This window comes from Antedon bifida, chromosome 2, assembly GCF_963402885.1.
Source record: "Antedon bifida chromosome 2, ecAntBifi1.1, whole genome shotgun sequence".
NCBI classification, from domain to species: domain Eukaryota; kingdom Metazoa; phylum Echinodermata; class Crinoidea; order Comatulida; family Antedonidae; genus Antedon; species Antedon bifida.
Window position 1 is genome coordinate 23,756,129 of NC_136227.1, and position 130,114 is coordinate 23,886,242.

The following is a 130,114-nucleotide window of genomic DNA, read 5'->3' on the forward strand; positions in this document are numbered from 1 at the left end:
GCTGGAGGTTTTACTACATTAGCTGCGAGTTGTTCTACATTAACGGTTGTTCCGATTAGCTGGCGTTATCTACTTTGGCGATTGTAACACAGTTCACTTCTCAGACTCGTCGGTAAGATATTTAGAAAATGCAATTTGTAAATCCCACACCTACCTGGCAGTGAAATATACCAGCAGCGATTCTACACATCTAGTAGGCTTAGAATAGTAGCAAACTGCAACTCGGGCCTAGCTTTCCGCCATTCACAGTCCAATTCCATGCTTTCGACATGATGCTAAAGTTTAGAAAGTGTCATGCATAGTTAGACCTACAGAAAGCGTACCTGATGTAATTTAAATTTATAGTTTGATTTAACAGCTCAATTTGAAAAGGTAAGAGGTATTTTCAAAAATTGAAAGCTGTTCTTATAATTATAAATACAATTGTTAATACACTTTCTAATGACGTTTGGTTCCTTAAGTAACTCCAAAATTCACAGCCATCCCTACTACTACTAGGCATTATCCCTACGCCTAAATAATTTTTTATTGTGAAACATTATTTCTTTCCGCTCCTCTCCTTCATCCAATCCCTCGAAATACAGTAGTTACTTACTCTTTCAATTATTGCTTCAATTTAGAACAAATTGTTGTTTTCCCCTCAGACTCATAGGCCTAACATTGTAGGCCTAATTTTCTGTCTTTTATGTTCTTTCTTGTCACTTAGGCCTACACAATTCGTGGTTTGTTCAACTACTAATCTACCAGAATGATAAACCAGTTCCTGTTCAGTAGGCTATAAGGCAAATCAAAGTACGAAGTCCGTTGTCATGCATACTGAGACCTTTGCCCCTTACTGTTTAAATAAACCAAAAATTAATAATAATTTTCGCGTTCTGTAGGCCTATATAGGCCTATATAGGCCTATAACTTATCTCTAATATTAGAATAGACAACAAGACAAAAGCACATCTTTCTCCAATGTCCACCAATGTTTTATGAAGATCAAAATGATCTGTGAGATTAGAGAAAGCCAAACAAAACTAAGAGTTCTGAAAACGAGGCAAATTCTTTTCCAATAAGTATAACTACTTATAGCATCAGTTGTTTAATTTGTCTATAGATGAGTGGAAATAGATGAAAAATAGGCGTTGAGTCAAACAAATTGCAACAGTTTGTTTTTTTGCTGAAACATGCTCAACTATATGTAGATATTATCATATCCAAAATCTACCCTGATCTGCCCATTATAAATTACCTAATTTGCATAAAATCAAAATGGCTGCCATTTTACAACTTTGATCCCAATTATCTCTTAAACCATAAAGAATTTGGTATAAGAATGTATTGAACACAAATATAAACATGACCCCAAAGATTCAGAATAATATATTTGAATTGTCTTTGGGGGTCAAGGTCAAAGGTCATTCCAGTATGACATCTAAAATATGCTAATTATCTCTTAATCCATTAGGTATTTTGAATAAGAATGTACAAGTACAAATATAACATGACCCTTAAGATTCAGAATAGCACATTTGATTTTTCATCTTACCCTGGGGTCATTGGGTCAAAGGTCACAATATAAATAATAAGGCATATTAATAATAATAAATATAAGTACAAATATAAATGTGACCCTAAAGATTCAAAATAATGTATTTGATTTGTCTTTGGGGTCAAAGGTCATTCCAGTATGGCCTCTAAAATATGCTAATTATCTCTATAATCTATCCATTAGGTATTTTGAATAAGAATGTATAACTATAGTACAAATATAAACATGACCCTAAAGGTTTAGAATAATGTAATTGAATTGTATTAGGGTTCAAGGTTTAAAAGGTTATCTAATTACACTATATAAAATTTAAAAAATAATTCTCAAAATATCAGGTATTTTTAACAACAAGAATGTATTTAAAATAATATGACCCTAAATATTCAGAATAAATGCAATTGATTTGTATATGGGGTCAAAGTCAAATGTCATCTAATTATGCCATATAAAATATGCTAATTATCTCTCAAAACATCAGGTATTTTAAACAAGAATGTATTTAATAGAAATATAATATGTTCTTTGATTTGCATTTGATTTGTATTTAGGGTCAAGATAAAATGTCATTATCTTACGATATAAAATACTCTAATTATGAAGTGAATTCATTTGAATTTGGATGATGTACCTATGAACAAATCATATCTATTTATTGTAAGGAATTACATTTATTATATTTGGTTTTTTTTCCCAGGAGGAAATATTCATTAATAAGCTGTTTCATAGCGTAGCTTTAGTATCTAAGGCTGACAGTTTTGCGAAACACCTTTACCCTCTTCAAAACAAAATTTGTAACTGTGAAAATGGAGATCATGTGGTTCAAGCAGTAACCGACCACTTTTTAAACAGTAAAACCTGATCCTAACATTGGGAAAAGTTAAGTTGTATTCTAACCAAAGTGGGTGCAGTATGAAAGATGACATTCTGTGTATTAGGAATAGAGAGACTATGTGAACTAAAGATCTTTATTTAGAACAAGTGTCTATAGTTTACTTTGGTATATAAAGAACGAGTCCTCTGCTCTCAAATGACACAAATACAGAAAATATAGGGATACATTTAAAGAAACTTTCGTAACACCTTAAATGTTCAGTTTGAGATGGATGAAAATTTAAAAAAAATCCAGCCATTAAAAATAAGTGCAGTTTGTATTCATATATTATTTAAAGACCCCTTCCCTGCAATTTTGGACGTTTTTTGGAAAATAATACATATATATCACTTTAAAAACATTAAACCATGTCATTTCTTGTCTTAAATGTACGTTTTATGGTAAATTATGATAAAAAGTGAGAAACAATGCACTACCTAAGTAGCTCGCGGCGATCGACCTCTCGTGGACGGTCTTAGGCCTAGCCTAGCTAGGCTTAGTTTTGTAGGCCTAGCTGGTAAACATCGGTAACGTACGAACATCGTACGCGAGCTATATACCTAGCCTGATGTTGTATAGTTGCTGCATTAATTGTCTTTCTATTTTTGCCAGACTCCGTTGATACAAATTGGGGAAAACCCGGTATTTTCGCTGAAAAGTTAGGAGTCTTCCATTTGTTTTGGCCTCACGATCGATCGAAAAGTGGGCGAATTACAGGTGAAAAACAAAAATATCAATCCGCGCGCAATGCATTTTGGGATTTATAGCGGGCCGCTATAATTATTAGAATCGACTTATTTTTCACATTTTGAACCGTTTAAAGACGAAAAAAGTTATCGCAATAGGACCATATAGTATTATTTTTACATTAAATATAGTTTGTGATCTTAAATTAGATCTAAAAAACGTAGGGAATGGGGCTTTAAATACCCTTAGTGTAAACATTTTAAAGTGTTACTGTTAATACCAATCTGACCCTCATGTCTCAATACTTTTCAGCTAACAAACTTTCTCTTAACCACAAAAAAATGTAACTTCATCCTGTTTGGGACCCCTCAGAAAATTAAAAGCATTGATACTGCAAACTATAACATTTCTATTATTAACAATCATGATATAAACGACGTTCCAGCAGCCAGATACCACCTGCCTGAGCTACGCATGCTCAGTATAACCTGGTAACAAGATCGTCATAATCAAAACAATACATCATGCGAATAATGTCATGCGCGATAAACAGAGTTTTCTGTGTGTGATTACTCATTTAAATGATTGGGGCCCAATATTGGCCTAGGCCCCTAGATTTAAAGTTAGCCATGAAGCATTGCTTAGTTGAATGTGTGAAACGTAAGAACGTAATTTAAAATTATATTTCGCCGTGTAGTTACTAGGCCTAGGCTAGGAAGAAGGACATGCCTACTACTAGCTAGTACTTCTAGGCCTACTAGGGCCTAGCTAGATAGGCATAGCTAGGGGGGAATCCAGCTAGGGCTAGGCTAGGCTAGGGTAGGCAGGGAGGCCCTCTAGTATTAGGCTACTATCCCTAGGCCTATATGCCTAGGCTCTAGGCCTAAATGTATAATGTAGGGTTATCAGACGATCGGGCCCAAATCGTGAGACGATCGGGGCCATCAGGCATCATCAAGGGTGAAAGACGATCGGGCCCAGACGATCGGGCCCAACAAACAAGACGATCGGGCCCAAAACATTCTCGGAAAATAAAAAAAAATAAATAGGCGAATACAAACAACACAATAATAACAATCAAAATCAATCACATTTATTCATAAATCGAGAGTATTGGTAAGAAATTCTTAAAACCAGTACGTAGACGTGTTAATTATTAGGGGAAAATTATGATAAAATAATCAGAAAAAAATCTAATTAACCTTTTTAATTAAAATCTTAATTCTTAATCATTTCCTGCTTTTATTTTTGATGTAAAGCGCATTGAGAGCCTGCTTATATGTGCTAGGCCTATATAAGAACAGACTATTATTAAATTATTATTATTACTAATTACGCAAGAAAAGCACGTTGACACTAGCAAGCAGGAATTAAAAATGATGAAATGTGGCACATTATTTTATATAACACAAACGACTATCGGGCCCAACGCTAAGACGATCGGGACCAACTGGTAAGACGATCGGGCCCAACGTGGTTCTGAAAACACTGGACGATCGGGCCCAACTGGTATGACGATCGGGCCCAACGCTGAAGACGATCGGGACCATCTTTTCTGGGCCTGATCGTCTTGGGCCTGATCGTTCGTGGTCCCGATCGTCTGTTCCCCATAATGTAGTATGGCCTAGGCTAGGCCTAGCTACTGTAGGCCTAGCTTTGTTTGTTAATTGCTTCAACTCTGACTAAATTTCAGGTGAGGGAGGCCGTTATTTTTAATGTTAAACAAATTAATAATCCAGTGTTACATTTCTGTCAGAATTTGTTGTCAGTTAAATAAAAATTACAGTAGGCCTATGCCCCTAGCTAGGCCTCTAGTAGACTACTAGAGGACTAGGCCTACTGTAATTTTTTTTACACTAAGTGTAGAGGCCTACTACTACTTACTAGGCCTAGGCCTAACTACGTACTAGTTTTCAGGCCTAGCCTAGAAGCCATTACGAGATAATTACAGTATCTCATTATTTTATTTATTAATTTCTTGTTCACTTGGTAAAAGTATAGTAGGCCTACTATTTATTACAAAAAATAATAATTGATTTCATTAATTCATTTGGCGAAATAGTACAAATATTTGTCCATCATGTGTACATTAAATGTTTAGTGGTGTGTTTGTTTAATTTATTTAAAAGACATAGACCTAGCTATTTAAAATGTTTTTTTTAAGTAAGATTTAAATGAAGCAATTATATGATTTTCATCCTATTTCATCATCTTTCTTTATAGTCTTTAAAAAGTTTTATTTCCAATTACAGGTTTTCAATTTGAGTTTACTGTAAAATGAAAACAGTAACTGCAAAATGGAGGAGGAGATGGAAGATAGCAAGCTGCATGAGGCTGTTCGCTATGGGGATACCAATGTCGTCATTGATGCTCTTGCAGATGGCTTTGATCCAAATGCAATTGGTTTCTTACAATGGACTCCAGTTCAAGAGGCTGCATGCAATGGAGATTTAGAAATTTTACAAATCCTATTACAGAACAAAGGTACTGAGGCTACTTTTATGTGTGCTAAAACAGTAGTAGTAGGTCTAAGCCTACTGTACATACAACCATAGGTTTCACTTATTTTTAACTTGATCTAGCAAAAAGATAGGCTTTAAAATAGTGTAGTTAAAATAATATAGTTTGTTAATGGCTATGTTTAAAGCCTATGTTTTGACTGGGTTAGTGAAATCTATACTGTATGTTGGCAAACATATTTTTTTATCCATACAATAGAATCAACAACAAAAAAAACAACAGGTATTTTAAGACAGGCAGTTTGAAAAAAACATAACAATGATATACTGTATCTCCAAATATGGCAATTGAAATTATATGTTGAATTAAATTACATGATTTCTCTCAATGTTATAATGATAGTACCACTTTTAGGAGTGTGTTAGCAAATAGCATACCAAACATAATACATTATTATTAAGCTAATAAAATATATAATTAAGGTTTCTTTAATTAACTTAGCCACAATACAGCATCTACCATGATCACAACACAGCACACAATTCCCTGCTTTGTTTTAATTTTTATTTTCAAAAGACAAACTTATTTTCAACTACATTGTACTACAGTCATTTAATTTAGTTTAATACAAACAAAAGATACTTTTCTCTGCAGGTAACGCAAATGCAAAAGACAAACTTCTCGGTTCTACCGCAGTGCACTATGCAGCTAAAGAAGGTAACGTTGAATGTTTACAAGCCTTACTTGATCATGGTGGCCTATATGATCTACAAGATAACAATGGTCATACCAGCCTAGATGTTGCAGTTGGAAAATGTTATGACCTTTTAGATAACTGGCGTAAGTGGAAAACAAAATTGTCTTCTGGAACTTTAATCACACAAACATAAATTTGAGAAAGACAAATTAAATTTATATGTAAATATAAAAAGTGTTTATCAATGCCTTGTTATGCACTAATTTTACAGGTATCAAAGATCTTGCAGAAAGTAATATCAAAACAAGATTGGCAACTGCTGAAAACAAACAAAATGTTGAAGAAAATATTCCTGAAAAAAATGATGAATCTGTCAAGAAACTTCCAAAGGCATGGGAGAAAGAATTACCAGAGGAAAACTCATTAATTCATTGTATGTAGGCATTTGTTTAATCCGTTCATTAAAATTAATATGGCAAATAATCATGCCAACTCACTTAAATATTAGTTCTCTTATTTAATATTAGTACAGTATGTTATTATGTCAATAATAACAATAAGAAGAGAATTCAGTGAAGAAAAGAAAGTAGGCCCTTTAGTAAGTAGACACAATACTCAGAATCTTATGATTGGTATGCAGACATCCTATCAAGACCATGAGCTTTCATTGGTTATCCGCACTTGCACGCGCGCGCATATTTTTACGCGCGCGTGCGCATGTAGCGTTAAAAACATACTTTTTTCGTGTGATTTATGTTTTTCCAGCCTTTTCTAGTAATTTTTCCAACTTTTAAACAATTTCGACTTAAAATCACGTTATACGAGCACGTGGAATTGGATAATTTGCGCGAGTTTTTGATGAAAAAGTTCAAAAATTTGTCAAAATTATGCCTTTTTTTAAACCGTCATAGTTTCTAAACTACATGGTGTAGTTTATTGTTATTACATATTATGGAAGTAGATGAGTTGTAGATATCGGTTCAAATATCAATATGGCTAACTGGACATTGTGACGTCATCGTATGGCCACTCGAATATAAAATATAGGATTTTTGTCTCTTTCGTCTTAGCTCATCACATTTAATAGAGCGCATCTCTACTTATCCGTATTCCATTTCCCCCCATTTTTTTATATTGTCTAGGTCAATCAATTATCTTTCGCATGCTTTACCATTTTTAAAATTGTGATGTCGTCATCATGTTCAAAGTGTCAATAACTTTGGTCACTTATTTTCACCTATTCTGCACTGTATGTAGTACGTATACAGTAGATAGTGTATATACTTAGACGTGACACAAAATAGAGAGCACACTAACATTTTTTCAATGGCATAATCGTTTTTCTGTGCGCAATATTCTAACGTATGACGTGCACGTGGCGTTTGCGCTGCGGATAACCTAACTCGTCCGTAGTGACGAGTTCAAATCTAGTTTTATATTGAAATTTAATTGATTAATTCTGTAAATCATGAGTTTTATGGTGGAACAACTGTCAGATACAGTATGCCCAAATCTTGCATACATATTTTCAAAGAGATTACATCTTAATGTTTAACACTTTTTTCAACAGCATCTGGTCATCTTCAGTTATCATTTGAGTATAACTCTAAAAACAAGATGTTTAAAATTCGTGTTTGGATGTTGCAAGACTTACTGTTGCCGCCAGGTAAAAACCTATGTCAAATCCATTGAATTGATAATTAAATATTTAAATAATATTAGAGTTGTTCTTGTGCCTGTAGCAGAGTACTCTACTGCTTTCTGGAAGTAAATTATGTAGAATATTGGTTTCAACTAATACGAGAGGTACTGATTGCACTGATTAAAAAAAGAAAGAAAAAGAAATGGACTTTTATGAATGCCTGTTATGGGAGGTGTCCACACAGGCAGGTTCAACTGTACATGTTTCACTAATGTATTTTGGTTTTAATTGTACTGAATAAAACAGTATTGAATAAAAGATACAATGTATGTTTTTATATTTTAGTGGAAGCATCAACTGTTAATCGTATTGGTATACGAAGTCAGCTTCTTCCAGATAAGAAAGGTGATAGCAAACGTCGAACAGAAGAACATCTTTTAGGAGATAAAATGTGGAACCAAACTCTGCTAACATTAAGAAGAAAAGGTCACAAAGAAAGCTTCAAAGCAACATTTTTACCATGTACATTTAAGTTTTCAAAAGCACTTGAATACCAGAATATAACAAAGGAAATTGTGGAAAATAGAGTTGTACACCTTGATGTGTGTGCAAAGCAAAAATATGGACGTAGTTTTGTTATTGCAAGTATTCAAATCACTTTAAAAGAAGCAGTGAAGAAACTTATAAAAGAGAAATTTCCATTGCATCCTTGTATCAATATCAGTATGCCAGATAATGTTCATGCTTATGATCCTAAAGACTTGCTCGTTTGTCCAGAAGGCATGTATAGGAATCTTACTACTAGTAATCCTAACATGAGAACTAAATCTAAGCAAAGTCTGCTAGTGGAAACAGACACAAGAAGAGCAACAAGTGATAACGATTTAAAAGCAGTGAGGTGCCATTCCACAGACAGTATTCCTTCAATTGTTGTGAACATTCCAGAACCTACAGAAAATATTTCTGAAATACTGAAAGAAATTCGTACTATGGATACTGGACCAAAGACTGCTTTTCTTAGCAAGAGTAATCCTGAGTTTACAACAATTGAGATGCAGGAAATAAATCTGCCACATTCTACTAGAGATGAACTATTGCATGTTAAAGTGCTTCCTGGCAGTCATAGTTCTCCAAATATTACTATTGTAGATATGGAAGAGGAAGCTGATAACTTTCTAACAGGAGGAGAGGAACTGAAAACAAAATCAAACAATTCAAAATTTGGCTCTCATAAACCAGGGTATGTTGTAGACATAAGAGATAGTGCACCAAATTCTTTTATGTTTCAGAAAAAAACAAACAAAACTATTTTGAAAGAAAGAAAAACAAAAGAAAAAAGTTTGACTAAAAGCAATACCGAACAAGTTCATGACACTCCGCAAGATGTTGTTATTGATTTGCCTGAAAAACAAAGCAAAACTAAAAAAGGTGAAATAAAGGTAGCAAAAACAAGGTTGAGAAGAGCAAAACAAGAGAGGACACGTATTGGGCCATCAAACTCTTCCATTCCTCAAGTAATGGCATTAGATGAAACAATCACGATTGCAACTCAATCAAGCCACGTTCCAATCAATCGATACACTTTCACACGACCAGTCACTAATGACCTAGTCCAAACTGAACTTGGTTATAACGAAACTATTGAGTTGAATGAATTTAAACACAAAGATACGATACGACCGAATTCAAATAAATTAGTCAAAGGTCGATCCAACAATCCAGAGAAATCTCTTGAAAGTGGTTCAATTTTACCTTCAATACATGTTGGTAGATCAGAGAATATCTTAACACAGTTACACATTGAAAGTGAACATACCGCAAAGGCCAACTCTGAACGTTTTAAAAAAATGTTAGCCACTACAAACTTAAAAAAAACAAAGGATGTTGTACGTCCTGCTTCAAGGTACACAAATGAGTTAGAAGAACATGAATTAGTGTTAATTCCAGGAACACCATTAGCTTCTCCAATATCAAATATTTCTAGTCTTAATCAACGAAAAAGTTTTTCTGGAAATTCCACCGGGAAGGAAAAACAATTACAAAATAAAAGCGTTGAAAAGCATACAATTAATAGACAGCAAGAGAGTTTGTTTTGATGAATAGCCAAATGGATAAAATTGTATTCCTAACAATTATTTGTATCATTAGTTAACAATTAAAAAGTAAAAAAATAACCTCAAACGAAATTCACCTTAGAAAGGTTAAAGTTCCCACCACACACCATGCTTTTTTTTTTGTCGAAGCAGTTTATTTGATTTCCAGAAATAAATTGAAGAAGTGGCTTTCCAATCCAACAAAATCACACCACTGGAAAATATTATTAACAAGCAACAGTTCGGTTGAAATGCTGATGCTTTAAAAAGAACCAAAATATAATTGTACGATGATTTATGACAATCAATTGTGAAATTTGAGAAAATTAGTTTATTAAGTACTGTAATGATAGAAAACAAATGAAAAAATAAACAGTAATTAAGTCTTCCAAAGAACCAACCAAGTGCAGTATGCTTAAGGTGGCTTGTTCTTGCCAATGAATGTATATAATTCATTATTTTATTTCAATATACAGTGTGAGTATATGATTGACCTTTTTAGTAAAAGTAGTTTCAATTTTTCCTTTTTTATTATACTTGATTACACATTTATATTATGAACTGTAACAAGAGTAACTTTTAAAAGATACAAAGATTTGTTTGTATTCAGACATGATTTTTATGTCATTTATTTTGGTACAATTAAAACTTGTTTTAATGTAAACAAGTTAAGACACTATTAACTACGCCATAGCCTACATCTGTTTGCCATAACATCTTTTTTAAAAAAGTGAAAAAACAAATCTAGGACTACTTATTTTGGCTTTTATGAATTTCATAATAGGATATAAAACCAGTACTATCATCTGTAAGTTTACTTATTTTAATGTGTAAAATGATTTTTTTTTTGAGACAAAATCATAAATAAGAAACTACAACTGATTTGATTTATAAAATTCTGAGTATAAATACAATGTTGCTAAAACATTTGTATACAAATCAGATTTTAATAAATGACCTTACTATGTACGGTCAAATGAATAAATGAGTTTCTTGTATTGCTTTTCTATCAAAAATACTTAGACATGTTACTAGAAACATCAAAATGTATTCTTCAAATAAACAGATTATACAAATAAATAATGAACGAAAAGACGATTTACAAATTCAACAAGTAAACAGGCATAAAATGTTCACCTTTCTCCAATTTCAGCAATTTACATTAACTACAATATATTACACTTTATTTCCAATAATCTTTGTGAACAAAAGTCTATTATACTATACTTCAAATGCAGCCGTATATTACAATTCAAACTCACTATTTCTTTTATTCCTTGTACATTACTTAATTTAGGCTCCAGCTTTACTACACCACTACATACTATAAGTATGTACCATCTAGGTCGTGCCCACAGATGGTTCCTCGAATACACAGTATTTTCAGCGTAAAAAAATGTTTTTTAATGTACGTACCGCAGGACTATAATACATTGTCGGTTACAGAAACTAATAAATAGACACGATGATTTATGTGTAATTAGCACCCTGGGAATTACTTCTGAAAGAGAAACTTGTCACAAAATGAATACTCAATTAAACAACCCCAAGTTTGTGTATAATAACATTAGGGCTGAAGGATGGGGAAGATAGGATGGGTACAAGGAGGAACAATTTTTAAACATATTTTTTATCCACTGAGTAACGAAATATGTTTTCATGTTTTATAAGCCTATAATAACACCATTAAAATACAGTAAAACATTTGCGATTTAATACTTTAAAACTGTCACTGTCATAGTCGATAGAAATAGTAAAGTAACGATACACCACTACGACGTTTATATTTTTTGTAATTAATAATTATTACAAACTTGAGAAGCAACTGTCAGTTATACAGTTTATATGTGTTTATATATCTAACAGTATGGCTTACCCACACTCACAGTAATAAAGTTTATTTGTTTATGTGTTGATATATCTAGCAGTACCCACACTCACCGCAGTAAAAAAATTGCGATTCAAATGGCGACCAAAAACAGTTAATACGTATTTACAGTATTGAATACTGTATCTAAAGGTTTTAAGTTTATCCGCAAGGATACATTACCTACTTGTGTATAGAGATTGGAATGTTCCATTCATCGCAAATCAATACATTTGTTAAAAGTATATTAAATCTATAAAAATAGTCTTTTTTTAAAAGAAAATCGACCTGTATTCAACATTTTGATGCTGTACTTGTGATGTTTGACCGGTTTTCAGCTATTAAAAACAATTATCGTAGAAAGAGATAGGTAAATGCGTAAACAGTAGGGCCTACCCACACTCACAGTAAATAACATGTATTTGTATATGTGTTGCACCCACCCACCCACCCACCAAGTTTGAAGACTTTATAGTCCAGTTGAACCTAGAAAAATTCCTTCTTGTTTTGTCAGGTTGATACATCATATCAAAAGTTTACCAAAATGACCGCTTTTACAATTTTGAAGCCCTGTATCTCCTTAACGGTTGGTTTTAAGTGCATAACGAGTAGATATAAATGTGATATTAAACATCCCAATTAGCATTATTTAAATTACCATATGACGTACCTATGACGTCATAAGGTAGTTGTGACATCATTTATTATGCTTAACTGCTTAAATGACATTATCATATGCTAAAGAAATGTACAATCCGCAGGAAAACAAGTTTCCTAACATTATCCAAAGTTTACCGAAATCGGACATATTTATACTGTATGACGTACTTATGACATCATAAGATAGTTATGACATCATATTATATCATTGATGCTAATATCATAAGGGGAAATGTTAAAACCGCATGAAACCAACTTTCTTGACATTTTTCCTGTTTGAAATTGATCATTAAGTTTCCTCGTGTACAAAATCTCATGAAAAAAGGTTATGATCATACTGATAAATACACTAGCACAACATCTTTTAGAACTTAAATCTCTATTTACATTGGTAATTTAAAAACATTTTGTAATTAAGCTATCAATATTTTCCCAACTGGATTTATAACAGTTTACCATCATCAAATATGAAATAAATAATGTCGTACTGCAGTTTTTTGTATTACACGTGAGCATCTTCATCTACAATCAATTAAGTTTTATCTGTTTGGTGTCCATGTCAACAACGTTTTTTGGCTTATAATGCTGTTGCCAAGATTAGGACATTCAATAATGTGCCAACACGGATGAAGAACCATCAGTTAAAGACTTTTTTTTCTCTTTCGTGGGGGTCACCCACATTTATTCATTCTGTTAAACGGTAACCGTAAATATATATATATATATATTATACATACATTTTTGTAAAAATATAAAAACATCAGTTAAAGATACTGCATATCACATCAACGGCATTCAAAAGGGATTGGGAGTAAAGTATTTTCAATCGTGCTACCACTACCGGTGAACGGTAAACGAGTTTTGCTCTTATGGTCATCCACACCGGCATTTGTTATAAATCTTTATTATGAATTTGAAATGGTGAATAAATTTATACTAATTACAGTATTTAAATTTCTACAACAAGCAGTGTTTAACTTCCATGGAAAAAATAGAATGTTTTTGTATATTCACATGGATTTAAAACTGATATAACGTTTAAGGTTTATAATAAGGTTTCCTTTCAGGCCTATGTTTTGGAATTTCGTTTAAAATTATCTTTTTTTTTGCAGCTCTGCATATTTTAATGTACAAATATGTTTATTTAATATACTTGTCTTAGTGTACAATTTGTGTTTTATTTTATTACAGTACTTTTTATGTCAGTCGGTTGTCATACATTGCTGTTAATGTTTATTTCTTTTTGGTTGGGTATGTTAGTAAGATCTTTGTTATGATATTGTAAAATTTACTAAAAAAAGTAACAAAAGTAGATGATTCCCCCTCCACTATCGTAGTTTAAGGCGCGTATATTTTTAATATACAACTTGGTGTCGTCAGTGATGTGAAAATTATTGTTTATTATTTGGAGAATGGTCCGATACGTCATAAATTTAGATTAGTTCAAAGGTTAAAGTATCGCAGTGCCCATTATCGTGTTTTTTTAAAAAATCAAATAACATTTAAAAAGAAAATGGAATTCAAGATATAAGAAATTACAAGAAGAAGGTGGTTACAAACCTGCAGACGTCATTGATGCACACCATAACAGAACAATCAGAGTCTGATACTCAATAGCGTTTAACATGGTAGTAAGCACTAATTCACTAAGTTTACTGGTTTATCTTTTATTTTTTAATTCATTATTAACTTGCAATTCTATACCAGGAAGTATCCAGTATAGAAACATACAATCACCAAGAAACAGCAAACAGCACATCTGTACAAACGTACACATTATGATAACCAACAAAAGAAACCTTGATTTAAATATGTTTATATATATTTCGATCAGAGTACAACAAGTTATTTTTATACAGCTTTTTGAATTATATTAACACAAATGAGAGAAAGATTTTGTTATCTTCAATTCATAAAAAAGAACATTTTAAAAATTTAAAAATATGCTTAGTTAAAGCAGGCAAGAATGAAATGATTCTTTTCCTCATCCATATCAGTTCACATAAATATGTCGTGTTGCCTACTCTATATGTTGTGCTAACACATTATACGAAATTAATTCAAAATCAAAATATCCTAATTAAACGTGACTGCAAAAAACGTTGAGGAATTATAGTTTTGTCCACACACAATTCTTACGTACTTATACTGTAATGTATTACATTATTACATAAATTAATGACAACATAACGAAGAGTATCCACCACAGTAATGTAACATATTTATTGAAAAGGCTATGAGGAGACATTAATTTAATATGTAAAAGAAAAAATGATATAATACCGTACTGTACTTATTACATTAATATGATATGTAGGAAAGTTGAAATGGAACCCTAATACTGTAGTTTGATATGCGTCTACAGTTTATAACTGCACTTAATTATAACAAGTAATTCAATATAAATTAGCTCATCCATTTAAATTTGAATGTGCAGTGTTTTAATGATGTTTGTCGTGATTGCAACAAAAGAGAAAACAAATCATTCATAATATAGTATTTCACTTGACAGAATTAGCATATATTTTATTTTACCTATTATTATAAAACTAAAAAAAAAACAAAAAACACTCAATCAATCAATTTAATTTACTTGTACACAAGGAATTATATTTCAAAAAAACTATGTAGCCATATTTATGACATATTTACTGCATAAACAGAATGCATACAAATATTTTTCATGTGTTATAGGCCTACAAATCGTGTTATTCTTTGTCATTCAAAATTGTTGGTTTCTTTGGCACCGGAGGTTTTTTTCGTGCATCAGTTCCTCTTTCCTTCTCTAGGCCGCCTACACAGATTTCATCATACGTTGTATCGGCTATGGCGTCTTCTGTTTGTTTATTTTGGGATAAATTGGTAACGTTCAAATAAAATATCTCATCTTTTGGGGTTTCTTGTTCATAGGTATTGTTCGGCGATTCTGCCAAACAATGCGCATCTTTTTGCAGTGAAGTGTAACTGTCATCTTGGTCATTTTGTGACGGCTTTGAGATTGTGTTTTTATATCCGTTAATCTTGCGCTTCAGTCGTCTGAAATAGGAATTAGTAAGCATAGTTATTACTTAATGGTAAATGTTTAAACAATTTTATGGCGTCACTGATGATATTACAGATGAAAGGTTGTAAGTTGATTAATGGATACAAATAATTAAGATATAGGTTTAACCAGGGTCATTTGACACATACCTCAATTTTTCAAGAACCACAACGGTAGAAATAACTAACAATGCGACAACTGATGAGAGCACATATATAGCTATCTTTGATCCTAAATAAGAAAATGTATAAACAATTTAATAATTAGAGTCTAGAGTCTGAGCTATTGTCAATTACAAAGAACGAAACCTGACCTGTTTTATTTTCTGGAATTTTAATTGTCCATATTTCACTCCATGGTCCTGTAATTCCTGCTGTATTCACTGCCCTAACTCTAACTTGATATACCATGTCATAATCCAAAAAGTTAATAGTTGCTTCGGTCTGGTCATAATGAACTTGAAATGTTTGCCAAGCGTCATTAATCCCAGTTTGGTAACCAACGTCATAATGTAATAAACTGCTACACTGCAAACGTGTAGGATTGAAATCTACAGCCTTGGAGAAAAAAAAAGTAAACCTAACTACAGTAAAAAGTCCTCCTCATTTATATCAACATGCTTCTAGTCGTGGATCCAGAAATTTCGCATACTGATAAAAACTACGTTTACCTATAATTCATAAACATAATTGTAATGATAGGAATACTAATAAAAACATTTCATTTCTTTATTTGTTTCAATACAACAGCATAACAAAAACAATAAATTATGAAACTAAAATTCCTATAAACTTATTGAAGGAAAGAAAAGAAGGGGAAAAAAAGTAAAACTTATTTTTTAATTATATAAAAGTTGACGAATCAAAATTCGATACTGTCTATATACTTGTGACTGGCCAATTTTAAGGCAGATAAAGCAATACGTTAACTATAAAACAGTGTTATGCATTACTAAGCTACAACAACAATAAGGTAATTAAAAAATAAATTGAAAATGCCCACCGTACCTTCCATTTTACTACAATAGTGTCCTTGATGGTTGACAATGTTTCTATCGTTGGCGAATCAAGAGGTTCTGTAATTGATTATTCATCATTAGTAAATCTTACCTTCCAGTGCTCTATTATATTCTATATTTTCATTTTGTATTAAATTGTACTAAAATTACAGTTATGATATACTTCCTGTCATATTATGCGTAAATGTTATTTTCAACCAATATAATATATATATATTATATATTGTACATGTAATTCTAATTCCATTATTGGTTGTACAGGTTTTTACAATGAAAATGAAAAATCAAAATGAATAAAAAAAGATAAAATTATGAATAAATCAGTATTATGAAATGACAATTTATATAAAATTGTTAATTATTATTCTACCACATTCAGTTTTAATGACAATATTGTCGTCACCAAAAGGGTTAGAACTGATTTTTGTAAAAAGATATTTATAAAGGAAATTAGATTATAATGCTTAGATTAGTTACGTGTTGTTGCGAGTTGGATAGAGTTTATTTTTATTTTTAAACTATAATCAAAAATAGACAAATTAAACTAATTGATCAAGTTTAGAACTTACCGAGACAAATAGTTCTGATTCTTGTAACTGTTTTCATAGGACCTCCAATGTCATCATAACCAATTTTTTTGAAAACTTGAACCTTTATTTCAAGTGTTGCGTTTGGTATTAAGCCATTGATTTTTGACAGACTTTGTATTGTTTTCTGACAAAGCCAATCGGTGGTGCTGCGGTAACATAATGTATAAGCAGTAGCGGGTCCAGTTCCAAAGTCTTCGCCGAATACCCATAAATGAGACACATCTATACTGGTTGCTTGTATATTTGTCACGTTTAATTTCCTCATATACGGCAGAGCTATATTAATGTACACAAAATTAATGTACTTGATTATTTTAATATAGGACTATTCCTTTTACGGAAAAGTAATTTATTAACACCGTATAGCAGTAGGTAAACCTACTCTGTTCATCTGTCTCTATCTGATGACTTAACATTGTTATCACATAGTAAAAGTTGTATTATGATTAAGTAAAATTGGTAATACATCTTTAACCAATTCAGGTATTACTGCATTAAATACTACAAATATACTATTTAAAATGGTAAAGTAGGCATTCTCAATATATTATTTTCTTTAGGACATGATATATCGCAAACCTAACCTTAATATTGTTTATTTGTCTCGATGGCACATTATTCTTCAGCCTAAAATTAATTTTAAAACAAAAACATACCGATACTGCAGTCGGCCCCTGTCCATTCAGCAGCACATCCATTATCACAGCTTCCATTACGATGACAATTTGATGAGTCTTGGCAGTGACAAGGATAGTTACATAAGGCACCAAAGTGACCATTGGAACAAGTACGATCATGCACCAATACTAAAAAAAATGTCAAATTTACATTTTATTTTAAATGGTAGAATGTTTAATTGTGGTACATTTTTATTTGTAGTGGAGCTGTGGCTTGGTGGTTAACGTGTTGTAAGGATGTAACTCACGACTCTTTCAACTTCACTCTCCCTAAGCCTCAAATGAAACTTAGTTTATAAGCACAATAAAGTATTAAATAGTGTATCCATCCTGTAATTGGCGAGTCACCGATCGCTGTTGGATGCGTATGAAATTTAAAAAACTATGTCTTGGCAAGAAGGGCAATTGGTATACGCACAACGTCTACTAAAATCGCTTTTAAAATAGAGACATTTGTTCTAGTCTAAACCAACTAAACAACTTAAATCATATATTTTGATAAATAAAGATTATCCAGAAAATAGGATCGTACTCGACAGATAATTATGGAATGTTCCCTTCTTCGATAAGTTTATTACCTTGGCATTGAGGTCCAGCATATCCTTCGTAACATGTTCCATTACAACCTGACTTTCGATCACAATGACTGACGTCACACTGGCACCTCTGCTGACAATCAGACCCATACATCCCAGGAGAACATTCTGCAAATTGCATTTATATATAACTAATAATTTACTTTTTATTTATTCCATTTCAAAATACTTACATAAACAAGATAACAATAATTTAAAGAACAGAATAATATAACATAACCAAATAAAAGTTATATGAAAACAGTACAATCTATTACATAATCGGTAATGTTGGATCTATAAGTATAAATAAGATAGATTAATTGTAGATTGCAATACATTAAAGATGTATTGTCTCCCTGAAAAAAAAATTACATATTGTTGTTGTTGAATATGCAATTTTAATGCCACATACTAGTTATCCACTTTGATAAAAAAATTGGATGGAAACAAAATTTATTTACCTGAAAAAACTGTTAATTTTTTTTAAAATGGTGAAATTAGCTGTCAGCCAATGGACTTCTGATTAAATTTAAGTGAAATCTTGTTTTTTTTATGTTTTATTTTCAACTTTATTAAAACTACAAAATAACATGACATCGATAATCACCTTCCTTAAAAAGACAACTGATAAATACTCATCAAAATAACTTCCTTAAAGTACATGTAAATCAATCATATTAAAATTAAATGTATAGCATTATAAATGTAGGCCTACTTATTAAAAGTGTACTAATGTATAACACAGTATTAAACATTGAATTTTCTTTAACATAATTAAACTGTCATTTTATTTTCGCTATATAATATTATGTTGAGAAATTAGGCAGTTTCATAATGATATTTTAAATGGTTAGATATCTTCTTGACGTATCATACCTTGAATACAGTCTGGACCAGTATATCCATCAGTGCAAGAACATCCCTGTGGTGATGGTGGACACATCATGTTGCCCATACACGAGTTAACCCTATGTTTTGAACAATATATATCACAATTCCTTCCAAATAATTGTGAACCACATGCTATATTGCGAATAAAGAGTAATGCAAAATAAGAGGTTACGGTTACCATTTCCTAAATATAAGCTAGTTCTACTACCTTATAATAATAACTGTTACTGAAACGGCTTAATATAGATACAGATAAACATGTTGATGGCTTTATTGTTTTGTTTTATTTATAATTATGTACATACATATCCTTATGAATTTATACAGACAATTACTAATAGACTTCGGTCGCGTACCGTCTAGGTCGTGTTCACTCACAGATGGTTCTCGAAACAGTATAATCCATATTAAAAGGACACCTTTGTTTTTATTAGTCGCATGAAACGCGACTATACAACAGCTATGTCGGACGGTTGGTCGGTAAACACTAACTTGATCATGTATATGGGCTTGTTATAGGGGTGTCCCTGCATTCAGACACTAACAAAGAACGAAATTGTTTCCTTTTTAATAAGTGTTATTGCGAGAAAAAAACGAATTTGTCCTCTTAATAGAAATTTTTTCGCGGAAAAATAAAGTAAATGAAATAATTTATCTTGACTTGAGAACAAATTAAAAATTTAGCTACGGGGATTGGATGGTGTAAACTGCAGTAATAAAGTTGATTTTGTTTGTGTATATACAGTATAAGTTAATAAGTACCACACTTAACACAGTGAAACATTTGGTAATCGAGCCTCTAAAAAAAAATACCTCGTTTACATCTTAAATCTTTTAAGAATCTTAATCAGTTCGTCTGTATCTTTATTATTGCGGTGTTAAAATCTCTGAAAAGGCCTATGTTTTAAAAAGTAAAATAGTATTTTTTATCACTTGTTTTAATAGTTTATCATTACGATGTTGTAATCGAGTTGTGTACCGAGATTCAGAAATTAAAAACAATTATTGAATACGGAGATACGGAGCCTGAAGTGAAGCATCCTCATATTTCTGTATGCGACTATGCTTCAGCGTCATTCCAACCACATACGATGTGCACTACAATTGGAAAGAATCCCAAATCGTTTAATAACCTAAATTCGTTCTAAAGTTAATTAGTATACTGGTTTTCGTTATGTGTTACAAATCAGTACTGAAAGGTACCAACTTTCTATATCATTGAGTAAAAATTCTAAAAGTTAGACGCGATTTACCAAATTTTGCCCTTACGTAAATGTATATATAGGCCTAGATAATGAATTAAAGATAAAATAATTAAACTTCACAGACCTGTTTCACAGTTGATACCACGAAAACCGACGGTACAGACACATGATCCAGTTAGGTCATCACAAACTCCACCATTGTAGCAAGTTGGACAGTTCCGTAGACAATCAGGTGGTCCCCATTTACGAAGTGGACAGTCTGGTGTGAAAATAAATTATCTTTAAAATTAAAATAATATCAATTATTACAAGTCGTTAAGCATCGTATTGTTTAAAGTATAGAATTCGTTTTACCTCTGACAATTAGATTTGTAATTCCTTTATTCCCATTCTCCCAATTTTCTCTAGGTAAGCATTCATATATTCCAGCATCTTGTTTTATTACTACATCTATTTTGATAAAAAGACTGTTGTTCCATTCGTTAAGAATAATGCCGTTGTGGCGCCACCATTTATCTGTCGAGTTGTCAGCAACCATGTTCATCATTACACGTTCTCCTATACCGGTTGTCCAAGTTTTTCTAACAGACGTTACTGATGCTACAACATTATAATTAACATTAACTAATGGCTGAACAGTATCACAAAGTAAAATCTAAACAATAACCATGTTCTATAAAATTCCGTATTAGAAACTATTAATAATAATTTATTATAATTCTAAATTATATTATTACAAATTCAACATGCTGTATTTGATGAAGACCAAAATTGAATTGATGATTGTTTTGACTGGATACACTTTTTTTTCAATGGTATATTGATTGTAATAAATGGTCGGTCTATAGATTAACATTAAAACACATTTGGTCTTTTGCATTCTTTCATATAGGCCTATCATTATATACAATATGTAAATAATTATAGTATGGTCGATAATGTGTACCTTGTTTCTCATCAACGTCATAATCATTCAATTCTCTTACCGTGGAAAGATTTTTAAAAAACTTACCATGTTTACTTAAGATGATTGAAACAATTTCGCTAGATATATAACTACACATTCGTAATTTATTAGCTTTTGCGTAAAATACTCCCAGTTTATTAACGCCACTGGCAGAGTCAATAAACACACGTAATGCATTGAAGTTTTCCGGAGTTACGAATTGGACACGAGTTCCAATTGGAAACATGGTTTCATTGCCCAATATCACTCCTATTTTGGATCCATCATTCCATGTTATTTCACGACCGAGAAAATCTTCTTCATTTTCAGTTACAATTTTTCCGATTTGTATATCACTTGTTTGATGGTCACTGCCACTATATCCGCCAATAAACGTAGACATCGTATTATCATCAACGTCAACCCGTGGTGTGCCACAAAAAAATGTAAAGTCCATGATTTTGTCTAAAAATAATCAAAAAATGTCACTCTAGGTAGTAACTTTACTTTAATAAAAACGGTAATAATATGTATCTGTCTTGAATTCAGAATTAGTAACTTTCACGTTACGTATAGCTTCCTTACCTTCCCCTGATGTAACGATTATTTGACTTGAACCAATTGATGTATAGTTCTCTCCTTCAATCTGCCTCTGTAAAATAATTCTTATTTCATAGTTAGTTCTTGGTTCCAAATAATCAATGTTCACTCGCATTAAATCGTCCACATTTAATTCCCGCCATAATATAAATGGAAATCCAGAGTTCGGTGGTGTCCGGTAGATTACTTGGTATTTTGTGACGGGTCCGGTTCCGTAGTCAACACTACTCGTCCATGGTTCCCAGCTTATAGTTATACTGTTTTCTGTAACACTTGTAGTTGGGTTACGTTTGAGAATTGGCAAAGCTGATAATGATAAAGTCTGAATGTTTTAAAGCATGTTGTGTTACATAATGACGAGTGTTCAACGATAAAATCGTATAAGAACAAAAAATGAAATTCGTATCGAGTTTATTTATACTATTAATATTTAGTGAGTAAATAATATATTACAGTGTATGTTTATGAGCATTGCTTATTTGTTTTAATTGATGATTGAACTACAAAGAAAAAAAGCTTATACGATTTCTTGAATATAAAACTAACTTACCTATTTGACAATCAGACCCACCCCATCCACTAGCACATTTGACGTCATTTAAACATTCTCCAGTATGTTTGTCACAGCCTGCTATTATGTCTGTTGTGTCACTCTCACAATGACAAGTATATTGACAAAATTCACCGAACATACCAGGTGGACAGGAGAGGTGTTCTGATTTGTAAAATATTAATCAAGTTTAATTGTTTGATATTAACAATCATAATAAATACATTTGTATAGATAGAAAAGTATAACGATCGTTTGACTGATGTTACACTCACCTAGACATGTCTTTCCTGCATAACCCGAATAACACTCAGAATCCTCAGCACAACCTTTATGCCTATCGCACACATTTGTCGGACAATGACACACAAATGCGCAGTCCGGACCATACATTCCAAGTATACATTCTATGCATAATTTAAAAGTTATTTATATTTATCATTTATTTTAACTTAAGAGGGGCGTATAACGTGAGTTATACGCCCCTCCTCCGCACAATTTGGTTTATTTACAAAGCACAGAGTTGACCTACAGTACATAACGATATCTAACAAATACGTTTCATTACCTTGATCACATCCATGTCCAGTGTACCCAGCATAGCAAGAGCAACTGAGTGGACGTGGAGGGCAAAACGTCTTTCCAATGTGTCCTGTTAAAGAATTTATAGAACACTCTCTTCCCCAGTTCGACGATTCACAACCTGAAATACAAAGCCTCAGTTGAGTAATAAAACATGCAATTTGTACAGAATACATCCGAACTTCTAAAAACGGTCTTTATCACTGTTCATTTATTCCTTGTTAACTGTTCTAAGCCGATTTGCTGAAAGTAAATAGATGGCATATAAATACAAGGCAAAATAATTCAATATTCAAATGATAATGGTTCTCATATGACAAATATTAAAGGAATAATAACCATAATATTTAGCTTCCATACAGAAGATTAGTGTATTTATCAAACTTCCCTGCTAGTAGACCTACACATACCACACATGTAGTTACTGTTTATGTGGGGTCTAAAACTGTACCATGTCAACTGTACAATAGATAGACAGCAATCAGTGACGTTATTTGCACAAAATCAAATTGTAGGATATATGTACGTTTACATAAAAATGTGAAACAAATTGCGTGTAAACATTACCTTTTGAACAATCTACACCTTCGAACCCAGCCGTGCAGATACATAAGCCGGTAATGTGATCGCATATTCCACCATTGTAACATACAGGACAATTTAAATCACAATCTGTTCCCCACTTCCTTTTCGAACATCCTATTCGATAAATTTAATATGATAAAATAATTCATTTTTATTAACTATCAGTTCTTTCTATCTTTATATTTCACAATTCGGGCTTTATCAGTAACCAAACATCCATCGTTTATTGGCTACACAAGTTATCACATGGCTTCAAAATTATCCTATTGGTAAAACATTCATTTCAGCAAAAAATATTCTTCTACATGGCATTTGTCCATTTACTTGGGGTTCCTTCTCTTTAAAACGGCTTTTGAAATACAGAATGTTTAATTGTTGACTCTTACAAAAAATATCATTATTATTATAAAAGTATTATTATGTTTTTTCAGTTTTTTCGAAATTGTTATATTCCTATTTAATTATAGTTAGTTTCATATTGTATATCCCATATATTGTAAAATTACATAAAATATTTACACCATGATTATTAGTCGCTTATCCATAAATACATTTTTTTTAGAATTTATATATGATCATACCTCCCGCAACAAGTTAGTAGTTGCAAACACTACTACATTACACACTCTAAAATAAAAATAAATGTCATGCTTACCTTTAACATTGATTTGAATAATGGCATGCCTTCCGTCTCTTCCTGTTCCATGCAAATAGCATTCATATACACCCGCATCTGCCAAACGAACATTGGTCAAATCAAGGCTACTTTTACCATTGTATGAGGTTATAACATTTCCGCCATTATGTCGCCACCTGTAACTACCTGTCCCATAGCTGGTTACCATTATGAGGCCTGTCAAATCATCACCGATGCTTGCAGTTAAAGATCGATACTTAGGAACAACAGTTGCTATGCGGAAAAACAGTGTTGAATTCACTTCATTATTATTATTATTATTATTATTATTAAGTTGTTGATGTTTTATTTTTTTTGTTAGAGATAAATAATAATGTGACAACAAGATTAATAGACGAACGAAATTAAAAGTAACAAAAACGTAGAATGGAAGAGATTAAGAACGAAAAACAATACACACGTGCGATGTATGCAGTTTATGTCTAAATGAGTTCATGTACCTGTCCGACGGAAGGCGTAAAGTTTAAAAAAAAGATCATGTCAATCGTGTCGAATCAATGAATAATAATTTGGTCTTTAAAATTATCTTGAACTATTAGGTCTATGGCATTCAGACGTATTGGGTAATTGTATTCTGCTCTATTGTTATTCATGCCGATGACTTTTCCTTTCCCCATACCATGTTAGACGATTCTATAGAAAAAAAAAACAAACAAAAATAGAAAAGTACCATTTGAATTTAGAATAACAAAAGGTATAAATTCTTCTTTGTTTTGAGCCATTGCTTTTCCGTAAAACGATCCTACTTTCGAAATACCACTACTGTTGGGCATTGTCATTATCAAAGCCTGGTATTCTGAAGTCGTTTCTGTGCCTAAACTTGTTCCAGTTGGAAAGAATGAATTATCTAAGACTGTCGGCGGGTTGTCACCATCCGTCCATTCCACTTCATTTTCATTAGAGTCAGTTTCTGTAAGGATATTTTGACCTAGAAATATTGATGTTGATTCTTCTGATTTATCTAGATATCCACCAAAATTAACCTCATCGTTTGCATCAACCACGGCACTATTAACCACTATTGTGAAATCCAACACATCTGTAAAATATAATAATTGTATCTTATTTACGTATAGATACCATTGTGGTATTGGCTAAAAACAAAATACGGTACAAATTGTAGTAAACCTTCCCATCACAAAAAAAGCAATAACATCACGTCACCTCTTCAAAACACTTTTTTATTTTTATACTGCCATTGTGTTTAAGTAATACCGTACTCCAGGAATAACAGATCTCTATTACTGTGTAAAATTTGAATTTAAAAGCACTTGGATCAAATTAAACCAAGTCAATACAAATAAAAACCCATAAACCATGACACGGCATTGTTGATACAGACACGTGTATATTATTATTATTTCAGTCTTTCATGGAATTAAAGGACATAATTACAGGTAAAATTATGCAAGAATTATACAAATAATATTAAAAAATCCCAACGTTTAAAAACATTACAGCAAGGTTATTAGCGTACGAAATATTAGTACGTACATCTAATGAGAAGGAGGAATAGGATATTAGTTTTGTGATTAAAGATGTGTTGTCCCCCCAAAACATGAAAGATGAAGATTAATTAAATTAGACTTTAAATATGTTATTTTGTAGTTTTAATATAGTTAATTACTTCTGAGGTTTTCACTTATAAAATGACAAAATAAATGGATTAATTCAACCAAAAACCCATTGGCTGGCAGTCAATTTGACCATTTTTTGCTTTAAATTACAGTTTTTTCAGGTAAAAAGTGGATAACTGTTATGTTACATTAAAATAGCATTATCAAAAAAAAATGTTGTTAAGAATTATTTTTCAGGGAAACAATACATCTTTAAGGTAACATTAATTAATTTCCAATATGATTTTATTTTCCAATGTAGATGTATCGCAGTGCCTATTTCAATTATAGTTTAACCTACTTAACTATTCTTGAGACTAAGTAAAACTTATTGCTTTATGGCAAACTAAAATAAACGATATGCAATTTAAATAGAACACAAACATTTTTCAAAATAACAAAATATATAACGTTTTGCAAAAATATGGTTACTAACTTGCAGACGTCATTGACGCACAAAATGCCAGAAAAGCCAGACTCAGATAATCTTTAGCGTTTAACATGGTAGTAAGCAGTAAGTATGTGACGATTAACTAAGTGCAACTAGTTTATCTTTGAAATTAAATTCATTATTATACGTTCATTTCCGTGTGGCTTTTCAACATAAAGTTTTTTACATAGTCACCCTCACTCCAGGGAGTAAATCGGACAATAGAAAAATACAAAAGTAGTTCATATCAACAAAATTACGGTCCAATAGTAAATTTTATGGAAGATATAGCAAAACAAATATTAGTTCATTTGAACGAAATAGTAGTAGAATATAATCTAAAAAAAATTTTATGTTTATCCGGATTTTCCAAAATTCTTTGAATGAGAACGAGTCAATATACAACTTAGAAGCTGGCTTTAAGATAATAAACCAATACAAACATACTGTACTCAAAACAGGTTTACTATATGTACTACATGCGCTTTAAGTGTATGTATTACGTTGATAGGATGTGATACCAAATCAGACAAATAAAAACAAAAACAAAAAACAAAACAACAAATGGATTAAAAACATAGAACAAATTCAGCCATCGATTGCCATTGCTTATTTGTTTTACCACTGCTAGTAGAGTATATGTGCTAAATATTATTATTATTTAATATGATTTCTTGTGTTAAGCTAATATTCATTAAAGGTAGTTTTTTGTTTAAGTGCAAGGCTAGATGATGGAAGGAGTCTCATACTAAGTAAATACAGTTTACATCGTATATGTAGGGCCTATTTGAACTAGAAACAGAAAGTGAAAACCTATTGTGAACAAAAACTTGATTTTCTCTTCCTCATGCCATATTATTTTCGAATCAATTCACACTGTAATTGATATTGTTTAGCTCACACAGGCGTTGCCTACTGTATATTTTATATTTTCTAAAGCACATTTTGCGAAATGAAACAAAGATAAGTCAGCAGAAAACGTTGATGAATTATGCCTTTGCCCACATACAATAGCTTTCTATTTGCGATGACCGAGGACCGACGACCAACCTAGGTCAGGTCAATCGATGTGCCGTTGGTCGTCACCTGGATTGCATCAGAACCCATCAAACATGTACCGAGGTGAGGGGCGAAGACACACATCCCAATATTTCTGCATTCGCATAAAATTAACTAACATGACGTCGGTCGTCGCAAATTGAACGCTCCCTAATTTCATAAGTTGCCTATCAATAATATATGATCCATTTTTCCGTGCAATTTACCATTTTAGTATTAGATTTTTAAAAAAACAATTAGAGGTCAGCGAGTTTTAGTGGCAATATATATTCTAAATTGTATGTTACCAATATTGGTTCATGGCATTTTTTCCCCATTACTTTATATTTCATTCACTGACGTATAGTTCGCAGGAAATAGTTGGTTCTACAATTTATTTAAGCCTAAAAGATAGATCTTTATTAGAAAATAGTTATAAATGTAAATATGGGGGGAATAACATGAGACTTCTTCCAGTCTACTGGGTTGAAATTTAATAATAACAAACAAACTGAATAATAACTGATTGCATACATTTTATTAGGCTATACAGAGCAATAACAAAAGATAACAACAGTGTAGAACAGGTTTTACAAACAGGCACTGTTGATTTGACAATATACTGTTTTAGATAATATTTAGATACGCTTATATTACAAATATACCTCTAAAATATTTATTATATCTTTATATCGATACGTCGTTAGTTTCAATTTTTAAGTTGATAAAATTTCGATTTGACGATTCGCTGTGACGGTGACGATATGTTCAGGTGGACCCTCCGTCACTCACCCACTGGATGCGCCCCTGGCGATACCGTTACGAAACTTAGCCAGGTAACTAAAACTGACAGTGTTTAATATTGTTATAGATTTAACATTAGGCGGCGCTGTTAGATTTTATGTTCAGAATCAGAGTAATCTTTTTCCGTATGCGAATTTTTTTTTTGTATGTGAAAAATAGAGGAAAAAAAAAATATTTAACGATCGTTAAATCTTGCGTACTATTCACACTATGTGACCCAGAATCGTCCAATCAAATGACAGGAATAGATTTAAGTGTTATAATATAAAAGTAAATAATGGCTCAAAGCAGAAGGACATTCGGGTAAAGTAATAAATGGCGTCAGAGCAGTAACGTTTGGTTGTTCTAAACTCCCCTTTAGAAGTTTAGGCCTACAACAATGTTATCAACAATACTAAAAGCAACTACATTATGTACAAGAAAAGGAAATGATAACTCGATTTTCAAGTTTAGCAACATATTTTGTTCTGTTGTTGCAGTAATAGTTTCAACGATGGCTTGTTACAAATACATAAAATGAACAATCTTGCTACGTACTTATACTGTACTATGTTACGTCGTTTTATAAATTAATGAAACCTAACCTAAGAGTAACCTTCACAGTAATATAAAATATTTATTCAAAAGGCTATGAAGAGATGAAGAGACATTACCATAATATGTAAAAGAAAACAATGATGTAATACCGTACGATACTACTTATTATATAAATATAGTAGAAAAGTTGAGATAGAAACCTTATCCTGCAGTTTGATATGCATTTAAAACAATGTTCGTGTTTATAACTGTGTTTTACAAATATTTGTGATAAGTAATAACATATTACATTAGCTCATCTATTAAGTTAAATGTGGATGTGCATTGTTTTTCATGTTTGCCATTTTAACAATTGTTTTCAATATAATAATGATGAAAAGAAAATGTAAAATCACCACAAAAGAGAAAACAAATCATTCATAAACAGTATTTTACTTGGCAGAATTAGCATTATATTTTATTTTACCTATTATATTATAAACTAAAAAAAAAACAGATAAAAAACACTAAATCCATTTTAATATTTAATAAAAACGTGTTAATCGTAACTTGGTCACTGCGATTCAAGACATTATCTATTTTATAGAAAACTACGTAGCCATATTTATGACATACTGCATAAGCAGATGCATACGAAGATTTCTCATGTGTTATAGGCCTACAAATCGTGTTATTCTTTGTCATTCGTAATTGTTGGTTTCTTAGGCACCGGAGGTTTTTTTCGTGTATCAGTTCCTCTTTCCTTCTCTAAGCCGCCTACACAGATTTCATCATACGTTGTATCAGTATCGGCTATGGCGTCTTCTGTTTGTTTATTTTGGGATAAATTGGTAACGTTCAAATAAAATATCTCATCTTTTGGGGTTTCTTGTTCATAGGTATTGTTCGGCGATTCTGCCAAACAATGCGCTTCTTTTTGCAGTGAAGTGTAACTGTCATCTTGGTCATTTTGTGACGGCTTTGAGATTGTGTTAATCTGAAAGCTCCCAGAATCCTTTTTATTTCCGTTAATCTCGCTCTTCAGTCGTCTGAAATAGGAATTAGTAAGCATAGTTATTACTAAATGGTAAAGGTTTAAACAATGTTATGGCATCACTGACGATATTACAGATGAAAGGTTGTAAGTTGATTATTCAATGAATGCAAATAAATAAAATAAAGGTCTAACCAGGGTCATTTGACACATACCTCAATTTTTCAAGAACCACAACGGTAGAAATAACTAACAATGCGACCAACGATGAGAGCACATATATAGCTATCTTTGATCCTAAATAAGAAAATGTATAAACAATTCGATTATTTAGTAGATGAAATTAATGTATAAATAATTCATTTATTTAGTAGATGAAAGTAAATGTATAAATAACTCGTTTATTTAGTAGATGAGATTAAATGTATAAACAGTTAGTTCACTTAGGCCTAGATAAGAGTTATAAAAAAAACCAACAAACACTGCTATTTTAAAATATCGTTCTACTGTTTTTCTTTATTTCGTAGCATACTGAGGCTTTTAGCATAAAGCACTATATAATAGAATCTGAATTATTGCAAAGAACGAAACCTGACCTGTTTTATTTTCTGGAATTTTAATTGTCCATATTTCACTCCATGGCCCTGTAATTGCTGCTGTATTCACTGCCCTAACTCTAACTTGATATACCATGTCATAATCTAAAAAGTTACGAATAGTTGCTTCGGTCTGGTCATAATGAACTTGAAATGTTTCCCAAGCTTCTTTAATCCCAGTTTGGTAACCAACGTCGTAATGTAATAAACTGTCACACTGCAACCGCGTAGGATTGAAATCTACAGCCTTCGAAAAAAGTAAACCTAACTACAGTAAAATGTCGTTTACATTATTATTAACACATAAAAGTTGATCGATCAAAATTCGATACTGTCTATATACTTGTGACTGGCCAATTTTAAGGCAGGTAAAACAATACACTAGCTCAAAAAAAGGATGTATTATTAAGCTACAACAACAATAAGGTAATTCAAAAATACATTGAAAATGCCCACCTTCCAATTTACTACAATAGTGTCCTTGATGGTTGACAATGTTTCTATCTTTGGCGAATCAAGAGGTTCTGTAATGAATTATTCATCTTTAGATTCCAGCGAAGAACATTAATTCTAAACCGCCCGGTGATATACTGAAATTTAATTAATTAATTTGAAACGAGTTCGAACAATATATATATAAAAGTATCTCTTCGGAGATCCCGCCTCGTGAATAAAAATACTGTAAGATGAGGGCGTATCAATTTGATCTCTGGTGCGCGTGCGTACAACTGAGGACTAGTGCTGTTCCGCCGTACCACGCCGAGAATGTTAAAGAGTCGCTATCCAATCGAGTTCGAACAATACCATGAAAGCCCCAGTGGTCTAATGGTTAGGACATCTGCATATCAAGCAGGCGGTCCGAGTTCGAGTCTCGGTTGGGGCGACTTTTTCTCATTCTCACAGATTTCCTCATCTTTATCGTTTCAAATTAATTAATTAAATTTCAGTATATCACCGGGCGGTTTAGAATTAATGTTCTTTGCCTGATTTGTTTATATATATAAAAGTATCTCTTCGGAGATCCCGCCTCGTGAATAAAAATACTGTAAGATGAGGGCGTATCAATTTGATCTCTGGTGCGCGTGCGTACAACTGAGGACTAGTGCTGTTCCGCCGTACCACGCCGAGAATGTTAAAGAGTCGCTATCCAATCGAGTTCGAACAATACCATGAAAGCCCCAGTGGTCTAATGGTTAGGACATCTGCATATCAAGCAGGCGGTCCGAGTTCGAGTCTCGGTTGGGGCGACTTTTTCTCATTCTCACAGATTTCCTCATCTTTATCGTTTCAAATTAATTAATTAAATTTCAGTATATCACCGGGCGGTTTAGAATTAATGTTCTTTGCCTGATTTGTTTATATATATAAAAGTATCTCTTCGGAGATCCCGCCTCGTGAATAAAAATACTGTAAGATGAGGGCGTATCAATTTGATCTCTGGTGCGCGTGCGTACAACTGAGGACTAGTGCTGTTCCGCCGTACCACGCCGAGAATGTTAAAGAGTCGCGCTATCCAATCGAGTTCGAACAATACCATGAAAGCCCCAGTGGTCTAATGGTTAGGACATCTGCATATCAAGCAGGCGGTCCGAGTTCGAGTCTCGGTTGGGGCGACTTTTTCTCATTCTCACAGATTTCCTCATCTTTATCGTTTCAAATTAATTAATTAAATTTCAGTATATCACCGGGCGGTTTAGAATTAATGTTCTTTGCCTGATTTGTTTATATATATATATATTTATATATATTGTATACATACATACGCCGTACCACGTCGAGAATAAGAGTCGCTATCAAACCGGGTTTGAACAATACCGTGAAAGCCCCAGTGGTGTAATGGTTAGGACATGTACATAATATCAAGCGGAAGGTTCGAATCTCGGTTGGGGCTTTTTTTCTCATATATATATATCTATAGGATATATAAATCCAAAGGCAAATTACTGAAAAATGACAATGCTGTGGGTATCAGTGGCTGGATCTCAATGGAGATACAAAAAAAAACCAAAAGCTAAATCAAAACGATAAAGTAAAACAGCCAGAAAAGTTAGCAGAGCTATAGGATATATATAAATTAAACTAATTGATCATGTTTTTGAACTTACCAAGACAAATAGTTCTGATTCTTGTAACAGTTTTTATAGGACCTCCAATGTCATCATAACCAATCTTTTTGAAAACTTGAACCTTTACTTCAATTGTTGTGTTTGGTACTAAGTCATTGATTGTTGACACACTTTGTATTGTTTTCTGACAAAGCCAATCGGTGGTGCTGCGATAACATAATGTATAAGCAGTAGCCGGTCCAGTTCCAAAGTCTTCGCCAAATACCCATAAGTGAGACACATCTATACTAGTTGCTCGTATATCAGTCACGTTCAATCTTCTCAATATATACGGCAAAGCTGTATTAATTTACACACAATTGATGTACTTTAATTATTATCATTGTACGATTAATTTTTGATATATGACTATACTTTTACACGGAAAGGTAATTGTGATTTTACTGTAGTAGGTAACCATAGTCTTCATCTGCCTCTATCACATTGACTTAAAATTTTCAAGATTTTGTTTATATGATTAAGCTAATCGATAATATAATATTCAATCAATTCAAGGACTGCTGTATTATGAAACCTCATAGTAATTCTTTAAAGATAACATTACACATTAAAATAGGAATACTCAACCATACGTCCTTTGAAATCACATGGTTTACCTCAAATCTAACTTAAATATTTTGTTTTTGCCATGCAAACATTTAAATATTACCTATTTAACTAAAATATACCTTAGATGGCGAATTATTTTGCCTAAAACTAACGTTACACCAATGCTTGTGTAAAACATACCAATACTGCAGTCGGCCCCTGTCCATTCAGGAGTACATCCATTATCACAGCTTCCATTACGATGACAATTTGATGAGTCTTGGCAGTGACATGGATAGTTACACAAAGCACCAAAGTGACCATTGGAACAAGTACGATCATGCACCAATTCTGATTGAAATTTAAATAAAATTTACATTTACATTTCCAGTGGTAGATCATTCTTGGAAGAAGCTCTTTCCCGGACAACTACCTCTGGACAATCACCACCAGGACAAATAAAACCTTGACAACTACCCTCCTCCTGAACAATCACCCGTAGGATATCTACCCCAAGTACAATTAAACATTAGGACAACTACCTTCCAGGACAACATACACACCACTGGACAACCACACCTTTAGGATAACTAATCTCAAATGACACCCACTCCTGATAGAAAGGTAATTAATTATTTCATTTAATTTGTTCGCCTTTTTCAATAACAAATTACGGTTAAAAGGTATACATAAACCTTTCAAAATTGGTCCAATATTAGGCATAGAAAATACTAACCACTTCTTATTTCTTACATAACATTACAAAATATATAGGCCTACTGTAACAGCACTCTTAACCTACATACCATCAAAGTTGTCCGTGTAGTGGTCCTACAAATTGGCTGTGTGGCTGTCAGGGCTGCACCGGTTCCACACCGGACAACCCTAGATTCCATCTTACCGGGATCCACAAACGATTCCATTACAGTGCTAGAAAGGGTCACTTCGTTGTTCCTTTTCTTCATAATTGTAAAAGTTTTCTATATAGAGCAACGTCCTTGCCCAATGCCCTACCATTTAAATCCGAAACCTAATATCATTTAATATTTTGTGGTTCGACTAAAGCAATATCCCACCTCAAAATCTACTATAGACACTCTCTATGACAACATTTTCCCACTTAAAATGTTCATCATCATTATTGGGCTACTGTAATTTTTTTCATTTTTTATTTAGGTAATCAAGTCACTCATTGACCGTTGTTATGGTAGTAAACAAGATTTAAAACTGGAGGTTCAGTAGTACGTGTAAATACTCGTATGTGCTTTCGGAAAAGTAGAGGTTACCCGATGGGCTGGTCCATTTCAATCCATGTCGTTGCGAACATACGGATGAGCGCCGTTGAGTGGCACTCGACACGAAGTGACCTTTAGGAAGAAGAAAACTCGTACATGTGTCGTCCTAGTTGTCCAGGAAACCTATAAAAAATATTGGTCACCCAAAACAAATTGCAATAGTTTTTAAACCTTTTTTTTAAATCTGATTCAGTACCTAGTACTTTTTTTCAAAATCTACAAACATCTGGACTGACTGATGTAACATTATCAAATGAAGTACCATATAGGAGCTATTTCTAATTATCAATCCAATGATACAAAACATGAAGTTTACATGCAAACATGGTAAAGTGGTTTGGTAAAAATTGTACTTTTTGAATTTTTTTTTCCAAAATTTCAATTTTTCAAGAATTATATTTTAGTAAAAATGGAACTTGATGACATATTTTTTAAAACACAGTTTCACAAATATTTTGACTATAATGAAAAATTTACAATATCAAAACTGAAACGCGATTTGGTCCAAACCAGAACAAAACTGCCATTTTTTCTCAATTGAATTTTCCACTTGGAATTTCATGAAACCTTGATAACATGACTACCCTATTATAACTAAATATTGGTAAGTTTTAGTGAGGCCACATCTCATAAACATTGTCCTAATGAGTATGGAGGGTGGTTTTCCTGGTGAGCGGGATTGTGGGTTGTTCGGGTGGTAGTTGTCCGAGAAGTAGCTGTACAGGGGTTAGTTGAGACCACTTTGATTACCATTACTTGGTGTTGGGGTTCACATACTGATACAAAGAATTACTTACAATTATACCAAAAAGACGTATGGAACAAAATAATTGACTTTCGGAAATATATATTATATGAAAATCTAAAAAATTGAAAACGATGAATTTTTAGCTGCAACGGACTCCAAATACACTTAAACTATTTAAAAAAGGTAAGCAAAGACTACGCATGATACACCAGTTAGGAATTTGAGTATAAGTCTAGTTGTTAGTTTTATATGTTTTTAATGTTATACAAGCACCGTCATCATCATCATTCTAGTCAATCGGAGGGCATTATACAGTGTCTTTTCTGAATAGGATATCGTACTCGACAGCGATTATTATGATGAAATATTTAACTACTTCGATTACGTTCTGTTACCTTGGCATTGAGGTCCAGTATATCCTTCGTAACATGTTCCATTACATCCAAACTTTCGATCACAATGACTGACGTCACACTGGCACCTCTGCTGACAATCAGAGCCATACTTTCCAGGAGAACATTCTACAAAATGTCCATAATCAAATTTATACCCTTGTATATATATATATATGACTATTTGTAATCATTATACAAATGTAAAGGTTGTTTTTGGTACTCTTTTTGACAGACACACTAACCAACCACTAACGCTTTCAGAATATCACAATAATTAATTGCGCATGAATAGAAGTAGACATGGTATAAAGATATTTTTTCAGCATTTTAAATCTTGGATTATGTAGTTTCAGTATTTGTGAAAATCTCAAACAATTCCGACTTTTGTCTGATTTCCCTTGCATGTGCCACATATTATAATAGACTACTATTTTTTTTATCATTAATCTTCATATAAAAATACTAAATACCATTATCATATTTATATAATATAATTAGTGAGTCATTATGACTACAGTATATAAATATACTTATGGCTTTTTTATGGAGGCCAAGACATATTAAAATCAAATAATTATTTTAAATAAACACAGAAACCAAGCACTGAATAAAATTGATATTATGTAAAATTAATATTAGATGTATCGTACCGTCAAGACAGTCTGGACCAGTATATCCATCGGTGCACGAACATCCCTGTGGTGACGGCGGACACATTACCTTTCCCATACACGATTCGATATCCTTACTTGAACAAAATATACTGCAATATCTTCCAAACGTATCCGAACCACATGCTATATTTCGAATAAAAGTAATGAAAAAGAAGTTATTTCATAATATTTTACTACTACCTTAACTGATACTTGCTATGTTATATATGTTATACTCTCTTGATGATATTATTGTTACTGGTTTTTTAAAGACTTTGTTATGTACATTAGTAGTCACCTTTAAAAAAGAAGGAAAACTATCTCATGATGTAGTTATAAATAATATTTCAGGATATGGTGTCCTTGAAATTACAAAATCGTATTACGTGATATTGTACCGTATAAGGTTTGCCTATAATAAGGTAAGATACTTACTTAATTATTGTTAGTAATTATTTAAATGTAGACCTAGGATGTAAGTTCTACTTGGGCATGTACACAAATGACCAAGAACTGTGCTTTGAATTGATGAATTGATGCGTCAGTTGTTAATGTGAAATAATTTGTTTTAGTGTCGAATTATTATTGAGCAGGTTTGAGTTAAATCTGAAAACATGAATTAGTATAAAACCCGTTGAAGTATCAGATGAATTATGTCTTGCCAGGTCTTAAATACAATACTAAACTTTGATTATTAGAAACTTGGCCTAATATGTGTTCATATTTTGTTTCTCTGTTACATTAAATATATGTTATACTGTATACAATTGTACATAAGCTATAGGAACAAAGGAGGTAACACTTCACACACCTATTTCACAATTGATACCACGAAACCCGACGGTACACACACATGCTCCTGTTACGTCATCACAAACTCCACCATTGTAACAAGTTGGACAGTTCCGTAAACAATCAGGTGGTCCCCATTTACGAAGAGGACACTCTGAAAATAAAATGTCACTTCTTTGAAGTAATAATCAATTGTTTATCACAAGTCTGTTAGCATTTGAACATTTAAAGTAAACAATTGTTTTACCTCTGACAATTAAGTTTGTAATTCCTTTATTCCCATTCTCAGAATTTGCTCTAGGTAAGCATTCGTATATTCCAGCATCTTGTTTTCTTACTACATCTATCTGGATAAAAAGACTGTTGTTCCATTCATTAAGAGTAATGCCGTTGTGGCGCCACCATTTATCTGTCGAGTTGTCAGCAACCATGTGCATCATTACACGTTCTCCTGTACCGGTTGTCCAAGTTCTTCTAACAGACGTTACTGATGCTACAACATAATATTTAAAATTAACTAATGACTAATATTAAGAACAAGAACAAAATATGTGTTAACTGAATACACTTTTTAAAGGGTATTATAAAATGATAATAAAAATAATGGTCAAATGGTTTTATAAATTGAGAAAACTATTCCTAGTCTATAGACTAGTTGCCATTCAAACTCATTAAGTTGATCTTTTGTGTCTATATATATAATTCCAGAGCCTGCTCTTATTCTTTACGAAGATTGTTAATGTTGTATGGCCGCTAATGTGCGCCTTGCTAAGAGCCCGTTCGGACGTAACAATTTACACATGTAATGGTCGCGAGTGGTGTAAATATTGAGATAAACCAGCTGTTTCAAAAACCCAACCCATGAGGTGGATTGTTCAATTACACCTTATACCGCAAGCTCATTAATCACAAGATAAGGAACAATTTGACCTTACTAGTGTAAAAAGGTGCATGAAATAATTTTGTTTTCATCGTCCGAACGATCACTGGTTTAGCTCTCAAGGGTATTGCACAGTTAACAACTCCTTTATTCGTGGCTGTGCAATGCAACACATGGAATTATTTCACAACAGCATAAGGAACACAAACTCGTCGAAAAGGCATACTACTACGTCATAATCATTCTATTCTCTTATTGGGGAAAGATTGTTCAAAAACTTACCATATTTACTTAAGACGATTGATACAATATCACTAGATACATGTCTACACATTCCTAAATGTGCATTAGCTTTTGCGTAAAATACTCCCAGTTTATTAACGCCACTGGCAGAGTCAATAAACACACGTAATGCATTGAAGTTTTCAGCACCTGCGACTTGGACACGAGTTCCAGCTGGAAAAATTCTTTCATTGCCCAAAATAGTTCCTATCTTAGATCCTTCAATCCATGTTATTTCACAACCAAGGGAAACTACCTCAGGAACAATTTTACCGATTTGTATATCACTTGTTTGATGATCACTGCCACTATATCCGCCAATAAACGTAGACACCGTAGTATCATCAACGTCAACTCGTGGTGTTTCACAAAAAAATGTAAAATCCAAGATTTTGTCTGAAAATAACCAAAATATATTACTACTACTGTATATTTTACTTGTATAAAAGCAGCGGTAAAATATGTATCTGTATTTCAAATGAGTTAGTAACTTTCACGTTACCTATAGCTTCCTTACCTTCCCCTGATGTAACGATTATTTGACTTGAACCAATTGATGTATAATTCTTTCCTTCAATCTGCCTCTGTAAAATAATTCTTATTTCATAGTTAGTTCTTGGTTCTAAATCTTCAATGTCTAGTCGCATTAAATCGTCTACATTTACTTCGCTCGATAATATAAAAGGAAATCCAGAGTTCGGTGGTGTCCGATAGATTACTTGGTATTTTGTGACGGGCCCGGTTCCGTAGTCAACACTACTCGTCCATGGTTCCCAGCTTATAGTTATACTGTTTTCTGTAACACTTGTAGTTGGGTCACGTTTGAGAATTGGCAAAGCTGATAATGATAAAGTCTGAATGTTTTAAAGCATGTTGTGTTACATAATGACGAGTGTTCAACGATAAAATCGTATAAGAACAAAAAATGAAATTCGTATCGAGTTTATTTATACTATTAATATTTAGTGAGTAAATAATATATTACAGTGTATGTTTATGAGCATTGCTTATTTGTTTTAATTGATGATTGAACTACAAAGAAAAAGAGCTTATACGATTTCTTGAATATAAAACTAACTTACCTATTTGACAATCAGACCCACCCCATCCACTAGTACAGCTGACGTCATTTAAACATTCTCCAGTATGTTTGTCACAGCCTGCTATTATGTCTGTTGTGTCACTCTCGCAATGACAAGTATATTGACAAAATTCACCGAGCATACCAGGTGGACAGGAGAGGTGTTCTGATTTGTAAAATATTAATCAAGTTATCAATTGTTTGATATTAACAATCATAATAAATACATTTGTATAGATAGAAAAGTATAACGATCGTTTGACTGATGTTACACTCACCTAGACATGTCTTTCCTGTATAACCCGGATGACACACAGAATCCTCAGCACAACCTTTGTGTCTATCGCACACATTCGTCGGACAATGACACACAAATGCACAGTCCGGACCATACATTCCCAGTATACATTCTATGCATCATTTAAAAGTTATTTATATTTATTATTTATTTTAACCTAAGACAAAAGTGTCACTTTATACGCCCCTCTCCCGCCCCATTTGGTTTATTTACTAAGCACAGCGTATTCTATTCTATTCTATTCTATTACAGTTTTTATATGGCGCCTCACAAAGAACTAGCCTAACAATACTAGTAATTTATTAAAAAGAAGAGTTTTAAGTTGAAGTTTAAATAGAGGTGCCGAATTCGCTCCTCTCAAATCGACAGGTAGCGTGTTCCAGATCCGCAAACCGTCACCAGCTTTCCGATTAGATTGGGAACGTAAAGTCGGGGGGATCATTGGAGGAGCGAAGTCGACATCAGTAATTAAATAAAGTTGATCACGGTTAAGCTTAATTGAATCAAAAAGGTACAAAGGAACAACAGAGTAAATACATTTATAAAGAAAAACAATGATTTTGTACAAAATTCTTTTTTTTATATGAAGCCAATGGAGATATTTCAATAAACCATCCGAGGGCTGATCCCGTCCACACGCAAAGACCAGCCGCGCCGCCTTATTTTGCAATCGCAAATTACGGAGTTGGTAATTCAATGACTTGTATAAAGTATTTACTTGAGAGGACATATTCAAAGAGCTATCAAACATCACATCAAAGTTTTTAATACATTTTGATAGACGAATAATAATATTGTTATCTATTTTTAATTCAAGATCTGGTAGCGCGACACGATTATTTGCAATGCAAAAGAACTCAGTTTTCTAAAAAAAAAAGTAGGACTATAGCAATTTGAATTATACATTTTTGAGATACAAACCAACATAACGATGTCTTACAAATACGACTAATTACCTTGATCACATTCATGTCCAGTGTACCCAGCATAGCAAGAGCAACTGAGTGGACGTGGAGGGCAAAACGTCTTTCCAATGTGTCCTGTTACAGAATTTATAGAACACTCTCTTCCCCAGTTCGACGATTCACAACCTGAAATACAAAGCCTCGGTTGAGTAATATAACATGCAATTTGTACAGAAATACATCCAAGCTTGTAAATACAGTCTTTCTCATTGCAATTTATTCTTTGCTAAAGGTTTTAAACCGATTTACTGAAAGTAAATAGATGGTATATAATTAAAGCCAAAATAATTCGATTTTCAAATATTACGTTTCCCATATAAGATAATATTAAAGTAAACATAACCATAATATTTAACTTCCATACAGTACCAGGAAAGATTAGTGTATTGCTCAATCTTCCCTGCTAGTACATCTATAATTACACATACCACACCAAACTACAAATGCAGCTACTGTCTATTTAGGGTCCAAAACTGTACCATGTCAACTGTACAATAGATAGACAGCAGTGACGTTATTTGCACGAAATCAAATCAAATTGTAGGATTTATGTTTACATAAAAAAAAAATGAAATGTAAAACAAATTTTGTGTAAACATTACCCTTTGAACAATCAACACCTTCGAACCCAGCCGTGCAGATACATAAGCCGGTAATGTGATCGCATATTCCACCGTTGTAACATACAGGACAATTTAAATCACAATCTGTTCCCCACTTCCTTTTCGAACATCCTATTCGAAAAATTTGATATAATAAGATAATCCTTATAATAACTATGGTTCTGTCTTTCTTTTACACAAGTCAGGCTTTATCATATTACAATCAAACGTCTATCGTTTATTGATTACACAAGTTATCACATGGCTTCAAAGTTCTCCTATTGGCCAAACGGTCAAATCAGCAAAAATTATTCTTCTACATGAAATTTAATCTTTAAAACCGCTTTTGACATGCAGAATACCTATAATTATTGATTTTTACAAAAATCAGTATCAGGCCTAATGTGTTTTTCAGCTATTTTCAAAATTGTCATATTCCGTTTTAATTATAGTTAGTTTAATATTGTATATTCCAGATATTGCGTAATTTCGTACATAACATATTACCACCATGATTATTAGTTGCTTATTCATAAGTTGCATTACATTTTTTAGATTTAAACTTTTTATTAAACCAAACCTTCAACAAATTAGTATAGTTGACCACTACAATGCTACACTCTAAACAATCATTTGTTTTTAAAGTTTATAAGATCATGCATACCTTTAACATTGATTTGAATAATGGCATGCCTTCCGTCCCTTCCTGTTTCATGTAAGTAACACTCATATACACCCGCATCTGCCGTACGAACATTGGTCAATTCAAGGCTACTTTTACCATTGTATGAGGTTATAACATTTCCGCCATTATGTCGCCACCTGTAACTACCTGTCCCATAGCTGGTTACCATTATTAAGCCTGTCAAATCATCACCGATGCTTGCAGTTAAAGATCGATACTTAGGAACAACAGTTGCTATGCGGAAAAATAGTGTTGAATTAAATTCATTATTATATTAATTATATTAAGTTGTTAATGTTTTAGTTTTATTTTTGTTACAGTTAACATTACGCATACCATAACAACAATAATGTAACAACAATATAAATAGAAGAAAGAAATTACAAGTAATAAGAATGGAAAATAGAGATTAAGAACGAAAAACAATACACGCGTGCGATGTATGCAGTTTATGTCTAAATGAGTTCATGTACCTGTCGCCATCGTTAATATTGTCCGACGGAAGGCGTAAAGAAAAAAAAGATCATGTCAATCCTATCGGGTCAATGTTTAAGCATGGAAGTATAGACTTTACACAAGACTGAATATTATTTTGGTCTTTAAAATGATCTTATACTATAAGGCCTATGACATACAGACGTGTTGATAATTGTATTCTGATCTATTGTTATTGATGCCGATGACTTTTCCTTTCCCCATACCATTTCAGACGATCAGTCTATAGAAAATGAAACCAAATATAAAAATAGAAAAGTAGGCCTACCATTTGAATTTAGAATAACAAAAGGTATAAATTCTTCTTTGTTTTGAGCCATTGCTTTTCCGTAAAACGATCCTACTTTTGCAATACCACTACTGTTGGGCATTGTCATTATCAAAGCCTGGTATTCTGAAGTCGTTTCTGTGCCTAAACTTGTTCCAGTTGGAAAGAATGAATTATCTAAGACTATCGGCGGGTTGTCACCATCCGTCCATTCCACTTCATTTTCATTAGAATCAGTTTCTGTAAAGATATTTTGACCTAGAAATATTGATGTTGATTCTTCTGATTTATGTAGGTATCCACCAAAATTAACCTCATCGTTTGCATCAACCACGGCACTATTAACCACTATTGTGAAATCCAAAACATCTGTAAAATATAATATTGTATCTTATTTACGTATAGATACCATTGTGGTATTGGCTAAAAACAAAATATGGTACAAATTTTAGTAAAACTTCCCATCACAAAAAAAGCAATAACATCACGTCACCTCTTCAAAACACATTATTATACTGCCATTGTGCTTAAGTAATACCTTACTCCAGGAATAATAGATCTCTATACTGTGTACAATTTAAATTTAAAAGCACTTGGATCAAAGCATGGATTAAAGAATAGAAGGATATGCATAGACGTGAGATCAAGGGTTCCTTGACTCTCGCCGACAGACCGCGGACCGCCCACAATGTTACAGTTTAATTAACCGCATGGAAACAACGAAACGGTCGCGTGCCTAATATATTGTTTACTGACATTTAACCTTGTTGGCTACGCTTCTTTCGCGCGTTCTTTGGTTTCCGGTCCTTCATAGAAACTTTACTGTTACCACATAGCCTACAAATCGTTTGCAGACACAACTGGTGATTGCTCATTTTCTATCTAGAAAATAGAAAATATTGTTGCACCTATGTATTCACATATTTGAACAGTATAATCAGTGGCGTAACGACTATGTGCGCTCACTGGCTAAACCCAGGGGCCCTGAAGCTTGCTAGGTAACGTATCGCAACTATACATAGCCAGCCAATCCCGGATCAGGGATCGCTGTTTTCATTCAATTAGGCCCGGTGATCGGATGTGATGTGGATGACATAACCACTAGCCAATCAAAAGGCACTACAATTTAAATATAATCACATCGATAATTAAGGAGATTTATGAAGAAACCACTGCTTAGCCATATATTAAAAACACGATTGTTGTATGTGTGAACACCGGCCACGCTAACAACATACATGGTCAAATGCATAATTTAATATTCTATAGATTAACGCAATTTTTAATGACAGAAGATGGCAGGCAAATAATGATAATTCAAATATAAAAATTGCATATTTTATTAATATTACCAACTACTTAAAATTACCAGTCGTAAGAAAGTGAACTTTTCGTAATCCGATTGTGATGAAACTAAAACAGAATTGTTCAGCAATATATTTTTGTTGTCAATTAATCATCGACGCAGACATGTTAATAGAACATTCAGACTGCGCATACGATTTCTACATGGTTACGTTTTGGTCTCAAAAAATGTAACAGTTGATTCGCAGCGTTTTACAGAGGGCCGCGGTTAGAGACACGGAGTTCAATGAGCGTGTTTGTTTGATTGGCAGCAGTGCTTTAGTATAGGCAAGCGCGTTGTAAAATCGTTTGATGTCACCGTCGATGCATATCCTTCTATTCTTTAATCCATGATCAAAGTAAACTAAGTCAATACAAATAAAAACCCATAAACCATGACACGGCATTGTTGATACAGACACGTGTATTATTTCAGTCTTCAATAGAATTAAAGGACACAATTACAGGCACTATTATGCAAGAAAATATACAAATAAAGCAAAGTTATTAGTGTACGAAATATTAGTACATACATGAGAAGGTGGAGTAGGATATTAGTTTCTGTTTAAATTGATTAAGGTAGGCCTAACATTAATTAATTTCCAATTGTTGGTGTAGATGTATCGCAGTGCCCATTTTATTTATAATTATAGTTATAGTATAGTAACCTACTGCGCTTAAGACTATAATTAAACATTTTGCTTTGTGGAAACTAAAAGAAACAATATGCAGTAATTGAAAGAGAATATAAACAATTTATCTCAAAATATAAAATAGATACATTATCTAAGTAATTATTTACTAACCTGCAGACGTCATTGACGCACCAAATGTCAGAATTGCCAGACTTAGATACTCTTTAGCGTTCAACATGGTAGTAAGCAGTAAGCATGTGACGATTAACTGAGTGTAACTAGTTTATCTTTGAAATTGAATTCATTATTATACGTTCATTTCCGTGTGGCTTTGTAACTTTGAAAGTTTTTTTACATAGTCACCCTTACTCCAGGGAGTAAATCAGACAATAACAAAGTACAAAAGTAGTTCATATCAACAACAATTATTACGCTCCAATAGAATTATTTTACGGAAGAAATAGCAAAACAAATAGTAGAATATAATCTAAAAAATGTATGATACTTATACTAAGTAAATTAAGTTTACATCGTATATGTATTTGAACTAAAAACAGAAAGTGAAACATATAATGAAACACTCGATTTTGTCTTTCTCATCGATATATTATTTTCGAATCAGTTCACATCAATCCACATTGTAATTGATATTGTTTAGCCTACGCAGCAGGCGATAGGTCGTACTGTAGTTTATATATTATATTTTTTAAAAAAAATGTGATATTTGAAATTAAAGACTCAATTTAGCCTTCCTAATTAAACAAAGATGAGTCTACAGCCCTCATACACAATGCCTTTCGATTTGGAACGATCAATGACCAAATCGAATCTATGTGTCGTCGGTCGTTTAAATAGATTGCAGTGTCGAGGTGTAAGGGGCGAGGACACACTTCCCAATATTTCTGATTTCTCCCTAATAACTAATAACAGTGAAACATAAGTTGCCTATCAATAATAATAATAATAATAATAAGATTTATTTCGGCATTTGACAATATTTAGTATTTGAATTTAAAAAACTATTGTCAGCTAGTTTTAATGACAAAGAAAGAAATATTTCTTACAAAAAACGCTGCTCGCTTATTGACGTAACAGTTTTAAAGATATAGTCCCTCTGAAAAATATTTTTTATTTCAAATTTGTTTTTGAATGTGTCATTTTGATTAAAATCAGTATCGAAAGTACGAACCAACTTTATATACAATCGAGTAAACATTCTAGAAATAACGCGCGATTTACCGACGTACTAGTTAGCAGGAAATAGTTTTATGTTGGTTCTAAAATTTAAACTTCAAAATAGATCTGGATTAGAAACTATTTTTATATATAACTATGAGAGAAAACATGAAACTTTCAGCCTACTGGGATGAATTTTAATAAATAAACAAACAACAAACTAAATATACCTGATTACATACATTTTTTTCATACTATTTAATGACACTACAATGTTACATAAGCAATTAAACAAAGAAAACTAATACAGGAAAACCGTAGCACAGCACTGCGCTGTTTATGTTTAGGTACCGATATGTATCCGCCACTATCACAAATACATCACAAAAATATGGCAATAATTCTGCATCTCATTAAAATACATATGCCTACTTAAAAATTACAATAACAAGCAAAACCAAAAAAAAAAACATGCAATCATTACAATTAAAATATAAAACGATACAAGTCAAAACAATGCTATACAATTTAATCGTTTAAAAGTGTCTGTAGATTTACAATGGTTGTTTTATTGCTATGATGGGTAAGGCATTTAATGTTTTAATAGCTAACATTTGAGCATCTAATTTAGATATAGGTACTCGAACATTAGGATGTTTTCTTTTGGTATTATATTGGCATTAATTAATACGAGAAAATTGATTATAAAATAATAGCGGACAGCAAGCAAACATCAAGCATCTTATTACAATCATCGTTAATCTATCATTCTAAAACATTGATGTCAGATGTCAATCCTTCATTGTCTGAAGAAAATTCCGTTGGTCGGTAGTCAATACTTGGCTGCTGGTTCATTTCAAACGATTGTTGCGCTGGATCCAGACAGACGGCACTTTGTCTACACTTCAGGCAGCTTGCCATACACATACTTCCGCTCTGTAGCAATAAGAGTAGACCAAATATCCACATGCTTAAGTTCTCATCAATAGCAGATTTAAACCCGAAAACAGGAATCATAACATTAGTGGTTGAAGTTATGAACATCATAAACAATCGGTAAGAGTCTCCCAATGTGCGCCTCATAGCGACACAGTAGCCGATTATGTTTACGATAGCAACCAGTACAATAGGAAGAAACAGTGCAACGATGAGAGAGGCTTCGTCAGTAAATACGACACATGTCCTAAAATGACAATGATGATATTATTTTTTAATCAATAATCAACAAAAATCAATCGTCACTCCAATGTTAGCACCCAGGTTAGGTCATTTAGTTTATTGCGGTAATGATTTCTATTTAGGTTATCATGGATATCGCGCATTATGAATTATATTTATCTACATTTTTTAATAGAACTATCTCAGATGTAAAACTATCATCCATCTGACTGCACATCCGTTGGGTAGTTACACTCGGATCTCACTCCATAATCGTAAATAAGAACCAATTGCATCAGTATTTGTCATTTCTCTACTTACTGAAATTCTGAACCGTACAACTCTGGAAAACACGTTGTAAAGACTAGCATAGGAATAACTGGTATAACTGGAAAACACAATATGTTTTGAGTGTAATGTTATTGTAAGTTTTGATTTTTTTAAATACAGACAGTTGAAAATGGAAAGGTATACATGTTTCTATAATTAATTCTAAATTAAATATGTTCAAATATGTTTTCAGACACAACCAATATCCTACTTACCCCATCCTATTGATAGCACAATCCACATCATCCGTGACGTCACAATTCTTATGTATTTTAGATCCGATAGAAGTTCAATATTGATCCAAATAGTACATGCAAGTAGTGAATAGTGCAAGATGATTGACAGGGCCTTACAACCAGAACTACCAGGCTCAAATATACCACCGGCAAATGTTAGACCTACACATATGCACATGATGAGGTTTGCAATGCACATACATAATGTTGTTGATAAGGTTCTCCGGTCGTGAATTGATACACTGCTGAACAATAATTGAAATTAATATAAAAGTATCATATAATAATTCATTCATTATTGTATGTTTTTGTTCTTATTTCAAATTATGTATTTACCCATGCTATGAAATTAATAGGTATGGCAGAAAAATGAACGTTGCTTGTAATGTTGATCTACTACTTTATTGTACTTGTTTATTACAAGAAAGATACAGCAGTTTTAGGCATATATAAGATAATTACCATTTCTTAATTATTCTCGTTATGGAAACAAGTAGTAAAATCACTGACGAAAAGCAGGCAACATATGTTACAATTTTCCTCGTGATTGATATTGTAGACTCGGCTTTAGGTATGCTGGGATACTATAAAAACACAAGACAATCAAAATAAGTCATTGCAGATATTGAATACAATTTTATAATAACCAGTATTTTCATTAAATATGGTCTATTATATTAGGGAAGAGTATTATTTTCTTTTTTCTGATTATACTTCATTTGTGTAAATTTTTTTTTTGCAATGAAGAAGAGAGTAACTGATTTCTTGAACGACAACAGTAAGGAGTAAATCTATATTATTAATTGATTAATCAGCAGATTTTAGTTTAAAAGTTTCTTTTTTTTAAGGCAGGACAGTCAAAATTTCTCTATAATCAAAAATAGTAAATTATACCATTAATACAGCAAAACTTGTTAGATGCGAGCACTGACATTTGACCCTGCCGATGTAATCGGTCCCAGCGTACCAGCACCCGACAGACGACCAATCGTTATCTAACATCTCCCAAAAAACACATTTTGAGGTGGCAATGTTCATTTTCTGAAAATATTACGCACCACCTTAGTAGATAGTACAGTACTAAACTGAAAATTGCAGTACTTAGCAATTAATAATAGAAAATAGGCTATTGCACTGTAGCCGACTTAAGGCCAACTCAGACAGAGTCGTACGACGAGGAAAAGAGTGGTCTTGAGATAGCTTCGGGCGTAGTTTTTAGATCATCGCGCGAGAATTTTAAACGAGGCCCGACGAGTGTCCTCGTCGTACGAAGTTTTCTGAGTTGGCCTTAATATAATATAGTGTTCAAAGATGATGATGGTTACTATGGGATTGGCCGTTCATCAACCTCCATACCATTACCATGCCAGAAACTAAAAAACAGCAATCGCAATAAAGAATGAGTATTAAATATTAGGCCTACTAGGATTACAGAAAAAAAATCAAATCATACCGGTGAAGGCGTAAATATGAGCTGGACAGGTTTAGAGAGCTTAGTATTTTCTGGGTATACAGAGACTGAGAGGATCGTTCCTGTCGTTTGTTGTGATGTATCCTGAGTACTCTTAGAGGAGAATAAGTTATCGTTGTGATAGACTACGAAAGAAACATCAACTTGTGTTGCTGAAAGATAAAGCACATACTACTACTACATTGTTTAGAAAAAATGGTACACGAATAATTGCTATGACAGTGTAGAACTGAATTTATTTAGTTAAACTATAATTTTTGAAAAAAACACTACTATTTTGGATGACATACATTACATTTAACTGATATAATATAAAAAAAACCATTATCAAGATGTACATGTATGCATTAGGTTATGTTTTTTTCATTCATATTATTATTTAGACACACTGCCATTTTGTTCTTTATTTGTTAATTATGTTATTTAATTATTATATAACAGGGAGCCATACGTAATGAATATGTAAAACAATAACATTTATGTATTTGATATTATAAGTAATTACAATCATTGACTGTTGTGTGTATAACCATAGTTATTAATTCTGCTATGCTATCGTCTTCCATACAGTGTTGTTTAAGGCAATTGGAAACCAACATAATCTCTCTCTTTTTATTTATTACACACGTAATATCTTTGGTATATGATTGATTAAATCTGGCAGTCACTGCACTAATGTGCGTGCCACTGTAGTAGAAATTGCTTGTAGTCAGTGCCGTTGTCTCTATTTGTTTGTCAATTGATGATATGAGAAGTGAGGAATCATTTATTCCATACTGATTTGATTTAGACGGACTGAGAATATTGTCTACCACATTGAAGAATTGATCAGTAATCTAAAAGATAAACAATAACAATATTGGTAAATTTTGTATCTACAATGATTCTATTTTTCAATTTGTCAATGAAGAAAAGACACAAATGTTAACTTAAAGGTATCATTCATGGTTATTGAAATTTGTTTATGATTGGAAGAACGCATTGTTCCAATATTATGTGTAGGCTAATACACTAGACATATATTATAATACATAAAAACAAATTGAAGTAAATTTAGAAAAGATATAGAGATTAAGCTTTCCGAATCTGTAAAATTTATTAAAAAACACATGAGCTCTATCTACATCATCAAACTTTATGTGACAAAAACATGTGAGTGCTATGGACACGAAGGTGTAATTTCACTACCATATTTGTGTACATTACACTATTTTGTGTCAAACGAGTTTGATAGTTTACAGATATAGTTTGAGAAGTTTTATTGAGCCACAAACTATATATGGTTTAGTTGACATACCAAATTAGTGGTGATATTCATTGTTGAAACAATATTCAATGTTGTGTAAACAGCCAGTGTTTCAGATTTTGTAAAATTCTCATTGGATGTTACGATCTCTTCCAGCTTTGAAAGCCGTTCATTTGCATTATCTACGGTGATGTTCTACATTAAATATAAAAAGAAATATATTAATTTTTGTAATTGTTTTTGTTGAATATGCCATTTTAATGTCACATAGTAGTTATTTGCGTTCGTACGGTATTTTATTACCTTTTGAAGATCTTCTATAACTGTTGTCGTTGTTATTTCTGAGAAAGAAAAGAAACATTGAAGATAGTATTTTAGAAAGGTTCAACGTATGCTTTGAATTTTCACTATGTTTAAATGAGGGAGATGTGTACAGAGGGAAAATTATGGTTACGTAAATGTACAGTTATACTAACCATCCTGACAAAACTTTCCGTTCCAGTTAGTTTGACAATCACACGTTACGTCATTGGCTGATGCGTCGTAAGAACAGTTTGCATAATTCAAACAAGGATTATTTATACAACCATTAATACCTAGAATTATAAAGAAAGTAATAAAATAGATTACTGGTGTTAAAGTGTTCATAAAACCAAAGTAGATAATTATGTGAAATTGAAAAATACCTTGAACGTGTATACGAATATAACAAGTTCCAACATTCCCTGAACCATCACTTGCTTTGAATGTGATGTTAACAGGGTCAATAGAAACACTTATCATGTCACCCGAACGATAAGGTTCAGAAGTGACATTTATTGGACCAATCGTGTTATCAGTTACATGCAGAGATGGCCACGTAACGTTCGTTTTTGAAAATCCAGTCTGTACAGATATGTTGAATTGGTTTGATTCATTTTTCACGTAATTTGATGTCAGCAAATATCTTGGACAGACAATATCTGGAACTTCAACGTCTTAAAAATAATTACATACAATACAGTGTTAAAAGGTTTAAGATATTAGATGATTGTGATTAAGATTTAAAAAGACATGGCAATTCCAAAAAATAATATTCCAAACTATAACTTACCTTGAATTTTAATAAGAACAGTACATGTGTTGGTGTTTTGAGATGCATCAGTTGCTGTTAAGTCTATACTAATTGGATTTTGTGACATGGACAAAACGTCGCCTGATGAGTATGGAACTGAAGTTAATGTAATATCTCCCCCACTGTTGTCAGTGACATGTGGATACGTCCAAGTGACAGTGGCATTTGGTTTACCGGTGTCAGTAGAGATGTAAAATGTATCATCAGTTATTTCAATCAGATTACCAGACGTAATGTTGATGTCACAGTGTATAAATGGATCTTCTTTATCTAATGATGAAGATGTATATATTGAGTGCTATGCGTGCATTGAGAGAATTTAATGAGAGAAAAAAGAAATTATTACTTAAACGAATATAAAGCATTTGTTATTATTCAGGCTGCTTGTGTAGCCCGTTTGGCCACACAGTGTTACAAAATGAACGCGTAAAACGAAGTTGCAGTACTCGATTATGTATTAAAAGTAAAATAGAACATTAGTTGTTATCAAATATCATTTTCTTAAAATGTGTTGTTAAATATTCCATTTTAATGATCCATAATACTTATTCACTTTGACCAAAAATTGGATCGAAAAAAAAATTATTTACCTGAAAATTAAAAAAAAAATTCCTGCAATTTAAAGCAAAAATTGGCTGCCGTTTTATTGCATTTTTATAAGTACAACAAATTTTGTTTTATTTTTTTCCTGTGGAAGTCATTAACATAAAAACTACAAAATGCCCTGATTTTATTAATCTACATTTGTCATTCGTTTTTTTCGGCACAATACATCTGTTATTACATACAATCCTCCAATCGAATGACATGTATCACCTCGTCTACTTAGGTGTGTTGTTTCATCATAAGTATGGAGATACTAAATTTGTAAATAAATCTTTACAGTACATAGTTATTATCCTCAATAAAAATAACATAAACTTGGTTAAACTCCAAACAGATAACTCAAATAATTATACACTTGAAAATACACTTACCTAGCACTTTAACAAGAATAGTACAACTAGCAGTATTGTTAGCTGAATCAGTAGCTGTGAACTCAACGACAATTGGTCTTTCAGACATTGGCAGAATGTCACCGGATGTGTATGGTTGAGAGTGAACTGTTACAATGTCACCACTATTGTCAGTGACAAGTGGAGAAGTCCAGAAAACTGTTGCGTCTGGTTTACCGGTGTCAGTATAGATGTAGAAAATTTCACCAGTTCTTTCAAACAGATTACCGGATGTAATATTGACGTCACAGTACATCATTGGATCTTCTGTATCTAAAAGGAAAATATGTTACAAATGGTAATAGTTTAACGTTTTTTCAAAACACAATATAAATTAGAGATGCTATTTTATTCAATAGAACAGGATGAGCCTAATCAGATGAATTTGTGACCTTTATCCAGCTGAATTTGACTGTTGTCTGTACTATGTTTCTTGTGGGACAAATAGGCTTTTCTTTTATTCTTTTTTTTATTTCGACCATACTGACCCCTGTGTGGTTTTCATGATTTTGGGTCAAGTCATCTTTAAAGAATATCGTTTTAAAATGTTGACAGAAATAATAACGAAATAAAGACACGGCTGAAAACAAACCCATTAAGCCGAAGCTGACTGGGTAATTAAAAAACAATACAGGTGTAATTAATTTCTAATATATACTTACCTATAACTCTTATAAGAATCGTACACGTATCTGAGTTGTTAAATGGATCCGTGGCCGTGAACTTAATGACAATTGCATTTTTAGAAAATGGCACAATGTCACCAGATGTGTATGGATATGAGGTTACTTTAATCACACCATCACTGTTGTCAGTGACAATTGGAGACGTCCAGAAGACTGTAGCATTTGGTTTACCGGTGTCAGTAGAAATGTAGAAAATATCACTAGTTCTTTCAATCAGATTATCCGAAGTAATGTTGACGTCACAGTGTATACTTGGATTTTCGTTATCTATGGGAATGTAAATACAGTAATTTGTTTTTTTAGTAGTAGTAGTAGTAGTAGTAGTAGTAGTAGTAGCAGCAGCATCAGCAGTAACAGCATTAGTAGTAGTGGTGGTAGTGGTAGTAGTAGTAGTAGTAGTAATAGTAGCAGCATCAGCAGTAGCAGTAGTAGTAGTAATAGTAGCAGCATCAGCAGTAGCAGCAGTAGTAGTAGTAGTAGTAGTAGTAGTAGTAGTAGTAGTAGTAATGGTAGCAGCATCAGCAGTAGCAGTAGCAGTAGTAGTAGTAGTAGTAATAGTAATAATAATAACATTAATAGTAGTAGTAGTAGTAGTAGTAGTAGTAGTAGTAGTAGTAGTAGTAGTAGTAGTAGTAGTAGTAGTAGTAGTAGTAGTAGTAGTAGTAGTAGTAGCAGCAGCATCAGCAGTAGCAGCAGTAGTAGTAGTAGTAGTGGTTGTAGTGGTAGTAGTAGTAGAAGAACTGTATTTGTCACAGATATGATTAGTCATTATAAAATTTTCCAGACCTTGACAATAAGTAAAAAGTAAAACTTTAAGATTGTAGATAGTTACAACATACATTTGCTTAAACTCCAACCAATTTCATCAAGTATCATAATTGGACAACATACATTTACCCAGAATTAGAATAAACATAGTACAATTACAATTAGCTGTGAACTCAATGACAATTGGTTTTTCTGACATTGGCAGAATGTCACCAGATGTGTATGGTTGAGAGTAAATTGTAACAACACCATCACTGTTGTCAGTGACAAGTGGAGAAGTCCAGACAACTGTTGCATTTGATTTACCAGTGTCAGTAGAGATATAGAGAATTTCACCAGTTCTTTCAATCATATTATCAGACGTAATCTTGACGTCACAGTGTATACTTTGATTTTCCTTATGTAAATAATGTCAATGTATATAATTTGCAATAAATAAAAAAAGTAAAACATTAACCTATAAATTAAATATTGAAGATAACACATAGTTATTTTCAATAAAACGCAACATAAATATACTTAACTCCAAACAGTTACATAAAATATCAAAAGACAACAACATACACTTACCTAGAACTTTAATAAGAACAGTACAATTAGCAGTGTTGTTAGCTGAATCAGTAGCTGTGAACTCAATGACAATTGGTCTTTCAGAGATTGGCAGAATGTCACCAGATGTGTATGGTTGAGAATTAACTGTAACAATGTCACCACTATTGTCAGTGACAAGTGGAGAAGTCCAAATGACTGTTGCATTTTGTTTACCAATATCAGTCGAGATGTAGAAAATGTCACTAGTTCTTTCAATTAGATTGCCAGACATAATATTGATGTCACAGTGAATAACTGGATCTTCCATATCTATAAGTACATTTTTAACGTAACTTAGTATAGTTGTACAGCTATAGTCATACAGTAGTCGTTTGTGGTTGTTTAATATATATTATCAAACTTAAGTAAATCTATCTTAATAGTTTCACATTCATATTACATTGTCTCAATTGCATTTTATAGTGGACTTACCTACAACTCTTACTAGAATCGTACACGTATCTGAGTTGTTAGATGGATCTACGGCCGTGAACTCAATTACAATTGCATTTTCAGACATTGGCAAAACATCACCAGATGTGTATGGATAGGGGGTTACTTTAATCACACCATCACTGTTGTCTGTGACAATTGGAGACGTCCAGTAGACTGTAGCATTTGAATTACCGGTGTCAGTAGAGATGTAGAAAATGTCACCAGTTCTTTCAATCAGACTATCCGAAGTAATGTTGACGTCACAATGTATACTTGGATTTTCCTTATCTAAATAATGTAAATGTATATAATTTGCAATAAATAAAAAAAGTAAAACATTAACTTATAAATTAAATATTGAAGATAACACATAGTTATTTTCAATAAAACGCAACATAAATATACTTAACTCCAAACAGTTAGATCAAATATCAAAAGACAACAACATACACTTACCTAGAACTCTAATAAGAACAGTACAATTAGCAGTGTTGTTAGCTAAATCAGTAGCTGTGAACTCAATGACAATTGGTTTTTCAGACATTGGCAGAATGTCACCAGATGTGTATGGTTGAGAGTTAACTGTAACAATGTCACCACTATTGTCAGTGACAAGCGGAGAAGTCCAAATGACTGTTGCATTTTGTTTACCAGTGTCAGTAGAGATATAGAGAATTTCACCAATACTTTTTACAAAATTGTTAGACGTAATGTTGATGTCACAGTACATAACTGGGTCTTCTATATCTAAAAGAAATATTTGTTAGAAATGTAAATCGTTGAACGCTTTAAAACACAAGCACTAGTTTGAACAAGTTAATTAAATAACACCATAATGTAATGATGTTTTTTCTTTATATCGAAATTTACAAATCTGAGTAAGTCTACCTGCAATCACAGTTTTGTATTCTTTACACAATAGTCATTTGAGATTTCCATTATTGACTTACCTATAACTCTTATTAGAATCCTACACGTATCTGAGTTGTTAGATTTATCTACGGCCGTGAACTCAATGGCAATTGGTCTTTCAGACATTGGCAGAATGTTACCAGATGTGTATGGTTGGGAGTTAACTGTAACAATGTCACCACTATTGTCAGTGACAAGTGGAGAAGTCCAAATGACTGTTGCATTTTGTTTACCAATATCAGTCGAGATGTAGAAAATGTCACTGGTTCTTTCAATTACATTGCCAGACATAATATTGATGTCACAGTGAATAACTGGATCTTCTATATCTAAAAGGAAAATTGTAACGTAAATTTAGTATAGTTGTACAGCTATATAGTCATACAATAGTCGTTTGTGGTTGTTTAATCTAAATTATCAAACTTAAGTAAATCTACCTTAATAGTTTCACATTCATATTACATTGTCTCAAATGGATTTTCTAGTTGACTTACCTATAACTCTTACTAGAATCCTACACGTATCTGAGTTGTTAGATTGATCTACGGCCGTGAACTCAATTACAATTGCATTTTCAGACATTGGCACAATGTCACCAGATGTGTATGGATATGAGGTTACTTTAATCACACCATCACTGTTGTCTGTGACAATTGGAGACGTCCAGTAGACTGTAGCATTTGAATTACCGGTGTCAGTAGAGATGTAGAAAATGTCACCAGTTCTTTTAATCAGACTATCCGAAGTAATGTTGACGTCACAGTATATACTTGGATTTTCCTTATCTAAATAATGTAAATGTATATAATTTGCAATAAATAAAAAAAAGTAAAACATTAACTTATAAATTAAATATTGAAGATAACACTGTTATTTTCCATAAAACACAACATAAATATACTTAACTCTAAACAGTTACATCAAATATCAAAGACAACAACATACACTTACCTAGAACTTTAATAAGAATAGTACAATTATCAGTGTTGTTAGCTAAATCAGTAGCTGTGAACTCAATGACAATTGGTTTTTCAGACATCGGCAAAATGCCACCAGATGTGTATGGTTGAGAGTTAATTGTAACAATGTCACCATTATTGTCAGTGACAAGCGGAGAAGTCCAAATGACTGTTGCATTTTGTTTACCAATATCAGTCGAGATGTAGAAAATGTCACTAGTTCTTTCAATCAGATTGCCAGACATAATATTGATGTCACAGTGAATAACTGGATCTTCCATATCTAAATACAGAATTGAAACGTAACTTATTATTTATAGTTGTACAGCTATGGTCATAGTTTATGGTTGTTTTTGTTTAATCTAAATTATCAAACCTAAGTAAATCTATCTTAATAGTTTCACGCTCATATTACATTGTCTCAAATGGATTTTCTAGTTGACTTACCTATAACTCTTACTAGAATCCTACACGTATCTGAGTTGTTAGATTGATCTACGGCCGTGAACTCAATTACAATTGCATTTTCAGAAATTGGCAAAACATCACCAGGGGTGTATGGATATGAGGTTACTTTAATCACACCATCACTGTTGTCTGTGACAATTGGAGACGTCCAGTAGACTGTAGCATTTGGATTACCGGTGTCAGTAGAGATGTAGAAAATGTCACCAGTTCTTTCAATCAGACTATCCGTAGTAATGTTGACGTTACAGTGTATACTTGGATTTTCCTTATCTGAATAATGTAAATGTATAAAATTTGCAATAATAAAAAAAAAGTAAAACATTAACCTATAAATTAAATATTGAAGATAACAGATAGTATTTTCAATAAAACGCAACATAAATATACTTAACTCCAACCAGTTACATCAAATATCAAAAGACAACAACATACACTTACCTAGAACTTTAATAAGAATAGTACAATTAGCAGTGTTGTTAGAAGAATCAGTAGCTGTGAACTCAATGACAATTGGTATCTCAGACATTGGCAGAATGTCACCAGGTGTATATGGTCGAAAATGAACTATAACACCCTGCCCACTGTTGTCATTGGCAATTGGAAAAGTCCAAAGAACTGTTGCATTTTGTTTACCAGTGTCAGTCGAGATGTAGAAAATACCACCTGATGTCTCAATCAGATTTCCAGAAACAATACTGATATTACAGTTTATTAATGGATCCTCAGTATCTACGTGTCAAATAACAATAACACACCTTTAAAGAATAGCCGACTTTGTATTAACTGACTTTTTTTTGTTAGAATAATCATTTAAACGTAAAAGATTTTAAACAATGTTTACAAGCAACATGTTTCAATTTTAAGCAATCTATATTCAGAAAGAAATAATACCATTTGTATTTCATTTCATATATTAAACGTTTCTGTATTTCACGGCATCACAAGTTTTACAATTTAACAAAAAAGTAAATTTGTTTGAAATATTGGTTAAATTTAATAGTTTATTGCAAAGAAGCATATTCAAAATTTGATTTTATTAATCTTCATAAATGTCACAATACATTTTTAATACAACATTGTATAAGTCAGTATATTTTATAATTTGTTATCCCAAAATTAAGATTACCAATTTAAGAAAAATGTATATTCGATGCGATTTCCTTATTCATAGATTACATCTCATGTTCATTGCAACTTACCAACAACTCTAATAAGAACCGTACATGTATTCGAGTTTCCAGATTGATCTACAGCCGTGAACTCAACGACACTTGCATTTTCATTCATTGGAAAAATGTCGCCAGATATGAATGGATTTGAGTATACTTCAACAACGTCGCCACTGTTGTCAGTGACAACCGGAGAAGTCCAAGATACAGTTGCAGTTGGTCTGCCAGTGTCAGTAGAGATGTATAAAATACCACCTGATGTCTCAATTAGATTGCCAGAAGTAATACTGATGTTACAATTTATGAATGGATTTTCGTTATCTAAGTAAACAAATACAATTTAATTTAATTTATGTTTAAAGGGAAAAAAATCATAAATTTGAATATCTAGCAAAATTTCTTGCTAGAGAAGTTTAATAAGCAATTATTTACGGCTAGTTCCACCAGTGTATAGAAAACAAGGCCAACAGCCATTAAGTCGCGTGCTACAATGCATAGTGATACCGGACCGACAGACAGACCGACAGACAGACCGACCGACATAGTGAACTATAGAGTCGCGTCCACGCGACTAAAAAGGCATAATTTTGACGAATTTTTGAACTTTTTCATCAAAAACGTGCGCAAATTATCCAATTCGCTCATATGACGTAATTTTAAGTCGAAATTGTTTAAAAGTTGGTAAAATTATTATAAAAGGCTGCAAAAACATAAATCACGCGAAAAAAGTATGTATTTAACGCTACGTGCGCACCGCGCGCGTAAAAATTTGCGCGCGTATGGGAATTTTTTACATGCTCAAAATGACAAGAAATGCGTAGAAAGTTGATTAAAAAATAATTTTGCGCATTTTAAAATTTTAAATGCGCGTGCGCGAGTAACTTTATGTAAAACACATTTTTTTTTCAACAGAAAGTTAGCGCCTGATATAAATTAAACTTTTGCAAAGTTTCAATTTAAAATGTTATTTGGTTTTTGACCTATGTTAAATACAAGAAAATAGTTAAATCGCGCGTAAGTCACGTTGCGCAACTCTAACGTCATTCACAATAGGAGGTGCACAATTTCACGTAAATGCCTACATGTTGACATCAAAACAGTTCAAAAAGTACAGAAAAGCGATAAAACGCATAGTGATACCGGACCGACAGACAGACCGACAGATAGACCGACAGACAGACAGACCGACAGACCGACCGACATAGTGAACTATAGAGTCGCGTCCACGCGACTAAAAACAAGTTCTTAATAATTCTATTAACGCAAATACATGATTTTTTATATTATTTATTATTTATTTAATTATAATAATTATATTCAATCTGTAGACAGTAATGCTTTGATGTTAATCAGAAAACTTTAAACCGCCAAGTGATAATGCTTATACTGGCCGTTAATAAATAAACGAATAAGATGAGGAATAAATGTAATCATTCTCACTCTTGTTCTTGCATAACATCATCATTAACAAATGTTTGGTTTGCGAAAAACTATAAAAATAACAGATTTGCAGGACATTAAAAGATCAGCACTGACACAAAGGTTTTAAACGTAAACGCATTGTGATGAGACTGTTCTGGTTTTGTTAGGGTTATTGGTATACATTTGATTGGGTATATGAAATATTATTGAATGTGCATTACATGTAAAATACAATAAATATATATGTATTACGTCATTCTATTTAATCATGGCGAGTAACTAAAGCCGAACACGATTTTTTCATAAATTGTCTTTTTATTTTAAAATGTATAAATCTTGAACGAATAATTGTATGTGGTCGTATACAAAACAGTATAGATAGTATACAATATTTGAAAACATCATTATAATTAAATACAATTAAAAAACATTTCTGATCTCAATAATTATGATCGTAAAACAATACGAAATGTCGTCCATATTATAAGTTGCGTTTTGCATAAACTTACCACCACCTGTAGCCATGATTATTGCTTGGAATCCCGGTCTAACAACAGAACCATCGGTTGTAATACGTACAACAAGTGTATCACCTGCTGGAATTTCGTAATCTGGTGGATTACTAAAACCATCATGATATCCAAGTTGCACTCCATTACTGTTTATGTAAACGAAGTCATACGAACTTTCAAACGAGAAATCTATAAATTGCAATCGAAGACTGCACTGATCACAGGGAATAAACGTGCACGAGACATCCATATTGTTACGATATGCTATAGGATAACCTATAGAATATACTCCAACATCCGTATTGGTTGAAACGTGTGTCGTCTGTCCATTGCATGTCACATCGCCTGTTGAAAATATAACAAAAATAGTTACTAATAGCTATTAACAAAATAAACTGTCCTTCAGGATTGCTGGTAGAATATAGTAACAAAACAGTTTTATTTGATAATAGAATAATGCTCTACATACTTCCTAAACCATGTATGCAAAAAGCGTAATGAGTTTACGTTTAATAATACTATTGTGTAATCCTTTAACATTGTTAGCATATTGTAGGCCTACTGTAACTCTGCAACTAAGTTTGGCTACCCGACAAATGTCTAGCGGGGGGGGGGGGGGGGGTGGTTGGAGGCAGCGGAGAAAGGGGATGAACTTTTATAAATAAATAGATACAATTGTTTATTAAGTTTACTTTTATTTAAAATATCATTCTTTATAGGCACATGCTGAACGAGACAAAGAAGAAGAAGAAATAATACTATAATACTGTTATCATATGCTATAGGATAACCTATAGAAGATACTCTAACATTGGTTGAAACGTGTGTCGTCTGTCCATTGCATGTCACATCGTCTGTTGGAAATAATGATGTTACCCATTGAAAACATATACCCTAGTTATTTGACTGATTGTTGATTTTGTATAACGTGACATTATAACAAATGTCGATCTATTCAATGGTTAAATTGATTTTCCATGATCTTTGTGCTCTTTCTTGATAATAAAATGGCCTAGTGAACAACAATATATACTTATATTATATAATATCTCATTTTTATTTCATTTAATTTTAAAAATATTATATTGGTTGCGTTGGTTGAAACGAAGTTTTTTTTTTAATAAGGAACATTAAATAATCTATGATCTATGTTTAAAACATTTGATTTGGATCCGTTGTTTAATTTAATATATAACTATCAAGTTTGAGAAATGTGTTGTTATAAGGTACTATCTGTAAGCCGTGAATGAAAATTAGGCAAATCAACAAACATTGAATTAAACTAATCTAACTTTAAAATACCAAAGTTGCAGTTGACTTAAAACCAAGATATTCCTATGAATTCTCCAAAAATAAATGACCTACAGTTGACTACACGTCAGTTATTGTGGAAATTGGAAGAATCGTTAAACGTTAAACATTATTACTGTGTTTGGTTCATCGTGTTTTTGACGTGTATATTATGCACCTCCACATTTACAGCCCGAAATGTTGGGTTCGCCTTTTGATTATAATTAAATGTCATTTATTATACTTTGAATATCTTTCTTCTTTCAAATCAAATAACATGAACAAATAACGGTAGGCCTACATCTGCAGGAATTCCCTTATTTTGATGTTTGACAATTAAACTGATACAATTTATAATGTATATTTAAGGTACAAAAAGTAACTATCTTGCCTCTATTTTAACATACGGTTCACAAATTACAGGATGATACGACAAGACCAAATAGAAGTTGCAATATTACCAAAACGTAGAAGTTGCATCCCAATAACACCTCTTGTATGCATTAAATTCAGATGCCTCACTGATAATTATAACATACGAATGTTTGTAATTGTAGTTTTGCGTCAGGGAGTTAAGTGATTGACGTAATTTGTACTTTATACTTAGTATAAAGTACAAATTACGTCAGAGTAGGGCAAAACATCTAAATACGAATGATTAAAATAATGAATACTTCATTCTGTGTATTACTTACGGAATTGAGAGAAAGCTTGTAAAACATCTAAGAGAATCAGTAAAGTGAAAACAATTTTTTGAAAATTGACATGATTCTTCGTAGTTTCCGGGTATCCGGCGACCAGATACGCGTAGATTAACATATTGCATCCAACTTGTGTGTGCACAGTTTGTATGCCTCATTTATATATTCTATCAGGAATCACGTGGGGTAAAACTTTTTTATTATAAATAGATAAGCATATGCTATTGTTAAATTTACGATTACCTTGAAAGTGGATGTAAAATGGCATTGGAAAAACCAACATTTCATGTGATCAAAATGTATTTGTTTGTTTGTTCTATAGAGACCTTTTTTCGACTATATCTAGATACATTGTTGGATTAATAATACCATTTGAAATATAGGCATCAACTTACTTTCCTCAACAAGACGACTATACAAGAAAATCAAATTACTTTCAAATTATAACAGAAAGGTCTGTTTATCGTTTTAGTTATCTACTCAAAATATACTACAGTTCCAGTAACTCGTAGGCATACGTGTCTGTATTCTTCATATCATTTCCATATAATAACAATGATTCAATACTTACAATTATTTAAGAAGGGAAAGATTAATTACTGCTATGAGAAATAAGAACGCATCAATTAATTTTTGTAAATACATATACAAATATAAGAATACTGATGTGCGCCAGAAAATGTACGTGCTTTACTATAAGATTAATAGAATCAGACTTTGAACAAGTCATTTTATAGTTTTAATCAAGTTATTTACTTCCGTAGAAAAATAACACAAATAATTGTTTTAATTAAAAAGACAAAATAAAGTGTTAAATTTAACATAGAAATCTATTGTCTGACAACCAATTTGATTTTTTTCATGTAAATTATTTTTCTTTCGATCTAATTTTTGGTTAGCAACTACTACGTGATATTAAAATTGCATATTCAACAAAAATATTTTTACAATAATTTTTCAGAGGGACAAGATATCTTTTATTATATGTAGTGTTATTTGTGTAATATGATGTCCACCCTTGCCTGGTATTATAATATCGATAATAATTCAATATCATTTGAATTATCCGTCAAGCGACAACTATGCCAACTAAGTCACAAGATAAACAAAAACATTGTCCCTGTATTCATAAGTAAAAAAGTTAAAGATAACATTAGGAAAGTCGAAAAGAGACCAACTATTATAAGTCAACAATCTGTTGTGTATAAATTTAAATGTGACTTGTGCGATTCAAGTTATGTTGGATATACATGCCGACACCTCTACCAACGCATTGTTGAACATAGTAGATGTAGGACAGCATTTAAAGGATCATAACGTGATTGTTAATCCAAGTAAAATTAATTCATGTTTTAGTATACTTAGGAAATGCAAAAACAAATTTGACTGTCGTATCTATGAAATGTTGTATATCAGACAATTAAAACCTAGTTTATGATTTTTTTTACATAGTGTTATATTTTAAAGTGATGTTATTTTTGAAATTTTAAAATCCTTTACTCTTATTTATTCGTTTATACTATCTTGGCAATATATTGTTATTGTTAATAATAATAATATTTTTGTCTTTCAATTTATTTCCTTTCCAGTATATATTGCGTAAGAACTATTAACTTTAAAGCTTTTTGTTTTTCTATTCAGTGCCATAATCGGGCGTCCTGATCTAGTTTTCTTCGTTGTCAATTCTTATATTAATTTTTTTTTTTAAAGTAAAATAATTTCTTAGCATGTCAAGAAAAATATATAAATTATTTACATGAGCAGTTGGCTAATGATCGTTATTATATCTATGCCCACAAATATAAGCACTGAACCAAATCGACTTCGTTGAGGGATCCATGATATATCATATGCTTTGTTTGAGATATTTTATTTCCGTATTATAACTTGTTTACTTTGAATAAGATAATTTCAATACAATTATTTTATTTTCGCCATTCTTACACATTAACAGATGCTTAAGTATAGGTATAGGTTTAATATGAACTTGAAGTTTATAGGCCTACTTCTTTTTTCTTCTTTTTTCAACTTCAGAATTTTATTATCGCGCTATAACGAAAAGTATCCACCGTAACACCGCACTTATTTTATTTTCTGAGATGCTACTATGTACCGGTAAAAGTGTGATTAGTGGTTTTTATAGCAGAATTTTTCAAAATTCTGTATTTTACCTTTTTTTGGGCATGATATCTGTCATTTATATTTTAAAAAACAATATTTTTAAGACTAGAAATGATAGATTAATTTGCATATCATATTGTTACATAAGTTGCAAATTAATAATTTATAGTAATACCTACGGTAGTTATTGTGTTGTAGTTGCTACTGTAAACGATTTTCCCCATAATGTTTTACATGACTTGTATGTAAATAACCGCAATTTAAGAAGACTATATTGATTTTATGAGTTTAAACAGAACATCACCATCCAAAACATTGCCTAGTAGCAGTTATCATTACGAAATCTTAGTTTGTATTTATTAGATATTATGTGAACCATATAGGCTGGCCTACATAATGATATTATATCTCCCAAGGTTAATATCATTTTTTGGAGCGCAGCCAGTAGACTGTAAAATTGTTTCCTACAAACATTCTTTAAAATAATTTGAAGATTAAATATTACTTCCTTCTTCAATTCTGCTGCTTACTTGTTACTTAACAAGATAACAGCAATGAAAAACAATTTTCAGATTATGTTTCTCTCCAAGGCTTGTAGATTCTTTACAAATATGTTATTTTTAGTCGCGCGCAACACGACTCTACAGCTCACAATGTCGGTCGGTTGGTCGGTCGGTCGGTCGGTTGATAAACACTATCTCAAATTTGAACACGCGATTGCAGCCATCTACATGGCCTTGTTAAATTTGTACGCGAAGTTAATTCCCATAATACAAAAACAACAACAACAATAATAATAAAAACAATAAAAATAACAATAACAGCAATGACAATAACAAGGCCATATACATGGCTGCAGTCGCGTGCTGAAGTTAGTGTTTACCGACCAACCGACCAACCAACCAACCGACCGACCGACCGACCAACCAACCGGAAAAAGGATATGTTTGTCTTATTTTTCTGTCTGATGTTACATTATAGACCGATGTCTTTGTTGCCTTCCGTTACGTTTCCAAAGGGTTGAAGGGGTTTTGTTTCATCAGATCTTTAATCATGTTGCTCCGGTCATTAGTGAGTATCAACGTGGTTTTTACCACGGAAGATCTTGTGAAAATTACTTTTGATTCATTCATTACTGTGATCAATTCTAAAGGCTAATGAGAGAAGAAGATCTTATTCCTTATAAAATTAGAAAGTTTAGTTTCAATTTATTATTGATGGTTACATCTTGGTGATGGCTTCCTGTTTATTGGGTGTCACTCTGGATCTATTTTAGGACCATTATTTTTATTTTGTTTAAACACTCTTATTTCTAATGTTTGCAGATTATTAATTAAATCCGTGTACAGATTCAGTGTTTTAGTTACTTCAAAATCACAAACCTTTCAATGGGGGTCCAAAATATAGAAAGAAAAGAGTAAATGAATGGCTGTAAATAAAAAAGATAATGTAAGCGACTTGTATTACATAACAAGAAGATCAGGGGTCTCACATTTGACATGGTAATGCATCCAAGTAATTGTTGTCACCTTTAAAAGAAATACTTTTTATATTTTCTTATCAACGGAACTGTAGAGAGAGTTTTGTACATAAAGACATTGCACTTTTATTGTTGACAAAAACATTTATTTCTTAGTTGACAGAAAAATGTTTGGACCCTGTTGACTATTTTTATGGTCTTTTTACAATTAGCCCTTTGAAGACGTGGCCCGTATCCCATACGGGGTACTCTACTGTCCCAGGACGCTAGGCCCGTATATGTACGGGTTGACTTTTTGGTGTCACTGAATTGCACTTTTTGAGCATTATTTGACTTTTGACCTAGGTAAAAAAAATGCAATTTTTCGGAAGGCCAAAACATTTCACATAGGCCTAACTATAAAACCAACAATTGCAGAAAGTTATAGTCATAAAAATGTATTTTTCCTTATTTAGCCTCAGTCACGTCTTTATGGGTTAACATTTAAATTATAAAAAAAGCATGTCTCACTCATAAAATGATATTGGAGAGCAAATTAAATTGGAAACAGCAGATTGCTGAAGTCGAAAACAAAATATCTAAAAGTTCTCATGGTATCATATTTGATTTTTTTTACTTCAAAACATTTTTTTTAGGATAAAAACATATATCAGGGGTATATGTATTGCACCTGTTTTGCATAATGGTCCTGTCATCTTTCATCAAAACATACTCAGTATCTTTTACTGTTCATAAATCCTCCTTTACCCTACTTATTGTAATATCGTATCATTCCTACCTAAATAAACTGTTCAATAAAATGCAATTTAAAAAAGAAAACTGTAAGATTCATATAAACTGCTCTCCTTCCCTATCCCATTCAAAACAATTGTTTTCTTCCTTTGGTTTGTTAAAACTCAGGATGTAAACTATACAACAATGTGATTTTCTTTTTACAATTTGATGATTTTAAAAAAAGCATAATTTTCATAACTACAAAACTTGTTGCGAAAACCAAATACGTGTTTCTTTATACAAACCTCCTACTTCTAAAAATAATATTTAAAATTATTAAATTATATTAAGTGCCTTATCAAAGACAGTTTTTCTTTAAAATGGTAACGACACCTATCATCATTTTTATATTTCATTTCATTTAATTTTTTTCAGACAGAAACATTACAAAACATAACAAAAATAAATGACGGTGACGGAATTAAACAGAAGCAAACTGAATTGCTGTATTAATACATTTAAAATTGGTTGTCCTGTTTCATGTTGTCTTGCTGTCCTCTTAATTTCTTTTTCGTTTTGTTTTCTCGAGCTCACAAGCTTTTCTTTAAAAAAGGCGTCTAAATTAACCAATAACCTAACATTTAGAACTTTGAAGTAAAATAGGCCTATATTACTTTGACTTGAATTTTGTCATCAGATCAAATTAGTCACATAAGTCAAGCAAGCAAGATTATTGATTTGGATTGGTACACTCTTAACTTTTGTAACATAAGTTCGACCTCACAACAATACAGTATTTACAAAGTATCAAATGAAATTAAAATATAAAAAATAAATTACAGTTTAGAAAAAACAACATTGGAAAGTATGAAAAGAACAAAATTACTTAAAGAAACAAAAACAAAGCAAAAGAAACAAAAATAATTGATAATAATAATAATAATATTATTATTACAGTTCAGTATTCCTTACACTCACAAAGAGGGGTTGAACATTTAAAAAATTACAAATCAACATTCAAAGGCATGGAAAACACTCTCACACAGGAGAGCTTTAATTACCTGAACACTAGAATATTTAAAAAAAAAAAAAAAATAATAATAATGAATGGTTCTATAAGCAATTATTAGCAGGGTCATTAAAAAAATGTGTTCGATATTTCCAAGCTTCTTTTACATATTTTTTTACAAATTTGTTAAAAATTGCGCCAAGAGTAGCCTACAGTTTATTGAAAAAGGGTCATAGAGAGTTGCTTTTGCACAAATAAAAACCAACCAATAATTTCCAGAGGGCGATGTGTGTAAAAGTCATCCAGGTTATCTAAACGACAGTCGTGTACATAGGCACATCAGTACGACGTGTGTGTATTTTATCTCTGCTGCATGCTCTTCTTCGATTGATCTCTGATCTTCTCTTGTGTAATCGGCTCTCTCTCCCCCGTACGTGTACGTGTGTGTGTTCAGCTACTGCTCTCGACCCATCCTGTGCGTTTTTGTGGTCGATTCGTTACGAAATTTAGAAATGGACTACTCTAGGTTAAAAGTTACAGAATTGAGAAAGAGGTTACGTGATCGAGGGCTGACATCAACTGGATTAAAAACCGAATTAGTAAGTCTAAGCCTAGGCTAGTCAGGATAGCCTAATAAATAATGATAATTTAATTATTAATAAGTCCTAGGGCCAGAGTAGGCCTAGGCCTAGGCTAGGCTAGGCCACCGAGCCACCCAGCAGAGGAGGGGAACAGACGATCGGGACCACGGACGATCGGGCCCAAGACGATCGGGCCCAGAAAACGTGGTCCCGATCGTCTTTAGCGTTGGGCCCGATCGTCATACCAGTTGGGCCCGATCGTCCAGTGTTTTCAGAACCATGTTGGGTCCGATCGTCTTAACAGTTGGTCCCGATCGTCTTAGCGTTGGGCCCGATAGTCGTTTGTGTTATATAAAATAATGTGCCACATTTCATCATTTTTAATTCCTACTGCTAGTGTCAACGTGCTTTTCTTGCGTAATTGAGATTTTAATTAAAAAGGTTAATTAGATTTTTGTCATAATTTTGCCCTAATTTAACACTACTGGTTTTAAGAATTTCTTACCAATACTCTCGATTTATGAATAAATGTGATTGATTTGATTGTTATTATTGTGTTGTTTGTATTCGCGTATTTATTTTTTAAAATTTTCTGAGAATGTTTTGGGCCCGATCGTCTTGTTTGTTGGGCCCGATCGTCTGGGCCCGATCGTCTCTGGGCCCGATCGTCTTTCACCCTTGATGGGCCCGATCGTCTCACGATTTGGGCCCGATCGTCTTGAAGTGGGCCCGATCGTCTGGGCCCGATCGTTCGTGGTCCCGATCGTCTGATAACCGCAGAGGATATGTCGGACCAGTAGGATGGCTAGGGTATAGGATATACCGGGCTAGATAGGCCTGGGCCTATAATAGTAGTTAGTTGGTCTAGACTAGTGGGCTATTGAAGTATTACTAGGCTAGGCCTATTATATTTATTTATTAATTAGCCCTCTCCGCCCTCCTGCAAATTATATTAAGAAATAATTAAATATAGGCCTAGGCTAGGTCGACAGCTAACTTTAACATTGAAAATCATTATAATCATGATATCTTACCGATTTACTGCACAGTATTAGCAGCCAGAAACTTTGATATGATACCACAGCAATATTTACCACAATTACAATCAATGACAATGGTACTTTTGTTTTTTCAAGTTGAATGTTAAATAGAGTATGTATGTAACTAGTAGTAATAGGTTTTCAAACAACTAAGTTCCATTGTATTATGTTCTATGTTATTTTTAAACTTCATCATAATTATATTTTTTTAGATTAGTAAGCTTGTTAAAGCAGATGAAATGTTCCAACAAACAAATCCTAAAGTGAATCTTAAGCAGTTAATTACAAATGGTGGATCTAGTCAACCAGAACCGATAGTTCCTCATCCCAGAGAAAGAGAACGACGCCAACAGGAAAGAGAAGAGAGAGCATCATTAACAGTGTGGAGAAAACCTATACAAACAGTGTATTATTTCTTATTGGAAATATGTGTTATTATGGTGGGCTGGGGGCATAGGTGAGAAAATGGATTTTACTGCAATTTAGTAGTATACATGAATGTTAATGATTTGGATGATGGAAATATTTCATGAGTTCAACGATTGACTGCTCTATTTTAACAAGGCAGAGATCTTGAATTATGCACTTGTCAATTGTATGACCCACTATACAACCCCCGGGAGAGGTGTGTCATTTGTCCGATGTGCGTTATACCTTCATGACGCACACGTGCGCAAAAAATGTTACTTATCTTTAGGTGACCATGACTCACATTGTTCATTGATGTGATGTACAATCTCTGTTTTTTTTTACGCAACCCTGCATAAGTAATTATTTGTAAATGACGCACCCATGACACACTTCTCCTGGGGGTCGTATAGTGGGTCTATTGACAAGTACATTATTATCTCCATTCAATGAATACACACACCTAACTGTAAACTTTTATTTAATTAATCCACTACTTCCCTCTGGAATCATTGTGTAAGGCTAGGCCAGGAATCTAAACAATTAAAAAAAGGCATAGACCTTGTGGACTACTGATTCCCGAATACGGTCAACAACCTGGCAGAAAATTCTCAAAATGTTAGCCATTAATTATCACTTGATATATAACTTTTCCGTTCAATAGATAGAACTATTACTGAATGCCACACATGATGCATAATTAACCAATCAAATTACAAGGATACACTCAGGTGCACGTTATTTTAATAAAACAGAAAGTTAAATTTTTTATTTTTTTTTTATAGGCTGTGGTTAAATAAGAAGAAGGTGTCATTAGGTTTCGTCACATTGGCGTTACTGTGTGCTTGTTGTATACTAGATGGACCTCATCAGGCAGTAAGCAATTTGTTTCTTTACAATATCACAAATGCAGTTTCATGTTTTTTTTTAAATAGTACTTGTAATGTATTAAATAATTATTGATACCATATAGTTTACCAGTACTTGATCATTAAAAAATGACTAAAAACTTACTTTTTAAAATAATACTTAAACAAATAAGAATAATGGTTTTTATAATTATAAAAATAATCTAAAACCACCTTTGAAAAAAAAACCGTAAATTTTATATTTAAAAGATTATTAATAACCACTTTTTAAACTACCTGTTTTTATATTTTGCATTCATGATTCTATAGTAAATTCTTTGTTTATTAAAAGATCAATTTTATTTTACTGTATATGGAGTGCAGCTGTGAGAATTGTCATTTAAAAGTTAGTCATCAACCAATAACAATGTTATCAATATTAAATAAACTAAAACCTTTTGAATTGATGTTTCTCACAGTATTTAAATTCTACATGGGCAAAGATTTCATGGTGTTTATACTGGGTTGGTCTCGGTATACTGTCATCGGTTGGTCTTGGTACTGGCTTGCATACATTCCTTTTATACCTGGTAAGTATTTCCTCATGTACAACTTAAAACACAATAAACTAGGGGCCATTTTGTGTCCATCATGACGCTGGCTTGCATACATTCCTTTTATACCTGGTAAGTATTTCCTCATGTACAACTTAAGACTTGGTAAACTAGGGGCCATTTTGTGTCCATCATGATGCTGGCTTGCATACATTCCTTTTATATCCAGTGGTAATTATTTCCTCAATGTACAACTTAAAACACAATAAACTAAGGGCCATTTTGTGTCCATCATGACGCTGGCTTCCATATATTCCTTTTATACCTGGTAAGTATTTCCTCATTTACAACTTAAGCCATTTTGTGTCCCATCATGAACATTTTTTGTTTGCAGAATGCGTTTTAGTAGTATGAAAGAATTTGGGGCAATATGAAAGTTAATACAGTATTCAAAGTGTGTAATTTTAGGAAAGTTAAATGCAAAAGTAATTGTTAGGCTATAATTATAAGCTCCCAATATTTGAAAGTATTAGACATTAAACAATCAGAACAAGTTGCAGGTTCAGTATTAGCGGTAGAGTGGAATATTTCATTCTTTCAACTTGATTGTCAATTCTCTTGAGTTTTGTAATTTACAGCCCACTATTTTGCTTAATTCACAGGGACCTCATATAGCAGCAGTAACTTTAGCATCATTTGAGTGTCAATCTGTAGACTTTCCACAGCCTCCATACCCAGATGAGTAAGTACTAGGCTATTAGCCTTAAATGTTTAAAAGAAAATCCTTATAATAATGCATTTAAGAATTATAGCTATACCATACTTACCATACCATACTTAAAGCTGTAAAATGCTTGCCTTCCAATCCCAAGGTACAGAATTCAATCCGACTTAGTGCCAGGGTTGTAACTAACAACTCTACTTCACTCCCAAGTCTCAAATGAGACTTAACTTATAGCCCAGTACATTATAGTTTATCCATCCTGTATTTGTCAAGTTTCTTGCTGTTGGATAATATCAATAAACACTGATGATGAGAAACATTTTCATAATTGGAAGAATTAAAATCTGTAAAAGATGATGCAATGTTTTGTAAATACTTAAAATGAATAAATCTGTTTAAAATAGACTGCTTTGTTTACAGGATAATTTGTCCAGAAGAAGTACCCGAGGGAGCAGTGATTACGATATGGAATGTTATAAGTAAAGTCAGATTAGAAGCTTTTATGTGGGTAGGTACTGTACAGGCAATCAACATATTTACCTTGATTTACCTTGACCTTTAGACTATAAACCTGTTAAGGTTTGTGAGTCCCTCTTTGGACATCTTAGTTATATGGCTCAAACTTTAGGTTGTGGGTTTTCCAGTGTGTTTCAAGATGGGTTTTAAAATTATTTATAGAGGATGCATTTACTATATGATATGGCAAACTATTCCAATCATTTACTGCAGATATTGAAAAGAATTTCTGTCTGTGTTTCGATTTACTATGAACTTTTTTAATTTTAAAATTGTGGCCTCTAGTTACAGTAGATGGTGCTAATTCAAAAAAGACACCCGGATTAACATTATCATACTTTTGTATCATTCTAAAAATCTGTAAGCAGCAAGACCTCTTTCTTCGAAATGCTAATGATGGCAGTTTCATAAATTTCATTCGGTCACTATATGGTTGAGTTTTAATTTCCACAGCAAGTTTTGTGGCTCTTTGCTGAACTTTTTCTAAGAGAATAGAATCACCAACAAACTGAGGAAGACAAGCCGTACTAGAATATTCTAAAATCGGTCTAACCATTGATTTATAAAGGATAGACACTAAATGACTGTCTAAATATTCAAAGGTTCTCTTAATTAAACCAAGTCTAGAGTTGGCCTTTTTAACAACTTCAACGATATGATCATGAAAATTCAATTTATTATCAACTAAAACACCAAGATCTCTCATCTGAGTTACAACTCCTAACTGAATTCTATCTGAACCTGTTCCCATAAAGTATGTTGTGTTCAAGGATTTTTTACCGAGATGCATAACCTTACATTTATTAATATTAAAGGGCAACTGCCACTTTACTGACCATTTATACATCTTATCAATGTCCGCCTGAAAATCAAGAGCATCTATGTCTGAATCAACAGCTTTGTATGTCTTTGAATCATCAGCAAACAAAAAAAGAGGTGACTTAACTGATTGAGGCAGGTCATTGATAAATATTGTAAAGCAGATTACACCGTATACACTTCCTTGAGGAATACCACTCCGGACCGATATCCAATCTGAAACCTCACCATTTACCATCACTCGCTGGACACGATTTGACAAGTATATTTTAGTCCATTTCAACAATTCACCACGAATACCATATGTATACATTTTATGAAGAAGTCTTTCATGTGGAACAGAGTCAAACGCTTTTTGAAAATCACAGTACAAGATATCGACAGAGTGTCCTTCATCTATCATTGAAGACCATTTCTCAGTGGCCTCAAGCAGTTGCGTGTTGCAGGATCTTCCCTTGCGAAACCCATGTTGTTCGTTACAAAAAAGTTTATTATCTTCCATATGTTTCGATATTTCATTCTTGATGAATGTCTCCATGGTTTTACATAGTATTGACGTTAAACTCACTGGCCTATAGTTTAGAGGATTAGTTTTACAGCCTTTCTTATAGATTGGTGAAACATTAGCTTGCCTCCATTGTTCAGGAATAGTTCCCTCATGTAAAAGCTTGGAAAATAAAATGCTGAGAATTGGACTAATTTCATTTGCCGTTTCTTTTAAAAGTCGAGAGTGCACACCATCTGGTCCTGGAGATTTACAAATGTCTAATGCTAATAGGTGCTTTCGGATTTCATTCTCCGGAAATGCAACAGTATACAAGGGTTCGACTTCATGATCAAGGTTAAGTTTAAGCACGGGAATGTCAGAAATATTTTCTTTAGTAAAAACTGTTGCAAATGCTTGGTTTAGGAGTGCAGCTTTTTGTCTATCATCTACAATCAGTTCTCCTCTCTCGTCTTTTAATGCAGAAATGCCCGTCTTTTTGCCAGTTTTTTCCTTATAGTATTTCCAGAAACTCTTAGGATTCACTTTTATCTCAGATGCCAACTTGCATTCAAAACTTTTCTTTGCTTTTTTTATTGCCTTATTTGTCTCATTTCTGACTTTAATATAAGCATTCCATCTTTCCGGTGTTCTTCTACTCTGATATCTATTCCATGCTTTATGTTTCTGTTTAACTATAGACACTGTTTCAACGTTCATCCACTGCTTCTTATACCTTTTAGTTTTAGACCTTAAGGGAACATACTGTGAAATACAGAAATCTAACAGGGAATAGAGGGAATTAGCAATAGAAACACCATCAAGTTTATGCATATCAATATTTAGTTTCGATTCTTTTATTTTAGTTCTAATAGCTTCGTAGTTGGCTTTGTAGTAATTTCTTGTAGGAGTGACATTTTCTTTTTCTATAAAACTTAAAGCAAGATTAAAGGTTAAAACAACATGGTCACTCTTTCCCAATGGTGCACTACTAATAAGATCACAGACATCAAACTCTTCCTTTGAAAGTACTAAATCTAGTATATTAGATTCTTCTCCAGTACGATGTCTTGTCGGACAGTCTACATGTTGATGCCACATTAAATCATCGATTAAATCGGTAAATCTTTGGTTCACATCATGTGATAACCCTTTGCTACGCCAATTTATCCCTTTAAAATTAAAATCGCCAGCAACAATCATATGATCAGCCCTGTACTTGTCTGCTGCAACCAAAATATCTTTTAAATCCTCAAATTTATCCGCATGACTACTTGGACTGCGATAAACACAACCAATTAAAACATTAATATCATTTAATTTAATATTCACAAATATATTCTCGTCAAAACCACCTATGTCAACCTGAACTACAGTCAATGCATCTTTTACTAGGATCGCGACTCCTCTATGTTCCAGTTTACTAAATAAATTATATACCTAATATATGTATATGCCTAATACATAATCGCAGAATCTCCACTCTGAAAACTTTTCTAAACTGTATGAGCAGAGTAGCGTTTTAACCTCTGCTCTGCAAATATTGAAATATATGATAGTTGAAATTAGTGTAAAAAACCTTTGATTGATAGAAATATATATTTATACTGGGTAACCTCTTCAGTCAAAGACTGGTCTCCCAGAGGGCCCAGTTGGTGATCAGTAGCTGTGATGTACTAATACACCGGGGTAACCCCCTATTCGTCTCGAAAGATGTACTAGGTTCTTTAAAGTGCACACGAGCTAGTTGTGTACACTGGACCTACGGTTTATAGTCCTTATCCGAGAAGACTCGTTCTACCACCAGAACCATGGAGTGAGTGAGCCTCGAACCCCTGCCGATGTTATGGCTACGTAATTACGGTTCCACTGTCTTAACCGCTCGGCTACTCACTCACGCTTTCCTAAAGCTTTGTCTACACTATCAAACTATTTTGATAAAAAAAAGTGTAGTGATATTCTTAAATATTGTAGTGATGACATCATCATGTCCATATATGGGCACATTTTTTTGCATAAAGTTTGATAGTGTAGACAGAGCTTTTTCACATGAAATTTCTGTTCAATGTTTTATATAAAAACTTTCTTTAGTAAGGACTGGTTTCCATTAACTGCTACACTATAAATTCAGATCCCTGATGTAATCGGGAAATGTATGGTAAATTGTTTGTTTTTTAATTAACTATTAAATACCTTTGTTTCAATAGGGTGCTGGAACAGCATTGGGTGAGCTACCACCATATTTCATGGCTAAAGCAGGTATGTTGTTCAAACTGTAAAACAATACAAAATAAATAAAGTAAAAATGAATCCATGCCTCATGATTTTTCTTCCATGATCTCCATTTTAAATGTCTTAGACATTTTATTACATTTTTTTGTTTATATATTTTGTTTTTGCCAATCTGCCAGACAATCTATAAATGTAAGACTAGTGAAATGATTAGTCCAAACTGTGTGTTTATAATACATGTATGATTATTTGGCAAAAATGTAATTGTTCCTATTTCATATTTAAAATATTTCATTGTAATATAATGAATATTATAGTTTTTCATTTAAACATTTTATTTTTCATTAACAGCACGTTTAACTGGAGAAGAACCTGACAATGAGGAATATGCTGAATTTGAGTCCTTCATGGAAAACGCTGGTGATGAAAAGGTTCGATCACAGACTTTAGAACTTGAGGAAAATGAAATATTAGGATGTTTTATTATAATTTATATAATAATATTAATTAATATATTAATGTCCAAACTATTATAGGGTGCTATAACATTTGGAAAAAATATCAAATCAGGTCAATATTAAAAAATATATAGATATTGGTATCCAAATGCATTGCCACTTTTTTGACCAATAAAACATACAAAAATATTATAAATATCTTTATACGTACTAATATTTGTTTCTATTCTCTAGAGCCTAGTAGTAGTAGAAATTATAATTTTGTTTATACATTTTTTTTTGTTTATTATTAAAAAATGTGAAGAAATTGCATTTTAGTGGGAGTGCATTTTTTAATAATTTGTATCTTTGTTTTATAGGATCTTTTAACAAAATTAAAAATAACGGTTCAAGATCTTGTACAAAGAGTTGGTTTCATTGGAATATTGGCCTGTGCATCAGTAAGTACCAGAGATAGATGTGTAATGTCGTGGTTCCACACAAACAAAAGGAGAATACAAATTCTTTGATTCTATCCTTCCGATTTATTAGTTATTATTGTATTCTTGCGACGTCATATCATAACTTACATAAATTACAAATCAATTAAATACATGAGAATTTAAACCCTGTAAAATGTTAATAATCGAAACATTACTGTATCTTGCAGTCAATAATATCAATAAGTAAACAATTCAACAACGAATGATTAATTACAATAAATAGTACCTCAAGTTATACAACACCGAACATATGGCACGTCAACAACTCGCCCTAAACACATACATCGTGTGGGGCACCATTTTACTTCTGATCAAGCACAATGCTACATACAATAGTCCGACAATCATTCAAAACATGTCAAAACTAAGATAAATATTGTAAATGTAAGTTTCATTAATTGCTAAGCACAGCATGGTTATTACTTAACATTTGGTAAATCAATTGCTTATACATAGGCCTACGATATGAGCAAGAACTTTAAGATGACAAATAAGAACTGTAGAGAAACTGTGAGAGACTAAATCACAATGAACAAAAGACCTACTCTGCCTAAGAACAGCCTATTACACCAGCCACACATGTCACCTGTATGTTTAATTACGCCCTCACTACACAACTATTCATCCCAATTCATTACAGTAAAGCATTATAATATTCAAATTGTTAGAAAATATGCTCGATCATTGTGAGCAAGCATATCAAACTAAGTTAGAATTTGATTTTTCCATACTTGCCAACATCTAAAGTTAAAAATGGGAGGTGGTATTTTTTTAGGTCAACAGGGCCCTCTATATATTATCGAGAGGTAAGAAGTGCAGTGTGTGATGTCACAAGCTGTATGGCATGATAGCTACGTGAGGGAATTCCCTTTCTAGAAATTTTGACCGCAGATGGTTGTACATTGGCTTAAATATCATAATTTTGCTTGTGTGTAAGCCTTTTTTGTTAAATTTTAATGCAGAAAACCACACATGTACATCAAAATGTGGAAAACCGGGAGCACAATATTAGGCAGGGAGACGTGTCTAAAATACAGTCTCCCGGCCAAAATGGTTGTGTGTTGGCATGTATGTTTTAAAGTCAATGACTCCTTATGGGACATGGTTGATTACAAAAGTACCAAATGCTGGCTAGATAGGAAGAACAATGTTTGTTATGACAGGCACCAATAATTTATTCATATTCAATTACTTATTGTTCAAAGTCAGGTTCAGTAATACAATTTCAGTAATTAACTACAGTACAGAAATAATATACATTGTCATACAAAAAAACCCTAATTGTAAGGAATACCAACTGTAATGCTTTGATCTCATTAGACGTAGAAGTATGCTTTTAAATGAAACTGTATTATTAAGGTCAGTTCAGTACCTGACAACAGGAATGATTCAATCATGTATTGCTGCAGTACCTGACAACAGGAATGATTCAATCATGTATTGCTGCAGTACCTGACAACAGGAATGATTCAATCATGTATTGCTGCAGTACCGGACAACAGGAATGATTCAATCATGTATTGCTGCAGTACCTGACAACAGGAATGATTCAATCATGTATTGCTGCAGTACCTGACAACAGGAATGATTCAATCATGTATTGCTGCAGTACCTGACAACAGGAATGATTCAATCATGTATTGCTGCAGTACCTGACAACAGGAATGATTCAATCATGTATTGCTGCAGAGTTTAAAATTGTAATAATTTTTCTTTCAGATTCCAAACCCATTGTTTGATCTAGCTGGAATAACATGTGGCCATTTTCTGGTTCCATTCTGGACTTTTTTTGGAGCAACTGTCATAGGGAAGGCTGTAATTAAAATGCATATTCAGGTATTCAACTCCTAAAATGTTGTGTTTTTCCAAAAAAAAAAAAACAGTATCTTGTAATCTAAACAGGAGGGCAAATTTTGAAATAACATTTTTTAATTATAAAGCAAAACAAAAATTCAGTTTCATTTTACTAAATACTGTTAATATTTGTTTCTTTTTTTATAGAAATTTTTTGTGGTTCTAGTTTTTAGTGAACATCATGTTGAAACAATTGTGAATATTGTTGGGTGAGTATTGAATAGTCTCTCTATTAACATCTACCCGTGTTGAGTAATTTATCAAACACTGTTATATATTGTACTTTTCTCGAGGTTGAAACGGTCTAAAATTTGCTTTTACCATTAAAACACATTCAGAATATCAGACATATTAGGCAGTATTGGAAGAATTTAATATATTTACTGGAAACAAGTTATACTATAGGTAAAATATATTTTATTTTGCCTCAGTTGTATGTATGGTAGAGACATAATAAACTACATTTTAAAACCTTAACTCTTTAAGTAAATGTATACATGTGTACAATTTATATAAAAGGTTATGCTTATATTTGAGACTTTCTCAATATTATTATTTCAACTCCACAGTAGTTACAAACAATTATCATTTCAATTTATTTAAATTTAGATTTAAATTGTGAATTTATGTTGTTTTATTTAATGTTAGAAAAATTCCAAAAATCGGTGCAATGATTCAACTACCATTTAAGGAGTACCTAGAAGGACAGAAAGCTAAGCTTCACCACAAACCTGGTACATTTAATAATCAGGTATGTACAGTAGTTTAAGAACATATTTCAAAAGTTGCGTCAAGTTTAAAAGTGGTTTTGCATGTGACTCGTAAACAAATACATTTTTAGTAGTTGAATGGGTCGAAAGATTATGTATTACAGATTGGTTTTTAAATCCACAATCAGTCACCAGCAAGTCAAAATGGTTCAGGTCTCAGTACAATAACATTTATTCAATAAGGGTAAAAGTGATGAAATAAATAAGCAATAATAATTGATTGAAATAACATAAAGAAAAACTTAATTAAATTAAATAAAGAACAAAAATAAATTTGAAAAAAAACAAAACATTAGGAGCAAGATTAGAAGTGGGTAATTGTATCATCTTGACCCTTATTTCAAATACAATATAAATATGAAAAAAAATCTAAACGTCCAATAGAATTCATTTCATAAACTTTAACCATTCATTATAACTCAATGTGAATGTGATATGACAATAACCAATGAGATAAGCGGGAGGATACACTTGATGTGTGTTATAAAACCACATTTTAAAATATGTTTCTCAATTGTGAGTATGATGGTTAATTTTGATGTGATTTTCCTTTTTCAGTCTACCAACTGGTTATCATGGATATTTGAAAAAGTGATTATAGTGATGGTAGTTTACTTTGTGATCTCAATTGTCAACTCAATGGCTCAATCATATGCAAAAAGACTTCAATCAAATAAACAAAGAGATAAATAAGATTATGATGGTCATCATTTGTAATTCAAGTAATAACTAACACTTAATATTATTCCAATTGTTTCTTAAATTCTAAGTCGACGAGGGTTGTATCAAAATGTTTATAATTTATCCTTAATTTGATACATATAAAATGCTGTATACTGCAAAGTGTGTTGATTAAATGTTGAAACAAACCTGAGGTAAACTTTCTTTTAGGGGTTTAACAGCAATAAAAAGTAATAATATAAATTATAATTGTTTTCAATTTTCTAAGAACCTATGAGCCTACTCAAAGTATATTATATGCTAAGCATTTCTATAAAACAATATAAAATCAGCTCATATGATATGAATGCTTATTTTACTAGAAGTTATATTAGATACAAAAACAACTCAAAGACTAAGCCTGTAACCAGGATTGATAGGATACAGGGGTTAAAAGGGGACAAAATTATTTAATTAGATAGGCTAGCACCTCAGAAGCTAGCAGTGGGAAAATATACTAACATTTTTTAAATTTCTGAAATGATGATTATTATATATATTAAATAATCACTTAAAGTGGTATGCATGAAATATAATGAGCCTTCATTAGAACAACTTTTTATGTCAAATTTGAAAAAAATAATTCATTGTATATTGATTATTATAATTTGATGACCTAGCTGTACCACCTATAAACTAACATCACCGAAACTTGCTATTTTAGTAACGCAATTTAGCCAACATCTAAGCTAACTATTTTTTTCTGCTATTTTAGATGTATTCATATTGTTATAATGATATAAATTATATTTAAAAATCCTGAACCCAAACTGAATGAGAACTTTATAAAGTTAAATTAAATTGTTTTGTATAAATACTTAATTCAGTTTGTACAGGTGGTTTAACAAGTGTTTTGTCCTAGACTATTTAAAATGATAACCTAAGTGTACATTTTATCTTTACCTGATTTTTTAGGACTTGTTGTTGCAATAATCTTTTTATCAATGAAATATTCCCTAAAAAGTGCAAAGGTAATTTTGATTAATGATGAACACATTGTTTATAACAATGCCCCATCTATTATCTGTGATTCATTTGATTGCTTAATAAACATGGATAGATTAACTTGTTTTGTATGTAATTTGTATTTTATTATGTACGTTCAAATCTCTTAACAAATTATTATATTAAAATTATTTAGTACTGTATATAAAAACAATTATTCATTAAAAAAATATTACCAGAATTTTTATTATCAGAACAGTTGTGCAGTTTATATAGAATTAATCATATATTATTTAATAATATATGCTGTATATTCTTGTTTAACTTCATAAAAAGCCATAAGAACATGCTGTCGCATTTATATACACGGACATAGTGGTGGTGAGACTGCATAGTGGGCATGAGTCCAAACTTGTACAACTGATCAGCTCTGAATTGCTGCTGAAACATTGGAGTTCAAGCTAAAGGTCCAGTACAAATGAACAGATTTAAAATAAATACACTGATGCATATCACAGGTTATAAAAATAAAATGTTGTTTTTGCTGTAAATATAGCATTGTTTTGTTTCTGGATTTTAATGAGAATTTTGTTTATATTATTTTACACATCAATAAAGAATATGTCAATGTTCTGTATTGAAGTTAAATTTTTCGAGGAAGTAAATAAAGGCCCGTTCTATTAGACAGGGGGTATGTTTTTTTGAAGGAGGCATTTATTCAAAGTGGGGCGTATGATTCGAATAAACACTGTTTCAATCTTTTGCTAATTTTAACCAGTTTTTAAAATGTTTTTTTATATTTCTCCAGATCATGTCTCCATCTCATTTCTGGTGTGTTTTCCTACCGTATCATTGGTTGTTAAACCATAGTCCTGCTAGTCCATTTTGTCATGGAGTCTTGCCACATGGCCTGCCCATCTCCACTTTTTGTTTGTTATTAATGACATTAACTATTGACATAAGGTTGACATAAAGCATTACCTTTATATCAACTTTTGCAAATTCATCTTATCAATTAAAGAACAATGTTGACTGAAATTGTTTTAGATGTAGATAATTTATGTTTGCAGGAACAGATCCAAGATTTTTAGTCACGTGCAACGCGACTCTACAGCTCACTATGTCGGTCGGTTGGTCGGTCGGTAAACACTAACTTGAGCACGCGACTGCAGCCATGTATATGGCCTTGTTTAAACATGGAGCACTAACATAATAATGAAAATAGATAGATATCAAAAAAGAGTAAATAATTTACTTTAGCTGTCAAATGTAGGGATGGGGGTGTGTGGGTGCTGATCCCCTAGTACTGGGTCTCCCTCTGGTTTGTGTTATCCTGTGACTATTTCATGATAATAAAGATGGGCAACTGATGTTTAAAATACATCACAAGTGATGATATATTGTGTGCTTGTACCCATTAGTACCATGTTGACATGAACCACTCATTACATCACGTAACTTGCTATTAACAACTTCTGTTTATATTTTATAAAAATAAATACTGTCTGGACTGTCTATGGTGAATATTTAGAATGCTTAATTAATACTGGTATGCTTTATGTTATGAATAAAATCAAACATGATTACACCATATATATATCTATTTGTGCTATTTTAGTGTTTTGACATATGTCATTATCGCACCTATACTGAAGCAGAATTTTTCTCTGAAACTCCAAATTGAAAAAGAAAGAAAACCAAAGAGTCAGCACGGCTATAAAACATTTCACAATTGGCAAAAACCTCTTATATTCATAGTACAGAATTAATATTGGGAAGCTATATAAATTTTAAATGTATATATTTTTTATTTTAATCACAGAATTCAACTGAACTGTGTTGACAAAATTCATTTCAGTTCTTTTAGTTGCTTTCTGTTCACTTTGAATCATGTCATGTGTGCAAGGGTACCCGCGACCAGTAACGATCAGCTTGATGTTTCCATAAAAACGCTCATGCATCTGTTCCCTATACAACTAGGAATCATGTAACATGGCCAGTTACAATCAGTTTCAGTGTCAACATAAGCACTTGCTCACTCGTTTCAGTTTCACAAAAATTTGACATACGTATTCTTGAACAACTAGTTCCTTTCAGTTGAGTTCTGTGTCGACATAAGCGCACTTTAATTTATTATTAATCCAAATAATGTGTGAAAATTATTTCAGACGACAAAGCCATGTTCGGACAAAATCTGATCTGAAAAGTTTTAAGAGAAGCTCCTTCCTATGCTTATGGCCACATGGTTTTGTCAACAGCTTTTATATTTATTTTTCATTTTGAATAAATGAAAGGGTGGGCTCAATTTGTCTTGTAAATAAAAGAAAAAACACCACCCAAAAATGTATCTGCCGATGGGTACAAATGACAAACTATTCAAATAAAATAAACTACTTTATTTGTAGGCAAAAATATTTAATGTCCCACAGACGACATGTGTATTGGGCATATTGATAACTATAATCTACAATGCAATACATGCATACAGTATACAAATATAAAAGTGTGCTTTAAATTCATGTTACAATGTCATCTACTTAAGAGTAAAACTTAGAAAAAATAAAAACAAATTTATATTGCAGCCATGAATACTATTTGATCTACTTTTGATCTTAAAAATTAAATTATTAAACTTAAATTAATTCAATTATATTATTAGTGCATGCTTTAATAGCCAATAATTAATTAAACAAATAATTATTAATAAGAAAAGGATAAGTATAAATGTAATATTTAATCCCAAATTTTAAAGTTAAACTATGACGGGCATCAGTATTTTGAGTTTTATACAAATGTTCTCATTAATATTTTTATCCTCAAGTAATTTGCGTTTCATAACTTTACTTGGATTTACCATTATCACTATTGTGCTACAATTATTGTGCATTCTTATTTATAAAGTGCTGTGCTTTACATAGGCCTAAGCCTACATAGGAATTGTGTGTTATTACTATTAGGCCTAGGATCTCTTCTAGCTTTGGACTTTCTTACATTACAGTAAAGTCTTAAAGTCTGATTCACTGAATAACCTAAAGTGGTGAATCCGACCTGATCAGCACCGTAGTATCATAAAATTATAAAAGCCTAGGCCTAGCCAGCAAAAACAACTACAGTACATAACCTAAGCCTATGGCCACCCTGTTCTGTTATGCAATTCGTTGTGATAGTAGAACACTTCTTTTTTTTCTATTGGTCAATTGAAAGATAATGCTAACAGTGTACAATTTTAAAGCAAGCAGATGGATATAAATAAGGAAAGTAAAAAGCTTATTTACTTAAATCAATTGGAGCATGCATTGGTAAAAAAAAACACATGACAACACTGAATGATGAAACATCGTTCAATTGTCAAAATATCAAAGCTGAATCCAGATTAGCATGGAATACATCATCAGTTAATACACTGTTTACAGAATTTCATTCAACAGACAACAAAATCACATACAGTGTAACTTTTACTTATACAACAACAGCAGTGCCACATTTTTTTTTATAGGTGGACTAAATCTAAATACATAGCAGTTAATAATCATTCATTATACCTATTCATTTTAAATTTATTTAACAAGAATATATTTTTATAATTATACTTATTGTAAAACTTATTTCAGTTACATCACATTGATTTGTATGACTGACACTGAATATGTACAATTTAAGATGGTTTATATTTTACAAGAAATGTAGGTAAATTAATTGTTTTTTAAAGAGATGTTTTCAAAAAGCATTTGGTCAGCTTGAAAGATCTATGGTTTATAAATAATAAGGTTTCAAAGATTACAATTAATGTAATATATTATATTAATCTTGTATTACAGTAGGTAGGTTTTTGATTTATGACAACCTATAGGACCAAGTTAGTCATGTCAATTTATTGTGCTCATGTAGAATCCAGGACAATTCGGCCACAAGTTGATTCTGCCCACTTTTGGGGGGAAGATTCGGCCCACTTTTGGCTGAAACGTCTCACTTTAGACCAAACCAATAATTGTTATATTATACATATTTTGTGGTATTTATCACGTTTTTTAAAGGTGATTTTGAACGTATTTTATTGATATTGCCAATGTTGATATAATATATAAATAAAGTAATTTTATATGCAATTATTATTTTGAAAACTTTGTTACTTGTTATTTGTGCACTCGCCAAGCGGCCAAAAAGAGGGCATAATTTGTTTACATCATTTGGGTGGGGCAATGTTTTAGACCTTATATTTTAAAAACTTTATCAATAGTAAAACTATACCATATTGTAGTCTCTCTGAAAAGAAAGTTTATTTATGGTTATAAAATACGTATCAAGGCCAATAATATAAGTTGGCTGAATCGTCTCAGGGTCAAACAGTTCCATGCCGAATCCTCCCAGGGCCGAACTGTCCCGCTACACTCATGCAGGGTCAATGGAACAGACAAACTTTTTTGGTTGAATTCTCTAAGACTAGGCAAAAACCCACAACACAATATTATGGATCCTTGGTCGCCACAAATCCAAACCTCCCTAATACTAGATGTTCATATAAAAAATCATTTATTTAACAAAATGTGAATTAATGTATTATATTATACTAAATTCTAATATTTCCATCAAATGGAAAAAAAAACTTTAAAAAAAGTACAGACTTGCTGTGCTTAATTTGTAGAAAATACTTCACTGCTTAAAATGCTCTAAAATGCAAAATTTGATAAATATACTTTTCTTTAAATCTTAACTAAATTGTATAGAATATACTTACTATGAATTTTGATTTTCAAACTAAAATGTTAAAGATGTACATAACACAAAAGTTTTTTTTGTTGACACATAAATATGGTACTGTGTATATTAATTATCCTGTATCTGTATGCATGTGATGTTATAAGGTTTTAGCCTTAAATGATAGTCTGAAGTTAAATTTGAACCAAAAAGAAATATTTATGCTGATAGTGGGTTTTATGCTTTAAAAATGCTGCATGTATTCAATGTTAATGGGTTGACATATACAGTCATATTACACATTGTAATGTCAAACATCTGATATCTTCATACAGTAAGTAATCAATTATAAGAGCATAAAACCAAAAATATCCACACTCCATATAAAATATTATGAGAATAATTACATTTTTCATGTGAATTTTTAAATGAATCTATCCACCAGCAATATTTACAGTGCAGTTCTAGGAGTTGGTTTTGACTAGATCTTAAAGGCAGTTCAAACATACTCAACTATAATAGACAGAATACCATGTTCTATTGAGAGACTAATTCAACAGTATAATACAGGAATACAATAATGATTCATACAGTATCTATTTTCCAGACAGTGATTGGAACTCTAAATCATCATCAATATACTTTTGTGCAACACTTGAGATAAGGTCAGCAGTTATCTCTTTTTCTGGGGCCTTATACCAGCGTTGTTCCGGTATATCAAGTACAGCTAACATTGGTAAGTCCTCGTCCTTCACGTTCAGAAATTCCAAAAGTGACAAAACAATTTCGTCCTAAAAAATAAAGAAATTGGAAATTACAAAAAAAAGAAAAGATGGGTAATATGGGTCTTGGTTTCCACTTGCACGCAATGTGCGATGTAAGCCAAAGCAAGTACTTTGACCAATCATCTGTCAACTGTTGCTTTTGACATGGTCACATATTTTGTTATGTTGCATCCAAGTGGTCTGATCTTATAACATAAATAAAACTGAAAATGGTTTTTGTTTTTTTTAGAAACAAATGTCCCATTTATCTAAAGTCTCAATTTGAAGTAATCACAATACTATGTCGAAATGTGTGGCAATATCTGTATTTAAAACCACACAATTGTATCAAAGATAAACTACAGCATTATCTATAAGCCCATGATTGTCAACAAATAAACATGATTACTAATAATAATTGGTCAATAGGTATAAGAAAATTATATAGCCTTGCAAAACAGTGAGAAACAAGACAGATAAAGAATGCAATTAATTTTAAAACATATCTTAAATATGTGATGTCGTGTGTGTTCATAAAATCTCTATCGTATTCTACTGTAGGCACAACATGGCATTTTAGACAATTTGTTTCACCTTGCTACTACCTAATTAGTATTACAGTATAAGAAATACAGATAAAGAGGGACAAACATTTCTGAGATTGTGTATGTTGAGATTGTGTATACTGGGTTTGTCACCAGAATAATAAATAATGCTATGTGATTTTACTTTTTTTTGTGTGTATTATAATACGAGTGGAGTGTGGCTTGGTAGTTATGATGCTTGGCTACCACTCCAAGGGTCCTGGGTTCAAGTCCCGTCACATGTCAGGATTTTTTCTAAGGACAAAATTGCAACTCCATTCCCAAAGACTTGTAATAAGACTTTGTTTATGTAGAGCATCTTGTGTATATGTTTGTCTTGTGATTAAACAAAAAAATTTGAGTCTCAACTAATAAATTGTATTCAAACTTACTGATCCACCCACTAGGAACATAGGCACGTTGTCTCCAGACTCCTTCGCCTTGTCGCAAAAACTGACAGCCACTGGTTCCATTAAGGCAAGCTCTTCATCAACAGTTTCAGAATCTTTAAAGAAAATATAAACAATGATACCAAAGCAAAACATTTTACTTTAAAATACAAAAAATTCAAATTTTGCAGCCACTTTTTTTTGCTATTGCTATTTATATAAAGAAACAATTGGTTGTATTTTATTAACAAATTTTAACAAATTGGTAGATTCATTTAATTGTACCAATACCACTGCATGATTTCAATCGTTTGTTAAATAATTGTCATTATGTTTATAATTATTATTTATATATCACCGTTTGAAACTAACTATAAAATATGTTAGAAATCCAGAAACAAAAATCAAATCCTGAACTCACTAGTGAAATATACGATGCAAGGTTCTTCGTTGATTGGACGAGATGTTGCTTCATTTAGTTCATTCACTGGTTTTGGTAGCCATGGAAACTCCTGAAATGAAACATTAAGTTTTCATTACGAACAAAACAAACAAAAATAATGATTTCACTTTAAAAAATACAAAATTTAACCAGAAACCATTGTCTGACAGATAATAAAACGTGAATACATAATTACGTAAACAACATGAATAAACAAAAAATGATTTTTGAGGGGACAATAATATGTCTTCCTTCAACACTAAAATGTATTTTTCTTTTCCAGACAGGATATTTTTAAAACTAGGGCCTATTTTAATGAATTTTGCAAGTAACTTATTTTTTTTATTTCATTAATATGTAAAAGCATCTTTGAACATGTTCAATCATAAAAAGGGTGCTATATTAGTATTATAATTCTGACAAAGTCTTTCTCTCTTTCAATCACCATCACATACCATCACAGTCTGTATATTTATTTTAAATTTAACTTCCTTGTCCTATAAAATCCAAACTATGTTTAGCCTTCTGGTTTTTAATGTTTAAAATCCTTTAATGAGATAGTAGTAGTGTATTGTTGTATCTGTAGCCAGTCTATTTATTTCTTAAAGCATTTCTTTACGTTTTATAAAAATAATGGTAAATGCACTAGGTCAGATTGAATGGCCGTGGATGGTCTTTAGGCCTAGCCTAGCTAGGCTTAGTTTTGTAGGCCTAGCTGGTGTTAAACAGCAGTAACATACGGACATCATACGCTAGCTATAGGCCTAGTCTGACATTGTCTAGTTGCTGCATTAATTTTCTTTCTTTTTTTCCCAGAATCCGTACCTGGTATTTTCGCTGAAAATGTATGATTCTTTTGGCCTTCACGATTGATCGAAAGTGAGTGAATCACATAAAAAAAAAATTTATTAATCCGCTCGCAATGCATGTTGAGATTTAAATCAACTTATTTTCCACATTAAATGTAGTTTTTGACCTTAAATTAGATCTACAGGTATAAAATGTAGGGAATGGGGCTTTAAGATACAATACAATACTGTATTGTCTCCATGAAAACAATTATTTGTTTACAATTTTGTTGTTGAGTCGTCATTATGGACGATATTTAAATGTCACCTAATATTTATTCACCTTGACCAAAAATTAAATCGATAAATGAATTATTCACCTGAAAAAATGCTGTAATTTCAAATTAGGTTTTTGGTAAAAATTAATTTGTTTTTCTACAGACAATACATCTTTAATTTAAGTTGTTACCAAAAATGAAGGAATTACATCTGTAACTTATTTAGGCCATGTACAGTACACTGATAATGCTTCATGATTTTACAGTTTTTAGTATTTATTATTCATCAAAGTTAGTAAGTGATAAAGTATATATTCAGGAATGAAACAATGCTTAAAATTAGTTGGAAAAAATGTATTTATACTGTTGCAGTTGGCATTTGATAAAATACTGTACCTTGAAAGCAAAAGTAGGTTATTTGACATTAAAATGATTTAAGTGATTTTCCCTGCTCTGCATTGGCATTTGCAAGCTGTAGTAATGTTATGGTTGACATGAGTTATTGTAAAACATTTTGTAAAGATTGTTCAAATATACATGAAGCAGACACTGCTATGCTTTTAGCAACAAAAAATGCATACAAAAAACATACAAATCATCATGATATGACAGAAATATAAATGAAGGTGACACTAATCTTACTTCTTTATTAAAGGCCAGGTATACAGTAGTAAACATTACTAATAATCATATAATATTCCAATAATTATCAACAGTTTCCCTACAGTATTTTTTTTATTTTGTTTTGTAACATGATTTTTTTTAATTAGCACCTACTTTTCAAATTACCTAATAAAATTCCTTACAAATATTTCGTAAGAAAAAAAACACTGTTTTTAATTAACAATATAATGAAATTAAAACATATTTTAATAAGCTTAAAGATGTATTGTCCTCCAAAAACAAAATGAAAAATGAAGATTAATTAAATCAGACTTTGAATATGTTATGTCTTTAACTCTATAACAATCACCATTTATTAAAAGGTGATTGCTATAGAGTTAAACACATCATACATGTCAACATGCCTTTTCTAGGAATTGCAAGTTTGTTCCATTGTGATTATAAAACAATTTTGCAGATTCTTTTTCCTTCCTGTTCTGCAAAGATTTCTCAATTCTATATACCATAGTTTCTTTTTTTAGAATTAATTCCTGGAAATATTGTATGTTGCTAGAAATTAAAATTTCTATAGAGTACTAGTAGTAGTAGTAAGTGTATACTGTAATTTTTGTTTCTTTTTTGAATTATTTTTTTTTTAAATACCTTGCCCTCTGGGTCATTCTTGACATGTTCTCTGCCATTACTGGTTACAACTTTCCAATTCTCATCCAAAACAACAAATGCAGGAATTCCTACAGTTAAAAATAAAATAGAACATTAGAAGGTTGAATAGAATAGAATGACATATTAAACATACTGTAACTTATTTGACTGCAGCAATATATTTTTTCTGAAGCATTTATTTGACTGATGGCACTTATTTGACTGAGCATCTATTTGACTGCAGCAATTTATTTAACATTTATTTGACTGTGAAAATTATATTTCAACATTTTTGTAAACAATGACAACAAATATTGTAAACAATAATACATTTTACTTTGTATTCATATTTTTTGAACAGTTGAATTTTAACAATCTACTTCAGTAATCAAATCTACTTTGCAAATGTCATGTCAAAATACTAATGTAATGGATCGGAAAGCTTCCAAAGTTTCTTTACTATATTATTGGTGGCGCAATATATCGCATTGCATTGCTATTGTTCACTACTGGTATTTGCAGACGTATTTGCATATCAGGTGAAGCATTATATTGAATAGGCTGCGTGAGCTTTGGTTCTGCAGAAGTTGTTGTCTGAGTATCAAGACATGTTATATACCGTATTTCTAAATTGTGGATTTTTGTCAAAACTGTGAGTAGACATTTTCTATACAACCATAATGTACAGTATTACTATGAATGCATTACCAAGTTAAATTGTTATCATTCATTATTTAACAACATTATGATGAATTTTCTTTGATATACTACTGTAACACTCTGACCATCAGGTCAACAACCCTTTTTCACTATTTCTCCCTACTCCATCTATTAACATTCCTAGTGGTTTCTTCCTATCCCTAGGTACTCTTTGTTCACTATCCTATAACCCACATCCTTAATCAATTACTGTTTCCTCATCATCAGGGAATGTTCCCTTTACTAAATAGTCCCCTCCCAGTACATGCATATTAATTAGGACCGTTCCTTAAAATATGGATGTACTGGTAAGAGGAGAGAAGAGAAGGAAAAGAGCTTGATAGAATAAAACTTTTATAATAGAGAGAAGGAATCGTATGTAATATAGCCAGGACAGACTGTATTACATTGCATATTTAAATAAAACTTTATCTGACCATAAACCATATTTGCTGTTGGTACATTTTGTGACTGTGTGAAATCCTGCCGCTGAGACTATATGACATAGTAACGGATACACTAAAATACCACCGTTACACTACTTTACCTTATTAGATAGCATACCATGTTGAAGTTAGTTGGATAGCATACCATCATGTTGAAGTTTGTTGGATAACTTACCATGTTGACGTGATTAGTAGTATGAAATTGATGTATTGGATCCAGATATAAGTTTGTTAAATGTTATATCACAGTAATACTAATCGATAATTAGAGTGAAGTGACCATAATTATAGTAAGCTTGTGATTGTTTTTATTGCTCAATTATATTAACTATGAAACACTGATACATAATAATTATGACGTTATTTTATACAGGGTTTTTTCTGTTAAAAAATAAACATTAATGAGTAAACACAGCCTCATCTTGCATATTATTTTGTTGCATGGGATACATGGCTTCAAAAACCAAACCTTAATGGTCTGAAGCTAGCAAATCAATGGGCCTGTTTCTGCTGCAACTGCTCAAAATACGGTATAAAAATACGGTATAAAATACGGTATTTTTTATACCGTATTTTTCAGTACCCCGTTTCTGCTAACAATACTTCTTGGGTGGTCGTGTTAAATTTCATCCTTTTTACCCAAATTGCCATTCATTTATTTGGTCGATAATTAAAAGTCGCAATAAAGGAAGTTTTACGCCTCACTTTCAACAGGCTAGCCCTAATGATAGAGATGTTGTGAGAGCACAGAAAACATCGTAATGGGGACAAGTAATTCGTTCCCTCCCCGAGTTATTGTCTTTTGCAATTTTGTACTGCTTTCGCAGGCTCTTCAGCTTTGAGTTTACATGCTTTGGAGACAAGTCTATTCCGTACTCCTGCTTTATTTTTTTAGAAATGTCTTTAAAATGTGGTTGTCCCTTTTATTACCTTTTAGTTGGCCGGACATTTAACTTCCCCTCCTTCCCCACACCCCTTTTCCCCACACAGATTTATATAGTAAATACTGTGACGTCTTCGCTCCACATTTTCGCCGAATATATCTATACACGTGTGTAAAACAGCTCACAGCGACAGAAAATAAAAACACGATGTTGACCTCATGTCGCAGGTAAAAAAATATACGGTATTTTTTATTGGCAGCAGAAAAGGGTACAAAAAATACGGTATAAATTTGTAAATACCGTATTTTATCCACAAATTTTGTGGGGAAAATACGGTATACAAAATACGGTATTTTTTTTATGAGCGCAGTTTCTGCTGCCAAAAAAATACGGTATAAATACGGTATTCAAAAAATACCGTATAAAATACGGTATTTTCTTGGCAGCAGAAACAGGGCCAATATTAAGGATTCCCGAAACACGACACTAAAGTAAGGTTTACACCAACCATGTGATTCCTAAAGAAATGTAGTAACTGTTGTGTCTTGTCATTCTAGTTGTTGCAACACTCTTCAGGAGTAATTACTACCTGTATAACATCAGTATACAATAAGATTATATTTTTTTAACATTAAAAAATCATATGATTGTAATTTTTCCAGAGATTTTAAACACAAAGTTACAGTACTAATTAAATGGGTGTGGAGCTCTAGCTTGAGATTTTAATCCATTTGTTTCTTCAAGTATCAGGGTCATCCTAAAACCATTTAAAAGCAAAACAATTGTACAGTGCAGTCAAAAAATTGAAACTGGATTGGTGCAAATTAAAAAAAATATCAACTCACTAGACAAATTTAATCCTAAAACTTAAAAGTGGGGTATGTACAGTACATCAAAATTGAATGAACTCCGGGTTATATACTTATTTGGTTGGTTGATTTTGTATCACTATAACGTTAGTTATTTTGTTCAAACGGTAACATCTTTCAATGGTCACATTCATCAGCCTGTTGCATACAACAAAAGCTCAAAAAATGAAACAGCCATATGGAACATTGGATATCATTTCATTATTTTAAGAAAAACCAACATAAGTGATCCCAAAACAAACAAAAAATAAAATAGCAAGGTAGGATTAACTGGAGAGTTTGTTAAACTCAGAGTCTAAATAAAAAGTAATGGATGGATAGACAACCCTGTGTCCATAATTATTGCTTATGCTCTATTGACTAAAATCCAGCCTAAGCATACATGGAATATAACAGGGAAAAAGGCATAGGTTAATGGACCAGGTTCATGCATATACACATGAGTTGATCATATGTGCTTAGATCTGAATCAAAACTTGAGTCTCTAAAAGGCTCTGAAATACATTTTTACTACAAGAGAGAGTTTGAGATAATGGTTGTCTATATTTTTGTACACATCCATACACGTGGGGTATCAAAATGAATGGAATTGACCTAAGGCAAATGCATCACCCACTACTCTGTACATTTTAAACTACATTTGTCATTAAATTAGCATTTTTCTAGATTACTTTGAAAATCTAAAAGTAAAACCCACTACTTTTTGCTCCTGTAGTGGATTATAGCTCGGCCAAAACAGTTGAGTAATCATTGGAGGAAAATTCTGCTAGTAATACGTTCTGCTTTAAAAGGAAATAATCAAGATCAAAACATTCTTAAAAAGGGAAACCAGTTTCAATGAATCAACAATGGTGCCATTGTTTCAATATGCTGAATAATGCTATCAGACAAAGAAAAACAATTCAAAGTGCTATTTTTGTCAATCAAGTTCATCCTGTTTAGATTAAACAAAAAAATCTCTATCATGCACTGAAGAATAGCTAGGGAAAATGCAGGTCATAGGTAAGGGTTTAAAAACTAACTTTTCACATCTGTTGAAATTAAATCAATTAAATTAACTTCAGATAAAGTAAAACAAAGATAATTTTTTAGTATCTAAAAAAGACATAAAAGTATTGCGAATGTGTTGATTGACTTTTTCTACAACATTAACAAAAGTGACACTGAAAAAAGCGCACAGTAAACAATTAATTAATTAAACAATTTACATACAGTAGCAAATTCCTCTATCCATCTATTTTTTGAGTTATCAAATGTTTTTATTTTTAGGCATTACTTTCTTTTATCATACAGTATTGTAGTATAACAACATGTAAATCAGAAAATGTGCTCTTTATATTGGTTATGTACTACCCTTTGCAAAAAAGCCGTATACGAACGTATACGATTTACATACGTTTCGTATATGTTTCGTATAGGAAGTCCATTTCGTATACGAAACGTATACGTCAATTCGGAAGTTCCTGCCCGCATAATAAACATATACGAACCGTATACGATCATTTATAAACAATTTCCTAATTATACGATCCGTATACGATCCGTATACGATACGAGTACGCGTGTATACAAACTGCATCATATTACCAAGCGAAAAGGGACTGTCCCTCTTTTTACATAACATAACAAGACGACGATAGCATACGTTTACGATGGCAGGAGCATCTTCCAGACTTCAGTAATTAGTGTACAATTTGGGTTTTTTTTCAGTCGGTATATGTACATTAAATTCCCTATGATGATTTAGTTCATAGTTTTCGCTAATGAAAAAAATTGGTGCTGTATTTTACAGACGTTATTTTTCTATCAAGCATAAAAACCCACCCAGGCTGTTCCGTCTTGTTTATCCCCTCTGCTATTCTTTACCTTTGGTACGTTCCATTAATAAGTGAATCATACAAAATGTGCTGTTATTAATTTGAAAGTGCTTTAATTAATATTAATGTACTTGGAAATAAATAAATAAATATTAAATTGGGCCCGCAGTATATTAAATTTAAAACGAGTAAGTAAAATCCATAAATTACGATGTAATAAAAATGTAGAATACATGTGGCTCCCTATTATATATATGGAATGATCCAAATAAATTCGCCCAAAGCGTGCCTGTGTTGTATTCATTTTCAATCATCATTGTTGTTGTCCAAGGACCAACAGGATTTTTTTTGCTACGGGTTAAAAAATGGGATGTAGGCCTAGTTACAGTAGGCCAAAGTAGATAGTAAATTCGATGACTTCTAGCTAGCTAGGCTATAGGCATATTGTAATTGTATAGATCGAACATGCAGTAACTAGGTACTGCAGCAGCTCTAGTAAACTAAGAGTAACTAGGTCTGGGAAAAATACGCCAAGGAAAAGAGTCTGTGGTACACTCATTGTGAAAATAAGCTAGCTAGCTTTCCCCTATATATTAGATTTGGCTATATTGTATTATTTTAATAACATACTCTAGCTAGTAGTAAATCAACAACGGTGAAATGGAAATACAATGCATTATGGATGTCATCGTTGCAGAGTTAGGGGGTGCCAACAAAACATTCAAAAGCCAAAAATACAAAAAAAAGAAGCTCCGACGTTTTAAAGCATTTTACTGTTTTAGGCTGCGGCATCAGAACTAATTGCTGTAAATTTTCTAGAGTTGTCACTGATGAATACAATTTAACATAACCTACATGTAAATAAATAAAATTAAAAAATAAAAATAAATAAAATTAAATACATATTTTACATCTCCCTGGTAAAAAGGTACCCCACGCCCCCATTTTTATGCCTCCATCATTGACAGGCCAAGCGGTATTTAATTATATTTTTATATATTTAATTCGTAAATTTAAAAAAAATCGTTAATATAATTATGTGAACCTTTGTAACTTTTTGTTGTATATGCGCGGGCGCGAGATACTATTTAATAAGATAGGCTTTATTCATATCATATGTTGGAGAGTGGTAAACAACTAATATGAGCCTAGTTGCGAGGATACCGCCTCGTAACTACGTATTGACGTATAGACGTTTTACTATAATATTGAATATGTGTTACTTAAAAAAGGATGTAATAAATTGTGTACAATATTAGTAGCTAATAGTTTTTTTGTGCCCCCTCTGTACACACGGCTGCTGGATATTTGTTTATCATTTTAATGAATGTAGTACGAGTCTAACTCCAAATAAAGATATAGAACACATTTTGAGAATTCAAAGTTTTGATCTTTTTCAAAAATCTGATAAACATGACTAATCTTTTTACATAATATACAGCATCAGCATGTACAATCTAATTTAATTGTCACACAATTGAATTAACAAAGGACAAGGATTTCAAATAAACTGTTACAAATAAACAATTATGAATGAAATAGTTGGGGTATTGTTGGGTCCATGGGAAATCAACAATGTTTAGTAGACTTATTTAATTTGTTATTTACAGTTGAGGGTGGTTATTTTTTAAAGACATGTTTTATGATTTCTTAATCACCAAGCAGAAATACCGCTGAGATAAATGAAAGCAATTCAATCTGTTCGCTTAACCGGGAAAAAATTGAAATTCGATATAATTGTATTTACTATAACCACTAATTTTGTTTTTTAATTTTTTTCTACGGAAGTGATCAACTTCATATTCAAAATCCGATTGTATTCATCGTTAAATAATAATTATTATTATTATTATTATATAATGTTAATGTACATATCAACACATCCCACTTCTGTTTTGGATCATGGTTTTCCTCTTCGGCATTATTTGCCAAATTATTGTTACTCCATCTCCATGCTATACTACAACACATGTCGCGGAATAATATCGCTTAACATAAACGATGTAATTTGACCACCCAAAGCTCGCACGTGGTGTGACGAATTGAGAAGATCGAACGACGTACCCGATGATATGCATGATTGGCCACCAGAGAGCCGAGTCGACCACGAGTTGCAACTGTAGGCAACCGAGCGACGCTCGGTCGTCGTCGGCGGCTGAACTTACTGACCTCTGTCATATTTTATAAAGGAAAACTGCAAACAACATCGTGAAAATGGCCCCTTAATTGTCTTGTCCTTTCTAGGCCTACCTAGTAGTAGTATACCTGTTTAGCGTATTTTATTGACTTGCGAAAAACGTTGTTTGAATTGTATCGGTAGCCTATCTAATAAATGGAAATAAATATGGTCTTATGTCCTAGCTCCTACTATACTAATAGACTAGTGGCCGGTGCTAGCTAGGCCAGAGAGCCAGCCTACGTACGTATTTGTTGTAATGACAATTAAAATGTTTTATTTAGCTCTATTCTACTTATTACTACTATTATAATTTATAAAATGGCCTAGTTTGTTCGTATATGATTCGTATACGTCCCGTATACGATATTCTTATCATGAATAAACAACGTATACGTTACGTATGCTAAACGTATACGACGCCAACTCTTTGTGGAGCAACAGATTGGAAATAATGTAAACAGTGAAATCGTATACGATCCGTATACGTCGTATACGTTTTCAGCGTATACGGATCGTATACGGCTTTTTTGCAAAGGGTATACCACAGTGAAAGTTAATTACACTGCAGTAAACATCTGTCATTACTATCCAGGTGCCAGTCAAGAGTACAGTGCATTTACCTACCATCACTCAGATAGTAGACAAAATAAAAACAAGCACTGATGTAGGGCCAGTGCATGAAAACAGTTCATTAAAAACCAGTAAATACCATAGTACATTAGAATGTACACAGTAGGTGACTATGTACAGTAAATGTAGACTGTCACAGCATTTAAAATCAAATCTAGTTTAGACCATGCAATCTATGATTTAATTTTTTTTAAATTTTGTGGGTATACAGTTACAACTTACACTTATTATTTAAAGATAAGAATTGGTTTATTAAACAGTGGAGTTGTGGCGTGGTGGTTATGATGCTTGGCTACCACTCCAAGGGTCCTGGGTTCAAGCCCCGTCAAATGTCAGGATTTTTTCTAAGGACAAAATTACAACTCCACTCCCAAAGACTTGTAATAAGTAGAGCATGTAGAGCATATTGTGTATATGTTTGTCTTGTGAACCTGTGAGGGTCCCTAATGATCAGCAATTGCTGGATGGATTCACCCTCATTAAATATGGTAAAAAAAAAAAAAAAAAAAAAAAATTTTTCTATCACAATAAAATTGAATTGTAAAATTTTGTTAAATGCAATCAAGCTTCATATAATACTGTAGTCTCTTCCTTCCACATAAATTTTAATATTTTTAATACAGTAATTGTTTAAATAATACATATAATGCACATGACAATTGGATGACCCACTATACAACCCCCGAGAGAGGTGCATCATGGATGGTCATTTACAAATAATTATTGACGCAGGGGGTGCATCAAAAAGCCAAAATGGTACGTCACATCAAGGAACAATGGTGTGTCAATTTCATCACTTTACCACCCATCATATGTGTCAAAATGGGTGCGTCATGGTCACCTAAAGGTAAGTCACTTTTTTACACAGGGGTGCGTCATGGTATTCATAATTCATTCATTCACATCGGACAAATGACCCATCTCTCCCTCTTCATACTCTACAATTGACAAGTGCATTAACATTGTACTGAGAAACCAAAAAAACAGATCTAAAGTGACGTCTAATTATGATTTTCCTCTGGTTTTAATTAACAAGATTGTCTTTATTGTTTTAATAGAATATCTCAATGACTATCCTACTGTAAGTTATTTTAATTTCCAATGTACTGTAATGCAAAAGATTTGCTATATTCTCAAGCTGGAATGTGCTATTATTGTCTACTATGAACACTATTGCAATGCAAACTACTAAATTAGCAGTCATAAATCGTTCCCAACATTTTTATTGCTGACATTTTACCTAGCTGCTCATATTTAATCTACACCTGCACTGTCAAATGCAACAATGAATAAATTAAAAAGATACAATGAAAGAGGAAGGGATTGTACAAAGAAAGACATTGAATGACATTGGCCTCTGCAGCATGCAGCCTGCCTCGATCAAATATTTCTTACTTTGTTTTGTTTTTCGTCAATCAATATAAAATAATATTAATAAATAGTTTTGTTAGGGCCTGTTTCTGCTGCAACTGCTCAAAATACGGTATAAAATACGGTATTTTTTATACCGTATTTTTTAGTACCCCGTTTCTGCTAACAATACTTCTTGGGTGGTCGTGTTAAATTTCATCCTTTTTACCCAAATTGCCATTTATTTATTTGGTCGATAATTAAAAGTCGCAATAAAGGAAGTTTTACGCCTCACTTTCAACAGGCTAGCCCTGTAATACAGATGTTGTGAGAGCACAGAAAACATCGTAATGGGGACAAGTAATTCGTTCCCTCCCCGAGTTATTGTCTTTTGCAATGTTGTACTGCTTTCGCAGGCTCTTCGGCTTTGAGTTTACTTGCTTCTATTCCGTACTCCTGCTTTATTTTTTTTAGAAATGTCTTTATAAATGTGGTTGTCCTTTTTGTTACCTTTTAGTTGGCCGGACATTTAGCTTCCCCTCCCCCTCCTTCCCCTCCCCCTCCTTCCCCACACCCTCCCCCTCCTTCCCCACACCCTCCTTCCCCACACCCTCCTTCCCCACACCCTCCTTCCCCACACAGATTTATATAGTAAATACTGTGACGTCTTCGCTCCACATTTTCGCCGAATATATCTATACACGTGTGTAAAACAGCTGAAAGCGACAGAAAATACAAACACGATGTTGACCTCATGTCATAGGTAAAAAAAAATACGGTATTTTTTATTGGCAGCAGAAAAGGGTACAAAAAATACGGTATAAATTTGTAAATACCGTATTTTATCCACAAATTTTGTGGGGAAAATACGGTATACAAAATACGGTATTTTTTTTATGAGCGCAGTTTCTGCTGCCAAAAAAATACGGTATAAATACGGTATTCAAAAAATACCGTATAAAATACGGTATTTTCTTGGCAGCAGAAACAGGGCCATTAGTGTCTTTTATTTGCTTCTTATTCACTAATGTTTCCATCACAAAAACATCAACACCAAACGTCATCAGAATAATACATGTTTTGATTTTTGCTTATGCACAGCACATGTGTACAGTTGTTATAGATAACGCGATTTCCAACTAGTTGCATGTACAATATATAGGACTCCGAGCTACAGTAGCAGGAATCTTGTTTTAATTTACTCAAGTTATGCGAAAAAACACGTCTCTACATTGCGATCCCTGGCGGTGGCGATGTTGTGGTTTGAATGTTTGATTTTTAGCGGAAAAAAAAATTATTTAAATGATATCATTTTTTTTCTCCAGTCGACATTTGCAAAATCGAGAATGTGGGTTGAGAAAAGTTTGCGAAACATTCAAGAGCTTGTAGCTCCTGTTTTTTATTTATTAAGTCTACACTATCAAACTAATTTGACAAAAAAAGTGTGAGGTGCCCAAATATGGTAGTGATATGCTTAAGGTAGTTATATGACATCATGTCCATACGGGCACATCACATTTTTTTGTCACATAAAGTTTGCTAGTGTAGTACAGAGCTTTAAGAAATTAAATGGCTTACCATTGATTTCGAAAAACTGTGCCATTTCCTTACGACGTGGCTCATCCTCAAACGGAATCGTAAGCCATGGCATTGTACCATAGTAATCCTTAAATGACTCTTCCGAGCGGTCAAATGTCACAAATATTATCTCCATCTCGACTCCTCTTGCTTTTATTTTATTGTATGTTTCAATAAGAGTGGGTGTAAAGGTCTTACAGGGTGGACACTGTGAATTTACAACAATTTTTATTAAACATTTTTTTAAATATAAATAAAAATATTATCTTTATTATATTCATGTGTGGGCCATATCAGATTATTAAAGGGGAAAAAATGATATACGTCCTTAAATTATCGATCTGTACTGTACATACCCAATGTGCAGAGAAATAAAGGCACACATATTTTCCTTTTAAAGTGTCAACTGCAACATCAGTGTATTCTTTATTCTTCAAAACAGTTCCCAATATGTCTATAATAAGAAAAACAAAAATTAAATAATTTATCATATCATATTTATTTGAATAAACGCAACACTTTGATTAGTTTACCTTGATTAGATTACACTTAAATAAATGCCTCTGGGCCTTTACTTTTTCCTCAAATATAACATTCCACCAAATGCATACACACACATTGTATTAACATATTTCTAAATTTACTCCCATGACCTACAAATAATTGATCAAGCACTTTTACTCTATTTTATCACTTCTTGATATTAATTGTGTTGTATTTTTTCATATTTAGTGAGAATATATTTGTTTACTTGTTAACATTATATTACACCCCAAAAAATAAACGCCTCCTTCAAATAAACGCCTCCCGCGAATAATCTCTCTAAAAATAAATGGCCCAGACATTTTTTTCGAATAAATATGGTAATATATTAGGAGCACCTGTGATGATACCGACAATGCCTATTTATTAACAAAATTTGGAGATACTGTATTCACTGACTGAGACAACTGATCGCTCTTGACTAACCCCAAGACATGAATTTGTTTACTAAATTACTTGACATAATTTAACAGTACCTAAAATTGTAAACAGCCATCTTCTATACAGTGCAGTAATATTACTTTTGAAGAAGCTAGAAGTTTGTTACAATAATGCATTGCATGTGATAGGCCTACTTGATTTACCATCACAGGAAACAATAGTTTAGTACATCAAATATTTTTTTTTAGTAATGGTTTGTAATCTTTCAAAGAAAAGGTTAGAAGATGTATTTATGATTTATAAAAAATCAAACATTCTAAATAATGTGTTGGTTTGTGCATTATGAAATGAAATGTCCTTATATGCTCAGCAATGGATTACTCTGAGAGTTCTAATATTAATAATATATTTGCCAGCCTGTGGTCCATGGGCGATTGTTGTTTTTTTATGTTGTATTGTATTTTTGTAAAGAGCTTTTTATTATGTTATATTTTTCATATTGCACACTGATTATGAAATAAACAATAAATGAATTATTCCTAAAATATAATAGGTAACTGAAGAACTCAATTTAAATTTACTGTTAAAGTAAGTGTAAGTCTGGTAAACAATTTACTATATAATTATACAAATATAAAATAAGATTAAACAACAATTTGTCTTTTTTAGTGCTGTTATCGATGTTGATTGCTTAATTATTGTTAAAACAAGCTAGATTGATTGACTGGCAGTGACATGGTCCAAATGAACTAGGTATCCTGCTATCATTCAGTATGAATAACAATGATATGGCAAATTTATAGGATAATATTATTACTGTATCTCTATTGTATTTCAAGGTATAAAAGCTTAATACTATTATAGGCCATTAAGTTGCCAGTATGGTCTGATTTAATATTAGTAACACTGTAGTTCTTTCTGCTGACAATTCTGAAGTTTATTATAATACATTATTTGTTAAGGATTTCATTTTGATGATTCAATATATTTGAATACGTTGAAACCTTTTATTTTCAAACTTTCACTTTTTACGCAATTAGTTAATGTAAGATTCACATATTTATTTAATATTTAAATACAAAAATTGAAGCATCAAAAAGCATCTACAGATCTAGATGAACCTTTTTGGTAAAATTATTGTTGCTAATTTGTGGAAACAGTGATTGTCAATGACATCAAGACTGTTAACAAATCATGAACAATACATTGTGGAAACAGTGATTGTCAATGACATCAAGACTGTTAAAAAATCATGAACAATACATTGTGGTAACAGTGATTGTCAATGACATCAAGACTGTTAACAAATCATGAACAATACATTGTGGAAACAGTGATTGTCAATGACATCAAGACTGTTAACAAATCATGAACAATAAAAAAACAATACAAGTTTACAAATGAAAGTGTTTCAATTTAAGAAAGAAATAATTATAACCAGATTTGAACGTGACGAGTTCGGGTTATCTATACGTTAAGATATGAACACCAAAAATTATTAAGCCATCCTATGACATTAATTAAATATATTTACACTTACAGTGATGAATTGTACCTATTTTGTGTCATACGTCATATTAGAGTATTTACAGAATACACTGTATATACTGTATGTTTACACAATGTAGCATTGATGAAATTACGAGACCCATTTTTTAATCCATGACATCATCAAAGTAACATGTGAAGATAGAAATTTCAAGATGAGCCATCATTTTATTTTAATTTATTCCATTTTCTGCCATATATAAATACAAAGACAAAAAAAATATAAAAGACAAGGAAAGACCAAACAGGTGCTAATCTCGGAAGGTAGACATAACGTCACAACATCCGGTATATAGAAATTTTACATGAATTGAACTACTGTACTCATCAGCTCCCATAATATAAAGGGTTACCTGCCATCTTGAGGAGCTGTAATCGATTAAAAATAGGTATATTTTTGCACAAGTATTAAATTACCCAGGCCCGTAACCTGGGGGGGGGGGGGGGGGATCGTACGATCCCCCGCTGAACAGCGAGTTCCGCTTGGCCTCCCACTTTTTCGATTGTTTACTACAGGCCTAGTCAAGCCTTAATAAATTTAATTAATTTAAATCCACATTCATTTAACAAAAGAAATATGAATATATTTTACAAGTAAATAATTACAACCAAAACCATTTGTTAATATTAATTATCTTATTAGTTTTACGCTTAAAAATACAAATTTGAGCTACCAAAAACCAAGACGTCTGGATCTTTAAATAAAAAGTTATGATACACGCAGGAAGGATGAATCCTCTCTCGGCCTAACTCTTGCTAAGCTAAGCCTAGCCTCCCTAGCTATATATTATGCAAAAAGAACTAGCAAAATAACTAAAATATAAAAACCTAACACTAAAATTTACAAGATAAATTCTATTTGATAACTGCTGAACATCGTGGTTCTGGAGCTACCGTATATTTCACCTGTGTATAAGACGCACCCCCTAAGTTGGAGTAAAATATCGGTATTTTTTATATCGTCGATGTATAAGACGCACTTTATATTTCATCAAAACAAGGTTTTTTTAAATTGTAATCAATATTATTGTAATAATATATTTTGTTATATCTACAACGGCGTCCTTTATTTAGGTTTTTTCTTACCTAGGCTCGGCCGCGCCCAGCCTCAACAAGTTCTTTCTAACTTGTTATTCATGAGTTTGGCACCCGCAACATCGAGTGCATGACCGTGTGTGTAACACGCACGTGTGTGGGCTAGCCTCGCTCGATCATTTCGAGAGGGCGCACGTTTTCACGGACAATCGTATTCGATTAGTATCTATGTATCCGAGAAGTGTGTACGCTAGGTCCATGCTATAATCAACTGGAGAATATACTAGTCGAATACCGTACACCATGTGGCCGCCAAGAAGGGCTTGCGCTGGGGGTACGGCGGTCGGCGATCGTGCGTATAACTATAAATAAATACTATTCCAATCGTAATCGTTTACAAATGAAATGTTATCGGAGCGCCTAAAACAGCTCCATAATGAACAAATCTTTTCATCATATTTAGTATAACATCACGCTAAAATGCCTTGAAAACTAGGCAGAAGCAGGTTGCCGTTACGTTACGGTTAGTACACTGTAGCTAGGCCTAGCCTACTCAGGCCTAGCCAACGAGGTGACGATATGTACAATCTGTGTGGTGAGGCATTTATGTTCGGTGTATAAGACGCACCCTTAATTTAGAGGTCAAATTTGCGTGTCAAAAGTGCGACTTATACACCGAAATATACGGTAGCTGTACACAGAGCATATTTGTTTGCTTGGCATAACAGTATTCCCCTACACAGGTCTCCGCAGCATGCGTGTGACGTGCCCAGCCAGCTTGATAGAGAAAGCATGCAGCTCACGCAGCGCAAGTGCATGACACAAAGGTTGAGTGAATTCAGGGATCATCTTAATTCCATGGTTTGTTACCTAAACACCACATGATGGTGAATTTGCCTGTTAAAGTCTCAATGATATGATCCCTTAATGTACCATGTTGTTGCTAGGAGGCTTGAAAGGAGGAGGGATCTAGCCTAGTTTCAGTCGGCAAGAGAATGCCGTCCTCTGACAATTTATGGTCGGCAATAAGGTTGGCAATTGAAATTCGTGGGCCGGCTGGAAATTACACCAAATTATATAGTTCAGAAACACAAGAGAATAGCCGGAAATGCGATTTGCGGCCATATAGAGAAAAAACAATTTGAGGGTATGGTTCCACTAAACAACTTAAACGATCCACCCTGCCGTCAAACCTGGTTACGGTCCTGTTACCTATTTTTTAGCACACAATCATTAAAGTTTAACATGCATGTGCGTCATTATTTTGCAATTAGAGTTCATCAAAATTAATGAAATTTACTAAAGAAGTAATGAAAAACAAAAATCAATTGTAAAAACCATTTTTCTATGCTTTGTACGAGCTGTGCACACAAGTGCGTGCGCAAAACGCAAAAAATAAAAAAAAAATTGAAATTCTCAAAATGGCCTGAAATGTACAAGAAATTGATTAGAAATTAATTTTGTGCATTTTGAAATTTAATAATGCGTATGTGCGCAGAATTTTTTTACTTAGCACGCTATTTAATCATATCACAAATCGCACCATATCATAAAGTATACTTTGGTATTAAGTTTCATTGAAAAATATGTTTTAGTTCAGAATTTATGATAGGAAATTTTACTTTTATTATAATTAAAGGCAATATATACCTGAAAATTCTTTCCGCTTCCATGGAAAGTTTAAACCTTCAGGATCAGAGATGACCTTTTCTCTTCCAGAAGTTATTATTGGAAAACCGGTCATGGTGTCTATAAACACCAATGTAGGAATACCACGCACTTTGAATTTGCTTGATAACTTATTCTGAAAAAAAAAAATGGTTCAAACAATAGACATAGACATCGAGTCATACTAATATTCGCCGGTATCGCCCGTTTTATGATATCAAATGTCATCATGTAATGCTAACAGTAACATTATCTATATACTCTACAGCTGTAGCTGTTTTCAATACAAATCTTAATACATAAATTACCAACAGACGATTGGGAGCATGGGCGGTTGGGACTATAGCTGATTGGGGCTAAAACTATGAGACAATCGGGGCCAAAACTATGAGAAAATCGGGGCCGGGCCCAACAAGGTATTAAAGTGGAGCTCCACCCAGAAAATTGCTATTTTTCATACATTTCAACTATTCTTTAAAAATATCATCCCTCATACTTCATATTTTTTTGAAAATTTTTTCAATGAGTATGATTTTCTTGAAAATCACGCCTTTTTGCGTTTTGGGGGGATACCTTGTAATTTCCTATTCTTTTACATGCAAAAGGGGGGTATATTTGAATATTCCTAAAAAATTAATTTCTTTACTAAAAAAAAAATGTAAAATGTTTTTATATGTAATTTTTCCAGATCTTTTTATTTCTGGTATTGTTATTGCGTATACATTGCGCAATTTCGCGTAAATAGACACTTTCCCCCGTTGGGTCCAATTGGGTTTTTTACTTTGCTAGGGAGTATGATCACGTGACATTTCTCACGACATTTTTTACACTGCAGCTGGCGATCTGTTATTTTCGCGATGTTATTTTTGACGGGCGAAAAGTATATTAAAACATTCTGGATGTGACCCTATCATGTTTCACAGTGTAATAAGTGATTATGAGATTATTACTAAAATGTCAAATTTAACGAGATTTGAGAAAGACGTGGCTATATATTCAATAAAGCTAGGCCTACTAGAGTCTAGGTATGTAACGATGCTGCTTGGCCTCTAGCTGCTGGCTGCCTGATAGCCTTACAGCAGTAAAGTTTGTTCTGGCACCCAATCTCGGCCTACCCATGGGCCATGATAGGGTGCCTGAATAGTTGCTTTTCAGTCAGACATAAGCTTCCACATCCGTTACTATTCTTTACTATTCTGAGCAATACCAGTCTTGTTTTGTAGAGAATTTTGTGTTTCACAATTCTTAATGTGCGAGAAAACCCAGGAACGATAAATGGGACGAAACGACCAAGCATTTTCGAACCCATGACCTACCCTAGTCCTACCTAGACATGAATTCAAGCCTAGCTAGCTAGGCTGAGCAGACGATTTAGCTAGGCCTAGCTTAAAATTAATAAGCAATTCGATTAAGATTATTATGCTGTTGTTGTACAGTGCAAATCATGATGTTACATGTAAATTATGCTGACATTTTTATCGGAAATATTACTTGGGCCTAAACAAATCGTATTAAATGTGTGTATAAACAGGGAGTTGTAAAAATTATTTTACAACTCCCTGGTATAAAATTGATTCGCCATTTTCCAACACATAATTTACCAAAGGGGAGACATTTCACCAACGCGTTCTCCGGCGACTAAAACGCGTCAGTCGCTAAGCGTTTTGCGACGTATTGTAAACTAATAACCCCTAAGTTACTGAAAAAGTGTAATGTAGTAAAAAACACTATTTTCTGACCGATTTTTTAGAAATTAGTTTTTGGAAAATATTGCCATATCTTCCCTGTTTTTTGTATGTAATCACTTTCAAATAAACATACTTAAACATAATATAAGCTGAGAAAGTCTGAGTGTAGCTCCACTTTAAGGGATAGGGACCAGAGACGATCGGGCGAATAAGATGATAAATGTATAGGCTTAGCTAATACTTTAGCATAAAATTGAAGTTTCTATGTTATTTATATAAGACTAGAGATAGTTTTCAGTGTGGATAATTTCATTTCATAGTACTGTATTGAGGCAAGTAAACCTTGCTGCACACATGCCAGTTTCCTCAGCACATGGTTTTGCTGACCCAACCCTGGATTCATCTTTTAAAATAGAACGCATAAATAATAGCCTAGGGCCTAGTGATAGTGTCAATGTTGCTATCTTTTTATTTACTAAAATATAAAATTAAAGGGTAAACGGTGAGAATTTATCTAGGCTATCGCATTTAAAATGGGCATTGCGCACTGATCAAAAGTGTTTCTAACGGCGCTGTATACACAATATACCGGATGTTGATTTTATTGGGACCAAAATATCGATTGATTTTATCTGTGTCTCTTCACCATATCAACTCTGCTCTATGATGATTGGCAAAAACGAATAGTATTAGATGATCAGAACCAATTGAATAGCCCATTCCGAACACAGGACGATCGGGCAAACGCATGAGACGATCAGTTCCAATGCATAAAATTAAAAGACAGCGGGACCGCATTTTCAGGCCCAGATTGTCCGGTTGTCTCACATGTTCGGAAGCATATTTTTCCCGGTCATCTCTTTATTTATTAGCCTAATTTATTTATTTATATTTACAGTTTCTAACCTTTCGGCCTCTTTCTCCAAATGGCAAAGCTAGCCATGGCATTGTCTTGTAATAATCTTCAAATGATTTTTCATCACGGTCAGAGCTGATAAAAACAATGTCAAACACATCTTTCTTTTCGCCCTTTTTCAGGGTATTGTAGAACTCGCCCAACTTGGGAGTGAAGTTCCGACAGGGTCCACACCAATGGGCTGAAAAATATAGACCAAGAACCTTTCCATCTCCTACAAACGAAGCTACATCTACACTTTCTCCTGTTGAGTTAACCAGCTTCTCTCCTAACAATTTTACCAGAGCCATATTATATCTTGAGACTGAATATATTCAATAAAATTCAACCAGGTTTATCATGCATAAATAGAAATGATTAGGTCTAGGCTTAGAAGACGGAACTGCGATTCGTCTTTTGTGAATTCCAAGACCGGTATTGTTTTTCTGCACGCCCAGGATATGATTATGGAATTCACTGAATTAGTTGATAGCCAAAAAATGTCTAATCATTGTCTAAGCAAGGTTGCACAATTCAAATTTATGTTTTGACGGGAAATATGTAAATATATTACATATCTCTCTATTATTAATTAAACTGGACAAATATAAATTCCAAAAAGTTCTTTATTATAAAAAACTGCAATTATATTTAGTATTGGCCCAAGTTGCTTGCCATACTTCCATATACTCGTTGTGGGCGCTGTGGTGGTTTTTCAAAGTCTCTCAAAAGTATAGAGTAGAGTAGAAATAAGGTTTCACCTCAAAAAATTGCAACAAAAGCTTTTTCAACGGATTTTGGTAGTATTGGGTGTACTAAATAACAGAAAAAAAGTCTCAAGAATTTCGACCACCGGAAAGTGGTGTTTTTCAAGATGGCCGCCAAAATATATAAAAAGTGAACATGGCCATACCTCCTAAACTACTTGGTCTATTGATATAATTTTTGTACCAACATACTCAGAACATACATATTTATATTCGCTATAATAGAACATTTTGGCCAAAAATGACCGGAAATACAATTTCTGACAATTTGACCTTTGACCTTAATATGTTGTATCTTGGTAACAACTGACCACAGGGAAACAAATGATGGCTCAAATTGTTCAGAATGTACATATTTACATTTATTGTAATGAGACATTTTGTCAAAAAATGGTTGGAAGTAAAGGTTATTGACCTTTAACTTTATCTATGTAGAATTTCTATATCTCGGCAACTATGTGTGGTAGAGATTTAAAATTGGGCTCTAAATACTGAGAATATACTTATTTATATTTACTCTAATGAAACAGTTTGACAAAAAATGACCAGAAACGACATTTTTGACCACTGACCTTGATTTGCTATATTTCGATAATGACTGACTGAGATACACCATTTATGGCTCAATTTGTTCAGAATATAATTATTTTTATTTCGTATAATGGTCTAATCTACCCATGAAATAGAGAGCTTTCCTGGGAATCAAGTAACTGTAATATTTATAAAGACTTTTAGAATATGAGTTCAAATTGTTCAAAACACAACTGCAAGTAACAAAAACCGTTAATTGATTTTCCCTATCCCCTATATATAGGTATTTGTGTGTGTTAATAGGAATTTGTGTGTGTTATATAGGCCAAAATGTAAAAGTGCCATAACAAATTTTCCCCAAGGAAAGGGATTTTTTTTCTGACATTCTATATGGTATACTCTATCAGAAAAACTCCAAAAAAAATGTCCTATACTTTTTTCCTACAAATGTGCGTATTAACTGTTCTGCACCCAGGCTTAAAAACATTAGGCCTATTCAGAATCGCATCAACATTTGAAGACGATGCATTTAATACTAAGAAGCAAATTCAAATAGAATTGTTTAGGTCGTAGGCGGATTAAATCAAGTTTGAGTGACATTAAAAGTGGTGGTCTTACTTAAATATTAATTTGCATAAACAAAATGGCCACAAAATCATAATGGCCGACGTATACATTTTTAAAACCAAGGTTTAGTGACTTTTTGTTTTTTGAACACATATCTTTTCATAACTACTGGGCGCAACATTCAAACTTCTAACAGGTCATAAAAGATGTATGTGTTTTTTTAATTATTTTGGTTCATTATACCTAATGAATTAATTTGTGTCATAGTACTGTAAAAGTACGTATTTATATTATCACATACGGTGGTCAAATAATATACACGGGAGTAGGTCTATACTTGTCTTTCGGAAGGCTTCGTCTAATACTATTAGTAATAATTATTATTATAGTAATTATAGTAATAGGACAGATGAACACATGCTGAAAAGGTTACAAATCTCTTCTTTTGTCTAAAAAACCTCTGAGATGCCGCTTAGAAATACGAAGTGTTAAGATATAGTGTCTGGACTAGAGATAGAGTTGTACAGCTCTCTGAATAAACTATCGAGGTTATCAAAGTTGACAGTACCATTATCATTAGGATGATAATTATAATACAGTATAACCTTTGGGAAATACCTATTCAGGGGACACTTTACCACGGACCGAGAGAAAATGTTTTTACACTAAGGCCAATCCCTACTCAAGGGACATCAATAAATTGATGGATTTTAAGTGGTGAAAACATTTGTTCTAATTTTTTAATGTTTTAAGAACATTTTACAGAAATCCCCTGATAATGAGCCACCCGGCCATTCTACAATAGTTATATTTGAATACCCACAATACTCTTGCCGGAAATAAACCAAGATATCTCTATTGAAAACTAAGATATTTGTATTTAAAACTAAGATATCTCTATTTAAAACTAAGACATCTTTATTTAAAACTAAGATATCTTAGTTTTCAATAAAGATATCTCTATTGAAAACTAAGATATCTTATGATTAAATAAAAACAAATTAAGTTATATCTTAGGTGGAGAGTCTTTCTGAGGAACCATACACTTAATTGTTAACAATTTAAATTATACATGGATAGGAGAAACGGTTCTCTTTATAGTACTTCTAAATATCGATTTATATTGTTGCTTGTAAAGAGTAAGTTTAGTTTAGTTATCACGTTTCTACTTTTTCTCAATAAGTTTGGTTCTGTTTTGTTTATAGGGACCGTACCACAAATTGTGAGTGCAACCGTTTTAAAGGAGCATGGTCAACAGATACACCAATAAAGTACTTTAATTAAACTTAAAATTAATTAGACTTCAACATTTTCATTTATTCATGCCATTTTTCTTAAATTACATAACATAACATACCTTACTAAAACAATGTTTAGTTATGTTTATTTATTATTAATATAATTAATAATTCAAAATGGTCGATATGGTCGACTTGTTAGAAGTTGTCAAAAAATGGAAATGTATGGTAAAATATAATTTTACACTTTCATCCATCAGACAGTTCTTTTGATTATCAAACCTATGTCATGTCAATTTTATAGCATATAATACTGTTTCTGACTATTTTCTAACAAGTAACCGAACAACCACATCTCTGAAGTAGTGACATCGATCGTCGCCAAGTTTAGACCACTTTACCATGTTCATAACACTCTCTTGAAGATCACGAGGGGCAGTATTTCTGAAATCAGCAACGTCTGTAAAAAAGTCCAAAAGCAGATTGCCTTCTTTGGACTTTTTGTCAAAACATTGACTGATGTCTATATCATAACTGAAGTATTTGGGGGTACATAAATAACCATGAGATTTCAGGTATTTTAACATATCATCTCCACAAGGATTTTCCGTGTTTTTCAAGTATTTTCCCACTTCTGTGTAGATCTTCCTTACATCATCTTTTTCTGAAAAATAAATATTGCCTATTTTTTAATCCAACGAAAAGTGATTTTAAAATTATGTTCTCTATTTTACGAATTTGGTGTAAACGAAGCCTACTTTGATTTTAATAAATAACTGACTTGTTTTATTTTGATTTAATTGCTCTTTTCTCTATTATTGTTTCCATTTTACTTGTCGTCTACCATTATTGTAAACCATTCTATCGAATGTCTTTGAACACATTGAAAAATGATCCCAATTGATTTATAAACTTCCTATTTTTTCTGTCAAACTGACATCTACATACCTGATTGATGTATGATCATAAGAACACCATCTTCCAACAAAAGTTCGTGTAATTTCGTTATGATGTCAACTGGGTCGTGGCAGTAGTATAGACTGTGGATACAGTGTATATAATGGAACCTTTCTTTAATTAGATCATGATTTTCCTAAAAGAAACAAATAATGTATTATTATCACCAATGACTAATCAAAATATCTATTATATTGACTAAAATTGAGTTTGCTCACAAAGTAAAATTTGAAAACTAGGTTATAGCCAGTAACGTTTACAAGTAGGCCTAGTTTTCAACCTGCCAGACAAACACTATTATCATAATATTTATGAAGATTTTCTGGTCCATTGGCAGACGAATCAGCTTCCTATCCAAGTAACCAGTTGTTGGTGTGATTTGGCTCAAATGACAAACTTTTAATGAATGTGTCTTAATAATATTGCAAAGGTAAGTCGATTATGAGAAACCTCTATTTGTTAATAGGACTAAGTTTAGCGTTGATAGATTGGACAATTATTCAAAAAATAAAAACCAATAATTAACAAGGTGAAATGATTGAAAACAATAATTTTCTTTTACCAAAAATTCTTCCACTTTTTCGTGTCTCCAATCAAATTGTACAGGCTTTCCTTTCATTTCCGATTTAACCCTATCTTGGAACTTTGCAGTATGACTATCGTTTGGCTCAATGACAGTCTCGTGGATTTCGGTGAATGTTTCCAACAATGAATCGATGATGACACAATCGTAATTACCTAAAAAAGAAATGTGTTCATTTATTAATTTGTTTCATTACTAATTACATTTTGTACACAAGTAGGTTATATGCTATAAAATAGCCTTAATGACGTTGACTGGTGTTTATTGCAGAATACAACGGATGTATACATATCGCACTCTTAATAATAAAGTTGACGCACTACTTTGGAATAACCTGTCGCAATTTGAATTAACAGGTATTACAATGTGCGACGTAATTTATATTAATGTAGTAAAATAAAAAGTAGTAGGACAACGTACCGTATGTATTGACTGAGTCAATACCTATACGAACTATGTTAACTATGCTAAAATGGTAACACATGGACAAAGTAACAAATTTATTCATTTTTCCATGGACTACAGTTACAGTAGTATTAAAGCAAACTAATAGAGATTAAGTATAATTAATATCCCCAAACAATATAATGGATATTCTAGTATTATTGTTATGGTGATTTGTTGCGTTTCTGTTGAACTACTTTCAACTACTGCTGCATTCAAACTTTGTTGTTTGAGGCCTTGTCACAGAATACATGTTCACGGACTAGTGTCACTGGTCACTAGTTTCGTCAATATACGTAATTGCATCCAGCACAAACACATTTGTAAACTAGGAAATAAAGGGTATTTGGTGAATGTAATGAATGAATGAAATTGCATTTTATATTTTTTTAAATTAAATGATCTCACCTGTGCCAGCTCCAACACTAAGAATACGTAACGGTTCCTGGTTATTTCTGATGTTGCCAATTGCTGGTGTTATAAATTCGTTATAATTTTCAGTACAATAAAATAATTGTTTTTGATACACTTTAAAGGCATCAGCATAACTTAAAGGATCGTCGGATAGTAAAGACATTCCGCCTGCCGCCATTTTTCAGCCTCGAGACAACAGGAGAAACAAATTTGCGACCGATGACCTCGTACGGTTAAGTGTTTTATCAGATGTCCACTCCGAATCCGAAGAGGAAGAGAGGAATCGCATTACACTGACATGAGTTGTTTGCGCATTGTTTTTCGGTACAACAGATTATTTTGTCCCACCACCAACCATGACACCCCGCAGACCTCCTAATATAAACGAGCCTATAGGTTAAAGGGAACAATCGTAGTTAAGGTAAATTAAGGCAAGAGAAATGTTATCTTAGTTTAGAACAAAAGTTGCATAAGAATACAGTTCGAACATTTCTTTTATATGTATAGTATCTTTTAATATGTTTATGCTTCTCAATGTTTATGTTCTACAATGGTTTTTTATCCATGATTACGGCACTAGATAAGATGTTCAGTTCAGAGGTGAATTGTATACTGTAGTAGTTTTTATTAATAACACTATAATTTACAATGTTTTATATAGGCCTATTGTTGATCCATCAGATATTATCTATTGAACTGATATGGTTTTGTTTATTACAGTACAGTACATACAGCACTTTATGTTATGTTATGTTATTTATTTATTATTCAAAATTGTTTGTTTTGTTTTTGACGTTACCAAATTTTTATTTTCTTTAAGTTCTGTTATTTATTTGTTAATTTCGTAGCTTAAGTTAGTTAAGATAAAAGGTACCCAGCTTGATTAGCTTCGGCTATATCTTGGCTACCTTTTGTATTGATTAATTGTTACAATAAAGAAGAAGAAAAAAAACTATTTTAGTGATTTTTAATGCTATACTCTATCAGAGTTATATGCTTTCCTACCGTGACAACTAAACTATACGGTATTACTACAGAGGTACAAAATGAGAGTTGTACACACACAATTGGTGTTTTAGCCTTGTGCTTATTTGTGTGTGTTTGTCGGGGTCAAACGGTCGCAAATTACTTTTTACGACTCATGCGTGTTCAGCAACCATCTTATCTACTTTACGAACAAAAAAAGATGCGTAACCAATCTACAGACTACAGAAATTATTGATTCGGCTGAACAGATTTATTGTGGAAAGCAAGCTTATTGAGTAATTATAATCAAATTGTTAGATAGACAATCATAATAATGAAAAGGTTTGAAGAAAGACAAACAACCACGTGGTGCACCTGTATACAGAGTTACTCATTGTCACATATTCAAACATATATGTAAAATATTCACAAATCCAGAGCTTGAAGATGAAGGTTGATTTTCCATTTCGATGATAGCTTTTCTAATAATGATATTAGGTTGAAATAAACTGAAGCCTGAGGTTGATAAATACACCTCTTGCATACACACTGTCCCCTTTTGTGTGTTATGAGTGTGAACCAACAAGATCTAGGAGGGTAAATGGTGTCATCAACTCTCACAACACTGGGGAAAATATTTTGTTTTAATACAAAATAATAACCACACAGTGTTATCGTATAAACTATTGGTATATAATATTATTGATATATTATCTTAAATAGATGGTCATCGATCTAATAACTTATTTAAAATTAAATTACTATTTGAATGTTATTATCAATGTTTATTATACCAATTGATTTACCGTATTAAAACTCTGGTTAAACTTTTAGATATTTGCTATTTATTTTCTCAAAACTTATTAATGCATATATAATATTTGTAAATCCTTAAGTGAAAACTCAAATGTGATGCATTATCAGCTGCATTCTACTGTATACAGATAAAATGACTTTATTAGGCTATTTATCACAGTCAATCTATATGGCAATTAATTCCTGTAAAGCACTTCCTTGAGCCACCGGTCGGTAAGTAAGCAGGTCAATATATTATTTCCAATATCTTCTCGCCGGCAGTTTGTTTGCTGTAACAATGATGTACCGGTACATGTCATTTACTATCATTATATAATAATTATATCATTCTTCATTCTCAGCAATGTCAAAAGTCTACTCATCAATTTGTAAACAGCCACAACAACAACAACAGCTCAGTAACTTCTTTACTTGTTTCCATATTCTACGTGCAAATGTATTCCTGCTTCTTGGTTGGTTGTTGTCGGTACTTGTTGAAAATATTTCAGCATTATTTGTTTCCTGCTCTTGCCCAACTTTGTTTGAAAATATGACGATGTGATTAGCCCGATTCAATTCGGTTTTCTTCAGTACATCTAAAAAAAAGATCGGTATAACTTGAGGTTTGTAGCACAAATATATTGCAAGATTCATGTCATTGTTTTGTTAAGAATTAAAAGAAAGTATTAGGCCTATAAATTAGTGTTATTTTTTTTTTTTTATAATCAGGAAAACAAATTTGGTAACTTACCTGCAGCGGCATGACCTCCTTCTTCTAGCTTATCATTGGTATCTCTACCATTGCTGGTAGAGCTAGTATCGGTAATGTTAATAATGTTTGGTATCGTATTGCTACTGCTTGTGTCAGCTGATTCAGTTGTCATCAAAACGCTTGGAGCACTCAAAACGCGTTTAATGGATGGTGGTGTTTGAACAGCTTCTAATGATTTCATGTTTTCAGGTGGTACTGTAGTGTCGGACTGTGTATGGGTCAGCTTGGTGGTTGTAACATGCAATCGGTTAGATGCCTCCACTGATGTCAAGTCATCGGTGGCAGTGGATTCGTCTGCTGTGTTTTCAACTTCGACGACTTGATCTGCTGCATCATTGACAGCATTGCTAGGATTTGAGGCGATAGGCTGTTCTTGCTGATCATCCACTGCGTCATTAGCACAATCAACATCATCCTCACCATTGGCAATGGCTTGATCGACGACGACAGCGGGATTTACCGGGTTGTCAGCATCAATAGATGGATCAGCCGCATCGTTAGAAGGATCCTCACCGTGTTCATCTACAGTTACAGGTGAATCATTAATGGGAGATGATACAAAGATCCATTCTCTGGACGTAGACGGACGTGTACCGTCCAAATTATTCCACATTTGGGACTCTGATGAATAATATGTTTGGTTATTAAAAGAATATTATTATGTAGGCCTATACCAATCCACGATGGCGTAAAATTTGCAATCACAATATGAGGTGTATAAATAGCATCCAGGAATAAGATTATTGTAATTATTAATTGAAGCATTCGCGTTCATGACTAAATTAAGGAAATATGTCCCAAGATAGAGTTATTTAAATTTTAACTAAACTTTGTTTGATTATGGTTTTCTAGATATGCGCGTAAGATGACGTAGCTTGTGCATTTATTTTTATCCAGATCCTTCATTAATTCTATATAAAAGATAGTTTATATACATGTAGAATAATTATATACAACTTCTTTAAAAGCTTACCTCGGTGATTAGACATAATATTGAATGAATATTAAAGATTTGCAATAAGAAAATAATGTAATAAGATAGAGCAATGCTTAGTTGTAAGTAAAACTTCTACAGTGTACTTTTTAGTTTGTTTCTGGCTGGTTGCGTAGAAACTATGCGCGTAAGATGACGTCGAACATTTGTTGCGCACATGGTAGTGCGCGTCCACTAACTATTTACTTTTATTTCAGAAATTATAGCAGCCAGTGGATTTTCGTCCCTGGTGTTGCTGCTTTAGCTTGTTCAACTTATTCGACTTGATCTGCCACGCTACATCACTCTGGTAATAAATGGCCGGCATAGGAGGATAGGAATTGTTGAGACTATCGTCTGATTTGTCAGTTCATTCACTGCATTACCACATCCATGATCACCATCCTCATTGGCTTATATGAATGTTTGTGGTTTACAATGATGACGATATTACAATTTAGGTACTGCTGTATACATAAGCTTGGTGCCCATGAAAACGAAACGCAGAGACACAAGAGCAGCGCAAGTGAGTTGACCAATCACAAGCGACAATAGGATGATCCATCAAATACGTTTTTGTGTCCTGCCTTGCGTCCTAGAGTGGGAACCAAGCTTTATATATATATAAAGGGTAATTACAAGTTGTTTAGTTTATTACCTGAATCATAACGTTGTTTTTCCCATTGATATAATGCATACAGGAATAAAACTCTGATTACACTTTTTTTCTAAAATAGATATTTGTCATTTATTTTCTCAAAACTTATTAATGCATATATAATATTTGTAAATCCTTAAGTGAAATGTAATACATTATCAGTTGCAACACTTCATCTACTGTATACAGATAAAATGACTTTATTCATCACAATCACTCTTCATGTCAATGACTTCCTTTCAGCACTTTCTTGAGCCATTGGTCGGTGGGTAAGCAGATCAATCTATTTTCAATTTCTACTTCTTCTCGCCTGCAGTTTCTTTTGCTGTAACACTGATGTAACACCGTTACATGTCAATGTGGACTGCTATCATTCAATAATATTCATCTCGTCCTTCTTCTAACCCTAACCCATTCTCAGCAATGTTAAAAGTTTACTCATCATTTTGTAAGCAGCAACAACAACAACAACAGCTTAGTAACTTCTTAACTTGTTTCCATGTTCTACGTGCAAATGTATTCCGGCTTCTTGGTTGGTTGTTGTCGGTACTTATTGAAGATATTTCAGCATTATTTGTTTCCTGCTCTTGCCCAACTTTGTTTGAAAATATGACGATGTGATTAGCCCGATTCAATTCGGTTTTCAGTACATCTAAAAAGACAGTCGATTTTTTTTAATAATGATTATAAATTGGTATAAATAAGAAAATAATATCTTCACCAGATAAATTGTTTTAATTGTATTGTCTGCTACACAAAAAAGATCATCCGTATAACTTTGTAGCACAAATATATTGCAAGATTCATGTCATTATTTTGTTAAGAATTAAAAGAAAGTATTAGGCCTATAAATTAGTGTAGGAAAACAAATTTAGCGGCGTGACCTTCTTCTTCTAGCTTATTATTGGTATCTCTACCATTGCTGGTAGAGCTAGTATCGGTAATGTTAATAATGCTTAGCATCGTATTAGCGGCCTGTGTCAGCTGATTCAGTTGTCATCAAAACGCTTGGAGCACTCAAAACGCGTTTAATGGATGGTGTTTGAACAGCTTCTAATGATTTCATGTTGTCAGGTGGTAATGTAGTGTCGGGCTGTGTATGAGTCAGCTTGGTGGTTGTAATCGGTTAGATGCCTTCACTACGTCAAGTCATCGGTGGCAGGGCAAAATTCGGTAAATCGCGCGTTACATTTTTTACTTAATTTTTACTTGATGATATATAAAGTTTGTTCATACTTTCGGTACTGATTTTAACCATCTGATGTAGGCCTAACCATGTTTACTAATTAAACTGAGTTAGATAATTTGTTATTGTCTTGTGTGTTATTTAAATAGATTTAATATACATTTATACAAACGTATTTGATTGTGTTTAGTGGTATATTATTTATAAAACATGAAAACAAATAATTATTTCGTTACTGAGTGGATATAGAATATATTAAAAAACTGTTCCTCTTGGCACCATCCTCTTCCCCATCCCTCAACCCTAATTATACATTAAAAAACACTAATTAGGTTTGTTTAAATTTGACTCAAAATGTATCTTTCGGATTTAATTTCCATGGTGCTAATTTTAGTTTGACATCAATCACAGCGTCTATCTAATCGTTCCTGTAAACGACAAGCGTTATAGTACTTCGGTACATACATTTGAAATTGCCTTTTTTTTTACGATGATACTGTGTATTCTAGAACCATCTAGTATTAAATAATAACTAATTGAACTACCGGCATCACAACTCATCACAATAAACGACGGATCAATCAAACACTGTGATTGGCCAACACTGACATTGTGCATTTACCGTTACTGTCTTAAGTTGGTCATGTATGAATTGCCTAAAGCATGATTTTAATAATTTCATGAAAATGAAACACATCACTTTTTATAATTCACTATAACCATTTATTTTAATATCTAGAACTTATGTAATTCCCTATTATTATAATAATTATTAAATAAAAACATTGTAAATTACTGTTAGGTACTAATTAAAATATCAATCTTTAATCCACCATGCAATCAGATCACAATAGCAATATTCTTTGCAATTAATTACAAATTATTTTAACTGCCCTATATAAATTAAATTAATTATTATGTAACACTAAAACCAAATTTAAACATGGCCTATAAATCTTAAGGGATATATTGTCCTCCTGAAATACATTTTGACATTTTAGTTATTTACGTTGACCAAAAAAATAGCATCGAAAAAATATTTATCTGAAAATAACTGTAATTTAATGTAAATTTCAGACAATGGATTTTTATTTACTTTTTACTTAACCAGAATGTTAATTTGTATATATAAATATTTGTTGATGGATTCAAACATGTACTATAAATGGAGAGAGGCATTATATATCAATAGATAAAAGTCTCCTTCATCTTTTTTTCCCTTTGTAATGTATTATACCATATGGACAATTGTCTGAAATAAAAGTTGAATTGAATTGAATTTATGTTTCCCTTGTTTTAAATCATTACTTTTTTCCGTTTTTTGTTTTTCATTTTCATGTTCTTGGGGGACAATACATCTTTTAAGAAGTTTAGGCAATCCATTAAAATATAACTTTATTGTGATAAAATTACATATTTAAACTATATTTTGCATTTTTTATCAACAAAACATGTAATAATCAATATGTTTTCATCTATGCAATTAATTGTTTTAAATGTTTTAATCACGCTATGCCGATAGTATATCAAAAGAGAAATATATTTTACTTATATATTGTTAAGTAGTAGTAGTATTACAATGCACGAATTAAATTTAAATAATACCCCCTTATGTACGGTAATTCATTCATATAATAATATTAATTAAAATAAATGTTTTGTTCTAGGCCTACATGATATTAAAAGAAAACTAATGCAATTTACTGTTCATACCATTTATGTTATTCACTATTACAATTATCATTATCATTATCATTAGCATCAGCATAAGCATCAGCATTATCAATTATTATTATCAAAATGCATTTATCTATGCAATAATTTGTTTACTGTTTCAATATTGCGAGGAGTATATAAAATTGCAATTGCACTATTTTAATTTAAATAAAAACCTATTATAGACTACTATAAATATTAATATGTATTCATCTACTTAATTTATTTAAAAACTGTTTTTGTGGCCTACATACTATTAAAAAAGTGTACAATTGCACTAACTAAACAAACATCAATAAACCATTATGTAATTCATACATATCAATGTATTCACCTGCATTCAAAATATTAATTCACCAAATTGCCTTTGAGCTACTTAACTCTACAGTATAATAATAATAGTCTGTTGTTATATAATATTAATAAAAAGACAAATTATTGAAAATTACTGCTAAGCAGTACAATTGCACTAATTAAGTTAACAACCATTATTACACCAATTATGTAATTCACTATATTACATTGTTATTATCAAAATGCATTTATCTATATCCAATTCCAATTGCGCTAGGCCTATATGTAAAAAAAAACAAAAACAAAAGTGCTGAACAAATGCATTAATTTAAACACAACCATCAATACGGTACACCATTATGTAATTCACTGTTATAAATATCAATATGTACTTATAGCGCGCGTGCTCAAGTTAGTGTTTAACGACCGACCAACCAACCGACAGACCGACCGACCAACCGAAATTGCTGAACATGTTTAAAAATGTTGAAAATGTTTAAAAACATTTATATTTTTTTAATTTACACGTGCGTAGCCTGTCACTTTTGACGTGCTCGTATAACGTAATTTCGAGTTGAAAAGTGAGTCAAATATGATGACATTATTAAGGAAAGGTTGTAAAACAGAAATCGGGCAAAAAGAGTGCGTATTAACGTTTAACGTGCAGTGCGCGTGCAAAAATCTGCGCACTCATGGCAATTTTTTAAACGCTTAAAATTGCATGAAACGTACTCTAATTTCATCGAAAAAAATTTGACGTCTTTGAAAATGTTAAGCGCGCGTACGCATGCGTTATATGCGCTACGCACGTAATTGTATTGCCATATGATGAAATATGACCTGAAATTTATTAATACTAAATTTTATTTAATTGTGATTAATGCTTGTGAAGATATGATTACAAACGTGATTTCGTTAAAACGTGCGTAGACCGTGAAAAACATAACCACATCGAGTCCTAGCCATAAGGAATATACTCTGAAAAATTGACTTAGCTAGATGAAACTGATATCAAGACAAGGCCATATACAAGCTAGTGTTTACCGACCGACCATCCGACCGACATAGTGAGCTGTAGAGTGGCACGCGACTAAAAATTGCAACTTACTATCAAGCAATATAATTGCATTAATTAAATATTAATAACAAGGCCATATACATGGCTGCAGTCGCGTGTGCTCAAATTTGAGTTAGTGTTTACCGACCGACCGACCAACCGATCGACATAGTGAGCTGTAGAGTCGCGTTTGCACCCGACTAATAATCTATAATAGAATAATATTAATAATTTATAATATAATATATAATATAATACAAAATACTATACTAATGTTTCAATACTATTGAACAAAAAAATGAGAATCAAATATGAAACACAATTTCTTATTGTATCGGTTATTTACTTATGTTTTCTTTTCTTTGATCACCAGTCATTTCATTCTGCTATTGAAGATTTATGTCATGTTTCAATCACAAGTTTGAGAAAATGTATTTGCGTTCTGTCAAAACTGTTGTATTCTTGTGTGAAAGTTGGATCGTCGTTCTACATGTCTTTGCTGTGATTGTCTTTTTCAAAAGCCTAATCCTTGCCAGGAGAGTGGCCAAACTATTAACAAAATATATATATATATAAATAGAATTTGTCATATTGTTATTGTTATTAATAATGGTGTATATTCAACTAAATTAAACTTAACCACATCGTTGTCTGTCTATCCTTAAATATTTTAACCTTTAGACGTGGGATCTTAATTTTCTGTGATTGAAATGTAACTTTCATTCAAAAATTCAGCATATTTCCATATGTTTAGGCTTTGTAGGAACTTTAGACCGACAGAAAGACAAAAGTAGACAGGAAAAATGTTTAATAATAACAATAAATGTTTCATTCAAGTTGAATCAGAAGTTCAACAAATTCATTTTTTCCATAAAAGAGTCCAAATACTCAACATTTTCTACTGTTAGTGTTTTACATTTTGTCACGTAAGTGGTTAATGAAATTGTTACATTAGTGGTTGAGGTTTGTTACCTTAGTGGTTAATTTTGTTACATTAGTGGTTAATGTTACGTTGGTGGTGATACAGATGTGTTACACGGTCCGACTTCCTGCATGGCCATAACCACGAGAACACATAATTGGTGCAGGTTTATTTCATTTACTATTCAATTTGCAATTATTAACTTTCTAATCATTGCAGCAACAGTGCACTGCGGTGATACACATAATAATAGTTCATATTCGATCGGTATATGTGTTTCTATGTGTGAACATGGACCTATAAATTAATTATATTAATCAAGTCAATGGTGTACACGTAGGCCTAAGCTGTGTATTTTCAAAGCTAAAAGTACACGGGCAGTTAAAAAGTATACTAACCAATGGGAAAGACCACCGTTTGAGACAAGACTTTGCATCTTCTATTTTTTTTTTGTCTTTGACTTTACAGTAAACACGGACTTCCTCTTCATGAAAGTCAGTCGGTAGCATTCTAGATACCTACAATACACAAATAAAATGGTTTGTTATAGGGCGTAATTATTGCCAGCGATAATGAATATTATATATAATGCAGCTGAGTTTTTGAATGTTATATATATGATGAAGGGCTAGTGTTGCCCGAAAGCTCTGCTAACTTTTCTGGCTGTTTTACTTTATCGTTTTGATTTAGCTTTTCTCCATTGAGATCCAGCCACTGATACCCACAGCATTTATTTATTCACTGATGTGCAGTACAACTTGTTCAATCAATATTGATTGTTTTTACACAAGTTTGTGATATTTAAAAAAGTCCAACACCATATAAATACGACAAAAGAAGATAGAAAAATGTGAAATTGAAAAGAAAAATTACAGCAGAATCCCTTTTATCTGATATCTCTATTTAGAGTACACCATACCGGTACTAAAATAAAAGTGATAATACACACATTTTACATAGTATCAAGCCATTTTAAAAGCTGGATGTACACCCTCGTAGATTATACCATTATTATTGCAAAGTATTTTCCAGATCCGTTTTAAACAACTTAACTGAAGTTAGAAGTGTATCAACATTGAGACTATTTCATATAATTGCCCCACGATAAGACAGACTTCGTTTTTTTAAATCGGTTTTTGGCTTCAGGATTAATAGATGTGTGTCACTGTGCTTTAAATTATAATAATTTGTCATTGTATGTAAACACATTATTTAGGTAAGGTGGAGAATTACCTGTCAAAACCTTATAAATAACCATACAACATTCATATTATCTTGATCAGATAAAGGTGACCAATTCATTTGTTATAATGCATCATTACTAGGTGTGTCCCATGTTAGACCACACACGATTCGAGCTATTCTGTTTTTTGATCTTTTCATTAGAGTTTGACTACTATTTCCCCAAATTATGTTACACCGTATCCAAATTTACAATTACTTTCCCTATCGAATATAGTGTATTTAGCAGATGAACAAAATATATAATATTTCATTTTATGACTATTCAGCTAATAGAGCTGAATTGTGGGAATAATAGTTATAACATCAAACTAACAACTTCAACAAAGTTACAAAACTTAGAAATACAATGGAGGCCTACTAAAAACGCAGCCTGATAAAAAAAAAATGACATAAGCAATAATATTTAAGTATACAAATATCAGTTATTAAATCAAATAATAGCAATTTATTTTTTGTTATCTAAAATATTTTTAATTTCAAATAACTGCACAAATTGTTGCATTAAACTTGGACGTTTCTATGACTTATGCAACTATTTTTCTCTCTCACCTTTATTTCATATTTTTGTTACATGCTCATTTTGAATAAATATATTTCTTTGTAATCAATCAGCTCTTGTTTTGTTTTTGCATTAGGCCATAAGCAGTAAATTCTAACGTTTCATCTCGTTCCAATGTCATGGATCTACAATTTCTTTACATATTTAGAATAATAATTTTATAAATAACAACATATTAAAAGTTCTCCATAATCGTGTTAGACAATCTTGAGAAATTACTGTTTTATTTTGGTACTTTATTTTAATATACACCGCGTGAGTGATTTGGTCGGGCCGAACGTTACACGTTCAAATTATCCGCAATGTCTTAAAAACTGTACCACGTGATCGTATTTCACCAATCATGCTCTGGTTACAGATGAGGGAATCCCCAAAACACACACACGGCAACGTCACAAGTGCACAAAAATATTCAATCATGAATGGAGTAAGTGGACGTGGAAGAAAATTTGATTTCCCCACCGAACAAATGCTACTGTAAACGAAGAAATGATGCATCTTATGATCATCCTATTGTATTGAAATAGTCTCCTGCTCATATAAGAAATGGGATTTTTAGAATGTTACCACTTAAACCAGTGTGCTATAATAATAGCCTAAAGGCTTAAGGTAGCACACTAACCTAGGTCTGGAGGTGTATACTAGGCTACTCTCAAGATGACATAGGACGTATTAATTAGTAATTATAAAAAATATAAACGTCGTAGTGGTGTATTGTTACATGTACTTTACTATTTCAAGCCACTATAACTGGGACAGTTTTAGTTTTTTGGACTCATTTTAAGACAAGTTTCTCCTTCGGAAGTAGGCCTAATTCCCAGTGCGCTAATTTTAGTTGACTACATTAATCATCATGTCTATTTATTCGTTTCTGAAAACGACAATATATTTATAGTCCTGCGGTACGTACATTTGAAATCGCCAGTTTTTTTACGCTGAAATTACTGTGTATTCGAGAACCATCTGTGGACACGACCTAGATGGTACGCGAGCGAAGCGAGTGTACCATCTAGTTATTAATAATTACTGTTGTTTAATTCTGTTATTGTTTGAAATAATTAATTAATTTGGTCTGGCCTAGTAAGCAGGCTTTCCCTATATACTGTACCTAGGCTGTCCTATTTAGTATTATGCATTCATTCATCCTCGGACCAGGCCTAGTATTCATACATCAGCCCGGTATTATTTTTATTTATAAATGCTTCATTTTAATTTAAAATAATATATTTCATTTCAACTGTATCTTTTCAATTCAATTTATCTTTAATTTATGTCTAGGTTGTCTAGTGGAACGGAGGCACAAAAATGCTTAACATGTTCACTGATTCTGGTAAGTTTTGGATCCTTTTTTAAAGTAGAGATGAGAAATGCCAAATGATTAATGTTTTGTTGTAATTATGTACAATAGTAGTAAAATTAGTAATGAAAGTTAAAAATAGTAATGAATGCAATAAATAGCTGAAAAACATCCATTACTTCAAAAATGTTTTATATACCAGGTTGCATTGTCAATAAACACTATATAGTAATGTAAAGTGTGTGGTAGAGTAAGGTTGAGAATGTTTCAACATTTCTGTGTATGGTTTACCACAAATCTGAACTAATTTTTAAATATAAAACCAAAAAGATTCATTGTAATTTAATAATATTCAGTTTAACTAAAATATTAAGTAATCGATATAAATTAGATAATCTATTCTTGATTATTTGTTACAGAAATGATACCAGCTTCAAAACAATTGTCATCATCTTGAATTTTTCATAAACTTCACAACCATCAACTGGCTGAATGTAAAATACTTACTGCAAATCTCTGAATCTCTGTTGATCACAATATTTAATTGTACCTACCTACCATATATGGTACATACTGTATATGAAGGATATTCCACATTATTACTACATAGTTAAAGTATATTTGCTATTTCCATTGTACACTGGCCATGCCACATCTGAAATTGACAACTTTTCTAATTGTTATGCTGATACAACGTATCTAGAGAAGAGTAGGATTATATACATTGTATATTGGGCAACATGTAGGGTTGTAAAAAAACACAAATCTAAAAGAAACAAAAAAAAAATAAATGAAAATACATGTACCATGAGGTACATGTGTACACAAGGTATTTGTTTTTATATTATAAATCTCTCCACAAGAGTTACATTCATGTTATCAATATAACAACAGTAAAAATGGGATGACAGGCCTACTTATTTGGTGTTTCACAGAAAAAAGGGGTTGTTTTTATGGAAGCTCCTGGCCTAAATTGGCACTAAAAACTCCCAAAAAATGCAATATTTAAGTTACAATAATTGTTTGTGTTGAAAATTTACTCGGGTGTCACTAACCTACTAGCATATCCATTGCATGAATATAAATATTATTATGGCAAGTCACTTTCTAAGAAATCATGTGTAGGCTTACGTACTCCTCAAAACAAATAAAACATCAAAATTATCTATAAAATTAGCAAATTCTCAGCTGGTGCAGCGCATCTTCCTATATAAAAAAAATCATCAAGCTGGTTTGAAAAGATTGTTTATCAACCCTCTCACACACAATATTGGCACTAAAAACAAAAAACGTGCAATGTAAGTTACAATCATATTATTGCATAATAATTTCTTTTGCGTTGAAACTTCACTTGTGTGTCACTAACTCACTAGGATACCCATTGCATGAATATAAATACATAGTGAGAGTTGATTATCAAGATATAACTGCTCAAAAAACGACTTAAAAATATTAAAATTATCTATAAAATTGGCCAAATCTCAGTTTTTGCATCTTCATAAATAACAACTTCCTGAAGCTGACAAGTTAAAACTTTAAATGTTGGTTAACAACCTTCTCAAATAGTTGGGAAAAAATATAAATAGGGTATGTCAATTAGTTACGAAGATATTGTGTCTTTAAAATCTTGAAAAGTGCATTTACAACTAAATAATTGTAATTTTTCAGTTTTCCTCACATACAAAATACTTATTTTTAAAATTTAATTTAAAAATTTTGGATAAGTGTTCACAATATACTGGACTACTCACAGAGAAAAGACAATTACATTTGGACAAATATTTTTAAAGATATTGGCCCATAAAAGTACCTCCAGACCTCAAAAAGTGCATTTTTTGTACCTTTGCAAGGCCATTGCTCAAAAGTGTACAGGTATTTCATGGAGAACTTTTGATATAGTATGGGTAACATATTCATTTCACAATATCAACTTTCAAAATGTAGATCCAAGAGGTGGGAACGAAATCCATGTTCTAGGCATCTTTTGAGCTACTGCTTATGGCCTATTTGGCGTTCCAGGGCAATCTAGATCATTTGAATCAGTTTACGCGCGCACAGATATTACAATGCTTACACTATTATTAGTACACACGAACAAAAACAAAAAACAACTCATTCTTATTACAGAACTTTTTATATTCCTGCCCAAACATACAGCACAACTACATTTATTTATTTTTGGGCTTGTTTGAACGGGTTGTAAAACCCAAAACCAATTTCCGGCCATAGATTTTGGCCTGATTCATCCCGCATACCCCGAACCAAAAGGAAATTATTCGCGACGCAACCTACGTAACTTAAACGTTACGCAATAAAAGCAACGTAAACAACTTGAAAATTTACAAGCGTTTGCTTATTCGAAGTGTATCAACTCGCTTGTGTTGGGTTTACGTCCTTCCGTTACTTCACCGGTGGGAGAACCAAGTGCGTAGGTGAGATCAAACCTGCTCGGTTTGCTCGTCAACGTTCATCTTGGCGTACATTTTTGTTTTCTCTGTTCTTCCGTAAAATCAAACTGATCGTAGCGATGTTTGCCGCAGTACTGTTGCGTCGACTGTTCCCACTTGTGAATGCGCAATACGGCACTTTGCATCGATACGTTGTTTGTTGACAAAATTGCGATTTGACGATAGGGAACGATGTGTTCAATTTTTTCCTTGAAAACTTAGAGAGGGGGCCAGGACCCCCGTGACTCCCTGGCTGCGCCCCTAAATTGTAAGGTTCATATGTCTGAAATAGTGTTCTTCATGGTACCGAATTGGGACCCTGTGGCCGTATTCAATAACACAGTGATATATTTCCCTTAACTTTAAAGAATTTCTCTCAACGGAAAACTTTACCGAGATATTTTAACAACGTATTGGGGATGTACAATGATTTCAGAACAATCGCGAGATTTACGATATCGCCGAACGCGGTCGCTGTTCAACCGTCTTCGTAAATTGTTGTGGCAAATGCATGGCAAAATCTACCTCATGAGTTTTCACTGTTGTTAACATACAATAGATAGGTACCGTCACTTTAATTGCTAATTTGACCTGTATTACCCCTAAATTTGCTAAAATGTTTAGTATGGTATTTTGAAGAAACACTTCATTATCCATATAGGCGAAAGAAACAATATACATAACATTTATATTTGTTAAACTTTATATAAACTCGACTCGATACCTATAGCATAATATATGCGGCTAGGCATAGACACCCTAGAGTCGTAGGCATATCAACAACCCAGCAAACAAATAACATCCAGCTAAAGTTATATTTTCGTTGATTCACAGAATATTTTTTTATAACATCGTTTGTACGTTATAAGAACGTTCAAAATAACGTTTAACATGATATTTACATAACGTTATTGATTGACATCTACCTAATGTTAGCAGACCTTTTGCGATAACACCTTCAATCTAGTATTAATTAATATTTTACCAACTAAATGTTAGAAGACCTTTTCACAATATTGCTAAAATAGGCTATACCATTAACAATAACATGCGTCATTAACTGTTTAATAGTAGATTAAAGACGTAAATGATGACAGTATATAGGCCTATTAGAACACACATTAGGTTAGTATCAGGGTTGATGTACAGAAAGAATCCTTTCTTAACAACAACATTTTTCTGTGTTTTTAAATCTTCAAAAAGAGTTCACAATTGTCTAGATATAATTATAATGACTACTTATATAGTAGGATATTTTATTATTATTATTAGCTTCAAAATTAAAAATTGCGGTTTTGATGTCATTTTTTTGTACAGTAGGCCTATTGGATAACAGTGGTTTAATAAATAAAAATTTATCAAAGCTGTTT

General features: G+C 32.4%; 11 protein-coding genes across 11 annotated transcripts; 2 read left to right on the forward strand and 9 right to left on the reverse strand.

Annotated features, from left to right (window-relative positions):
* The first annotated feature begins 3,638 nt into the window (after window positions 1–3,638).
* On the forward strand, window positions 3,639–10,983 carry LOC144858663 (uncharacterized). The gene is made up of 6 exons (XM_078714760.1): window positions 3,639–3,755; window positions 5,348–5,579; window positions 6,210–6,395; window positions 6,524–6,685; window positions 7,823–7,918; window positions 8,240–10,983. Exons 2-6 carry the CDS (start codon window positions 5,393–5,395, stop codon window positions 9,988–9,990), a joined length of 2,382 nt encoding a protein of 793 aa, XP_078570886.1. The 5' UTR covers window positions 3,639–3,755; window positions 5,348–5,392; the 3' UTR covers window positions 9,991–10,983.
* A 3,941-nt stretch (window positions 10,984–14,924) lies between these two features.
* Window positions 14,925–26,595, reverse strand: LOC144835522 (uncharacterized). Its single transcript, XM_078690602.1, has 19 exons — window positions 26,529–26,595; window positions 25,147–25,515; window positions 24,435–24,689; window positions 23,762–23,893; window positions 23,181–23,315; window positions 22,888–23,019; window positions 22,613–22,777; window positions 22,048–22,368; window positions 21,529–21,927; window positions 20,871–21,116; window positions 20,641–20,775; window positions 19,297–19,443; window positions 18,421–18,546; window positions 17,822–17,971; window positions 17,145–17,441; window positions 16,565–16,632; window positions 15,871–16,114; window positions 15,707–15,788; window positions 14,925–15,550 (listed from the first exon to the last, which is right to left on the reverse strand). The coding sequence occupies exons 1-19, from the start codon at window positions 26,593–26,595 to the stop codon at window positions 15,223–15,225; spliced, it is 3,798 nt and encodes a 1,265-aa protein (XP_078546728.1). The 3' UTR covers window positions 14,925–15,222.
* Window positions 26,596–29,363: 2,768 nt separating this feature from the next.
* On the reverse strand, window positions 29,364–38,350 carry LOC144858743 (uncharacterized). Its single transcript, XM_078714847.1, has 11 exons — window positions 38,170–38,350; window positions 37,255–37,500; window positions 37,027–37,161; window positions 36,213–36,359; window positions 35,563–35,688; window positions 33,326–33,475; window positions 32,576–32,875; window positions 30,927–30,994; window positions 30,471–30,717; window positions 30,090–30,171; window positions 29,364–29,929 (listed from the first exon to the last, which is right to left on the reverse strand). Exons 1-11 carry the CDS (start codon window positions 38,219–38,221, stop codon window positions 29,572–29,574), a joined length of 1,911 nt encoding a protein of 636 aa, XP_078570973.1. The 5' UTR covers window positions 38,222–38,350; the 3' UTR covers window positions 29,364–29,571.
* A 392-nt stretch (window positions 38,351–38,742) lies between these two features.
* Window positions 38,743–44,786, reverse strand: LOC144835523 (uncharacterized). Its single transcript, XM_078690603.1, has 9 exons — window positions 44,714–44,786; window positions 42,564–42,932; window positions 41,780–42,034; window positions 41,116–41,247; window positions 40,505–40,639; window positions 39,529–39,660; window positions 39,252–39,416; window positions 38,835–39,007; window positions 38,743–38,751 (listed from the first exon to the last, which is right to left on the reverse strand). The coding sequence occupies exons 1-9, from the start codon at window positions 44,778–44,780 to the stop codon at window positions 38,743–38,745; spliced, it is 1,437 nt and encodes a 478-aa protein (XP_078546729.1). The 5' UTR covers window positions 44,781–44,786.
* A 1,506-nt stretch (window positions 44,787–46,292) lies between these two features.
* LOC144835524 (uncharacterized) lies at window positions 46,293–55,951 on the reverse strand. Its single transcript, XM_078690604.1, has 17 exons — window positions 55,699–55,951; window positions 55,205–55,495; window positions 54,293–54,583; window positions 52,931–53,221; window positions 52,251–52,541; window positions 51,253–51,543; window positions 50,846–51,136; window positions 50,636–50,755; window positions 50,463–50,500; window positions 50,211–50,354; window positions 49,419–49,749; window positions 48,896–49,065; window positions 48,337–48,483; window positions 47,905–48,026; window positions 47,422–47,687; window positions 47,198–47,264; window positions 46,293–46,901 (listed from the first exon to the last, which is right to left on the reverse strand). The coding sequence occupies exons 1-17, from the start codon at window positions 55,949–55,951 to the stop codon at window positions 46,484–46,486; spliced, it is 3,822 nt and encodes a 1,273-aa protein (XP_078546730.1). The 3' UTR covers window positions 46,293–46,483.
* Window positions 55,952–56,110: 159 nt separating this feature from the next.
* On the reverse strand, window positions 56,111–56,738 carry LOC144858692 (sushi, von Willebrand factor type A, EGF and pentraxin domain-containing protein 1-like). The gene is made up of 2 exons (XM_078714787.1): window positions 56,612–56,738; window positions 56,111–56,445 (listed from the first exon to the last, which is right to left on the reverse strand). The coding sequence occupies exons 1-2, from the start codon at window positions 56,697–56,699 to the stop codon at window positions 56,129–56,131; spliced, it is 405 nt and encodes a 134-aa protein (XP_078570913.1). The 5' UTR covers window positions 56,700–56,738; the 3' UTR covers window positions 56,111–56,128.
* A 238-nt stretch (window positions 56,739–56,976) lies between these two features.
* Window positions 56,977–62,291, reverse strand: LOC144835525 (hyalin-like). Its single transcript, XM_078690606.1, has 6 exons — window positions 62,176–62,291; window positions 60,188–60,535; window positions 58,287–58,577; window positions 57,526–57,816; window positions 57,067–57,357; window positions 56,977–56,981 (listed from the first exon to the last, which is right to left on the reverse strand). Exons 2-6 carry the CDS (start codon window positions 60,438–60,440, stop codon window positions 56,977–56,979), a joined length of 1,131 nt encoding a protein of 376 aa, XP_078546732.1. The 5' UTR covers window positions 60,441–60,535; window positions 62,176–62,291.
* A 5,559-nt stretch (window positions 62,292–67,850) lies between these two features.
* LOC144858769 (vacuole membrane protein 1-like) lies at window positions 67,851–81,060 on the forward strand. Its single transcript, XM_078714877.1, has 13 exons — window positions 67,851–68,104; window positions 69,339–69,583; window positions 70,320–70,410; window positions 70,862–70,972; window positions 71,599–71,678; window positions 72,081–72,168; window positions 75,687–75,738; window positions 76,063–76,142; window positions 76,529–76,609; window positions 78,371–78,487; window positions 78,653–78,714; window positions 79,154–79,256; window positions 79,834–81,060. Exons 1-13 carry the CDS (start codon window positions 68,018–68,020, stop codon window positions 79,966–79,968), a joined length of 1,332 nt encoding a protein of 443 aa, XP_078571003.1. The 5' UTR covers window positions 67,851–68,017; the 3' UTR covers window positions 79,969–81,060.
* Window positions 81,061–83,321: 2,261 nt separating this feature from the next.
* On the reverse strand, window positions 83,322–108,781 carry LOC144858771 (nucleoredoxin-like). The gene is made up of 8 exons (XM_078714881.1): window positions 108,368–108,781; window positions 105,756–105,909; window positions 100,955–101,052; window positions 100,599–100,806; window positions 90,147–90,235; window positions 87,794–87,884; window positions 87,376–87,488; window positions 83,322–86,426 (listed from the first exon to the last, which is right to left on the reverse strand). The coding sequence occupies exons 1-8, from the start codon at window positions 108,665–108,667 to the stop codon at window positions 86,232–86,234; spliced, it is 1,248 nt and encodes a 415-aa protein (XP_078571007.1). The 5' UTR covers window positions 108,668–108,781; the 3' UTR covers window positions 83,322–86,231.
* Window positions 108,782–111,782: 3,001 nt separating this feature from the next.
* LOC144835526 (histamine N-methyltransferase A-like) lies at window positions 111,783–114,035 on the reverse strand. Its single transcript, XM_078690607.1, has 4 exons — window positions 113,852–114,035; window positions 112,979–113,154; window positions 112,408–112,552; window positions 111,783–112,123 (listed from the first exon to the last, which is right to left on the reverse strand). Exons 1-4 carry the CDS (start codon window positions 114,033–114,035, stop codon window positions 111,783–111,785), a joined length of 846 nt encoding a protein of 281 aa, XP_078546733.1.
* Window positions 114,036–115,993: 1,958 nt separating this feature from the next.
* LOC144835527 (uncharacterized) lies at window positions 115,994–117,003 on the reverse strand. The gene is made up of 2 exons (XM_078690608.1): window positions 116,370–117,003; window positions 115,994–116,214 (listed from the first exon to the last, which is right to left on the reverse strand). Exons 1-2 carry the CDS (start codon window positions 117,001–117,003, stop codon window positions 115,994–115,996), a joined length of 855 nt encoding a protein of 284 aa, XP_078546734.1.
* Window positions 117,004–130,114: the final 13,111 nt, after the last annotated feature.

Excerpts from the sequence above, each read along its gene's own strand:
- LOC144835523 (XM_078690603.1), bottom strand. The coding sequence starts at position 44,780 with ATGTTGAACGCTAAAGAGTATCTAAGTCTGGCAATTCTGACATTTGGT. Across the intron at positions 39,661-40,504 it reads TGGACATGAATGTGATCAAG|AATGTATACTGGGAATGTAT; the intron begins GTAATTAGTCGT and ends AATGATGCATAG. Across the intron at positions 39,417-39,528 it reads TACAGGAAAGACATGTCTAG|AACACCTCTCCTGTCCACCT; the intron begins GTGAGTGTAACA and ends TTTACAAATCAG.
- LOC144858771 (XM_078714881.1), bottom strand. The coding sequence starts at position 108,667 with ATGGCTCTGGTAAAATTGTTAGGAGAGAAGCTGGTTAACTCAACAGGA. Across the intron at positions 87,489-87,793 it reads TTGCATCGTATATTTCACTA|ATTCTGAAACTGTTGATGAA; the intron begins GTGAGTTCAGGA and ends TTTTCTTTAAAG. Across the intron at positions 86,427-87,375 it reads TGTTCCTAGTGGGTGGATCA|GACGAAATTGTTTTGTCACT; the intron begins GTAAGTTTGAAT and ends TTTATTTTTTAG.
- LOC144835527 (XM_078690608.1), bottom strand. The coding sequence starts at position 117,003 with ATGTGGAATAATTTGGACGGTACACGTCCGTCTACGTCCAGAGAATGG. Across the intron at positions 116,215-116,369 it reads AGGAGGTCATGCCGCTGCAG|ATGTACTGAAGAAAACCGAA; the intron begins GTAAGTTACCAA and ends TCTTTTTTTTAG.
- LOC144858663 (XM_078714760.1), top strand. The coding sequence starts at position 5,393 with ATGGAGGAGGAGATGGAAGATAGCAAGCTGCATGAGGCTGTTCGCTAT. Across the intron at positions 5,580-6,209 it reads AATCCTATTACAGAACAAAG|GTAACGCAAATGCAAAAGAC; the intron begins GTACTGAGGCTA and ends TTTTCTCTGCAG. Across the intron at positions 6,686-7,822 it reads GGAAAACTCATTAATTCATT|CATCTGGTCATCTTCAGTTA; the intron begins GTATGTAGGCAT and ends TTTTTTCAACAG.
- LOC144858769 (XM_078714877.1), top strand. The coding sequence starts at position 68,018 with ATGGACTACTCTAGGTTAAAAGTTACAGAATTGAGAAAGAGGTTACGT. Across the intron at positions 78,715-79,153 it reads ACAATTGTGAATATTGTTGG|AAAAATTCCAAAAATCGGTG; the intron begins GTGAGTATTGAA and ends ATTTAATGTTAG. Across the intron at positions 79,257-79,833 it reads CTGGTACATTTAATAATCAG|TCTACCAACTGGTTATCATG; the intron begins GTATGTACAGTA and ends TTCCTTTTTCAG.
- LOC144835524 (XM_078690604.1), bottom strand. The coding sequence starts at position 55,951 with ATGTCTGGCAATGTAATTGAAAGAACCAGTGACATTTTCTACATCTCG. Across the intron at positions 50,355-50,462 it reads TTATAGAAGATCTTCAAAAG|AACATCACCGTAGATAATGC; the intron begins GTAATAAAATAC and ends TATTTAATGTAG. Across the intron at positions 47,688-47,904 it reads ACGAGAATAATTAAGAAATG|CAGTGTATCAATTCACGACC; the intron begins GTAATTATCTTA and ends ATTATTGTTCAG.
- LOC144835526 (XM_078690607.1), bottom strand. The coding sequence starts at position 114,035 with ATGGCGGCAGGCGGAATGTCTTTACTATCCGACGATCCTTTAAGTTAT. Across the intron at positions 113,155-113,851 it reads TAGTGTTGGAGCTGGCACAG|GTAATTACGATTGTGTCATC; the intron begins GTGAGATCATTT and ends TTTCTTTTTTAG. Across the intron at positions 112,553-112,978 it reads AAAAAGTGGAAGAATTTTTG|GAAAATCATGATCTAATTAA; the intron begins GTAAAAGAAAAT and ends TGTTTCTTTTAG.
- LOC144858692 (XM_078714787.1), bottom strand. The coding sequence starts at position 56,699 with ATGTCTGAAAAACCAATTGTCATTGAGTTCACAGCTACTGATTTAGCT. Across the intron at positions 56,446-56,611 it reads TATTCTTATTAAAGTTCTAG|ATAAGGAAAATCCAAGTATA; the intron begins GTAAGTGTATGT and ends TACATTATTTAG.
- LOC144858743 (XM_078714847.1), bottom strand. The coding sequence starts at position 38,221 with ATGTGTAGACATGTATCTAGTGATATTGTATCAATCGTCTTAAGTAAA. Across the intron at positions 36,360-37,026 it reads TGGTATCAATTGTGAAATAG|CATGTGGTTCGGATACGTTT; the intron begins GTGTGTGAAGTG and ends TTCGAAATATAG. Across the intron at positions 30,172-30,470 it reads AATTCCAGAAAATAAAACAG|GATCAAAGATAGCTATATAT; the intron begins GTCAGGTTTCGT and ends TTTCTTATTTAG.
- LOC144835522 (XM_078690602.1), bottom strand. The coding sequence starts at position 26,595 with ATGTTAAACGCTAAAGATTATCTGAGTCTGGCTTTTCTGGCATTTTGT. Across the intron at positions 23,020-23,180 it reads TGGACATGGATGTGATCAAG|AATGTATACTTGGAATGTAT; the intron begins GTAATGAAACGT and ends AATTATGCATAG. Across the intron at positions 22,369-22,612 it reads TGGGTCTGATTGTCAAATAG|CTTTGCCAATTCTCAAACGT; the intron begins GTAAGTTAGTTT and ends TATCATTATCAG.
- LOC144835525 (XM_078690606.1), bottom strand. The coding sequence starts at position 60,440 with ATGGATGTCTCGTGCACGTTTATTCCCTGTGATCAGTGCAGTCTTCGA. Across the intron at positions 58,578-60,187 it reads AATCATGGCTACAGGTGGTG|ATAACGAAAATCCATTCATA; the intron begins GTAAGTTTATGC and ends TTGTTTACTTAG. Across the intron at positions 57,817-58,286 it reads GGTTCTTATTAGAGTTGTTG|ATACTGAGGATCCATTAATA; the intron begins GTAAGTTGCAAT and ends TTTGACACGTAG.